The sequence below is a fragment of the Puma concolor genome, chromosome D2 (genome assembly GCF_028749965.1).
Source record: "Puma concolor isolate L17-30 chromosome D2, mPumCon1.1.hap2, whole genome shotgun sequence".
NCBI lineage: Eukaryota > Metazoa > Chordata > Mammalia > Carnivora > Felidae > Puma > Puma concolor.
The window spans coordinates 25,155,343-25,299,521 of NC_141677.1; the positions used below are offsets into that span (position 1 = coordinate 25,155,343).

General features: G+C 41.9%; 2 protein-coding genes, 1 long non-coding RNA gene and 1 pseudogene across 6 annotated transcripts in view; 2 read left to right on the plus strand and 2 right to left on the minus strand.

The window, feature by feature from the left end:
- The first annotated feature begins 7,424 nt into the window (after window positions 1-7,424).
- Window positions 7,425-26,622, plus strand: LOC112854404 (small ribosomal subunit protein uS2-like; annotated as a pseudogene).
- A 3,400-nt stretch (window positions 26,623-30,022) lies between these two features.
- Window positions 30,023-87,368, minus strand: LOC147575953 (uncharacterized). 2 transcript variants are annotated; one of them, XR_015241619.1, is made up of 12 exons: window positions 86,201-87,368; window positions 84,767-84,939; window positions 84,139-84,184; window positions 80,017-84,058; window positions 76,073-76,253; window positions 72,562-72,753; window positions 68,945-69,010; window positions 39,093-39,325; window positions 38,339-38,546; window positions 35,618-36,028; window positions 34,756-34,929; window positions 30,023-30,820 (listed from the first exon to the last, which is right to left on the minus strand). It is a non-coding gene; the product is annotated as an uncharacterized LOC147575953 (long non-coding RNA). The 2 variants fall into 2 exon arrangements; XR_015241618.1 differs by lacking the exons at window positions 35,618-36,028; window positions 38,339-38,546 and having other exon boundaries at window positions 80,017-84,939.
- A 45,816-nt stretch (window positions 87,369-133,184) lies between these two features.
- ADO (2-aminoethanethiol dioxygenase) lies at window positions 133,185-135,799 on the plus strand. Its single transcript, XM_086679807.1, has one exon. It carries the CDS (start codon window positions 133,541-133,543, stop codon window positions 134,351-134,353), a length of 813 nt encoding a protein of 270 aa, XP_086535933.1. The 5' UTR covers window positions 133,185-133,540; the 3' UTR covers window positions 134,354-135,799.
- A 4,177-nt stretch (window positions 135,800-139,976) lies between these two features.
- Window positions 139,977-144,179, minus strand: part of EGR2 (early growth response 2) — a 6,690-nt gene continuing 2,487 nt past the window's right edge. For 2 of the 3 annotated variants that reach the window (XM_025918333.2, XM_086679806.1), the window contains exons 2-3: window positions 143,769-143,877; window positions 139,977-142,452 (exon numbers count right to left, since the gene is read on the minus strand). In XM_025918333.2, coding sequence (XP_025774118.1) covers window positions 141,200-142,452; window positions 143,769-143,877 — 1,362 coding nt within the window. In that variant the 3' untranslated portion in view covers window positions 139,977-141,199. Of the gene's footprint in view, window positions 142,453-143,768; window positions 143,878-143,977 lie in introns of all 3 variants that reach the window. The other variant, XM_086679805.1, reaches the window with a different exon arrangement.

Genomic DNA, 144,179 nt, shown 5'->3' on the forward strand with positions numbered 1-144,179 from the left:
TGACTGGAAAAATGGATCTGCCCAGGCAGACACAGTGGTTGTCAGAGAGGCCACACATACAGTACAGGGCTGTCTGACTCTTGCCTTTGTCACATCTCTCTCCATCCTCACACCAGTGAAGGAAGTTTTTGTGTGGTTTTGAGAAATGCTGCACCAACATTATGCTCTGAGAAGCATTAATATGAGCAAGAAATGGATTCTTATATCTTACCGACACCCTATTTTGAGGAATATCAAAGATCTCCCTACTTCAGGGAGGGCAAAAAAGAGCCAGCATGGTCTCCCTAGGATGAAATCAGGAAGTATCATCACCTCATCTTTGACCACTCAAGGTTTCCCGAGAAGGCAAATACATGTGCTGTTGGAGAAGCATCTGTCACATGATAATGGTTTGTGAAACTTTGCATATTTTACTATTTTCTATTTAGCAATATTTAACATTTATCAAATAATATTTTGAATTTATAAGGTACAAACAGAATGGGAGGGAAAAAGGAGAAAACTAAGGAGAAGGGGGTCCCAGAGCCCAGCGATTCAGACTGCGTGGACCACAGGACACCAGACGCATCTGTAAAATGGGATAATAGTACCTTTCCCACAGGGTTGTTGTGTTAAATGAGTTAACGTATGTAAAATGCTTATAGTAGGGCCTGGCACGTGGCAAACTGTCAATAAATGTTACTAACACTCTCCCCTCCTCCTCTTCCTCCACCTCCTTCTCTACGCCCAAAAAGCTTTCCTGATCTGCCCCTAGGAATTCCATCTTCTTTCTGGTAATTAACTATGCTTGGGTACCCTTCTATATTTTACAAGACAGACTGATGGCATTTCACAGAACCTACTTTAGAGACATCTGAAAATTGTAAATAAACTTGACACTGAAATTAGCTTCTGTTAGCAATCGTTCCCCACTCAGACATTCCTCCAGTGCCAAATACTGTACCTGTGCAAAGAGAAAAACGAAGTAACATGGACCAACAGCCAATCTGGTGACTGAAAAGGCAATTTAGGTTCTTACTTCCATTTACCCAACAAATATTTATTTGATGCCTGCCATGTTCCAAGCCATGGCAGAAACCGCAGGATGAATCAAACATTTATGTTTTTTTAAAAGAAGTTTCTGTCAGAGGGTGGGGAAAGATCTGATAGAGGGTATCAAGACAGGCAGAAAGTGACATGGGCCACAGAGAAGCACAGCTGGGGTGCTGTGGATCTTCAGTGAGACTGGCTTCTGCTGGGGGCTGAAGAAAAGAGAGTATGATTCAGACAAATGCAGGTCACTAATGCTTGCTGTGGGCAGTGATTCAACTCGTCTTAAGACATTTACCTTCAGTGTGAGGATTTGGTCTATGTCCAGGGGGGTTTTGTTCTGCCAGGATCGTAATGCAGGTCACATTTATCAGGCCTTCTGCCTTCGTATCAGCAGTGCCCCCACCCCCCACCATAACTCTCCTACCCACTGCAGCAATGCATCCAGACCTGGGCCTTAACCTGTGCTCCTTAACATTCTCATATTGATCAAAAAGGCCCCTCTATATGTTTCTTGTTCTTCAGGGCCCCTAGATAGCAGTAGGCCAGTCCTCAGAGGAAAGCTTACCAGCACCATGGGCACCATATATGTGACACAAGGGACCTATGAAGCCGTGAATAGATTCTGTCTGTGTAAGACAGGCCCACGGCACTGTAGATACTTGATCAAGGTAGTAACCAGTAAATGGGTTTTGACCAGCTCAATCACAGCAAACGTCAACAACTAGCTGGGAAACTTCAAAGGTTAATGCAGCTTCAGTTTAGTTATCACATTGATATCTCTATGAATGGCATCAGCTAAAATTGTGCTAAGTGCAATCTGCTCACCAAAACTTGGAGACCCTGACCAAGAAAGCCACACAGCTCTAACAGCTAAACTTGTCAGACAAAAGAATGAATGTTTTCAGATAAAACATATCACAAAGAAATGATGACATTTGTTTCATGTTTTAAGCACGCTAATGGCAAAGACATACACATGTGGCTTTGCAGATGTCTTTCCCAGTTGCATCTGTATCTTTGTCAATGTAACAACATCTTACCTTGGTATGACACTGTGTGATTTGGGTAACGCATCATTCTTTTACAAGATGGTATTCTGGAAAGGTCAGTACTGTGCCAACCCACCCCCAGCCTCTTCTGTGGGGATCCACCCTGCCCACATTTCCTACTGAAGGGGCAAGCCCAGACGGCCACATTAAGGACCCAGTGCCCCACCTCCTCTGCCCATTGATGACTGACTCTGGCCTAGGCACCTGGGCCAACTATACAGAATCCATAGCCCAGTCAGGGATTTACAGTCTGCACTAAAAGAGGAACTGGACCAATAAGATTCTCTCTTAAGGCCCTGAACTTGAAGCAAACATAGCCATTAATTGGTACTAGGGCCAGAAGTAGACATGTAGTGTGTTCCTTAGTCATAGAGATCAAAGATCCATGAGATCCTGCAGCTGAAACCCAGGAGCCTTTGTGAATCTAGAGTCACCTTTGAGCTCTGGGCTCTTTGAGGCCAAGACTTAACATGGCTCCTGTTCTAGGATTTCCATGAAAACTCCTTTATCTTTTAAAAATAATGTGACATACAGGCTCCTGGGCAGCTCAGTTGATTGAGCCTCCAACTCTTGATTTTGGCTCACGGCATGTTACCAGGGTCATGGGATCGAGCCCCATGTCAGGCTCTGAGCTGACAGTGTGGAACCTGCTTGGAATTCTCTCTCTCCTCCTCTCTCTCCCTCTCTCTCTCTGCCCCTTCTCTGCTCACATTCTCTCCCTCTCTCTCTCAAAATAAATAAACAATTAAAAAAATTTTAGGGGCACCTGGGTGGCTCAGTCAGTTAAGTGTCTGACTTAGGCTCAGGTCATGATCTCATAGTTCACAAGTTTGAGTCCCACATCTGGTTCTGTGCTGACAGCTCAGAGCCTGGAGCCTATTTAGGATTCTATGTCTCCTCCTCTCTCTGCCCCTTCTCTACTTGCTCTCTCTCTCTCTCTCTCTCTCTCTCTCTCAAAAATAAATAAACATTAAAAACGATTTTTTAGATACATAATGTGACATAATACAGTATGCTGAAAGCCTTTGTCTTAAGCTGGCTTGAATGGCTTACTATCCGTCACAAGAAAAAGAGCCAGACTGAAAACAATGAGAAATTAAAACTGGGTCCCAGCTGAACTCCTGGGCCATGAAGCCTTCTAGAGAAATCATGAGAAGAAAGACAAACTGGCATTGTCTTAGCCACTACTGGGAAGGCAATAGAAACCAAAAACAGAGAAAAGGGAACTGAAAACCTTTAACGATGATTTGTGAATGTGTGTGTGTGTGTGTGTGTGTGTGTGTATGAGCCCCCCTGTTGAGCACACAGTGACTTACAGAACCAACACCATGAATGGGGAAGACACAACCTCCCCGAGTTCTCTCCCATGAGTGGGACCTAGCATTTGAACAACCAAACTTAAAATAGACAATGAATGACTGACTGCTTGTTACGAGATATGCTAGGTCCACAGGAATCACAAGTGATGGAAGTCAATTCACAAGAAAAACAAGGATAATATTTGAGGCAGCCTCAAAAGCAGGTGCTCAGTGTAGGGTGTGTCTACATGGCCCTGCTGTTTGTTTCCATTCAGCTTTGGAAACTAAGTGACACTGCTCTCTATCTAAAAATGTAAATGTATTGGGTCATGTAGACTGTGTCTAAATAAAACCCAGTTTCCAAGTATCTCTTCAATGGTAATATTTCATGGCCAAAGATATTTCGTAGCTTAGAGTTAAATCCAATTTGGCCACTATCTAAATATTCCAATTGATTTAGAAATTGAATGATTATCAAGCATGATCCATGACCACATTCTAGTAGTTTAAAAATGAAACACCTGTATTATATAAATTATGTCTTCTTGCCATGGGGAAGCAGTGTGGTGATGTGGTTAAGTTATGGACTTTGGAGACAGAGGGACCTGAATTCAAATCCACATTCAATGATTTTCTAGTCATGTGGCCTCGGGCAAGTTTCCTCTGCAGTTTCTTTATTTCTCAAGTAAGGATGATGACAATAATAGTACGCATCTTATAGGATGTTGTAAGACTTAAATGAATTAAGGTATGTTAAATGATTAAAGCAGCACCTCGCTCAGAGGAAATAATCTACAAATGTTTGCTACTATTATTTGTATTACTGTCATTAAACTCACAAAATAAATCATTAAGTACATACAAGAATTGTGCTGGGTATACCCTTTTGTAATTTTGTTTGAAACTCACAACAGGAAGGTAGGAATTATCATCCCAATTTTACAGTTGCAGAAATGAGGCATAGAAAAAGTTAACTAATTTGTGAACGGTTGCCTGGTTTTTGAATGGCAGAGTTAGGATGCATTAATTCACTCGCTAATTCATGCAACACTTTTTTATTGAGCACTGGATACATAGTATTCTAGGTGCTGGGATACACATCCAAACAGACAAAAATCCTTGCTTCACAGAGTTTACTTTCAGCAGGGCGAGACAGTCCAAAAACGGGAGAAGTCAGTAAAATGTATGGTAGATGGTATAGTGGGGTGTGCTGAGAAAACTGAAACAAGGAATGGGAGAGGGGTGTGTGTGTGTGTGTGTGTGTGTGTGTGTGTTGGTGTGTGTGTTGGTGTGGGGAGAGTGTTGGAGTTCAGAATGCAATTGTGGCTAGCATACGTAACTAGGGAAGGTCTTGCTGAGAAGGACATGTTTGAGGAAAGGTTTGAGAGAGAAAACAAGTCATATCAAGGGATATCTAGGGGAAAACTTTCCAGGCAAAACAAAGCATGCGCAAAGGCCCTGAGGCAGGAATGTGCCTGACATGTTCTGGGAAGAGCAAAAGGGCGAGTGTGGTTGAAGCAGAGAAGATAAGAACAAGAGGAAATGAGGTCAGGGAGGGCTTGGTTGACACTGGTATTTGCTCCAGAGAATCCTGCCCCATGCTCGTGTTAACTGAGGTTCTGCCTCCACAAACACACCTTAAGAAGTCACTGATGGAAGAGTCTCCCCCTTGGAAAGGCCATATCACCTCCCATCTTCTCCACTCGGTAGAGAGGAAACCCCAAGCTTGGCGTTGGCAGTCAGGAAGTTCATCGGAACTGGAAACCACCTAGGCAGCACCCCCCGCCCAGCCAACTGGAAGCAACCATGACGGTGGTGCTCAGAGCCCTTGCAGAGATGTGCTGTGGTCTCTCTGAGCTCATCACGTCACCTTCCTATGCAAGAGTTTCAATTCAAGGTCATTTTTGGTTCCTTTTCAGTAGCAGACTCAGAACCAGATCTATTCAAGTGTAGGAACAGTGCAGACACATTAATAGCCAGACCCTAGTGGGAGTTGTATTTTCCATTTCCTCCTCCCTCATATTTATTTGTTTCTTTATCTCCTCTATGTGGTAAAGTTGACCTTGTGTGATATTTTCAGATGAAGTTTAAAAAAGGTAGGGTGGAGAATGGAAGGTGTCACCTTGTATTGGCACCCCTGTGGGCTCTAGAGTTTGGCTGCCTAGGTTCAAATTCCCATTCCACCACTTAGAATTGGGGGTGATGGTAACATCTGCTTCTAGTAGGCTTATAGTGAGCATGGAATGAAATCATTTAATGTTATTTTAGAATTTAGCCAAAACTGGGGGCTGCCTCTTGTTCCTGGGGTGCTTTTCACTGCAATGAGAAGGATGTTGCAGGAGCCAGGTGTCCAAATGACGTGGTTGTCTCTGAGTTTCCACTTTGAGCATGATTCAGATATTTCCTATATGCTTCCACCTCTCTACTGAACATTCTATTCTTCCCCTGCTGGGTGATCCTAGCTCCCCCCCCCCCCCCACAAGCTGATGAGCCTTTTGAGTTCTTAGAAGGAGCTATGGGGAGGTCTCAGCCCTGTCTGTGGTTTAGGGAAGCAATAGGTCCACTGCCTCCAATGAGGAAGGTACTCCAACTACACGTGTCACCTCTCCTGGAACAGACTCTGAGTTTTTCTTACCTCTTTAAGGGCATTGAAGGATGCTTGCAAACTCTCTGGAAGAAGTATGAAACATGAAGCAAGCACCCTTTCTAGATAAGGAGACTTTTAGTGAAAGAATCTACAGGCGTTGCATTTTTTCCTCCTTTGGTGTAATGTATCTTTCGGGAAAAGGGCACGCAGAATTTGGTGAATGTTGTTCAATAGTCACAGCTTATTACCCTATGTGCTTCTGTTGATAGGGGAAAAAATCACTACAGGGTTATGTCAGAAAGTCTCCCCTGACTAGGATATAGCAAACAGTCAATTCTACTGCCAACTGTATTATCATTCAGCGAATCAAGGGCACATTAGTAAGTAAGAGCTATAGCATTTTATAGGAACAGCCAAAAACTATTGCCTTAGGATCACTGTATGTGAAAAACAGTGTCCTGGAAATGTTTCTGTGGGTCACTGATTTAAACAAAGAGTGGATTTTTATTAGCTGAGAGGTCCATTTCTGAGATGACTTAGGCTGCCTAGGCTTCAACTGGCAGAACCCCCTTCAGATTATGATGTTATGTTGCTCAGGCCTATCACATAGGGTCAGTGTCAAATAGTAAAATGACTTTGACACAAACCCTGGAAATGCCCTTACAGCCACAGAAAGGATTCCTCGCAGGCAAGAAGCCTAGTGCACCCATGGCTTATCTCAGTTGTAAGTTCAGATTGAGATGTGCCAGGATTTTTTGAAGGACATAAGACAGGAACATAGGACAAAAGAACCTCATTTAAAGACAAAGATCCACCAACTCCACTCCTCATTCTATCCCCAGCAACAGGCTCACCAAAACATGTGTGCAATAATGTTCAAAGCAGCTTCACTCATGACAGCCCAAAGATGCAAACGGCGGAATGTCTGGCAATAGTAAAATGGATTAATTGTGGTGTATATGCTCAACAAAATAATACTCACTAATTAAGCAAAAGCAGAGTGAAACAAGGAAGTATCACTATACACAGCAACTTGAGAGGATCTCAAAACATACTGAGGAGAAGAAACCAGAAACAAGAAACATACACACCATATGATCCCATGTACATGAGGGTGTGAAGTAGACAAGGATAGCCTAGAGAGCTGGAAATCAGCGGATGTCAGCTCACCAGGCCAGGGAGAGCAGGGAGGGCGTTAGGGAACCAGGAGGGTTACAAAGGAACCTACTGGATTCTGGGATGATCTTGACTGGGGTGCTGGTTCCAAGGATGTATACGAATGAAAAACTCACCATCTATGCATTTAATATTTATGCAGTTTACTCTATGTTAAGTTATATGTCTCAATTTTAAAAAGAAAACTAAGGAAACAAAAAATTAAATATAGAGATAAACAGGATCTCAGTTTTCTGGGTGGCTTTTCTAAGATTCTGGGATTTGCAAACCTAAGAACTATGACCCATCTGTGAGGAGAAAAAATGCAAATTCCACCTTTTTCTGCGCTGCCCAGAGAGGGGCCCACAGGGCACGGTTCTGCATTCCCATTGTAACTTAAAGGGAACATTCATAGTGTCCAGAGCCCTTGACATCCTGCAAGCAGAGGAGGAACCCACAGCAGGAACCCACTCAGAGGCACCAACCTTGACTTCCAAATGGAACAGTACATCTGCAGAAGGAAAAGTGATGGCATCTACACCATAAATCTGAAGAGAGCCTGGGAGAAGCTTCTGCTGACAGCTCGTGCCATTGTTGCCATTGAAATCCCAGGTGGTGAGAGTGTCATATATTCCAGGAATACCCGCCTGTGGGCTGTGCTGAAGTTTGCTGCTGCCACCAGAGCCATTCCTATCGTGGGCCGCTTCACTCCTGGAACCTTCACTAACCAGATGCAGGCAGCCTCCCCGGTGTCTTCTGATGGTTACTGATCCCAATATTGACCACCAGCCTCTCTCAGGGGCATCTTCTGTTAACCCACCTACCACCGCTCTGGGTAACACAGACTCTCCTCTGCACTGTGTGGACATTGTCATCCCTTGCAATAGCAAGAAATCTCACTCAGTGGGTCGGACGTGGCGGATGCTGGCCCAGAAAGTTCTGCACACACATGGCACCATCTCCCATGAACACCCACGGGAGGTCTGTCTGATCTGTACTTCTACAGAGAGCCTGAAGAGACTGAAAAGGAAGATCAGGCTACTACTAAAAGGCTGTGACCTGGGGCGCCTGGGTGGCTCAGTGGGTTAAGCATCCAACTCTTGATTTCAGCTCAGGTCACCATCTCATGGTTCGTGAGTTTGAGCCTTACGTCCGGCTTCACATTGCACTGACAGCTCAGAGCCTGCTTAGAATTCTCTCTCTCTCCTTCTTTCTCTGCCCCACCCCCTTCTCTCTCTCTCTCTCTCTCTCTTAGAATAAATAAATAAACTTAAAAAAAAAAAAAGGCTGTGACCAAGGAGGAATTTCTGGATGAATGGGCCGTTCCAGCTCCTCAGTTCACGTCTGAAGGCGGGCAGGTCTGCTCTGTACCTACTCAGCAGTTCCCTATTGAAGACTCAGGTGCTCAGCCCCCCAGCTCCCACTGCTCAGGCCACCAGATGGATAGGAACAACCATTGAGTGGTCTTCAGCTGCTCTTCCACAAAGGCAAGCAAAATGGAAATAAGGTAGAAAGAAAATAAACAGTTTCTAAAAGTTGAAAAAAATGTGAATTCCATACAGTTAGATTTATCCCAGGATTATGATGTGGAATATTTACTCACCATTAACCAGCATTATGGAAACCTGTGTGTGTCCGGCAATGGGCTGGCTGCTGGCAATGCAACAGGGAACAAGACTGTTGTGTTTCAGAAAGCAACTATTCACGTAATCCCATGATTCTGAAATGTGACACAGGCTCTAAGGAGAAAAGCAAAGAAGAGACCTTCCTTCAGAAAGAATAAGAGGTGGGCCTAGGAGGACAGCATTCCTGAGAAAATCACATATGAACAAAGATATGAAGGCTGTCAGAAGAATGAAGGAGAGAGGAAGGGAAGGAGGAAAGGGGCAGGGGGAGTAGGGGAGACAGAAGCATGGGCAAGGCTTTGGGCTCATTGATCCCGGATTCTGGGAGAATTCTGGTGGCTAACCTGTAATGAGTGACGGGGGAGAAGAAGGAAATGAAGCTGAGGGGAGGAGGGGTAGACTGGGACCAGGACAATCAGATGCCAAGAATAATACAAAGAGTTAAAGTGTTCTCAAGGTTTTAAGTAAGATCTAATTTACATTTTCAAAAAGTTTCCAAAGTTTCCAAGAAGAGAACAAACTCAAAAGAAATAAGAATAAAATCAAAAGAACCAGGTAAGTCTATTGAAGTAATCCAGGACAGAGAGGATGACCTTGAATTAGGATAGTAGCAATGGAAGTAGAGAAAAGCAGATGGAAACAGTCCAGTTTTTTGAAATAATCTATTCATCTCTTCTTCTGGTGACCTTTCTCTCTTCTAAAACTCTCTCATCTCTGTCTCTGTCCCTGTCTCTCCCTCCCCTCCTACCCCATTGAAACACATGGACACACATTCCTAGCAAAACCTCACGCACTTCCCTGCTAGGTCCCAGCTGTGACGAGAACACAGTAATGGTGGCACACACCCAGCACCCTACCAAAAATTCCAGTGCACTACTCAGTTCACGGAAAGGGAATCCGTAGTAAATGCTAACATTCACTCGACACCACCTGTGTGCCAGGCATTGTGCCAGTTCCTTTTCACATTTGTTAGCTTCTATACTATGAGGGACTTGCATGCCTGTGTCCCCTGAAATTCATATGTTGAAATCCAAACCCCCCATTGTGATGATATCAGGAGGTGGGGTCTCTGGGGGGATAGGAGGCGATGTGAAATAGAGCCCTCATGAATGAGATTAGTGTCCTATAAAAGGACCCTTGGAGAGGTTCTTTGCCCCCTCCACCACATGAGGACACAGCGAGATGATGATCTGTGAACCAGGAAGCAGGACCTCACCAGACACAGAACCTGTCTGGATCTTGATCTTGGACTTCCCAGCCTCCAGAATGTGAGAATAAATCTCTGTTGTTGATAAGCCACTCAGTAAATGATATTTTTGTTATTATAGCCTAAACAGACTGACATACACCAAATTGGATATTATTATTCCCATTTTAATAGGCAGAAACTGTAGCTTGAAGGGATTAGTAATTATTTTATCCAAGTCTCACAGCATTCAGAGCTAGATAATTCCAGAAATCATGTTCTTTCCACTGCACTCTGCAGATGATCCCTTTACCAAAGGTGTATGTCATTTTAATAACAAACATCAGGAGAGTAATCCAAAGGAATGACTCTCTAATGGTGAAATTTTAGACTTTAAAACACCTGGATGAAGGCAGATACCTTTAAGCATCAGTCTTCAGAGCCTCTGGGATCATAGCGCTTACTATAGGCAAGACCTTACTCTAGTCTGACTGTGACTAATCACAAGCCCAGCTCCATGCACAGCAGCTGGAGGCCAGTGACATCTGAGAGCAACCATAAAGGGGTGGGGGTGACCACACAACCTCCAAAAGCAGTGAGAGCAGAGTTGAGTTCAGCTCAAGTTTGCTCAGGCAGATACAGCCCTGAGTAACTCTGTGGCCTTTTACACTGGGTTTCACTACGAGTCAGATCTGATCTAGCTCCTGCCTCCAGAAACAACACCACAGTCTTGTGGGGAGGAAATCAGAAAGGGTTATGAGGGGCTGGCCAATCTTAGGCTTCTTCCTGCCTTGATGGTGACTTTGCCCAATCTCCATGAACACATTTCTGTGGGGCAGCCACATGACCAAGGACACTGGACCCTGGGGACCTGGGACGATGACTGCAGCAGCTAGTTTGATCAGAGATGCTCTCGGTAACACAGAAAGAGGCATTTGTCATAAAGGTTAGACCTTGCACAACTATGGGAACTGGAGGAGGCGATGGTAGGTTGTCGCCTCTGCATCTGCTGGGGGCCTCAGCTCACTGTCGGTCAGCAGCCCTGGTAATCAGGAGGGGACATGGGACTTCAAGTGGGGGAGGCTACCCAAACTGGAAGTGCGGGAAGCACTGGAACCAATGAGCACAGGCTGGAACCCATGGCTCTCATGGCCTCCAACTCGGACAGCATAGGGCTCCTGCAAAAGCTGGCACCTTCTCCGTGGGCCTGCATGCACAGCAAGCCTGTGGCTCATGGAGTCTGTAGGAGGGGCCTGGGTGGGAGCTGGAAGAGAAGCAGGCTCAGGTGCGGCTGCTGGCCAACAGGACGAGCCTCCGGGTGAGCGCGCTCAGGGGCCCGCCTGGCGCTCTCCACCTGTCCTGTGTTGCCACTGCTTCCCCTCTGCCTTCTCAGTATCAAGCAAATGCCCCTTGTGGCCAGGCCTGACCTGGAGCCATGCAAGGCAAGGGATTCTGGGAAACACTACCAGCTTAGCCAAGTTGACACAAAACAAAGCCATACAGGGGAGAGCTTCAAAGACAAGTAATTAGAAAAACTAAAGGTTTTAGAATATGGGGGGGGGGGGGGGTGGCAAGGGAATTCCTATTCAATGCCAGCGAATAACCCTGTCCAGCTCCTCCTACAAGGAGCACTTGCAATTCAGACGTGGAGTGGGTGAGAGCTGGGAACCAATTAACAAACTATGGTGTGCAAGGCACTGTCCTTGGCATCACTGGGGGCATACAAAGAGCTTTAAGATAGTATCCTGCCCAGGGCGCATGGGTGGCTCAGTCGGTTGAGCGTCTGACTCTCAATTTTGGCTCAGGTCCTGATCCCAGGGTTGGGAGACTGAGCCCTGCATTGGGCTCCTTGCTGAGCATAGAGCCTGCTTAAGATTCTCTCTCTCCCTCTCTCTCTCTTCACCCCTCTCCCCAGCTCACGTTCTCTCTCTCTCTCTAAAATAAAATAGAAAATTAAAAAAAAAAAAGATAGTAACCTGCCTTCAGTAGGAGGAAGAGAAGTTAGACACAATCCACGCAGGCATTTACACATGGCAGAGCCCTGGAGACTTCCGAGGGCTGTCGGTATTTGGTTGGTAGAAGAGGCTTTCGCACCATCAGACTGGGTTCAAATTCAACCTTGCCCCCAACCATATGTATGATGTAGAACAATTTACTTAGTTGCTCTGGGCCTCTATTCCCTGATATACAGAGACAGTAACAATCCTTATTTCACAGGCGGATTATAAGCAAAGGAGCAGATCATGTGTGTGAAGTACTGGCACACAGTAGACAATACATGGTAGACATTTTAAATTGTATTGTCATCATCCCCATCCTCGTATCATGGCCCCATTCCTTCTTAGACCCACTGCCCAACTGAGTAAACATGCAGCAGCATTAGTGCCACAGACCCACTGAGATGCAGAATATACACAAGCACCCAGTCCCTCAAAGAATCAGCAGTTTGAATAAGCCAATGTATTTTGTGTATTTACTTGTTCATTTAGTAAGTGATATGACACGTAGCCCCAACATTGTTAGAAGCTCAAATGACTAGGGTCAACAATGTCCTCAGGAGTTGAAGTTCACTTTGGCAAACATGTCCTGAGACTTCCCACAGGGCTCAAAAGGAGGGAAATATCACTGTGGCTTGAGGTAGCCAGGGTTTCAGAAAGCAAGTAGCACTGGAGTCCAGCTCTGGAGAATAGGTGGTGTTCACCTGAGGAAGCAAGATGGGGGCCCCCCTGGGACTGGTAGGAGGTGAGTACTGGGCTGGAGGCTGGAAAGCCCCTGGTGTGGTCAGATGGGAGTGGGAGGGAAGAGCAGGTTCATCAGGGAATAAATAGGCCAAGAAGCAGACTGCATGTTGCTTTGAATGCCAAGATCAGGGTTCGGATTCTGTCTCATGGGCAGCAGAGAGTCGTGGAAGGTCATACAGAGAAGGGACAAAATGAAAGCCAAGTTTCAGGAAAGCTAGTGTGGCAAAAGTCTATGGGCTGTCTTGCATTGGGGACAGACTGTAAAAAGGAAGGCCACTTGGAAATCCTGACACAGAAATTCAGGAGGCACAGGGGGCTCTGAACTGAGATGATAAGAGTGCAAAGAGGAACACAAGAAATATTTTGAAGGAGAGAAACAATGATTGGTGGTACCTGCTGACACATAGGAGCAGAGATGCTAAGAATGAGCCAGGGTTCCAAGCCTGGGCAGCATGAAGACAGGCAGGGAAGCTGAGTGCTGGGAGCAGGAGAGAGGAGAGCAGCTGTGTCCCATGTGGACATTCCATGGGTCCCACCAAAGATCGGGGTAACCTGCCTGCAGGTGGTTGAGAGCAGAAGGGGTGAGTGCGAAGGAAGAACTGGCTGAATTTGGGAGTTCAAGTTCAAGCACAGGGAGTGACAGGAGGGACCAGAGAAAGAGCAGGCAGGGCCCTAGCCTCCCTTCAACTGACAGCATCTGGTTTGCTGATGGGAAACAGCAAAGGCTTCCAAATCCCTATAATCCTTCAAGATCCAGTTGTACACATTTCTTCAGGACAGAATCCTTTTCGCAGACCTTCCCAGTGGCTAAAAACAAGAGAAGACACAGACTGCCCCAAACAAGAGAGATAATTCTTCATTCAGGAAAAGTTGAGTTAGTGTCCATATGGTGGTCATCATGGCCACAGTTAGGGTCCCTTGGGAATCAGATGGCACATTCAAAGAGCCAAAGAGTGATCATGAAGGGGCTGTTTGCAGAGACAGGCATCAAGGATCAGCCATCCTCCTCAACGTGAAGAGGAGAAGAGGGAATGATGTTACCCCAGTAAGGACCACAGGGCTGGAAGAGGTGTCCCATCAGAGCGGTGGCTATATGAGAACACAGCTCATGCCTCAACCTCCAATGGTCAAGGAGAGAGCAAGGGGAATACATACCCAGGCTTCTCTCTGGCCACATTTTCCCCATTTCCTATGAACAGCTCTCATTGGCCAAACCCAAGCAGAAGCCACAAGATAAGGAAGTATAGCTAGTGCAACACATAGTTGTTAGCCTCCCAAGGCACAGGGTGGGCCAGAAAAGGGTGGAGAGAAAGTGGAGAATAAGCAGAACATTGACCCAGTAGGATTTCTTAGTTCAATGTCATCCTCTGAGCAAAAGTAGAAATGATTAATTTTTATCACTAATAATACATACTTGTGTAACATTTTATGCTTCATAGAGTGTCTTCACATAGATTGTCCCTTCTGAGCCACACCGTACCCCTGTATATCTCTTGTGAGGTAGACAAGACATTGTCATTCAGGTCAGAGAAGCCCAGAGAAGTTAAATGATTTATTCAAAGTTAGTCACACAGTGAGTGAATGGTGAATTTCATATTAGAAATAGGGCTCTTGGACTCCTAATCCAGTGCTCCTCCCCAGGTGTGAAATTAATTTACCTGGGAAGACAGCACTGCTGTGAAAGGCATTACAAAAAAGGCTGTCCTGAAGGTGGTATGACTTGTGGCCCCAGCCTGGCTGGGTGCTCAGGGCCTCCCTGAGTTGTTTTTCAATAAGCAAATATTCCTGACACTTCAATTATCCCAATCTAAACAATGAACACACTGTACAAGAAGCTTCATAAATTTCATTCAGTTGGAAGCAATGAGAAAGCTTTGTGTGTATTCCTTCAAAAAAAAAATTACCCAACAAAACAGAGATTGTTATAATGGAAACATCCAGGCTAGGAAAAAAAAAAAAAAAAAAAAAAGGCTCTGTGTTTTAGGAACCTGGCTCTGACTCTTTCAGCTTCACCTCTGTGTCTCAGTAGAGGCAGTGTCTCCTGTCAGGAGCTCCTGTCATCCCTTCCACAAATCACAAATCAAAGCAAGGCCTTCCTACATGTGGACAACTCCGAAACCGTGTTTGATTTGTTGAACTTCTCTATGTCTGATGTCTAGTCATTTCCACATACATCCTCCCAAGCCACTCCCTCTACCCCACTCTTACGAGTTGAATTATGTCCCCCAGTAAAAGTATCTTGAATCCCTGACCCTCAGTACCTCAGAATGTGACCTTATTTAAATCAGGCCCATACTAGAGGTAATCAAGTTAAAATGAGGTCATTAGGATGGGCACCCAATATGACTGGTGCCCTTTAAAAAGGACAAATGTGGACACAGAGACAAACACCCAGAGAAGGAAAATGATCTGAAGAGACAGGGGCGAGATATCCATGTACAAGACAAAGAATGCCTGAGGCCACAAGAAGATAAGAGAGAGATAGGGAACAGATCTTTCCCTGGTGTTTTTACAATATATACACACTTACACCCAAGATGTAGCAAGAAATTGGTAGTTATTTCTTTGGCAACACTCAAGGCTTTATCAAAAAATGTCCAAAGAGAATGTTAGGAAATTTTATGTAGATTAAATATTACTCCTCTCTTTGATCTCTGGAGAAGGGTTCTAGTATCAGTGGCTAATGTGTGGATACCTGAATCAATTTGGATACTTTTGGTTGCAAGTAATAGAAAATGCATACCAAAGTGGCTTAAACAATAAAGGTGACTTCTTGGCTCCTGCACCTGAAAATGCAGATGTAGTCTGGGCTTTGGGCATGGTTTGATCAAGGCTCTAGACTAATTTTTATGTGATTCTTTCAATATGCCTCTCTCTGTGTAGACTCCATCCCCAGTCTGGCTTCCCTCATGGGAGCAAAATGACTGCAGTGTGTCTATTGAAGTCCCCACTTCCCAGAGGAAGGATGCTCCTATATCCTAGAATCCCGAGCAAAAGTCCTGGATATGGTGCTGATTACACCATCCCTAGCCAATCCCAAATGAAATCCAAATGCTGATTGGCTTATGCCTGACGTGTGTGGTCCAATCACCATGGCCAGAAGCCTGGGATTCCCCAGTGGCTTAGATCATTCGGGGCCTGTTTCTGGAGCTGGAGGTGAGTGACCAGACAACCAGGCCCCTACTGGGTAGAAGTTGAACAAAACTGGTATTGAGGAATTAGCATGATGTGCAGTCCCAGACTAAACCTAACCTTTGCACACTACCCTTAACATTTCAGCCTTACATAAGAACCTTACCATATCAGCACTGTGGGGATCTGACTTTTAGGGAACATGAGCTTGGGCTATGACCATCTGCTAGACTATGGAATCCAGAATATGAAAGTTTCCTTTCATATCTTAGGAGAGCTTGTGAGTAAAGGAGGTGAGACTTTATTTATTTTATTCAACAAGCACTGTTCCAGTTACTATGGTGACATAGGAAGTTATCTCAAAACTTAGTGTCTTAAAATAACAATAATCATCTATTATCTCTCACGGTTTCAATCTCTCCTGAATTTCTGAATTCAGGAATTCAGGCCCCGTGTCATTGGGCGTATCTGGCTCAGGGTCATTCCTGTGCTTGTAGTTTTTAGATGGCTGTGTCTTGGGTCATCTCAGAGGCTTCTCTGCTCCCCCACTGGACACCAGTTCTAGGATACCTCCAACAGTGGAGGCTTGATGGCCATCTCTCTGTTCCTATGTAGTCTCTTCATGTGATCTCTCCAGTGTGGCAGCCTCAGGGTAGGAATCCCAGGGTGCAGGCATGTGTGTGTACATGTGTGTATGTGTGTGTATACATATACATATACAGTACATATACATACACATACACATTACATATACATATACACACAGAGAGAAAGACAGAGACAGAAAGATAGGCAGGCCTTCATGACCTAGCCTTGGAAGCCAGAGACTTCACTTCTGTATTGTGTTCATCAAGGTAGTCACCAAGTCCCACTGGTCCAGGAGGAGGAGGAACAGACTCTACTCCTTATTAGGGAATGGGAAGTTTCTTGAAGAGCATATGGGATCAGAAAACCACTGTGTCTGGGGGCAGTTGAGCACCTGACTCTTGATTTTAGCTCAGGTGATGATCTCACAGTTCGTGAGATCGAGCCCTGCAGAGGCCTCTGTGCTGACAGCTTGGAGCCTGCTTGGGATTCTCTCTCTCTCCCTCTCTCTTTACCTTGCTCTCTCTCTCTCTCTCAAAATAAATAAACAAACAAAAAAAGACAACTGTGTCTGTGTATGGACAGTATAATAAGCCACACTTACCCACAGCATTTGTGTACCCTACAGTGTTCTAAGTGCATTGCAAATAGCAACTCATTTAATGAATTGGGCACTAAACTTCCTTTCACAGATAGCAGATGCTATGTCCATATGTCCTTGGTCCTTACAATTTCAGCACCTAGTAGCTCAACTTCTAAATGCCAGGATGTGGCCCAAGACCTTCTGCCTGCTGTGTTCTGGCATGCCAGATATGTTGGGGAATTAACATACTCTAGGAGCAGTCACCAACCAGTAATTGACAGGAGGTGATGTACACATTCCCTGGCCTCCTCACCCCTTGGTTGACAGGGTGGGGATTTAATTATGAGGCATATGTTCTAGCATGATCTTCCAAGTTCCCCAGGGGGCCTAAGCTCCACTGGCCCACAGTGGTGATGTGTTTGGCAACACAATTTGATTGGCTGCCTTCCTTTCCCTATCGTCTCTCCACCACCATACTGGCGTTTCCTGTACGGCCCAAATAAACTACTGAGATTTGAAACTTTCGGGGAGAACCCAAACTAAGGCTTTTAACTGGCCCAAGATTACTCAGGTAGGGCTTTGATTCCAGATTACAATTTAAGGTAGCTTTGACATGTGGTAGCTTTAAACTATGTGACATTAGAGAAAAGGCAGTGCTGACTAAAATAAAAAGCCCTGGGAAAGAAGATGGAATACATCCATTTCAGTCCTGGGATGCTCAAAGGTTACATCCACCAAACTTTTATCAAGCTGCTGCTGTGAGCCAGTCATTTTCCTAAATGCTAGAGAACCACGTTCTCTGATTCTGGGACGGGCATAGAAATTCCTGGCCAAACTCTCCCTCCAGGCCATGGTGGAAATCATAGTGAGATGTTTAGATGACAAAGCCCTTCTCAGTGTAAGACTTATTTTTGTAGCACTATTTCCGAGACTTCAGCATGAACCATTACAGATGGGCTCGAGTGATTGTAATAGTCAGCTCAGCCTGCTGTAACAAAATGCCACAGACTGAGTGGCTTACACAACAGAAACTATTTTCTCTCACAGTTCTGGAGGCTCAGTCCAAGAGCAAAGTGCCAGCCAATTCATTTCTGGTGAGGGATCTCTTCCTGGCTAACAGGCAGCCATTTTCTTGCTATGTCCTTACATAGTGGAAAGAGGGTGGTGGTGAGAGAGACAGAGACAGAGAGGGAGAGAGAGACAGAGAGGGTGAGAGAAAGAGCATACACAAGAGCTCTAGCTGTCTGTGTCTCTTAAGGACACTAATCTATCAGATCAGCCCCACACCTACCCCCCATGATATCATTTAACCTTAGCTACTTCCTTATAGGCAGTATCTCCAAATACAGTCACATTAGGGGTTAGGGCTTGAACATAGTTTTGCAGGGACACAATTCAGTTCATAGCAGTGAGATTCTGGTATAGATTTCTACAAGTGTGCACACCTTTTGTTTTTTAAGTTTATTTATTTACTTTGAGAGAGAGAGTGCACAAGTGGGGGAGGGACACACAGAGAGGGAGAGAGAGAGAATCCCAAGCAGACTCCACACCGTCAGCACAGAGCCTGATGTGGGGCTCAAACTCACGAACCACAAGATCATGACCTAAGCAGAAGTTAGATGCTTAGCCGACTGAGCCACCCAGATGCCCCAGAGTATACACCTTTGAAAGCATTTTGTGTTTGGTTGACTTAGCAATCATTATCATCACCTGTGGCAAGTTGAAGGTGGAAGCACTTTTGGCTACAAAAGATAGTTTTAAAATGCAAAGTGCATAAATACCTTGTGGTGGGATAGCCCAGTACTGCATCTTTAAAAAGACCCTTCAACTGCCTCCCAGGGCAATCCATGCTGCTCTGTTTGTGATACAGGGAAAAGAGCTTTCATTAAGACATCCCCCACGTTTTCTCAGAACCCAAAGTTGTTCTTCTAGGAATATATTCTCTGGCCTTCTGAGTGATACCTGTGTGATAAAAACGATCTAAATTAGAAGCATACTGCTTTGCCCCAACAGCTGGATTTCATAGCAGCTAATCAGTCCAGCACAATCTTGGACTTGAAACCAGAAACTCCGATTGGTGGATATCATGATTCTCCCTTTTCCCTCTCTTCATAGAGTAACCAACAATCATTTATTGTATAATGGTTGAACACTTTTTAGGTGTTTTTGCCATCTGCTTTTCAGAGGGCTCTGTGCTTCACCTCTGAGAGGAGGTGAAAAAAAAAACAGGACCAAGCATCTGTGGTGGACCTGTGGACACCTTGTCTGTACTCACCTGGCTGTGTCTGTGACAGAGTCTTGACCACATTCCGGCAGCTTTTCACTCAGGTGTCTGTATCTCTCTGGTCTCCTCCTGAGGTTTGGGAGATTCTGAGGCAGACCACGATTGCGCACGCATGGTAGCCCATATTTTAACAGACACTTTCTTCCTTCACCTCTCTCCCTGCTTTGTCTCATCTTCCACACTCTGTCATTTGTGGGTTCTAGGATTCATTTCCCAAATTGACTACCTGAACCCAAGCCTTTGTCTCAGCATCTTCTTTTGGGGAACTCAAAAATCATTTACTATGGTCATCAAATAGCACATGCACCACCCTCTCCACTCCAGTGCTCTTGACAGACATGCATATTGACCATGGCTTCTTCCCATTGAATCTGGAAAACATCCTAGAATTCTCTGAGCAGTCATTGGGAGCTGACCAGTATCAGCATGTGGGATGAAGTCCACTTCTCATCCCAGCCATAAAGAATAAATGTGAAAAGAGCAGCAGTCAGGAAACACTTTAGGAGTTTAGGAGCAAGAGAGTTAGACTGTGGTGGGCTAGAGAGAGGAGAAAGTATTCACAGTGATAGGACTTGAACAGGACCTTGAAAGATTGCCAGGATCCTGACAGAGCTTCCTGGATGGTGAAGAACAAATAGCATAAATAGGGGAATGTGCCCAGTATGTTTAAAAAGCAGAGGATCTGGGGCGCCTGGGTGGCTCAGTCGGTTAAGCGTCCGACTTCAGCCAGATCACGATCTCGCGGTCCGTGAGTTCGAGCCCCGCGTCGGGCTCTGGGCTGATGGCTCGGAGCCTGGAGCCTGTTTCCGATTCTGTGTCTCCCTCTCTCTCTGCCCCTCCCCCGTTCATGCTCTGTCTCTCTCTGTCTCAAAAATAAATAAACGTTAAAAAAATTTTTTTTTAAAAAATAAAAAGCAGAGGATCTGGGCAATAGAGGAGTTCACGTTGGCTCCACCAAATGGATTATGTTGAAGGATCTAGAGAATTGTTTCCTAAAAAACAAGTGCAGGTTTTAGTTACTTGATCCTGGTAATTTTGACCATCACCCAACTTGATTCATCAACCTGTATCAAACTTTGAAACTGCCCCCTCTACAAACTTGAACTCTGAATGTTGTTTTTCTTCTTTTCCTCTCTGTGCTCTCTCTTTCAAAGGTCTTACCTTCTCCTATTTACCCCCATAAGGATAGGTATAAATTAATAAGATGGTTCAGAAATTTGTCTGTTCCTCATTTCAGTTACCAGATGGGATATTTCCAACTGGCAGTCTTTTTTTTTTTTTTTTTTTAATTTTTTTTTTCAATGTTTATTTATTTTTTTGGGACAGAGAGAGACAGAGCATGAACGGGGGAGGGGCAGAGAGAGAGGGAGACACAGAATCGGAAACAGGCTCCAGGCTCCGAGCCATCAGCCCAGAGCCTGACGCGGGGCTCGAGCTCACGGACCGCGAGATCGTGACCTGGCTGAAGTCGGACGCCTAACCGACTGCGCCACCCAGGCGCCCCAACTGGCAGTCTTAATAGCTACTCAAAGTCAACATACAACATACCGAAAGTCAAACTTATCTTTACCCACGAGACACGCTGGCTTGCTGCTTCCCTGGTTCTCTGAAGGGCATCGGAGACCTACTCCCATCTCTCCCTCTAGCAACCATGCTCACAAAACCTGCGAGGGAAGAAAACTAATCTAAGTAGAATGCCAGGTAGGCTACTTATCATCACACCTTGTCCACCCTTGTTGGACTCCAAAGTTTGTGTTCTCATCGTCCTTCACCAAGATCTTTTATTTCCCCCCAAAATAACTCTTGGCATCTGTCTATCCTTACTATCTCCCTGCTACCACTCCTATCTAACGTCAGACCCCATGGGGGAGTCTCTAACACGTCTCCCTACTGATAACAGCCAAAGGTAGCAGCTGCACACAGCACAGGGAAACTGATGTATAATCTGCCTAATGCATGCCTTTGGCCTCAGAGGAATTTCCAACTCAGCAGAGACTATATAGGAGAGAGGTGGTGGGAGGAAGGTGAGAGGAAAGGGTGGGAGGTGGACACGGGGGAGAAGGGAATTGGGTGTGGGCTATGGAGGGAATCTGCTAGTCTCATGGTTTGCCATGGAAACCTTTGGTCTGCTCTGCCCTAGGCTGTTTCTGGGCACTCCTCCTCACCCCTCCCTGCCATCCACACACATACAACATGGGCAACCATGATCGTAGAATGGGACCCTCTTCCCCTAACATCATCCTAAATGCAAAACCAACCAGCCTCGAGAAGCACTTCTAGAGGGTGTTTGTAAATATTTGTTATATTTCTTTTTAACATTACTAGCTAACATAGTCAAGCTCTTTCTTACTAATGGGCCAAAACGCTAAGCACTTTCTAGGCATTAAGTACATTATGTAATCCACACAACAACCACGCTCTGCAAAGAGGCAAGTTAGGCTCAACAAAAATCTACCTGGGGTCCCAGGGTTGAGACTGCCAGCTCTAGAGCCCCCTACGCTTCGCCACTATCTTAAACTGCCAACTTAGGATATCCTTTAAAAAAAAAGGGTTTTGTTACAAAAGTAACATAGTCATACTGTGTGTGTGTCTGTGTGTGTGTGTGTGTGGTCATTATAAAGTATAGATAAAAAAAAGAAGGGGACCCTGGGTGGCTCAGTCGGTTGAATGTCTGACTCTTGATTTGGGCTCAGGTCATGATCCCAGGCTCATGAGATTGAGCCCTGTATCAGGTTCTGTGCAGAGCGTGAAGCCTGCCTGAGATTCTTTCTCTCTCTCTGTCCCTCCACCGCTCTCCTCTGCTCAGGCACACTCTAAGATAAATAAATAAATAAATAAATAAATAAATAAATAAATAAATAAATAAAAAATATTTAAAAAATGAAAATTTCTACTACCTCACCATCCAGAAATAACTACTGTTAACATGTTGGTAAGTGTGTCCCCATACTTCTCTATGCCTATACACATTATTTTTCTTTAATGAAAATAGAATTGTACAGCACATATAGTTAACTTTTGTTCATAAAACAATGTATCTTGCATTTCTTTTTTATCATAAATTAGTCTTCTGTGCTACAGGAGGCTGTACAGAGCTGCTATATTCCTTTGAATGGATACCACAACTTATTTAACCAACCTTTATTGTTAGACATTTAGGGTTTGGGTATCATTTGGTTTTCCAGCTTTGCACTCTTGTAAGAAATTCTGTGATGGACATCCATATGGTTGAAGCCTTCCAAGCAGGCTCCTCACAGCTTCCTCCAAATCCCTTGACACTCTGCAGCTGGAAGGAACATGGCCTTGGCATGTAGTGATTCACCTACTTGGAGCACTCCTTCTCACTCTCCACTCTCAGCCTCTGAAGTCTCAGCCAAAATGTATCTTCTTCAGGAAGCCTTCCAAGATTGTCCTGACTGGATTAGGTCCCCTGGTTGTTTGTGCTCATGGACCCTACACAGCTCCTTTGTTGCATTCAACATATTTGTGATTCATTAATTGGTCATGTAATTCTTTGTCTAATGGCGAGCCTCCCTATTAGATGATCAGTTTTGCGAGGGCAGCATCTGTGACTCCATTTTTCACTATGCTACCCCAGAGCATAGCAAGGGCACACAGTAGACATTTAGTGTCTTTGAAAAAATAAATGAGTGAATCTTTGTGGACATCCTTAACAATTTTCTTAAATAAAGCCAAAGCATGGCTCAAATACCAGGCACATTTTTATGATTTTTCATACATTGTTCAATTGTCCTCCAGAAAAGAAGTGATTCCTATCCCTGTCATTAGTATGTATGTAGAGCGAAGGACTTCCTTTTTCATGCCTTCAATCAAACCATCACATATTTGTTTAAATGTCTATTTATTTATTTTGAGAGACAGCACACAAGCAGGGGAGGGGCAGAGAGAGAGGGAGAGGGAGAACCCCAAACAGGCTCCATGCTGTCAGCGCAAAGCCTGATGTGGGACTCGATCCCACAAACCATAAGATCATGACCTGAGCCGAAATCAAGAGTCAAATGGTCAACTTACTGAGGCACCCAGGCACCCCACCATCACTTATTTTCTTTTTTTTTTTTTTTTAATTTTTTTTTTCAACGTTTATTTATTTTTGGGACAGAGAGAGACAGAGCATGAACGGGGGAGGGTCAGAGAGAGAGGGAGACACAGAATCGGAAACAGGCTCCAGGCTCTGAGCCATCAGCCCAGAGCCTGACGCGGGGCTCGAACTCCCGGACCGCGAGATCGTGATCTGGCTGAAGTCGGACGCTTAACCGACTGCGCCACCCAGGCGCCCCCATCACTTATTTTCTAAAAGTCAATTGAAAACAACTGGCCAAATTACATCAACATTATTGGAGGAGTCCACCTGCCAAATCAAGCAGGACTGTCAATGACTATTTTACAAAATGTACTCTGAGCCCACAGAGTAGATCTTTCTGCCTGTGTATTTATTATGACTGTATCATATTAGTTCTAACCTCAGACCCTAGGTTTCCTGATTCTTCCAATGATGATGAACATTTGCTGGGGATCCACTGCATCAATACACCATGCTCATGCCCTTCCTGCATTGTCTCATTTAATCCATGCACAGCCCTAATGAGATAAATGTCATGACTCTCAATCACAGATGAGTAACTGTGGTACAGAGGGGTTAGGTGACTTGCCTGAGGCCACACAGCTAACCAGTGATGGAGCTAATATTTGAATACACACAGTCTTGATTCTAGAACCTGGACTCTGAACTAAGCATTACACAGCTTCCAGTTTCAACAAATAGCTCTACCTTTTCAGATCCCACTTTCAAGCTGCCTTGAGTTAAAAATAACCTTGGATCCAACACCATTTCAAAATTGTCCTTTTAGAGATAATGTAAGTACCTAGTGTATGTTACACATCTTACATCAACTCACTTTCAGTGTTTTTATTTCAGTGTTATTATTATTACCATTTTGCAGATGACAGACTGGGGCTGACATAAGTTCTGTAACTTGCCCACACAGCTAGGAAGCAGTAGAACCAAAATCCGAATCTACAACTTATAACTCCTTGCCACCTTCCCCAGCTGACTGCCAGCTATTACGTGTTGCTTATTCATTCACCACTTGTTTTTAGCCACGACTTTTATGAAATAAACTCATTGGCTGGAAAAAGTACTTGAATAAGAGATAGAAGATTTTAGTTCCAGGGTTGCCACTAACTTTGTGATCTCGGGCACAGAGGAATCACGAATTCTAAAGGCCTTTCCACTTCTAAACTCTGCAACCCCACACACTGGACAGCGGGAAGAACATAAACTGACAGCAGAAATACCTGTTTTCAAAATATGGCCTGCCGCTTTCCAGCTGATGGATCTTAGTCACGATAGTTAAATGTTTTGAGCTTTCTTTTCCTCATCACCAAGATCATATGTTCCTTGCTGTACAAGAATTAGAGCTAGCACGTCGGACAACTCCTGGCACATAGCTGGCATCAATAAAGAAGAGTCACTCTGGTGCCAGTGCTGGTGACTTGACGGTGACTTCCCTCTGTCGCCTGTGGAAGCCTCAGTAGGACTCTACAAACACTCACACCTTTAAACTTTCCTGTGACTATGATACAAACTTTTCAATCTCTCTTCAGGTGACCTTCACTTGTATGGAAAGTCTGAAAATGTACAGTCAGAGTTGCGTAACTGAGAGGCTGGCCTGTAAAGGAAGCGGCTCTTCTCTTCCTCCTTCAATTTTTTTTTTCAGCAACCTGAGGCATTCCCCTTGTGGGCGTGTGATCTCCCCAAAGGCAGCAATAACTCGCAGCCACAACCACAGCCCTCAGCCTCTGCAAGTGAGCCTCAGAGCACCTGGACTCCTGCAGGCCCCAAGCTCTGAAGCGGTTCCACCTGGTGGCTGCCTGCGAAAAGACTGGCCGAGCTCAGAGGCCTCTGTGGGCCTGCAGGAACTGGCCGTCCTTCCCTGGTACAAAAGTGACTCTGGGGGAACCTCAGTCAAATCCCAATGACCAGGACCCCAAAGACATCAGAAGAACCAACACACTCAGATGACCCTCTGCCTGCTCAAAATGCGCCCTTGGCTATCGTCCAGGTAGGAAAGTGAAGTGTTACCGTGTCAGCGCACAGTCACGTTACAGGGATAGCAGACCATTTCAGAAATTGGACGAGAGCTACAGAAATGGCCTGTCTTCTATCCGGCGGCCCTTAGCCCTGGTCACACATCAATATCGCTGGGAGAGAAAAATGGGCAAAAGATGTAAGCAAATATCATGACAGCTAATTCTTACATCAAGCTCACTATGCGCCAGGCACTTAACAATCTCTAAAACCCCAAAGGGTAGATAACATCATTATCCTCATTTCACACATGAAGAAGGGGGGGGGCAAGGGGTTAAATAACTTGCCTAAGTTCACACAGCCAATAGCGACAAAGATAGGGTTTGAATCCACATAGCAGCCTGGTTTCAAGCACTAAGCTCTAAACCACTATGTTTCACCAAAGAAAAATTACAAAGGACTGATAAAAATATGGAAAAAAAAAATTCTTCACCTCACCAGTGACCAAGGAGACAATGTGGTCAAGTGGACATATGCTCAAATGCCCCTAGAGTATACAGTGGCTTTATGAGAGAGGTGATTTGTCAGGTCTGTCAGAGTATAAACTGTGAATTCCCCTTGGCCCAGGACCCCACTGCCAGGGATCTATGCTACTAGAATACGCAGAAAGCCCTGTGTACAAGGATGATCCATCCGGCACTGTCTGTCATCTCTGTTTGTGACTCAGTAAAGCACCTGGCACTTGCTAGGTGTGCCAAAACTATTTACAAAAATATATGAACAATAAGTATTTATTTTGCTAAATAATGACATGTTTGTCCGAGTACTTCAATATTGCTACTAACAATTCCATACTACAATTCAATAGTACAAGTGTGACCAGGCCCAACTTCCCCAAAAACTAAAAGAAATGAGAGAGGCTCTTCTCTTCCCAGCTGTTTGTGCTGGGAGGATGGCCACTACCCATTGTGTTATTGTGGCTCCCCTGCTCCCAGCCTCCTGACTGGGTTCAGCCAGTGGGAGACATCAGCAGATCAGAAGGAGGAGTGAGGGGCTGAAGTGCTGATTCGCCTCTCCTCCCCTTCTGCGCCCACCCCCCTCAACTCCATGACAAGTTATAGTTTCCTCAGTGGCTGAAATTCCTTGCAGCCCCAGCTAATCTCAGCTGTCTCTGAATGGCACCTCTCTTTTATGGCTATGACTCACACTGGTTTGGTGACACCTTTCCTTCCCCTTTAGGTCAGTTTCCGTTGTTGCTAGTCTTCAGTTGCATCACTATCCCCGATGCTTCCACGCACCTGCTCCCACCTCTGTAGATACCCTCCACAAAACAGGCTTCAATTGAAGCCTATTATCTTGAGTTTACCGTCTTTTTTGCTAGGACCCTAAGTGATCCAACCTCAAATTTTCATCCAGTGCACATTCACTGAGCACCTACTATGCTCTAGAAGTCAATCTGGCACTGGTGTTACCAGCATGAGGAAGTCAGTCCTCCCCTGTTGGCTCAGGGGAGCACTTGTAGCATAGACTTCCCATAAGACCATATAGGACCTCTTCCTCCAAATTTGGTCAGGGATTAGCTCTTTTCGAAATGAACATGAATTAAGATGGTGTACATTCTGGTAAATGAATTCTTGTTCAAGTGTCAGTATCAGATAAATCTGAACCCACCTAAAACATCTATGCCTCTAGAAAGCTGTTAAGAATTTTATCTAATAGGACAAATATAGTGAGTTCAAGGAGGCCATAAGAGAGCTAAGTAGAAGTAAACCTGCTTCTCCTCAAGTGTCCCCATTTCAGAGAAGGTCACCACCAACCACCTCAACCCAAACCCAGAGCCCTAACATTTTTTGCTCCAACTCTCTAAACCTCTCTCTGGTTCACCCTCTCATATCCATCATCATTTATACTGCCTTGGTCCAAGTCCTTACCTTTTCTTGTCTGGTTTGTGATGGGCATGAGGAGTGGATTGTGTCCTCTCTGTGAATTCCCAGCCTAGCACTGTGTCTGGCATATGGTGGTTCCTTCATAAGACTGAATGCTACTCACAAGTCTATCACAATAGCCTCCTACCCTTCCTCTCCCACCCATCTATCCTCCCTCATACCCCATGAAATCTTTCTAAATCAGAGATATTATGTTATTACTTAAAGTCCTTCAGTGGTCCATCATGGCTCAGCTAGGGGTTGCCAAACTTTCTCTGTAAAGAAAGAGCAGATACATATTTTTTTAATGTTTTATTTGTTTTTGTGTTTTTTTTTTTTTTTTTTTTGAGAGAGACAGAGAAAGAGCATAAGTGGGGTAGGGGCAGAGAGAGAGGGGGACAGAGGATCCATAACGGGCTCTGCGCTGACAGGTTGATGGCAGTGAGCCCAATGCGGGGCTCGAACTCATGAACTGCGAGATCACGACCTGAGCTGAAGTCAGATGCTCAACTGACTGAGCCACCCAGGTGCCCCAGAGAGAGCAGGTATTTTAGGTTTGGCGGGCCATGTAGTCTGTTGCAACTCAACTCTGCTGTTGTAGTGTGAAAGCAGCCTTATATGACACATAATGAATGAGCTTGGTTGAAGTCTAATAAAACTTGGTTTACAAAAACAAAGGGCAGACTAGATTTAGCCCATGGGCCACAATTGCCAATCCTGTTCCAAGCATGTCCAAGCTGTCCGGCCTGGCCTACGGGCGGCTTGTGACCTGGCTTCCATTTAGCTTTATCTCCTGTCACTCCCACTTCCCACTTTACTCTCCATTTTCTTACAATCCTTCAAATGTGCTCTGTGCTTTCAAGTATCTGTGACTTTGCACTTGGTGTTCTCCCTTTCTAGAACCCCCTTCTGCCATCCATATGCCTCCAAAACATGTCTTTGAAAACTCCTTGCATTGGGGCGCCTGGGTGGCGCAGTTGGTTAAGCGTCCGACTTCAGCCAGGTCACGATCTCGCGGTCCGTGAGTTCGAGCCCCGCGTCAGGCTCTGTGCTGATGGCTCAGAGCCTGGAGCCTGTTTCCGATTCTGTGTCTCCCTCTCTCTCTGCCCCTCCCCCGTTCATGCTCTGTCTCTCTCTGTCCCCAAAAAAATAAATAAACGTTGAAAAAAATTTTTTTTAAAAAAAACAAAAAACTCCTTGCATTAACATCTTCCCTGTGCCCCCTTCCCACCCCTGCCCAGAGAGTAAACTTTCCCTCCTTTTGTTGCCTTTTGGTTTCTCACCACTTCCACAACTGCATCTAATCTTCTATCCTGGCATTACTTGTTGACAGGTCCATGCCCAGTTGTGAAAGGGGATGATGACTGGTGCAGAGATGCTTAAGAAATATTAAGTTGAATTGAGACCAAGGTACCTTTAGGTACAGTGATTCCAGGTTTTCCAGATTCAACTCCATTTTTTTGCTTGTGGCCCCAACATAATTATTAATTAGTGCCCCTTTCCATGCTTATAAGTGATCCATGTTTACAACATATATGGTTGTGCCGCCTTTCAGTATCCTCTGAATCACAATGCGTCTCCCTAGACTGCCTGCTCAGCCTGTCTGTGGGGCCGACAATAGAAGGGCTCAGGTCTCCTTGCCAGTGTTGGCCAGCAGAGCAACATCCATGGCTTCCGCAGGCCCAGGTCTGCACAGCTGTGGGTCCAGGCCGAAGAGTGTGTCAATTCACGGTCCAATGCCTGTGTACACGCAGCCCAGGGGGCTAGAGCCAGTCAAGGCATCCAGCATCGTAATGCTTTCAAGGAGGGCACAACCCCATGGTGGCCTGGTATCTCTGGCTTACCTATGACCCAGAACAACCCTAACCAAAGCCAGAACAGTGCAGAGAAAGTAATAGGACTTCATGCTCAGTGCAGGAAATGCTGCAAATCCGGTCCCACCAAGGGCAGGCCATTTATGGTGCCTCTATGTGCAAAGTGGGGATACTTTAGTGACCATCCCTCATCAAGGGTTAGAGGAGTGGCTCCTGGACAAGGTGCCCAGAAAAGAGAAAGAGAAACGCTGAATGACCATTTCCCCTCCATGTCTATTCCACTTGTTTGATAAGCAATCTGGTTACCCTAGCCTCTTTCCTGACCTTCCTCACTCTTCCCCCACACCTCAGACACTTCCATCTCTGTCCCCTGGGCCCCTCACAAGAATATGAAATGGCCACCTAGATGTGGGGCTGCATAAGGAGCCTCTGGTTCTCTGAAAGCCATCTCAAATCCAGGAGCACCAGCAGCTCAGAAATCAGAGCAAAAGGCAGCTGAATGCATTTACCAAAATTGTGTCCCTCTGCATGTGAATCTTGAGGACTTCTCTATACAACCGTCTCCCCAAAGCTACCCTCCTAAAAGGTCAGCCTTATTATTTCCAAGAAAATTGAGCTCCTTCTCAACCCCACAGTTCTAACTCGTGACCTTGAATCTATGCTCCTGACTTTCTGTTTAATAAATCATTTGAGTAGCTTTTGAATGATTCCTACCCCAAGCCCAGTGACATTCAGTTTTTCCAAAGGGATGTGCCTCTCACATTGTGTCAGGCAATGCCCTGCTTTAAAAAATATATGCCAATAAGCAAAAATGCAAACTTTGAAAACAAAGGGATCACCAGCAGACACTCAGAAGGATTCTTTGCATTTTGAGCAGAGTTTCTTTACAAATTGAAAGTGCTCCTAAATTTGTTTGTAACTTCCTGAAGCAGAGACTTCAGGATCCCTCTCAAATAAAGACAGACCCTCTCTCAAACTATAACAGAAGGAAAACAGGAATCAATTTATTCCAAACTTCTTAGAAACACTTTTTTGCTCCCCATCTCGACTTACATTACATGGAACACAGGTGTATGCTTGATAGATAACAAGAAAAAATTTTTAAATAAAATAAAATTCAGCACCAAAAAACATGACCAATTTGGTGGCAAAAGTTGTGAATTCTGAGACTCTTCAGCAAATTGGTGATTTACTGCCCACCATGCACAAGATACTCCATAGGCTTAGAATAGGGGTCACAGCTGAACAAAGAATGCTCCCTGATCTCAATTATCCATTTGGAGGATAAATAAAAGAGAATACAAATAATTTACATAAGACATAAAATGAGCTATGAGATTTTGAACAATTTATGCAACCTTACTAAGGCGGCTTACTCAGCAATACAAATAAAAGTTCATATTTCATAGGAGCTCCATGAGAGTTAAATGAGATAATGTGGGTCAAGAGTGTATACAGTGCTGGGAAGCAGAATAGACCATCGTCAGGTGTTAGCTTAGCTGTATTGCTCCTATAGTTATCATCACCATCTACATGTGACTTACATGGTCATTTCAGAAAGTAAAAAGAAGAGGTTCTTCAGTTAGGAGAATTAAAGGAAGGCTGAGTGGAGGAAGTGGAACATGAGAGTGTCTCTAGGGAGAGGAGATAGGGTTGGGGAAGAGGAGTCCATGATAAGGGGGTATGTGAGCTGCAGCAGGGGGAAAGCCAGGTTCAGCAGGAGTGTAGGCCAGGCTCTAGTGGCTGTGGACAGGTCTGGCTGGCATGAAGAACACCTAAAAGAGAGAAGCAGGACAGAGGTTGAGAACAAATTTTGAAGGAAGTTTACCTTTCCACCTGAGATATTTGACTGTTACCCTGTAGGGCATTCTGAGGAAAGAAGCAATATTATGAGTTCTATTTGAGATATGTTTTTCTGGTAGGAGTGGACCAAATAGATAACAGCAGAAAGACTAATCACAAGGCTATTTTAATAGCGTGGGCAAGAGATAAAGAGGGCCTAACAAAACTCAGAGACTATAGAACACAAATGAAGGAGACATTATGGAGTAAGATCAGCAGACCTAATTTAAGAGAGAAAGTCAGACAGAGTCATCTTTTAGTAATTCATAGATTTTGAACATGGGTACAGATGTCATTTAAAAAGTTAGGGGACACAGGAAGAGAAATCAGTTCACTAGGGTCCAGGTGAGAAGACATTTGTAACTATAGTGCCTGACTTGAAGCCTTCTACTGGCAAGAAGGCCTTGCATGGAAATTACTCTGTTTCCTCATCTGCGAAATAGGGATATCTGAGTATATTCCATAACTTCACACAAATAGCTTTACTAATTTCTAAGTCTGGGCTTCTCAGAGGCTGGAGTCTCTCTAGTCATGATTCACTATAGTTTAGGAAATAAATGAATCACCCCCCATGAGCCTATTTATATCTCTTACTAGTTAGCCAGGAAGCCTTATACAGACTGGCAAAGTCAACTATGGCCCCAACATTCTAAAAGCATCAACTTGGGAACCAGAAGGTGAGTTTCAATTCTTTGTTAAATGTCAGTACCTTTGGCATATAAAATTCCAATAGCAGTTATTGAAACCCTATAATGTCTTGGCAACTTGGATGAAAATTATGATACTGTATCTATCAGGGCCAGTCAGAAAAACAAACCATGCTAGGTATTTTAACAGAGAGAATATAATATAGGGGTTTGGTTAAATATGTGTTGGAGAACTGAAAAAGCAAAATGAAAACACTGAACTAACACCAAGGTAATAACTGCAGGCAATTGCCACCAGCACTAAGGAGAATGAAGAGAGAAGAATGGAGTGATCAGAACCTACAAGCTTAGAGAAAGATCCCATGGGGCTGGGCTCAGACCTCCATGAAGGGAATACCACCCAGCTAGTATTGCTCTCTGAGGAGTATACTGAGGCTGGCTCTAGAAGTGCTGGAAGAAGCTGAACCAGAACCAACTGTCACTGCTGGGTGAAGGGGAGATGCCAGCATGAGCAGCCAAATAGGAAGGAACAAGTCTCCTCTCCTGCTCCTCCCCTCTTCCCCTTATCAGAAGAACCTAACAGGAAGCCAGCTAACAAAGGGGAAATACAGTTTGCAGAGTCCCATTGTCACAGGGACTTGGAGCTGAGAACCAATAGTTGAATAATTAACACAAAGACTTTTATATAGCATGTTATTTGATAAATATCAGATCACTGTATTTTTCTGGACAAGCAACTACAAAATATAGAAACTGATTCAAATAATAGAGCACATACTAGAAATAGTAAGCTATTCTCCCGCAAGCCTCAAAGAAAAGAAACAAGTTTTTGTTTTGTTTTGTTTTTTGTAGTTTTTTTTTTTGGGAATGAAAGTTCTTGTCCTAGTGGAATTAGTTATACATAGAGATTGAGGTAGATAGACCCTGAGCTTGCCCCCTCCCCTGGTTTATACCCTGAATAATCCCATCTCCTGAGTGTAAGCAAGACCTGGGAATCACTTTTAGCTAATAGAGTAGGCAAGGGTGAGGAGATGTCACTCCTTTAATTACGTTATGCTATGTGGATTCCATCCTAGCCAGTTACAGTGAGAAAGATTCTCCTGCCAGCCTTCAAGATGCAAACATCCATGTTGTAAATTGCTGGTGGCTTCTAGGACCTAAGGGTGGCTTCCAGCCAACAGCCAGTAAGAAAGAAGCAGGGACCACATCAGTCAACCACAAGGAAATGAATTCTTAACAAAACCTCAATGAGCTTGGAAACAGATCATCCCTCAGAGCCCCCAGGTGAGACTGCAGCCCAGGTCAACGCCTGATTGCAGCCCTTCTGAGACCTTGAGCAGAGGACTCACCTAAGCTGTGTCCTGACTCCTGATGCAGGGAAACTGCGTTAGTGAATTAAACTGTGTTAATAAATGTGTGTTGTTTTAAGCCACTCGATTTGTGGTAATTTGTTACATGGCAATACAAAACTAATAAAGAGATGATCCTTATTTCTCTATATCCCAACCATATTCAACATTGACCTAATGTTTATTGAGCATTTAACATGGGCTAGGTGTTTTTAGTCTTCAAGAAGCCAGTTTAGTAGAGAAAGCAGGCAAGTAATCAGGCCTTTGGAGCCTGGCGATGTGGTCATGACGTACGTGTGCCTGAGGGGCCTCAGAGTCTGGAAGAGGGCAGGCTGACAAGAACAGGGGTCTGTTCTTCCTCCTCAAAGGAGGAAGTCTTCATTAAAGGAAGATTAATTACTTAATTAGGAAAGGGGGCTTGAGGCAGAAGTCCAAAAAATCAAATCATTCTGGATTGCTGATCAATTTTCTCCAACTTCATACATGTAACAGAAATCAGAAATGGTTCTTCCGTAAATTGTTTTGCTTCCATTGGATTTACACTCATATTCCAGCATTCAATTGAAAATCCAGAATCCAGAAGAGGCAAAAAAAAAAAAAAAAAAAAAGTGCTTGAACTTAAATATGTCTCTTGATAGAGATTAGATTAGCAATTGTTTGTCTTAATAAACCGGCACTTCCTCTTGAAACTGTGCCCAAAACAACCTTAAAAAGCTCCGATTTCACGAAACGTGTCACTTCCTCTCCACTCACGGCCCCCTTTTTCCTTCCTTCCCCTGGGTCTCACTTTTTTTTTTTTTTTTAACGTAATGCTTTCGTGTTTGAAATAATACCCCTCTTTGGCAGGCTGATATGCTATAACTCCCATTTTTCTGGGGAGGGTTTTGATCTCAGCCAAGGTCACAAAAACAACAGAGCTAAGATTCAATTCCTCACCCCAGGAGCTCTAGAAGGGCTCCATGGCAGCTTTCTTGTCATGGTCTGCACTTGGACCAGCCTCCCACCCACACCAGGACCTCTAGAGCACCTCCCTGCCTTGCCATAACTTCACCAAGCCAGTTCTTCGGGATTCACACAAGTGACTGGCTCAGCCACACTGCTCACTTTCATGATAGTCGGGGAAACTTTGTAGCAGAATGGAGACAGTGGGGACAAACCCCTCCCAGCTCACTCTGGACCTGATTACATGGCACAAAGAAGTAGAGGATGGAGCAAATGAAAGAACAGAGGGAAAGGAAAAGTGACCATGGTTGCTTCCAAGCACACCTGGGGAACCAGGTGAGGGATCTCTTGAATGTTTGGGCAAAGATGTAAGTCCCTGTTGTCACTCCTGTCTATTTCGCGTCAAGTTCTCAAACATCTGCTGGTAAACCTCTTACCCATCTCAAGTCATCATGGAAGCTGCTGGGGAGGAACCCTGTCTTCTGGGAGTTCTCCAAAGTGCCATGTACTCCTCCTCCCACTAGGGCAGTATAATTAGCAACCTAAAAGCGCTGCGGGGCTACCATCTCCTTTAAGGTGGGCTATTAACTTTTCAGAGAGCGTGAAGAGCTACTACTCTGTTTTAAATAAAGCTAATGCCAAGGGACCCACATTCAAAGTTCTAAAACAGCAGCTACTCACCCACCACCACCCCCAGATCAAACAATTGAGTTTTGTTTTTTTTTTTTCAGCTTGGCCTATTATTTATTTAGAATCAGAACTGATTTCTATCTGGATGATGCAGTCATTCAAGCTGACATCTCAAAAAAGCTGACATCTCAAAAAATATACCAGGGAGGTCCTGCAACAGTGCCCTCAGTAACTGTGAACAGACATCTCCCAAGTACAAGAGGGCTCATGCATGGCCCGGAATCACCTGCTTCTCAGTACCTTGCCAGGACCATGCTCCGGTCAGAAACGTCTCAGCTGGAGGTGTCAGAGATGGGAGCCCAGGAGGCAAGGACTCATTTCTTTTGAAGCCCTGGCCTTGGATTGGTAGCCACTGGCAGCGACTTTGAAGTGAAAATTGTGACTTAATACTTGGTCCAGTCTTCCTTTTCATTTCTGGAATGGAAATTGTGGGGAGGGAATCGGGGTGGGAAATGGATGAGTAGAGGAAAAATAAAAATAGAGCCTCTCTTTTAAAAAATACAATTAACTTAAAAATTAAAAATTAGATTAAAAAAAAACAGGCAGTAGGAGAAAAGTTTCCTTAAAGAACATCTTTGCTGTATGTCAATTAGTGAGCCTGTTCTCGTGGTAGGTTTTCTCTGCCGCCTCAGAGCCAAATCTTCAGCCTCCCACACAGATCTGTGAAACCAATTGTCTTCCCCAAACATGTGGTAACCACAGAGAAGTGAAATTAATAAAACTGCTCCAAAAGATGATTTCTAAAGATGACATTCCTACTCTAGTTTTAGGCTTTCTTTCCTGCAGCCAAGTAGGGGCCTGAAGGGGGAGTAGGAGTGGTTTGGTAGGGATCTGGGGCCTTTTCTTTTTAAGAGTTTTTAGCTTAACATAGTTGTTTTTTATTGGGGGTTTGGGGAGGCAGAGTGGGTGGAAGGTAAAAGACCCCAAAGCCAGCAGTTATGAACAGATCCAGAGAGGCCTGTCATTCCTGACAAACATGCATGTCAAAGCGAAGGGGGGTTGAGGCCTGCGCTCAACACCCCCACAAACCCCCTCTGTTTGTTTCTCCCATCCCCCACCCCTTGGTTGAAGACTACCACTGAGGGCATCATGGATGACATACCCAACCTGCCACTGCATGAGGAAGGCCCGGCTCAGTCCCAGTCCTAACAATGCCAGGAAGACAAGCAAAGGCCATCAGTCTCCATTACGAAGACAGTATTTTCCTCCCATATTATCCCGTCTGTCATGTCTTCCTTGGACTCCAAAGCATCACTGTCTCATACATCATCATCATTTTCTCCCCACAAAGATGGAAAACCCCGGGGGTGGGGTACGTTTTGCCTCCCATCCAGCCCTGGATGGCCAAGGGCCTTCCCGGAGTGACAGAAGCAATGCTCAGCTACCAGGGGAGACATTTGCATTCCAATTAGGCCCAGGGCTTTGAAGAATGGGGGAGGACAGCCAGTTTGTAAATCCGAAGTTTAAATAAACTTCCACAATCTCTGGAGGCTGGGAGAGGGCTCCGATGACACTAGCAGGGAGGCAGAGAGAAAAAAAACCCAAATCAGAAGAGCTCATGGAATATGGATACACCGAGTCTTGACAGAGCAAAGACACATTGTCTCTGAGAATTGGAATATGTATTAATAGTTGTATTTAATTAAACACAGGGTGTACTATTTTATTAAATTCTCACAACAGTCTTGTTTTACATTTACAGGACATTTTTTTAAGGGATAAAATTTAGGCCTAGAGGATCACCCAAAAGTAGAAGAAACCTATTTGTCTGATTCTAGATTTTGACACTGCAGTGTTACTAATTGGTCAGCTATGGAACACTCCAGAACTTGTGCCTATTTCCTAACTAATAATATTAATAGTTACTATTCATTGAGTCCTACTATGTGTCAGGCATTGTTCTAAACATTTTGTGTGCATATTTTCATTTAATCTGCACCTTGAGAGAGAGATGTCATTACCATCATTATCTAGGGTTTAGAGAAATCAAGTAACTCACCAGATCCCCCACTAGCAGTTGCTGGAGTTAGGATTCAGACTCAGACTCCAGTGTCGATATAGAGCCAACATAAATACTGATTTGCTGTCCAGTAGTCTGGACTATCATAGTAGAAGGAAACAACCATGAAGCATAGGAGCATTCATTAATGGATTCCTCACCAGTGTTAATCTGGACGAAATCAGTTGAAAATGAACCTCAAGGCAAGTCTCAAAGGAGAAAACATGGCACCAGAGTGAGTGAGAAAGACCCAGGCCTTTCCTTGGTTTTGAGAGGGAAAGCTTATCGGCTGATGGTGAGTATGAGTTTGGTTTTCTTGGTGTCAGCTTGTAGAGCCAGAGCTTGCTCTTCGCCACTGGGCAGAGAGAGGAGCACCTGGGACTGCCTGCCTGGTGACAAACCAGCGTGTAGGGGTCTGGTTCCTAGGCCTGCCAGTAGGGCAGGGCAGCGCACCCTTTCAGCCCTGTCTCTGCTTGCACTAGCTTGTCCTGGGCTCCTAAAAGTTTGAACTGGGTAATTCTACCACGTGGATTTCAACCCACTTGCTTAGAAAAGGGCTGCTATCATGCCCAGTGTTAAGGCAGCAGCAACAGAAACTCAACCCAGCTCAAAATGGTTGTAAGAGACCCTGTGGTTTCCTACCTGTCAGTCATCTCCTTTCTTTCTGTTAATAGAACCCGGATCTTGTTCAGCTAACCCTCCTCCTCACAGTCCAGTGTTTCACTATACCCATATGGTAACTCCATTCCCCTTGACAGTGAGCAACTAAGGAATGGACAAATGACATAATTGCAGCCAATCAGGTGCAAAGGGATGTATGCAGGAGGGCTCTGGAAAGGTTTCTGCACTGAATTAAAAAAGAGAGAGAGACACACACACACACAAAGTAATAATGTGATGGCCAGAACTACAACAGCCATGTTGCTACCTCTAGCTACCTCCCCTGAGAACTATTCCAACCACCCTGAAAAGGAGAGTCTAGAATGATGGAAAGAACTTGAGTCCTTGAAGGCACTGTTAAGTCACCAAATCAACCAACCCCAGAGCTCTCCTACCTTGGAGTTTTGATTATGTAAGATATATATTTTTCATCACGTATATCAATAGAGTATCGTGCAGGAAACACTGGTAAAATGAGATTAAATAAGATAGTCCACACTAAGCACTTCTGACAGTGCCTGCCAGGTAGGAAATTTTAGCTATGATTATATCCTTCATATGTGTTTAAATTCCCAGCTCTGTCTTCTCTCTTGCCCTTTGAGTAAAGAGGCAAATAATGAAGGTAACTGGTCTATGTAATCCATTTCAGGTCTTCAGGAAGTCTCAGAAATATTCAACCTAAAACATGTATGTTGAACTATAGCAACAGTCTGAACAGAATCTATGCAAAGCAAAGGAGTATAGAGGTTTGAGCTAAGACTACCACCTTATCTCACCTGACTACAAAATCATAAAAACCCACAATAAAGGGATATAGTTTAGAGATTTACTGTGAATTTCCTGGTCATTAACTGAATCAAAACTGAAAGTAGTGTCTCTCCTCTTCCTTGTAAACTGCACACTTTATGAAGAAAAAGCAATATTCCCAGCCAACATGTGCCTGTTATGTAATAAATACATATTAGAGATTCTTTGAAAAGGGTGTGATTTATAGTTGGATCCTGCCAGCTACTTTGAAAGCATACCATTTTTCATGTAAAGCTAATTAGAGGATTCTTAATTAGCAAATCTTCCATTCAATAGATAGACAATGAAGATTTTTCACAACAATTGTAATATTTAGTTCTCTTTTTCTCATTTTAACAAAGCAAACTAGAAAGATACCATTTATAAAAATCTCTGTTCAGGGCGCCTGGGTGGCTCAGTCGGTTGGGCGTCTGACTTCGGCTCAGGTCACGATCTCGCGGTCCGTGAGTTCGAGCCCCGCGTCGGGCTCTGGGCTGATGGCTCGGAGCCTGGAGCCTGTTTCCGATTCTGTGTCTCCCTCTCTCTGCCCCTACCCCGCTCACGCTCTGTCTCTCTCTGTCTCTCTCTGTCTCAAAAATAAATAAGACGTTAAAAAAAATTAAAAAAAAATCTCTGTTCAAGGCCTGCAAAGCTTATAACCTGGAAATGGTCAGGGAGAAGTGAGATATGTGGACCCTCCCACCCTTGACTTTGACTTGCTTTGGGATCTGGAGCAATTCATGTCCTTTCTAGTCTTTTTTCCCACCTATGAAATGGGGATGTTAAATCCAATGGGTGTCACCCAACCTCAGCATTTTGGAACACATAATTCTTTAGGTGTTTGGCAGCGTGCCTGACATTTACCCACTAGACACCAGTAGCACCCCCATCCCCAGTCCACCCCAGTTAGGACCATCAAATATATCTTCAGACATTGCCAAATGTCCCCTGCGGTGGGGAGGCAAAATCACCCCAGCTGAGAACAACTGAATTAGATCAGGGGTAATAAATGCAGACAAAGGTCAAGCTATTATACAAATGAGAGAACTAGGCTAGATTAAAGAAAGGCAAATTTGAGAACATGTATCCAATCAAAAGGGGAGAATACTCTTCACCTCCAGTGGACACTCACCATATGTTACAACTGTTCAAGAGAGGGCATGAATCCCATGATTCCGTGAAATCGCTTGACTTTTTTTTTTTTTTTTTTTTTTTTTTTTTTTTAATGTTGGCAATTCCTTCCTTGTAGCAGTTAGGAAAGTAGGTTCTGGAACTATGCTTTCTGAGTTCAGACCCCAGGTTTACCTCTTACTGATTCCAATATTTGGCAAGTTCCTTAAAATCACTAGTTCTTGGTTTTATCACCTGTAAAATAAAGACAATAATAATACTCATAAAATAATTGTCAGGATTAAATAACACAACATATGTGAAGGGATAAGAGCTTAATACATATTAGCCATAATTATTCCTAAGATATAAAAATACTATAAATGGGGCACCTGGGTGGCTCAGTCGGTTAAGCGTCTGAGTCTTGATTTCAGCTCAGGTCATGACCTCATGGTTCATGAGACTGAGCCCCTCAGTGGGCTCCACGCTAACAACAGAGAGCCTGTTTGGGATTTTCTCTCTCTCCCTCTTTCTCTGCCCCTCTCCCGCTCTTTCTCTCTCTCTTCCTCTCTCTCTTTCCTTCTCTCTCTCTCAAAATAAATAAAAACTATTGAGAGGATCATATGGTTCTTGTCCTTTCTTTTATTGATATGATGAATCATGTTAATTTTTTTGTGGATATTGAACCAGCCCTGCATCCCAGGTATAAATCCCACTTGGTTGCAGTGAATAATTTTTTTAATGTATTATTGGATCAGGTTGGCTAATACCTTGTTGAGGATTTTTGCATCCATGTTCACCAGGGAAATTGGTCTATAGTTCTCCTTTTTAGTGGGGTCTCTGGTTTTGGAATCAAGGTAATGCTGGCTTCATAGAAAGAGTTTGGAGGTTTTCCTTCCATTTCTATTTTTTGGAACAGTTTCAAGAGAATAGGTGTTAATTCTTCCTTAAATGTTTGGTAGAATTCCCCTGGAAAGCCATCTGGCCCTGGACTCTTGTTTTTTTGGCAGATTTTTGTATTACTATGACTGTTGGGAATAACTATGTTGGCAGCCAAGTTACCATGCTTGATACAACGGCTATTTTCTAAAGCAATTAAAATAAAGGTGTAACAATTTGGTATATCAAATAAATAAATAAATTAATTAATTAATTAATTAATAAAACTAAATAAAAATAACTTTAAAAAATACTATAAACTAAACTAAATATAGCTATAAGTCAGATTCAGCCTAAAGGCTACAGGTTTACAACTCTGAACTACAGGATTCCAAGGATTTCTTCAGGTTCCCTAAAGTTTTATGATTTCATTTCGTGGAAGCAAGGATACTGATTAGCTTCTGATTATTTCTATAGACTCTAGGTGAGGAGACAGAGCTCTTACACTAGCAAAGATCAGGTAGTCAGAACAGAATTCTAATTAAATGGCAAAACATATGTTCTTGGAGATCAGAAAGAGAGGTTGAAGAGCCATCTACATTTTTCATTTAAGAAAAGATTGGGTTTTGTTTCTCTTTTTAAAAAATGTACACAAAGGAGAAGAGCATCAAATTTGGAAACTGACATCCTCATCAGTATCCTCTTAACAGATGCCTTGACAATACAATGAGTTATTGCCTACTTTCTAGCTAAAACAAATTGACAATTATAAGTTGGTATCATTAGCTCAATCGCTTTTCAGTGAGATAGCTGATAGAGGCAATAATAGATTGGCTTCTCCATCCTTATCCTCCCACTGGAAAACAACATATCCACTCCTGATCAATACTTTGATCTGAGTTACTTATAATGCTGTCAGACATGAGTGTCTGCTTCACTCCAGGGTGAAGAAATAAGATAGTTTTGCAAAATTTAGGCCAGATATTACATTGTCTTGGGTGAGCTGTTCTTCTGGTCTAGAGCCACATAACCAAATCCGCACTGTAGAGGATTACAGAAAGTAAAGGGGCAGTTGCCTTTAATAATAATAATAATAATAATAATAATAATAATGTGCCACTGCCTTTATTAAAACTATGTCAGGGAGACATGGAGTAGAATGAACTCATGGTAGCCCATGTATTTGAACAACATCTCAGGAAAATGATTTGAGAACGTGCCTTAAATGCTTTAAAATAAAAGCTTTAACCATTTGATCCATAATTAACCTCCCATGAATCTGTCACAAGGAAATTAAGAACCTAGAATCAAAATGTATGCATAGAGATGTTCCACATAATGTTATTTATAATAGAAAAAGTAGGTACCAAACCAAATGACCAGTATTAGAAAAATGCAAAATTTATTAAGGAATAGCCCTATGATGAACTATTATGCAATTAATTAGAAATGGTGTTTCAAGGAATATTTCACTTCATGAGAACATTCTTAATATATAATGCTATGCCAAAAAAAGTGATAAAAAATTGGATATGCAATGTGATGCCAATTGTGTGTATGTATGTGTGTATAGTACATCAAAATGTGAACTCTAGTTATTTTTAGGTGGAATTATAAGTAATCTTTATTTCCATTTATAAACTTCTCTGCATTTTCTAAATTCTTTGATGGACCTCAGGTTGCCACATGCAGTTGTGCAGTTGTGCACTGAAGAAGGGAACCAAGCCCACAGAGCACTCCATGTCATGGACCCATGCACTGCCTCTGTTCAGAGAGGATGACTTTTAATTTAAAATTTTTTTAAGGATATTTATTTATTTTGAGAGAGAGAGAGAGTGAGAATGAGAGGGAGAGGGGCAGAGAGAGAGGGAGAGAGAGAATATCCCAAGCAGGCTCCACATTGTCAGTGCAAAGTCCAGTCCAACACGGGGCTTGATCTCACGAACTGTGAGATCGTGACCTGAGCTGAGATCAAGAGTCAGACGCTTAACCAACTGAGCCCCCTCAGATACCCTGAGAGGATGACTTTTTAAACTCATACAATGGCACCATGAAGGATACTGTTCCATAATCATATTTTTATGGTCAGAAAAAAATGTAATATAAAAAATGAATAATACCATCAATACCAGGGGTGGATAAGAGTCTATGTGAGGCTTGAGGCTTATATAGTTTAGGAGGCCTCTTTGTAAAAAGAATATAAACTTTTAATTATAAAATTAGTGACTGATGTGTATTTCAATTTAGAATGAGAAAATAAGTCACACACACATACACGCACGCACACACACACACACACACACACACACACACACACACAAATCCTGGAGCTTTAGAGATTAGTTCTTTTCCATATAAGAAATGCTTATATGGAAGTGCTCTCAGGTTGCAGTCTGGCTCCCCTGCCCATGAACACTCTACTACCCTCAGCAACACTCAGCTGTCTTGGGGGTCCACTCAAGTGAAAGACCCTGGATGAAGCTTGTGTTTCACTTGTGCCATAGTAAATCTGGCTCTGATCTTTAGAGAAAGAAAAAGCAGATAAACTCAGAGCCAGATACTATTTTCACAAGTAAATTTACATAAATAACATGGCTCCAAATCAAACAATCTAAAAAGTAACTTAAGTACCCAACACTACAAAATTTAGCACGGGCATTTGATAAATGCCCATTAATGTTTATTAACATTTGGGAAGTTTTCTGCTTTATCCACCTTATGTTTAATATTAATTCATTTTTTTAAGTTTTATAATTTTAAAAAAGTTAATCTCAAGGTCCTCTGCCATACCTAGAGCTCTCCATGGGCAGGAGAGCTAAGAAAAAAATCTTTGGGAGTCCACGACAGCTTCTTAAGGCAGAGAAATGGTATAGGATTCAGAGCAGGTCTGTCCCTAGTGAGCCACAGAGAATATTGAACTAAGTTCCTATCACAGAAAGGTAACAGCAAAAGAGTGCTCCTTCAGTTAAAACAAAACAAAACTAAAGCCCAAACAACAATCAGAACAGACTTTCATATAAATACTACCAGTCAAAACCCAATTGCCAGAGTATCATCTAGATCAGTGGTTTTGCAACAATTTTAGAAAGCGAATTTTTTGAACCAAAACTTAAGCTGAACTCTAATATATAAATGAATAAGTATTTTTAATGTTACCCAAAATGTATAAAAACACCTAGAGCTACAACTATCTTCAACATGTCATTACAACATGGCATGCTATGTGTTCATAACTCAACTGACAAACTATTTTAAAGTTGACAATGGCATTTACAGGCTACCCAATTTTACATGTTGTACATAATGCCCAAATCGCCAAAAAAAGACCAGTACAGAGTTATAATGTTCTTATTCAGTGACATCCATATAAGATATTCAAATTTATGCACAGAATGGGGAAAAACACCGTAAATAAGATTGGAAGACAAATTATATAGTCTGGAGGGAAATATTCACACACATATAACAGATTGTATATATATAATTGGGATTCCAGAAAGAGAAAAAAAAGAAAGGGACTGAAGAAGTATTTGAAGAGATAATGGCTGAAATTTTTTCAAAATTGTTGAAAGATATCAACCCACAGATACAAGATCAGCAAACTCCAAACAATCTAAAAACAACAACAACAACAAATCCACACTTAGGCACATTATAGTCAAACAGTTGAAAACAAACAACAAACCAAATCAGAAAATCTTGAAAGCAAATGGAGGCTTCAAAAGGTGGGATGAGGCACCTATTTTATATAAGGAAAGAATAATAAGGATGAGAACTACCTTCTCATCAAAAATAGTGTCCAGAAGACAATGGCATGACATCTCTAAGTACTAAAAGAAAAAACCTGCCAACTCTGAAATTCTATATCCAGTGAATATATCTTTCAAAACTGGAGATGAAATAAAAACATTCTTAGACAAAAGTTGAAAGAATTTTTCTCCACAGACCGTACCACATGAAATGCAAAGAGAAGATTTTTTGTTTTGGGGTTTTTTTAATAATTTTTTTTAATTAATGCTTTTTATTTATTTTTGAGAGGAAGAGAGAGACAGAGTGTGAGTGGGGGAAGGGCAGAGAGAGAGAGGGAGACACAGAATCGGAAGCAGGCTCCAGGCTCTGAGCTGTCAGCACAGAGCCTGACACAGGGCTTGAACTCACGAACCATGAGATCATGACCCGAGCTGAAGTCAATGCTTAACTGACTGAGCCACCCAGGTGCCCCAGTTTTTTTTTTTAAGTAGACTTCACATCAGCATGGAGCCCAGTGCAGAGCCCGAACTCATGACCCTGAGATCAAGGCCTGAGCTGAGATCAAGAGTTCGATGTTCAACTGACTGAGCCACCCAGGAGCCCCAACAAAGACAAGTTCTGCAGGCTGAACAGAAATTGTACCAGATGAAAACCTGGCTGTGCAAGAAGGAATTAAGCACTCCAGAAAGGAAAATATGTCAGTATACCAATATTATTTTGAACGTTTTCATATATGTGCATTATGTCTAAATTTCCTTAAAATAACTTTAATCATTTACCATAAAAATAACAATGCATCATGGGGTGTATGGAATAGGCATAAGTACAATGAAATGGCAAGAACAAGAGCACACAAGACTAAAGGATGATACTTGGGAAGTTTACTGTTCTGAGAATAGAGAGAATGGAAGACAGGCAATGTTTGAAGAAATTATCACCAAGAAACTGCCAGAACCAAAAAAAAAAAAAAAAAAAAAAAAAAAAAAAAAAAAAAAAAGGTAAGCATCCTCAGATCGAATGAGTGCCACTACTCATATACACAACAAAATTTTTAAATCAGTCTCTAGACATCATAGTGAAATTTCAGAAACTCAAGAACACATATAAAATACTGAAAGAAAACTATGCTTTAAGAAAGAAAACAAATATCTTCAGAGATTCAAATCTCAGAAGATTTAGCATTCACTGGTGATCTTCTAAAGGAATACTCCAGAATGTACTCCAACAGAGAAACAAATGAACATAGTAGGAAGGAGTGGGAGATAAGAAACATTTATTTATTTTTAAGTTTATTTATTTATTTTGAGAAAGAGAGAAAGTGAGAGTAGGGGAGGAGTAGAGAGAGAGAGAGAGAGAGGGAGAGAGGGAGAGACAGAGGATCCCAAGCAGGCTCCATGCTGACAGCGCAGAGCCTAATGTGGGGCCTGAACTCATGAACCGTGTGATCATGACCTGAGCCGAAATCAGATGCTTAAACCAACTGAGCCACCCAGGTGCCCCAAGAAATATTTATAAGTAAAGAATACAATGAATGGATTAGTTCTAAATAAGTATTTATTTAAAAGGACAGTCAGAGCAATTTAGAAGTAACATTCTAGATCATATGAACATTGAAAGCAGAGGAAGCACAAAGAGAAGTAAATGTTCTTGTCTTGACCTAGAGAGGGACACAGACTGATTATAACTCTTGTCTTTATTACAAAAATATATTCATGGATATGTAACAAAAACTACAATGTTAAAAAAAACCCTTAACCAATAAAAGAATAGAAATGGAACATATAATTTTAAACCAACAGAAGGGAAAATGGAACAAAGAGCACTTCCTAACTTTATGTTTTTAACAGCACAGAAAATTGCATAGAAGGATAATACCAAACTTACCTGTGTGTTTCTATGTGTGTGTTTCTGTGTAAACACTATGTGCATCTGTGTGTATATTTGGTATGAGTCTTTGTGTGTATATCTGGTGTGTGTCTATGTGTATAATCTTGTGTGTGTGTGGATGTAAACATTATTATATACCATTTTTCTTCACAAAAATAAGATCCCACTGTACTGTTTTTTTCCTTTTCTACCTAGCATGCCATAAATGTTACAGGCAACCTAGCAATCAATAGCCCTGAGGGCAACAAAGCCAGGAAGCTCGATCATCTTGGGACCCATGGCTCACTATGAATGGTCCTGGAAAAAATGGTGGGAACTGGGAGACTTGATTCATTTTCCCTAAGGAACAACATTGTAGGTGGGCTTCGAAAATTGAGTGCAAATCCAGAGCTGAAATACCAATAGTTCTAGCCCTGAGTGCTCCCATGGGGAGCAGAGGAAAAGAAGGCGGCTCAAATTCCCAAATCTTGATCAGCTGAACAGTATAGTGGTTCAGAGTATTTTCTCCAGAGACAGGCTGCCTGGGTTCAAGTGCTTACTAGCTGTATGACTGTGGGCAAGTCACTTAATCTTTCTTTGCCTCTGTTTTGTCGTCTATAAAATGGAGATCATAATGAGGCCTCCCTAATAGGGGTGTGGTGAGGATTAAATGAGCTAATATATAGCAATCACTCAAATGATGCCTGCCTCATAAATAGCATTCTGTAATTGTTGTGATATCTAGGATTCCAGGGAAATAGACAGAGGTATGAATGGAGCAGAACCAGCCATGGGCTAATGTTTGCTGGGGTTGAGTGATGGGCACATAGGGCTCTACTTCTAGGATACGTTCACATTCTCTATAATAAAAATGCTTTGTAAAAAAAACACTCTGTAAATATTAGCTGCTGTGGTAGAAAGTGCCAAAAAGAAATGTATCTTCACTTCGGTCACAACTGTGCTACAATGAGAAACACAAGGTGTCCGTATACAAAGCGGCTGCTGGACAAAGGTATGTCATCAATGATGTCATTGATGTCATCAATTCGTGTTATGTGATGTGACCTTAGAGGCTTTATCAAGGTGCTGACCCTCCTGCCCCTCCTCCAACCCCTAAAATTTGTCTCTCAGGCAGCCTCATGGATGCCTGAAATGTTCCCATGAAAACCCCAGCTTAAGTTTTTATAACCTAGTCAAAAAGGTGGGGGTGGGGGTAGGGAGAAGGGTGTGAGGGAACAGAAATAAATAGTTAAAGTAAAGCTGCTGTCACTGTCCTCATAAAACACTCTTACATGTTTATTCTCTTCAGAGATAATATTTTGATGAGAATAAAAGAGCCAGAATAGAAGAAGGCAAAAGAGAGGTAGGGAGGCAGGAAGGGAGGAGGACCCAGATGGAGAAGCAGACCTCTCTGTCCAAACGGACTTTGTGTCAACCCTAAAGGAAGCCCAAGAAATTGCTGCAGGACAGAGGAAAAGAACCTTCTTAGTCTTGTTATTCAAATTGTGGTCTCTAGGCCTGCAGTTCCAGTATCACCTGGAAATTTGTAGGACACACAGAAACTCAGCCTCACCCTAGACCTAGTGAACCAGACTATTTTTACAAGGTTCCAGGTAATTCTCATGCACATGAAATTGTGAGAACTAACCCAAGACCTAGATATGCTGGCCCTTAGCAAATGTCTGGATAAATGGCTTTTCTGAACAGATGGAGGAGAACAGTGCCAGCTTTGCTTTTATTCAGCAACCTTGCATTCATTCTGTATCCACAGGGTGTATAGAATTATGTAATGTTGTGGTTCTTTGGTTCTTAGCCATTGGTATAAGTTAGAATCACCTGGGGTACTACTAACAATAGTTGTCCAGGTCCCATCCTCAGAAATTCTGATTCAATTGTTCTGGGAGGGACTCAGTCTAAAATGGTAGCAGCTGACTTTGTTGTTTTGCAAGATACTTTGTACCAAGTAATAGGACTCCTGGTGAGGATCCATGGATGAGCCATTGAGCCTACCTACCCCCGCTGAAGGCAAAGGCAGTGAAGATGCCAGGAGTCAATGCCATAGAAGAAGGAAAAATTTATCCCAACCTTGTATTGTCTTTTTTCTTTTACAGATGCCCCAGAATCTATGAACCTCTTGCTGGTTAGTGTGGGTGGTTGATGGGAAGGAGGCTGATGTATCTGTGATGGATTTTATAGGGTTTGACCTTTCTCCAAATAGATTAACCTGTTGCCTTAGTCATGACCCCTTTGGAGATATGTTTCCTCTGGCCTCTTTTTCTCCTCTTCCTCCTTCCCCCAACACACACATGCAGTGGGGGTCAAAAATTGTCATATAGAACCTGGGTGGCCTCAAATTCTGCTGAATCACATTTCTTTGGCTTCCTTGACCTTAGGGAGGTTAAGCAGAGCAAAGCTGTCAATCAGCCTTGAAGCTGGACTTTACATGGCTATTCCTGATCCAACCACCAATGTGTAGATTCTAGTCAACCCCTTTCTGGTTGGGAATCACTTACTTCTGAACCACCCCGTCAATAAGGAGGTGCCCGTTAGCATAACTGGCCCAGTTGCATCTCTCAGTCTCCACTACCAGAAAATTTAATACAGTAATTGTGTCCTCTGCCTCTCTGTCTTTAACTTTGTTTAATTAAAATTATGCCCCATTGCAAGGTAAAGGCAATGGGAAGGTAAGACTTGGGCCATGGCCTATCTGGGCATTGTTTTCTCATTAAAAACTTTCAGCAAAACTTAAATGTCTTCACAATAACTCAGAATTCATCAAGGAAATTCAGGCTCTCAATTCCCTTTCCTTTGTTTTCAAGTGTCTCATTCAGGGATAAGAGAAATGGGAAAATGAAGGATTCATGAATAACCAAAGCTAAATCCAAGTGAAGAAGAAGTGAATTAATACATGAAAAGCACAGCTTGTGATGAAGGAAAGGGTGTAGGTGAAATTAGTTCTGACTTCCAAATGCTTCGATCAGTGTGAGCATTTAAAACTTCTAAGGGCAGGAAATGCCTATGCTGAGGTGGTGCTATGGAAAGGAGAGGCGTCATTAAACTCCAGGCTGCCTGTCAGAGATGCTCCAGTCTTCTAACTTGCGACACATCTGTGGAGTTTTTGCAGGAGAGCAGGCTGTCACGTTCAGGAAGAGACGGCACCCTCAAACTAACTCCTCCTCCCTTTGATGCCTGTAGAACTTGGCCATTAAAATCTGCCTTGGGCTAAAACTCAGCAGGCAAGTTTCCAGTCCAGGAACAGCTTTGACAAAATTTTAATAAAATTAGAACCAGATTGGCATTGGGGGATTTGAGTAGGAGAAAAGTTGATCTATATATGTAGATTGACATGAGAACGGCCAGACTCTCACTGTGGAACGCCACATAGCAGTAACTCTTGGCCTGCTGGCATTCAGCACACAACTACTAGTGTCCTTGATCCATGAATTTTCTTAGACATTGTTAAGGCATTTAAAAGGCCCTATGCTTGAAAAAACAAAAAAAAACAAAAAAAAACAACTATGTTTGGGCAAAGTTTACTCACTTCAGTATTGTTCTGTACTAGCTGGCTAAAAAAGATGAAAGCATTAAGAAGAACAAAAGTATCTCAAGTCATTTGAGGCATGTGGTTAAGTTTTGTTGTAAAACGATAGAATAATTGCATTGCTTGAAAATGCAAAAGTATTTTCTTTTGAAAACTTAATTTTGTAATATCAGCCTTTCTATAGGATTCTTGGTCCTTGAAGCAAAGAAGATTGGCTTACTTCTGGATATGGGCAGCACACATACCTCTATGTTTATTGTAAGGGATGTAATAATGGCTGCATTTCACTCAAAAACGGAAAGAAAGATCAGAGAACTTCAAAATATGTATTCAATCCATTCCATTCCTTTTGCCATTCTCTTTCCACATGTCTACACCACACAAGGGAACTGCAAGTTACAGTCCTGTCTCTTGCCATTTGTTAGGAACTGTAGCTACTCATAGTGACAGAATCTTGCCATCACTTTGACTTCTGTCGTACATACTCAGTATGTTACCAACACTTTACGGAGAAACACTGGAAGATTTTTCTCTAACACTTAGCCTTGTCTAAGTTTATTAAATAGAAAAGCAACCACTTCGCATACACAGTAAGGACCCTCCAAGTTATTTTTCAAGTATACCTTATAGATGTATTATGCCAGCAAAGACTGAAAGATCCCCACTAAAATGCCTCATCTGTATCCTGTTCTCCTTGGTCCAATTGCTCATTTCATGAAAGTCAAAGAGAAGACCATGTTCTAAGAATGCTATGTAAATTCTCTAAAATTAGTGTGAGACTATTTTCACCCTGCCCACCCCTACTCTACTGATGCTGAAGAAGAAGAAGAAGAAGAAGAAGAAGAAGAAGAAGAAGAAGAAGAAGAAGAAGAAGAAGAAGAAATACAAATCCGAGACTATAAATGGTTGGCTCCCATGGATGCCTGTAGCCTAATACCAATGGAAAAAATACATTTGCTAAATATTCATCTTTTCATAACTAGAATCACTCTCAACCACCATTTGATCCTTTGGGGATTCAAACTGGCAATAATAACATTAAAATGGAATTCTGTTGTTGGGTTTTGTTTTGTTTTATTTTTAACACACAAAGAAACCAACTCTATGGTGGTTTAATCATCTATGTTTTCTTGCTGCACTAGCAGATTGATTTTATGTATTTATGTGCTTTTTCGCCATTTTTCCTGAGGTTATAGTTACAGGCAGTGTGTTTAACCTTTGCATGAATTCCAATGCCAGAGCTAAATAGCAGTGAAGGTTTCCAGGACAAGTTCTCCTAAAAGCACATCCTTGCTAAGTCAGCTCTTCTCCTTAAAAATGTAACCCTTTTAAGTGCTCCTAACTGAAAATTTATGTTTAATGTTTTCTTGGGTTTCATGTCCAGGAGATCCTTTTGGATGAATGCCATAACTACTTTGGGCCAGGATCAGGAAAATCTTTATTGTGAACATTTTGAGAATGTTTCATTTCTTGGATATATTTTCAGAGCTGACTAGTTGTTCTGCTTTGACAAAAGCCTATCAATTGGTTGGGTTTTTTTTCCCATTTTATTTTGGATCAGAACCCTCAAGATCTCATGTGCCCATTAGTCCCTGGCTAGGGCCAAAGATCAGATGACTTCCCACAGAGCCAAATATGGAGAAAACAAAACAAAACTCACTGGGTGGTATAGCAGGAGGAAGAAGAGGGATGTTCCACTTTCAAAACAGCTTAAACTAGACTGTATTCCCATGATGCAGGAAGAATCCCTCCCACATCATGCACATGTTTGATAGGCTATGGCAGTTAGTATTTTGCCCTCAGTATGCTCAGCTCATGTCCAATAGTAGGTAATGTGTGATCCCTGATCTTACATTACCTTCAATCTAGTTGAAGAATAAGCTGCTGACACCTAAAATGACTAGTAAATTGCTGGCAAACAGGTGCTAAAATAATGTCTGAAGACTAGTTAGTAAAACATACCAAATCTGTTTTTCAAAAATGTCTCAGTTCATAATAATTCTTATGTGGCTATTGACCATAAAAATGGCATCCCTAATAATAGCCCTTGTTTCCAATTTTAATTCAAGACTTCTAACCATTGCTATTTTATCATTAACCTTCTAGTCAGTGAGATTCTGTTAGAGATTGATAGAATGATTTTTTTTAAAGATAGAATGGTGGGACCCCAAAAGATACTAGCAGCTGTCAGTAAACTGTGTTCTAGTTATTTTGACTTAGAGATGATTATTATGACTCTATTATTGGAATCAAAACTTTTTTTTTAAGTAACTTACTGTTTTAACTGAACAAACCCCACAAATCCAAAAAGTCATGTGGCCACAGTATCACATGAGGTGGTGAAATGTCAGCCACAGACATCCACCCAAAAACACTGTAGTGTTCACTTGCACAATCAAAACAAACTTATTAAGCAATACACTATGCCAAGCAAAGTACAGAGATGAATGAAAACAAATGGTTAAGTAATATACCAAGGAACAAATTAATAAAATTCAGTGTGATAATTACTATTAGCAAAAGAATCTAAAAGTATTACAGGAACACTTATAGGAAAGAAAAACTCTTTTTAGAAGGAATCAGGAAAGGCATCACAGAGGAGGTAACTTTTGACATGTGTCTTCAAGGATGAATAGGAACCATGAGCATAGCATGAGTAGCAGGCACAGCATATACACATACATGTAACATATATAACAACTATATTTACCATTTTGAACAAAATGAAGGTTAGAAGCTTGAGACACACATTTCCAAGAGACTGGCTTGGCATAGTTGGAAAAAAGGGCATGGGGAGGCACAGGGCCAAGGATTGTGACTTCTATATTGCAGGATTGTGAAGATTATGTACATATGGAGATATGTATATACCCTGTTAAAGAGCCAGGAGGAAAACTACTAAATGCTTTTAAACAGAAGAATAATTTGATTAATAAGTAAAGGATATATAGAAGGAGAGATATGAGGTGGGCAAGGAAGGCCAATATTACAATAACCAGGGAAAAACATAATGAGAACCTAGACTATTTATATATTTGTTTTCACCATATTCTAGAGAAAAAAGGAAGTTAACATCCAAAGATACATAAATATAAGGGGCATAAAATAAATGTGGAGCCAATGAAAAATGAAAAACAAGGATCGAAAGGCTCCATTTGGGGTGGAGCCACAAATCAGGAGTTAAAAATAAATTGCTCTATATATTTGTTACTGATTGCTTAAGGGAAGTACAACTCACTCTTCTCGGTACTGACACGAGACAGGAACATCTCACAGAGCAAAAGGAGGTCTCTGTGAAGTCATGAGTAACACCCTTGATAATCTCTTTTCAACTAGCTCTCTGAAGATCTGGTTTGATACAGGGTTAGATTTCATCTTCAAGCCATCCTTCACTCCCTTTTCTGAGCTGAACTCTTAATAAAAACTGGATGTCCAAAGCTGGAAAGGGCTTCAACTAACAAGAGTCTCAAATTACTCTATGTTGCCATTAATCACAAGTCTTTTTGTCTTAGTAGATAATCAAGTTGAAGAAAGGACTGATATCTCTTCTAAAGGTTGAGGATGGCTCTTCATAAGAATGGAGAAAACATAAGAGAAAACCTTCTCTATAGAAGTGAGTCAAGGGAGGGTATATACAGGTAAGGGAGGTCCTAATAGAGGCAGAGGTAATGAGGATGGAGAAAAGAGCCAATGTTTGAGAAATATTTCCAAGGCACAAATTAATAGAGCTATTCACCAACTGGATATGAAAAACGGGGGGAAAATACAGTAGAGTTGAAGTTGCCTTCAAAGTCTTTGCTTGGACACTTGGATAAATGGTGGTGACAAAAGAAACAAAATAGGATAGAATAGGTAAGATTTCTGTAGAATCCAGAATCTGTAGAATCCAGTTTTGATAAAATAATATTTAAAATAAGGTGTTCTGGAAGCAATTAGAAATAGGCATCTAAAACTCTAGTGAGAGGTCTAGAATGAAATGATACACTTATATATTGCTGACCTTTTGGAAGCAGGTAGAAACCTAGTAGCATATGAAACCATCTTGGGGAAACCTAGAGAGTGAAAGACGAGAAGATGGGAGTGGAGGAAAAATAGGGTGAGAGGACCAAGGGGAGTATACTAAAGAAGAAACAGTGAGGGTTAGGCAGATGACAAGGAGCTATGAAAAGGGTCAAGAAAATAATTCAGAAGTTGAGAACTTCTACTAGGGAAGGGTCATATTGCAGAAGCCCAAGGAGGAAGAGGAGGAGGAAATGGCCAATTGAGCCATCCCTACAAAGGTTTCAAGGGGGATAAGGATCAAAAAACAAAATGCCACAGGGTCATCAGTAATGTTAGTTATAACAGTTTCCATCGAAGTTATCTAGAGATCAACTCTACAGGCCTGATATACGGTAGAATGCAAAAGAGTGGAGAAAGCGTGTGTGGGCTACCCATACAATAAATCTGACTGAGGAATGAGGATAAGGCAGTAACCTGAAGAAGAGGAAGACTCAAGCAAACATTTTGGTCGACAGATGTTATCAAAATAAGGTTACTCACAAATAAGTCTGTGAAATTCCCTCTTAAATCCAACTGTCTAGAATTTCTACCTTCACAAGAAAGTAGCTTTATGAGTTAGGGAAGCAGCAAGTTGCAAAAACAACAAACAAACAAAGCTAATGCGCTGGCTTCAAGGAAGAGGGATTTGTCTTACATGACAAGAATTCCAGAGGTAATAGTTAGGGCTGGGGCAGTGGCTGCACAGTGGAATCAAGAACTCAGACTCTTACTATCTTTCTGTTCTGCCATTTGTCACTCATGGTTACAAGATGATTGTCGCACCTTGGGTCTGCCTATCCACTTTGCAGAAAAGAAAACAAAAAACAAGGGCAAAGAGTAAAAGAGAAATGACTATTGAGTCTGTCTCTTTTTCTCAGGAAAGGAACAACTTTCTCAGAAACCTCACTCAATTACTTCTGCTTGTATTTCACTGGCCAGAATAGTGTCACATCGCCATCACTAGCTAGAAGTTGACTAGGCAAAAGGCAGTTATGGATAAAAGTTAGGTAATCCCTCACCATCACCCACAAAGAGTGTCTGTCACCCTAGTAAATGATGAAAAAAGTAGGTGAACAACCAAAATTAAAATGAAAAAATATATAAAATCTGCCTGAAAAAAAAAAAAGACAAGCGTTAATTATATGCTTCCTCCAGCTACCTACTCAATGAAGAGAGCTCCCCGAGATAGAGTTGAGGCGAGTTTGTGTTAAAAAGATCATTGTCATTGCCTTGACCCTGGCAAATGGAAGATCACTATTCCAGACCCCAGCTTTAAATCATATACAATTAGACAATGAGGCATTGTCTATTCTTGTTGCAGATACGATTGCCACCATTGCTATTTCATGAAGATTTTATCCCCAGGCTTACTTACTATCATTGTCAACATTACTCCTTACCTAATTTTTAGTGATTTAAATATCCAAGTAGATTATCTTTCCAAGAGGCTGGACTCTTGGTTCCTTAACCTCCTTCCCTCTGATGACCTTACTCTCCACCCTAACTCAGCTTCTCTTTCTCAAGGTCAAACTTTAACCTACTCCTTACCAAAAGCCACATCACTCCCATAATCTCTATTCTAACTATGTTCTCTGTCCTCCACCTCCTATCTTTTCACCTCTCTCCCTCTAGTGCCTTGACTCTGAGAATTGTTCCACAGCACTAGAATCTACAATCTATTGGTTCTACCACCTTTTTACTGTCCACACCACCCTCACAGCCTCAGTTCTTTACATAAATTCCATAATCAGTTATTCCCTTGGGTCAGCCGTCAGTTCTCTTGCTCTGTCCTCCCTTCAACTTACATGACAAAACCCAATCTTGATTGACTCTCTACCTACTTCAGGTCTGTATCCAACGAGTTTAATATGACTGAAGAAAAATATAACATTTTGAATAGATTCACTTGAAATTCTTACTCACTAATTAGCAAGAGAGTCCCGAATGCTTCTTGGCACTCCTACTGCATTTTGCTGTTCCATTCACGTTTCCACCACACTAGACAACCATTCAACGCCTTTCCTCTCTTTTCAAATTTCCAACCTCTTATCCCTATCCATTCTCATTTTTAGTTGATTATCATGCTTCTTATTTCTTGTAAAAAAAATGGTGAAAACCAAAAGAGAAATTCCATGTTTCACTGTCACTTCTCCCCATAATACTCTGCTCTTATATCTGCCTTCCCACCTGTTACTATGGGTGAACTCCACAGGTCATGTTTAAGGTCAACCCCTCTGTTCTCCCTCTAGTTGTCTACTCTAAGTTGTCTGATCTTGTCTACTCTAAGACATTGCTTCAATGATGGCCTCCAACTCACCTGAGTAATCTGTGTGATCTCTTTTTAAAATCATTTCTATCAGTGTTCAAATATGCCAAAATTTCTTCCAGCTCAAAAAAAATTGTTGGATCCTCATACCCCCTCCAGCTATCACCTAAATTTTCTGTTTCCCTTTGAAGGAAATATTGGAAAGGAGTTTCCTCTTCCCATTGTCTCCAACTTCCCTCTCCTTATTCTTTCTTGAACCTATTTCAATAGGACTTTCATTCCAGTCATTTGGCTAAAACTCTCTTCTAGGTCACCAACAACTTCCAAGTTACTAAATCCATGCTCAACTCAGGCCTCATATTACTTGACCTATCAGCAGCATGTAACAGGTAATCACTCCTCTTTGACATTTTCTTCCCTTGGGTTTAGGGACATCAAATCCTCCTAATTTCCTCCTAAGTCACTGGTTGCTCTCCTGGCTGATTCCTCTCCTCTTTGCAAATTCTAAACATTAGGTCACCCCAGGTAACCGCCATCAAAACTCATCTCTTTTCCATGTGTACCACTTTGCAAGATAAAAATTCTTATCTGGTCACACAGCTTTAACTCCAGGTATATACTGATAATTCCCAACTTTGTGTTTCCAGCCTGGACTGCCCTCCACACTTCTAGACTTCTACCTCTAGCTGCCTATACGATATTTCCACTGGGATATCTAGTAGGCATTTCAAACAAGATATCCAAAAACGAAATCTGGTCTTCCCCTTCCCTCCTCCCTGGCTCCCCTGCATACTTCCCTACCTCAAAAGAAAGCAGCAGCATCCTTCCAGTTGCTAAGGACTAAAATCTCATGATCATTTTTGACTCTGTTTCCCTCTAAGCTCATATCCAACCCATCAGCAAATCCTGTTGGCTCTACCTTTAAAATCTCTCTAGGAATTAGCCTCTCCCCACTACCTCCACTGCTACTACTCTGGTACAAGCTGCCATCATGTCTTGCCTGAATCACTGTCATAGCTTCCTAACTTATCTCCTGCCACCACCCTTGTCCATCTTTAGCCTACACTCAACATGGCAGACAGAGTGATCATTCATTATATCTCTCAGAGGAAAAGCTGAAGTACTGCAGTAGCATCCGGAATTCTTAACCTTCTTTGTGAAGTGAATCTCTCTGGCAGACAGTTGAAGTCTATAGATTCCTTCTCAAAATAACATTTTTAAGTACGTAAAAGACATGGGGTTAAAAAAGAAACCAACCATATTGAAACACAGTGAACAAAAATTAAGTCCAAATTTGTAATATGTGAATACATGAGCTTCTTTATTACCTTAAATAACAATATCTAGTAGACCCTGAGTACGAGTTTTTGCTCTGGACAATCTGGTCCTTGCTACCTCTCTGACCTCAGTTCCTACCATTCCCCCCAGTCATTTGGCTCAAGCCACCCTGGCCATTTTTTTGGTCCATCAAGCATGCTTCTTCCCCAGAGACTTGGCATTTTCTGTTCCCCAAATATCTACATTCTGTCCCCCATTCAGGTCTCTGATCAAACATCACCTTCCCAGTGATGCCTTCCCTGGCCACTATGTTTAAAATGGCAACTCTCCTCCTATACCCATACCTTGGCACAACCTTTCCTGCTATATTTTCTTCATAATATTTATCACCACCTAAAAGATAGGGCAGCTAGACAAACAGATACATAATTCCCTGGTTAATTTTTTTATTGTCTTTTCACACATGCACACACACACACACACACAATTTCTATAAGGGCAGGGATTTTTATCAGTTTTGTTTATTGTTGTATTTATAGCACCTGGCACTTAATAAATATTTGTTGAAAGGAAAAATAAATAAGGTGAATTTCTGCCTCCTAGATGAGTGCCTCTGAGGGCTGCCTCCTCTGAGCCAGGCTTCAGGCAGTAGTCTTGCTCAGGGAAGTGATTGCCAACTTTGCCAAGTGTTTTGTAACGTCAAAATATCCATTGTCATATAGTCCCCCAAATGAAATTGATTACCTTTAAAGCCACACCCTAGCTGCACAGGCACTACACTGAGTTCTTGACTTGGGTGTCTGACCACTTGGCCACTTTCCTTGGTGCTAAAAGAGAATGGCCTGGCCATGGCCATTCTTTCTCATGTCAGGGCCTTTTAAATAAAGTTCCCCTCCATAGACCCAATATGAAAGGAGAGGAAAGAAAACTCAGTGATAGATAAGATACTATAAGAGACTGTCAGAATCTTCACAACAGAATAAAATAATGCTCAGGGTACTATCGATGAATGCAATCATAAAAGAGCACACCATTTTCTTAACTGGGGCACCATCCAATCTATGCACAGTGGCACAACATATTTCTCCTCCAAAAATGCCAATTTCAAACTATGACTATTGATCTCTATCTAACCCTGAAAATTAATGATCCCAAAGAGAAAAAGTGACATTGAATCGTTAGAGAATTTCAGACAATAAAAATAAAACTAAAGGGGTTGTGGCAAGTTCGAGACTTAAGTGTGTTACAGTTTTTAATCCATTGTGTCTGGCATGACATATAGAATTAGAACAAATGGGCTTTGTTTGTTTTAGCTTAGTGGGCTTTTGTTTTGTTTTACTTTGAACCACTTCCATGTGAAGGCTCCATGGAGACACCCTGTTTTTCAATGTATCTTTTAGTGATTACAGGGTAAGGGGCCAGAAATGAAAAACAATGAATGAATCTCCATAGAGTACACTTTACTCTCCAAGAAGCATATGTCAGCATAATGGATGTGTAGTTCACTGGAAAAAGAGGTAACTTCTACCAGAAGGTATTAGGAATATCCAGGAATATAATATCATTAGGGAGAGATCTTTCTTCTTTTCTTTCTGTAGGCCCATATTCCTGCAAGAATTCAAGTTCCTCTTTTGTATGTCTTCTGCTTCTACAAGATTTCCTTTGATATTCATTTAATTTAATCCAACACAATGGATTTACTCCAGTGGAGTCATAGGATTTACTCCAGATCCTACAGTTTTCTAAGAATATCTTTAAAACTTTAGGCCAGAGGCATATCTTATACAGGAACATATATGATATAAGGTGTGAAATATTCCTTGAGACTCCTTCTTTCTCCCCCAGGTTACCTGACTAGCCTGTCAGCCCTTCACCCACTGGCCAAGCAGAAGTTATAGAAGTTACTGAAGACAGATGCCCCAGGGACAAATCCACCTAATCCTCACTGAGGTGTGAACAAGGCACAACTGGTTTGGCAGCTCTTGTGCCTGAAAAAGAAGAGCACTTTAGGAGGGAGAGAGAGTTGAAGGAGAACATTTGGGGAGCTTTCAGCACTCTGTCCTTCCTCCCTAGCATACCGTGTAGTGGGATGGGAAGCTGCAATTTCTGGACATTTCTCCACTGAATTTTAGGGGGTTTGTAAAGTACAGGGACTGGAACCAGTTACTCATCTGGAGTTTCCTGGGTGGTAGGATCTGCCAACCTGCCCTGGCTAGGTGGCATAGTGAGTGAGAGTTGGCACAGATCACCCTTGAACTGTTCATAGAGCCAAGGTAGGTATGGAGGGGGTTCCTAAGGTTCCCATTGATCTAGGCCAGGCTGGGCCTTGGGAAACAGAAAAACAGAATCCACTTAAGTATGCATTAGAGAAGGAATTTAGGGCAAAGAATTGGTTATACAGGTGATGAAGGAGCCAAGAGTCAAACAGAGAATGATGAAACAACCCAGAAATTAGCAAAGTAGGAATGAATATTAGCTCTAGGATGGAAAGACAAAGGAGGTAGTACTGCAATGCAAGGGCCAAAGACCATGGAGAACCCATCCAGTGGGAGCTGGAGCCACAGAGGACACCCCATGGCTGCCAGTAATGCCACCTACAATCTCTTGCCAATCCTCCTATTTGCTGGTTCTGGACAAAACCCAGCTGACCTGGCAGCCTGGACAACATAGCCTGTAGGATCAGCCCCTTGTGATAACAAAGGGTAGCAGGGGAAGGATGACAAATGAGCTCAAGAGTAAAATGCCTGAGACTGGCAGAGTAGCAGAAGCCAGATAGCCACGCCCCAGAAACTTCCACTGTTGGAAGGAAGAACGTGGTGGGACCCCTGGAGACTGTTCTCCAAGGATGAAGGTGAGGAAGCAGTACTATCCAATGCTGCCCTGACATATTCAGGCTAGAGAGTGCCATCCAACACGCCCCATGAGAAAGCAGCACCAGGTACTATCCAGGCCAAGAGAGCCACCTATCAGGACGGCTGGCATCACCAGCACCTGACAGCAGACCAACAAGAAACCAGTAGCTGGGCTCTGCTGGAAAGTCCTTGACTTCATCCCAGATGATCAATTTTCTTCCCACTCATGTACCCTCACCTGCAGGGGATCTTCCTCCCCTCCCTGCAATGGAGGCACACAGGCAAGCTCAAGGTCCCAGGGGGAGGGAAGAAAACTCCTTGAGAAACAGACAGAAACCATGAAATTGATGTTTTAAATTAGACAGCAGCTAAGGGTCACAGCACCTGATTTGGACTGAATATTCATTTGAAATGAGACTATTTTAAACCATAAGTGACTTAAAATATTTAGGATCAAACCTAATTTCACAGTTTGGGTGAAATTGAGTATCCTCTCTTCCAAGAGGGAATGGGAACTTGTCAAAGAAACATAAGTGCTCCCACAAAGAAAATTAAGCATTGTTTGCACACAGCAGGGAGGCAACTATTCAGTAATTCCCAGTATACCAAATGCACAGGACATGCTTAAACCACAAGGGAAAAGCAGCTGGAGAGATGGATTTTCATCACTGTACATGTTAGCAGGCACAGCTGGAGAGCAGTGTGAGCAGCATGGTGGGCAAGAACTGCTCTCCTTCCTGTGATCAATCCAGGAAGATCTCATGGAGCAAACAGACCCTTGGATTTTTTGTAAGTAGGGCTAATGACCGGCAGAGTTGGGGAATGGAAATTCTGGGCAAATAATGCTCCTTGCAGAAAGTTCAAAGACAGTGGTGAGAGTGAATGGGTCAGAGGTGTGTGTTTATTAAGCTCTTGTCTCTTAGCTGCAAGGCACTCTTCCATGCTCTGCTTTGTGATGCTGGGGTTGGGAATTCAGCAAACCTATTTCACTTTTGCCAGCTGATCCTTTTAGGTGCTCCCGGGGGCAAAATAAAGAGACTGAAGGGGAAGGGAAAAGGGACTTGCTCATTCCTGTTTTGGTTTTTGCTTATACTGTTTCTATTCCAAGACCTTTATCTTGGCAGTAGGTATTGGTCCCAGTTCCCTGAGTTTTTCCAAGGCTACTAGACCTTCCTCAGAGTTCCCCACACCAGTTGGCCATGGCCCCTCCTCAGTGGCCTAGGCCTTAGCTCTCTGTATACCCCCTTCTCCAAGATTCTAGATTCCTAATCACCCCAACCTCTTCCCTCTGTTCCCTTAGCTACTTTCTGTGATGCCTCAGTATTCCCTTTTGTGTATTTTCAGTCCTCCAGCACCTGTTTCCCTACTTCCTTATTAAATTCTATTTAAATGAGGAAAGATATACTGTGCTTGCCTTAACTTGATGACAAAAATCTGTATACCAAAGTTCAAAATATTTATAAAAGTTTCTATAGCAGGTTTACAATGGGACAGAGGATCATGGATTTGTGTATCAAGTGCTCTTGTTGGGTGACCTTTAGGCAAAAGTCAGGTCATTTATAAAAAATCTCGAGATTTGAACCTGTTGGGGGCATACTGAACAGAAACAAGTGGAACTGCTCAGGGTCTTGATCTGTCATTAACACAGTCATCAACCCCAAACAAAATACGAAGGGTCTCCTGCCAATTGTAAGAAGTGTCTTAGAAACGACCTGGAAGAGAAGACAGCCCAGCAGTGATGCTATTGCTTGTTTGAGAGGATTTAGAGCATAGAAGCGGCCCACTGGATCAAGCACCACGGAGACCAGAAAGAGTCACAGAGAAGAATTTCCGTGTGGGTTTAGGAGCAAGAGGATCTTCAGTGATCTTAGTAAGTGTGGTCTCTGTGGAGCGGGGGTGGCAGAGGCTGGCGTGGACAGACTCCAGTAGTGAGTCAGGGCGGCTTTTTGATGCATCATTTCATTAGTGCTTGGGAGTAGCTGCTAGGTGGAAAGCCACGTGGTGTCTGCTAATGCTGACCTCCAGCACTCTTGTCGGCACTGATTGCAGTTTGTGCACAACCTGGTGCATGAATTGAATCTGATAAGAAGCCTGGGAAATCATATTCTCCTCTACTCAAAACTCATTGTTAAGTAGACTACAAGGCATTTTTCCCTCCGCTCCCAGTGGCCCAAATCCAGCTGATGCTCCGGAATTGTTTAGTACTATTCTCCCTTTCCTCCTACAAAAAGTATAAAAATGCATCCTAACACCGCAGAGAGATTTTCTCATCCCTGTTGCTCCATTAGGGAAGGGAGATAGATTTTCTCCGTCATGTGTAATTTCAAAGGATGGGCAATGCCTGGGGCTCTGGGGTCTGGGGTTGAACAGAGGGTGCTTGAATCCTAGCTGGGTCCAGAAACTTACTTAAGCTCTCTGACCTACAGTTTCTTCATTTGGATTGTAATAGAGACGATGATATTTTCCCCAGAGTGCTGCTGTGGGAAATAATTAACCAAGCATCTAGAACTGAGTCTGGCATAGAGTAGGTCTTTGGTTAATGGGAGTCTTGTTATTTTCAGGGAGGATCCTATTTAAAATCATTAGATTGCTTAGTTATATCTCTCAAAATTCCTTCATAGAAAATAAATATTTAAACTCTGTTTCATATGCTTTGGGGAGATTTGCAAGTAATTGGAAGATCTTATCTTTCAGGAAAACCTTCTGATTATGCATTAGTTCATTCTCCATCACCCCCTCACAACAGGATTATGACTGTGCCAGCTCTCCATAGATTTCTGGGTCTAGAATAATTTCAGAATTTTGGGAGTTAACTGAAAGAAATGAGGGCAACGCTTTGGGGTAGAGGCCCCAACTCCTTCTGCCATCCTTGGGGACTACATTTAGAGATGCCCACACTAAAGAGGTGTGAGGGACATGTGCAATTTTCCTCTCCAGAAACTATTCCCCTCTCCTCCTGCAAAGGCACTGATTTATTGGGATTGTTTACTTGGGGTTTGCTTGTGGTGATCCATTCTCCTTGACTCAGCCCCACAGGCTGTGAGATTCCACCCATACCTTATGTTTAACCCAGTAGGATCATGGCCCTCCATTGGCCACAGAGATCATTCAAGAGTGTGCATGTGACCTAAGTTGGTCCAATATGGTGAATTTCAAGGATTTGACAAGAAACCCTCAGACAACCTATTGCTCTTCTCTGATGGGTTTTGCCTTGTGGTGGAATAAGCCTGGAGTTTCTGGGGGTATGACGTGGAACCTGGAAATAAATCTATTCAAGAAGAGAGAAACTTCAACTCTAAAGCAAGTCAAAGCCAAATCAGCATCTTAGTTTTCAGTGGCCAGAGACGGTAAATTCCCCATGGTGCTTAAGTCAGCTCAAGCCAGGATTTTTGTCACTGGAAAAATTTGTGACTGATACTAGAGGCAACCTGAGAGTATGTGAATCAGTACTCATCAGAAGAGATAAAATCCCGATTTTTCCAGAGCTGCTACAGAATTTATGATTGATTGCTTTCTCTCAGACACGACATCCTATATATCTGCCAAAGGAAATTCTCCATTGGCTGCCTCCAACAGAGAAATGGTAAAGAAAGCAAAAATTTAATTTAAGTAAAAATTCACATAAATTCATAAAGTACTTCCCTGCAGACTAAACTCCCATGATCATTTTGCGGATAAATTCTGATAACAGCAATATACACAATAATGAAGATAACAAATAAAGGCTTCTAACTATCAATAATATTCCAGGGGGTGTCAGACCCCAAGTATTTTCAGTAAGACGCCTCATCTATGAAGGGTATAACCCTCCCCCTGTTCCTGCCTTGAGTAAAAGCCTCTTCCTTATGAGTCTCCAGCTTTCTGAGAGCACCCAGTGATACCCCTTTATAACCTAAAAAGGGTCTCCTTGGTGGCAGTCCAGATGCTAACTGCCTAGAATAGTAAGTGAGTTATAATTTGTACCAGAGATGTTGCTGTAATTACAATACAATGAAAAAGTCAGAGCTTTTAATTGTTTCCACTTTAATATAGGCTTCGGGCTTGCAGACTAGAACCTAAGAAACTCAGCCAGCAGCAGTCTGAAAATCTGACATCCTTGGCTCATTGTCATCTTCATTTTTGCCCTGAGGGCCAACAAGGTAAATTGTCTCCGGATGCAGAGCAGTCTCTGGCAGATTCCAGCTGGGCTCTGTGTGAAGCAGCATCAAACTGTTCCTTTTATCCTGCATGTTGTATGTAACAGCCAGTCCAGGGAGGAAGAGACCAAGGATGGCCAGGGGCAGGAGTTTAAATGATGCCGATGGGGTCCACCCTGCAAACCCAGCCATCCTCAGGAATGTACCTTCCCATCACACCATATGGGAAGGTGCTTGGTCATGGTATGATAAATCTTTTTTTTTTCCTTCTTCCTTTCCCCTTCCTTCCTTCCTTCCTTCCTTCCTTCCTTCCTTCCTTCCTTCCTTCCATTTCTCTTTCTCTTCTTTCTTTCTTATTCTTCTTTTATTTTCTTTTAGTTTCATTTCATTCTCTTTCTTTTCTTTCTTTCTTTCTTTCTTTCTTTCTTTCTTTCTTTCTTTCTTTCTTTCTTTCTTTCTTTCTTTCTTTCTCTCCTTCCCATCTCTGAAGCATTTGGAAATTTTCCTTAAGGAGTTCTGGTAGATAATAAGTAGACTTCTTAGACTGCTACTAATAGCTTCCACCATTGATTTTTTTCTTGTATCACTTCGGGTTTTTCAGTTGTAAGCAACATACACTGATTCTGGATAACAAGCAAAACAGATTTTACTGTAAGGATATGAGATAGCTCACAGAATTGAAGGAAAAACTAAAGAATCAAGCATGGAAAAATCTGAGAACCAGAACAAGTCTGGGATCTAGGCAGGAACTATGAACATTATTTTTAGGTCTCTGCAACAACCATTTTCCTTCATTGCAATAATTGGGCTAAAGAGTCAGATTCCTGGGTAAGAGAATTCCATGAGCCTAGCTTGGCTCAACTGCCTAGAGCTTGGATCTCAGAGTCCCTTGATTGACAGCTCCACCAAGACTGCTCTCAGTAGAGGGGGAGTTCCCAAAGGGTCATCAGGAAAAGAAAACGTTGTTCTGGGTGAACAACAACAACAACAAAAACCAGATGTCATATATAGTGCCTTGGATCACGCTGCCTCCTCTACTTGAATGTCCTTCCCCACTGCAGACTCTAATCCAGCTCAAACATCACCTCCCCCAGGAAGTCTGCAGTGACACAAACACATGCCCTCAACCAGCTGCTGAGTTAGACATGCCAGTCTCCTGGATTCCCTTCTCTTACTGCTCTTAAAACACTGAAGTGTAATTCTTTGAATGTCTGGCTTCCTTGAGGAAAGAAGATTATTCAATCTTCTATCCTTAGCACCTAGCACACTTAAACCAAGTATTACAAATCCAGGAGGTACTATAGGGAATAAATAGACCCCCATCACACAATATCTTATCAGAGAGCTAACTGATAAAACCATGAGGCACTCAAGACTCATGTGTCTTGGATGATTAGTTGAAAGGAAAAATGGGCCAGTGATGAATCTTATACTTTACAGAATCTGAACTATTTTGACTTTAAGTTATAGTTGTATCTTTATTCAGACAGGATTCAACAATAATATATCAATCCAATAACTATCATCCTCAAAGCCGTATCAATACAAATTTTTTAAGGATTTGTTGTAACTTTTGGAGCACAGAATATAAATACCTGTTTATTTTGTACTCAATACCTAGAAAGCAGATGCTAAGTAAACACACCAGGTGAAATAAATTAAATCAGAAAATTCACCTCAAATAAATGCTGACACCTAAGTTTGCCTTCCCATTGAAGATCTAATTCACACATCAATCACACCTTCCCATTCAAAGTCATAAGAAAATGCCCACAAATTTATAAAAGAAGTTGCCAAGTGATATTCATGTGGGTGCTTCTTGGTGAGGAGGGGGCGGGTCTGCAGGACCTGATTGGCTCCCATGTGCTGTGGACTTAGAACATGTTGGGAAACAACTGGTGAGTGATTTGGATCCTCCTCCAGCCTCTCTCTGGCTGTCCCATGCAGGATAAACATGTTTCCAACCGTCTTCTCAAAGATTGGGTGAATACCTACCCCAATAAGCCTAGGAAACCCTGGCCGTGGCCTTAATCTCCAAGGTCAGGTCTGCTTTTCCACTAGAGTGTGCCTTTGTGCAAATAGAAAAAGGCACTGCCTATTACATGGTCAGATTAGAAAGACTCTTCCTCAGACACCTGAATTAGCAAAAGGCCCCTACACGGCCATGCAAGGGTGCAGTCTTGTATCAGGGCCATCGCTTGGGGAGCAGAGCATGGACTGTGTTTCAGACCCCACCTGGCCAGCACCTTTGTACAGCAAAGGGACTGCACACCTACACATGGCATCCCTGCCCTAGATAAGCCCTTTCTCCAAAGAAGAGAACATGAAGTAGATTCAAACCAAGTATTACAAATCCAGGAGGTACTATAGGGAATAAATAGACCCCCATCGCACAATATCTTATCAGAGAGCTAACTGATAAAACCATAAGGAAGGCCAGTCTCAGCATCAAGAAAGGGAACTGGTTCTTTTAATTTTAAAATGCCAAACATATGGAAAAGTATAAACATCTTTCAACAACCGAGATTTAATAATAGCATTTTTATCATATTTCATCCAAATCTTATTGAAGACTTTCCCCACAAAACTACTATCCCCTTCTCCTTCTTCCATCTCCAAACTGTCTTCAGGTTGATATTTGTTCTGCCCATGTTCATTTCTGATACTTTCTAGTATTTTTACACAAACAACATATACGTGTTTAAAAAACAAAAAAACAAAAAAACGAAAAAACAACAACAACAAAACATGTGATTTAGGGGTGCCTGGGTGGCTCCAACTCTTGATTTCGGCTCAGGTCATGATCTCAACAGTTCATGAGTTCAAGCCCTGCATCAGGCTCTGCACTGACAGTGCAGACCCTGTTTGGGATTCTCTCTCTCCCTCCCTCTCTGCCCCTCCACTGCTTGCTCTCTCTCTCTCTCTCTCTCTCTCTCTCTCAAAATACATAAACTTTAGGGGTGCCTGGGTGGCTCAGCTGGTTGGGCGTCCGACTTCAGCTCAGGTCATGATCTCACAGTTCAGGGGTTCAGGCCCCGCGTCGGGCTCTGTGCTGACAGCTCAGAGCCTGGAGCCTGCTTCGGATTCTGTGTCTCCCTCTCTCTCTGCCTCTTCCCTATTCACTCTCTCTCTCTCTCAAAAATAAATAAATGTTAAAAAAATTTTTTAAAAATACATAAACTTTAAAAAAATAAATAAACATATGATTTAGATGTACATATATAATAAATACATATAAGCTACATATATTTTATGTAAACATATAATAAACCCAGTATAATATAACATATAATAAACATATAATGTGAACAGTATAAAGTTTGGTGTGTTTGTATATTTTTATCTGAAAGGTATCATATAATTTAGCTCCTTCTGTAGTTTGCTATTTGTATGTCAATGTTATCCTTCAGAGATTGATTGATCCATATTGGTACATGTAGCTCTATCTCATTCAGTTTAAGTGCTGTATAAGATTGCATTATATGACTAATTCACAACTTACTTATCTATCCTGCTACAGATGGGCCTTTATTCGTCCCAGTTTTTTGCCTTTCCAATAATGAAAATATCATTCTTTGTATACATGTGCAAGAGATTTTCTAGGATATATACTTACAAGTGGAATTTCTAGGTCTTAGGTTATGCACTTCGATTTGATAGATATTGCCAATGTGCTCTCCAGGGTAATGTTGCCGACACACTCTAACCAGCAATATGTGAGATGTGTCTCCCCACAGCCTCATCAAAACTAGGTTTACCAGATATTATCATTTTGGCCAGGCTCAGGGTGTAAAATAGTATCACACTATGGTTTTAATTTGAATTTTCGTTGTTATTAATGAGATTAAGTTTATTTTTCTGTGAGGGTCCAGTTCATATTATTCGCCCACTTTTCTTTGATTATCTTTTCTTATTGATCCATAGGAATTTTTTAAAATAAATTTTTATTAAGAATTCTTGGTTGGTTATAGGCATTATAATATCTTTTCTAAGTCTGAAGCTTATACTTTGTTTATTGTGTCTTTGTTGGTACAGAATTATATTTCAATATAATATTTTAAAACTTTTCCTTTTGGTGTATGCCTTTTGAGACATAAGCCCCTATGTTTAAAAGTCCCCTATGTTTTCTCCTAAAAGTTATGAAATTTCCCTTTCATATGTACATCTTAATTCTATGTGGAATTTACTTGTGTCTAAACACTGAGGTAGGGATTTCCTTTCCACCAATTATCCCAACACTTGAAGAATAATTCTTCCCCTCTCTGTAGGTTTATATTGCTGTCTCTGTTGTGAACCAAGTTCCCATGTGTGGAGTCTACTGTTGAGACCATTCCATTTTTGTACAGGAAGAGATCTGCTCTCCTCCTGTACAGATACCAAGCTCCTTCATTACTTTCAGAAAAGGCAGTTTTACTGATAACCTGAAATGATGCCATTCTTTGGGTGAGATGAGAACACCTCCAGGAAGGGCAATGCTCTAAATCAGTGACAATGTGACATACATATCTTGCTTGGATTCATTCCAATCTACCAATCCACTGAGAGAAGCATCAACAGAGAAAATCAGAGAAAGATCCAGGGCACTCAAGGCTTCCAGAAAGGGGAAAGAAGATAGATTTGGATAGAGAGGGTCTTGGACAGGAAAGGAAAAAAAAAATGTAATCTCCAATTACTCAAGTTTTTTTATGGGCTTAGCCTTGAATATAAATACACTTGTCTAGAAATACGGTATTTTGATATATAAATGTACCCCCACAGCATTGTCTACCAACTCTTACCATAAAATCATAACCAGAATCATAGCTTACATTTACTGACACATAGGCTAAACACTTGATAGGCATTATTTTGTTAAATCCCCTAACATGGGTAATGTCCTGGAAATATACATGAGAAAATTAAAATGCAGAGAAAGGAAGTGACTTGTACAATATCACACAGTCTAGTGAGTGGCAGCAGCTTACATTCCTTGCTACTAGATTACGTTGTCCTCCATGCTGCAAAATGTTCCACACTAGAATGAGATTATCTTTTGAGGGGAGGGAGTTAATCTTACTTTACCATTACATCCTCAAACCAAGTACTGTGTTAGTCACACAATAGGCTTTCAATCAATATTTGTAGACAAGAATGAATAGATGCATGTTGGCTGTGGGGTCTGTGGTTTCTGAGTCATGAAAGGCCTAAGTGGTTTACTTAGGCTGGGAGAGAAGAATCTTCACCTTACTTCCTCTGAAAGCCACGCCAAACCTCTTTTCTACTTACCCTCAAATGATGGGCGGAGCTACAAACACACAGCAAGGTACTTCTTTCTACATAGATCCTGGAAGCCTACAAACACAGTTGAAGATGGGGACACACAAAGATCAGTACAAGCCACACTTCCAGCTTGGAGATTTGCTTCCAACCTCTGGATATCTTCCCATTTCCCATATATGTCAACATCACTGGCTTTGTTTCTCGTCAGAGGCAATACAACTTTGTCTCCTCACAAGGCTGCGTGCTAAATCTGAAAAGTAGCTTGCAGCTCAACCCCGCAAAGGCTGCTGCTGCAGTGGGGATTCCCAGCCAGTGCAGAGGCCCCTGCTGCTGAGTGGAGTTCCCCAATGTGAGATGTAAGTGGGCCACTGAACTCATTGGTCTCTGGCCTCTTGGGGATCATCAGCACAGTGACATCTCCCTTGAAGAATTGGTTTCTGGGACAGCATCTGCAAGGAGGTGGCAGCCATGGTGCATTAGGAGCTGATTGTGAGTCTCTCCCCATACTCTGTAGAATTCAGTGGATTGATTAACCTGTTTGCCATCTCTGAACTAAGCTCTACTTCAGACTCTACTCAGGTCCTACACTGTGGTCCCTGTTCTAGGCATAAGTGTTTAGGAAGCCTTCCATCTGAGAAAGTGTCTCAATGTTATTGTCTTCGTGCTAGGAACTCTTGTCTGCTGTCACAATCATTTTCTTGGATTCTGACACTGACTCACAATTCCCCGGAAGCTCTGTACTTTCTCTGAGGCTACGAGGCTCCCCAATAAGCCCTTAGTTAGACCACCAGTTAGCTGGTCCTGCCACTCAGGCACCACTCCTTGCCATGGATTCGCACATTGTCTTGATCCTCCACATGATTTGACATGCAACTGCATGGCCTAGTGAAGATGCTTCACTTTCAAAATCCATGCATCCATTTGATAAATATTTCCTGAATACGTACTATGTTCTAGATATTCTTCTAAATACTATGACAATAAACAAGATCCTGCCCTCAAAGACTTACATTCCAGGGAGGAGGAAAGAAAAATCTATACATAAATAATGATTTAACATGGTATCCACTAGTAATGAGCAGCACCAAGAAGAAAAAATAAAGGTTAGAGAACAGGGAGTAACCTGGGGAAGAGGTGTCACTTCAGATAAAGGAGTCAAGAAAGGAGGTAACACTTGAAAGAGACCTGAAAGAATGAGAAAGAAAGCCACATCAAGATTTGGGGGGAGAACATACCCAGCAAAGGGGCAGAGATGGAAATGAGCTTGGCAAGATGGAGGAAGAGAAGGTAGGCCAGGATGGCTGGAAGAGAGGGAGAGAGAAAGAGAACGGGGGGGATGAAGCCAGAGAAACCAGAGCACAGGGATCAGACCACAGATCACATGGATACCTGAGGCCATGGTGAGGCCTTCTGATTATACTCCGGTGTGCTGGAAAGCTGTTGGACAGTGGTAAGCGGAAGAATGATGTAACCCGGTTTACGTTTTTAAAAATGTGTGAGGAGACAGACTGCAAAGCACAAGAGTGAAAGCAGGGAGCCAGACAGGAACCTATGCCATCAGACCAGAGGAGAGATGGACTGAAGTGGCAGTGGTAGGGGTGAGAAGTGCATCATATGAGCATATATTCTGTCAGCTCTTACTGATACATTAGATGGAGAATGTGAGGGAACGAGAGGAGTCAAGGATGACTCCTAGGGCTTCCTGCGGTCCTGACCTGGTGTAGAGGTATGGAATGAGAAAACAAGCATATGAAGATATGCTCCTCACCAGTTATTCCTTTTGGAGATGATTCTTCCTGGCCTGTTAGACCCCAGCCTGAATCCCCAAACCATCATCTGGCATCTAGCCCAAATAACAGATTTTATCATAGGAAGAAATGAAAAGTTTCATGCATATACTCTTTGTAAACTGATCCAGTGACAGGAAATCCCCAGGAAGGTGGTACTAGGGATTCCTGAAGCCTGTCTAAGGCCCCCCAAAACCCAGCAATCACATTGATTATGGAATAAACCAGAAAAAGACCGTTGGTAGGCCTAGCAAATGTGTGGCACATGTATCACCTCCCCTTAACCTCCAAGTCCAAGCCCACACTCATAAGCCCACTGTAATCAACAATGTCATTTTTATTCAAATTAATCACAGTCAGCCTGACAGATGATTGCCATTCTGGCTCCTGATTTATCATAATGGTCTAATTCTTCAAGCTCTGACACATCCTTAGGTATCCTTTGACAATCTCCTGCCTGGGACAGCTTTCAGCCACATTATGAGTGGCACAGAAAAGGAAATCTATTTATTAATAAGCTTTGACCCAAACACTTTACATGGACCGTATTTTCACATTTCAGCACAGTTGATGACAGTGTTAGTCATACCCAGGCACACTCAGGCACCTCAGTGGCCCCTGTACTCACTAACTCACCACTGTGTTCTCCCTAACAGGTCTAGTTCCTGAGTGATTCTGTAAGCCTCACACCTTTGTTTACCTCCTTCCCAACCAGGACCCTTATCTTCCCATTCTCTCTACAAATGATGCCAGGAGGTGATAGTTACATTTCGTTCTGCCAAGACATCAACCAGCTGATGTGCAATGTCCTTATCCCATAAAACGATGCCTTAACCCAGTAAAACAGATCACTCTGTAATACCCTTAAGGTAACATGTTCATAATGGGAATTTTTGGAATTGTGACAGAACTTCTGGGAAGAAAGGTATTTCTGAGCAGGGAGTTTTTAGCACTTTTACACGCTTTACACCAGATAGACAAGGGTCCAGGTGGGTCTCTGTCTACCACTGCATGCCATAGAAAGCCAGCCTTTTACTGCTTATGACCAAAATAAAGGAAAGGAGTCCTACTAAGAACCATTTTTAACAGTCTTTGGGAGAGGAGAAAATTAATATGCTATCCTGACTCTTCCAAAGCTCTTCAACTAATACTGTACATATAACACCTCAACTTCTAGGTATTACTTGGAATTGATTTCATCCACACCAAACTGCATGAACAAACGGCCCCAAAGGGAAATTTCTTAGCCGTGTATAGTACTCTGACCACATCCTGCCCAGAAAGGAGGGGCTGAGTTGTGGGTCACTGTCCAAGGCATTTAAACGCACAGTCCTTTTTTTTTTTCAGTTGTTTATTTTATTTGGGGCTATGCACTTGGACTTTTGAGAAAATTCTTAAATTTTTTTAACAAACCCCACCCACACAAATAGAATGACTCACCCCAGAGGGGTCTGAGTTGATGTCTGGTAAGGCAGTGAGATTAAAGAATTGCTTTAAAAAAGCAATGTCCTAAATTATCCCTGTAGCAATGGCCTCTAGGAAGAAAGGCCCAGAGAGAGGACATCCAGATACTCTTTCATAGATATATCAAAGTCCCATCAGAAAATAACGGCACACTCAATTTGTGAAATATGAGAAGAGTTTATGATAAAGAGGCTCTTTTCAGAGAACTGGCCAGGGTATGGGGGAACAAGAAATAGTGTAGCATCTGGGGCAGCAAAAACAGTACTGCCTTTACTGTCCCTAGGCCTCAAGAGGCCATGAGAAAGAGCTGTTTCCAAGGAAAGAGAATTGTGAGGAGAGGGTCCCTAACAGGTGACAGGAGCTATGACTCACAGTATTAGGATCCAGACAGTCCACATTGTCCTCACAGGAAGGGAGCAGAATAAATACCCCAATTTCACTCTTATCTGATTGCCAGATCTGCTGGTGCGTCCAACTAGCCAATTTCAACTGGAAGCCCAGTGATCAGTCCACAGGTCAGCCTTCCAGGGCACACATCTGGGTGGAGAAGGGTGGGCACTGGATCTGGGGGGAGGGGGGGAGTGGGAGGTGGTAATCAGAAGACACGCAGCAGATATGGTACATTTGTGTATAGGAAAATAGAGCAAGTCCAAGAAAAATATGACAATGTTTTGAGCCTTCTCTGGCTCTAAAATTATATAACTCTATTTATTTTTTAGTATATAATTTACAAATCTCTTTCCAGATTACCCAAGCACTCCTTAAAAAAATGTTTTTAAATCCAGGGTGGGAAATAGGCTGTGTCTCACATGTCAATTCCAATCAGTGGGTTGTACCTTCCTACATGGTCTTGTTGAGGACTGGGAGGCCCAACTTGGCTTGGCAGTGCTACAAGCATGCCACTATGAAAGTATGCACACCATGGACTGTGGAAGGGCAAAAGCAGAGAAGTCCTCATATCCAGATCCATATTCATATTCATATTCAGTGAACCAAAGCAGAAGGAGAAATTGGGAATAATTATCCAGGTAATCTGATTTAAAATAAACTTATCCAAAATATTCCCTTTAAAGTGTGTGCATGTTTATGTATTTGCATATAATTTCAATCTATCTGCTTTCTCTACTACAAAATTTTTCTTATATGAGTATAGCATACACTATTATCATGTCAGCTTCTGGGAGCATGAACAGTTGATACTTCTGACTGTATCCGACTGATAGCTTTTATGACCACATGTCCAAATGGCACAGGTGATCTTACAAAATGACTTGTTACTTTTAAGTTTATTCTCCTGACCTACCGTTTACCATAGTCCACTATGGTAGTCATGAGCTATATGTGGCCATTTCAATTTAATTAGAATTAAATAAAATTGAAAATTCAGCTAGCCACATTTCAAGTATTCAATAGGTGTATATTAGTGCAAATATAGAACAGTTCCATTACTGCAGAAAGTTCTATGGGAAGCCTCTGTTCTAGAATCCAAGGCTTATTGCTGGACACAATTAAAATGATGTCTGTAAGCCTCACTTAGGTATTTTTTATTAAGCTTTTTATTTTAATGCCAGTGTAATATCAGTTTCAGGTGTGATTCAACAATTCCATGAGCATCACCTGGTGCTAATCCCCGTCACCTATTTCACCCATCCCCCCACCCATCTCCCCTCTGGTAGCCATCAGTTTGCTGTCTATAATTAAGAGTCTGATTCTTGGTTTGTCTCTCTCTGTCTTTTTTTCCTTTGCCCATTTGTTTCTAAAACTCCATAAATGAGTGAATCATATGGTATTTGTCTTTCTCTGAGTGACTCTTTTCACTTAGCATTATAGTCTCCAGCCCCATCCATGTTGTTCCAAATGGGAAGAATTCTTTTTTTTTATGGTTTAATAATATTCCATTGTGTGTGTGTGTGTGTGTGTGTGTGTGTGTGTGTATACCATATATATATATATATATATATATATATATATATATATATATATATATATGCCACATCTTCTTTATCTATTCCTCTATCAGTGAACACTTGGGCTGCTCTCATTATTTGGATATTGTAAATAATGCGATAATAAGCACAGAGATGCCTTATCCCTTTAAATTGGTGTTTTTTTGCATCTTGGGGGAAATACCTACTTAGGCATTTTAATATTCCTATTATGTATCAGGCAACAAATTAAGTGTTTTATAAATATTATCTTCTGTGTGTGTGTGTGTGTGTGTGTGTGGTGAGATACTGAAGATCTGTCAGGATATTTCAAGTGTAAAATATGGTGTTATTTACTTACAGTCACCATTCTATACATTAGATCCTCAGAACTTATTCATCTTATAAGTGAAATTTGGTATCCTTTGACTTACATCTTCCTATTTTCCCCTCCCCCAGACACCAGCAACCACCATTACTCTGTTTATATGAAATTGGCTTTTTTAAAAAAAATTTTTAACGTTTATTTATTTTTGAGACAGAGAGAGACAGAGCATGAATGAGGGAGGGTGAGAGAGAGAGGGAGACACAGAATCCGAAACAGGCTCCAGGCTCTGAGCAGTCAGCACAGAGCCCAACGCGGGGCTCGAACTCACAGACAGTGAGATCGTGACCTGAGCCGAAGTCGGATGCTTAACCAACTGAGCCACCCAGGCACCCCGAAATTGGCTTTTTTAAAAAGATTCCACATGTAAGTGATACCATACAATATATATCTTGCTCTGTGTGGTTTGTTTCACTTAACATAATGCCCTCCAGATTCATCTGCACTGTTGTAAGTGGCAGGATTTCTTTCTTTTTCGTGGCTGAATAATATTCCATTGTATAAACACCACATTCATCCATTGCCAGACATGCAGGTTGTTTCCACATTCTGGCTATTGTGAATAATGTTGCAATGAATGTGGGAGTGCAGATACTTCTCTTTCAGATCCTGCTTTCATATCCTTCAGATAAATACCCAGGAGTGGGATTGCTGGATGATATGGCAGTTCTATTTTTTTAATTTTCTGAGGAACCGCCATACTGTTTTCTAGAGGGGCTGCACCAATTTACATTCCTACCAATACTGTGCAAGGGTTCCCTTTTCTCCACATCCTCCCCAAAATTTGTTAGCTCTTGTCTTTTTAATAATAGTCATCCTAACAAGTATGAGGTGATATCTCTTCATGGTTTTGATTTTCATTTCCCTGATGACTAGGGATGTACCTATTGGCCATTTGTATATTTTCTTTGGAAAAATGTCTATTCAGGTCCTCTACCTGATATCTCACCTAACTGTCACAACCACTGTGTGAGGGAGGAATTATCATTCACATATTATAGATAAGGCCACGGGAAGCAACTTAACCCTTAACCACAAGGAAGTAACTAAAAGAGCTCAGATTCAAAACTAAATCTTCCTGACATCAAAACTCATGTTCTTTACCATTATATCTGCACCTGCAGAAAAAAAAAAGGCAACTCTCTTGAACAACTCACTTGTTTTGTGTTTAACACCTGAGACACCCTAGAGATATTAACTAAGTTGAAATGCAGTTTATTTTCCAAACCAACATATTTTCCTACATAATAGTCACCTGTTGTTCAAAATGTACAATAGAGTGAAGTATGACCTTGAATTAGCTTTTCCTCCATCTTTAGTACTGTAAATAGAAATTAATAAGCAAATAAATTATTGTCGTGATACTTGTTTTATCTGCATCAGTCAGGATCCCATCAAGAAATAAATGGTACACTTCAGGAGAGTTTAATAAAGTGATGACTGTTTATCAAGGTGTGGGCAGTATTTAGGAAAAACAACCAGGAAAAATGCATACCCTATGGCAAGCAAGAGTGGGGAGCCATTACTACCCAAAGCCTGCGGCAGGGGAGGACCAAGGGAAGGAAGCACTTACTGGAACCAGAGGGCTGCTATAAGGAAAAGGTGATTGATGAAAGCTGTAGACTTTTGCAGAGGGACACAGTGAACTTAGAGTGACTCAGCAGGGACAGAGCCACCTCACTGACCAACTGCCCTCCAAAGTGAGGGTAAGGTTGTCCACCGAGATTGTCCATACAGTGCAGGCTCCTGGATACCTGGCAAGATGGAAAAGTAGAGAAGAGGGACACATACAAGATACCATGCATATTATATTATCTATTAGTGTTATTTGAAAAAAGACTAAGGACAGCAAAGCATGAGGTTAATGTTAACAGCAATAAGGCTGACTAATGACAGACTCCTTTTCACATCACAGAGAGTCACCATGGCCAGTTAGATCCTCAAGGTAGATGAAATGCTCACCCTCAGGCCCAAGTAGGCATGGGTCTTTTTCCCATCACTAGTTCAAGAACAGTAAGTGAATATTAGACTTCACTATGGGATTTCTTTCAGATACCAGTGCACCAATCACCCAGCTTATCTCTCTGTTCCTGGGCACACCATCCCCTTTTCTTTTCTTTTTTTAAAATGTTTATTTGAGAGTCAGAAAGAGAAAGAGAGCCCACGTGAACACACGAACTGGAGAGGGGCAGAGAGAGAGAGAGAGAGAGAGAGAGAGAGAGAGATTCCCAAGCAGGCTTCGCACTGTCAGCGCAGAGCCCAATTTGGGTTCAATCCCGTGAACTGTGAGATCATGAACTGAGCCAAAATCAAGAGCCCGAGGCTCAAAGAACTGAGCCACTCAGGCGTCCCTCCCTTTTCTTTAGATATGACTCCACGCATGCTATTCCCTTCCCTCGCCTGGTCTATCAATTCCTACCCATACTTCTAATCTCACCTTGGGGATCACAGCCTTTGGGAAGCCTTTCCAGTTTGTATCCTGGAGGCCGAGGGGCTCCCTCCCTGCGACCCCCGCAGCTCTTGATTCACCCTGCCACTAGTGGGAATCAGAATATAGTGAAATGAATCTGTTTACATGTCTGCCTCCTCAGCCTTGGTGGGAGCTAGTGCCTAGCCTGAAAGAGGGTGGTTTTCATTAAATTTAGTACCTAAGTGTCTTTGAAAGGCACAGTTAGGTGCTGTGGGGCTGCGTGTGGGAGTGATGGTGACGTGGGAGGAAAGAAGTAGATAAATAAACAGTAAAGTACCTAATCCCTGCCCTCAAAAGAGGAGTAATCAGAAAAATTACAGGATGTCCAGTTAAATCAGAATTTCAGATAAGCAATAAACAATTCTTCATGTAACTTTTTAAATATATCTCATACAAATAGATTCAAATATTGCATGGTACATACATGAACTAAAAAAGCATTTATTTGAAATTCAAATTTAACTGGGCATCTTGCATGTTAACTTGTTAAATCTGGAAACCCTATTCAAAGGATTCATACTCCAGCTGCTGAAATAAGATGTGACCGCATGGGCCCTTAGCACTGCCAGGTTTAGCAGAGAACACAAGAGTGTTGCAATCTAGTGCCTGGGTGGCTCAGTGGGTTAAGTGTCTTGATTTTGGCTCAGGTCATGATCTCACGGTTGGTGAGTTTGAGCCCTGTGAGGGGCTCTGTACTAACAGTGCAGAGCCTGCCAGGGATTCTCTCTCTCTCCCTTTCTCTATTCCTCTCTCCTTCTCTCACAAAATAAATAAACTTGGGGAAAAAAAAAAAAAAGGCCATTTCAATTAAAAAAAAAAAAAAAAAAGAGTGGTGTGATCTGGGAGCGCTAGTGGAGGCCTGATGGCCGCCTCCCCTGCTTCAGTACAGAGGCTTCCTGCTAGCAGCCCTGGCTTCTCCCAGGCTGCCCAGCTTGCAGAAGAAGCACGGTGTGCTTCAAGCACCCTACATTGAATGTAAACTCCTGGGCTTAAGTCACAGGCAGACCACTGACTGGGTGCATAGCTTTCAGAAAGTCACTGAACTTTTCTAAGTGTCGTTTTCCTTTCCCATAACTGAAAACCTCAGAATTGATTTTTAAAAGGGGAGTGGGTTCCTTTGATATACTTAGGGATTCATACAGGCCCTAGTCTGAGAAAAATTAGAATCTTCCTATAGCTTCTCCACTGCCCCACCCTTTTTCTGCCTCCCATTGCTGACAGACACGGGCCCCAGGCATGAGCCAAAAAACTAATACTTATTTCATGGCTCATCCCTCAGAATCTTCTATATCAGGGGTCAGTAAGCATTTTCTATAAAAGGCACTATGGTGAATATTTTAGGCTTTGCAGGCCATCTAATTTACAAATTATAAACTATTTTAGGCTTTTCAAGTTTCTGTTGCAACCACTCAACTCTTCCATTGTAGCATGAAAGCAGCCAAAGACAATATGTAAACAAACAAGTGTGGCTGTGTTCCAGTACAACTGTATTTATGGACACGAAACTGATTTCATATAATTTTTGTGTGTTGTGAAATATCCTTCTTCTTTTGATTTTTAAACTCTAATAAAATTCTTACCTTGAGGACCGTAAAAAAACCGACAGCAGGCCAGATTTGGCCCTTGGCTATGGTTTGCCCACCCGTGTCCTATAAGACCAAATTGTTAATCTCTGATAAAGTCTTCACCCTGGAAGGCTGGTCTGTCTCCTACTATTTGTGCCCAAGAGCAGAGCTAGGAAAAGGGCTGGTGCTAAGTTCTTACACAGCCCTGGCCTCTGCCGTTAACTTGCAGTGTGAATCCAGGGAAATTATATCACTACTTCCTGTCTCATCCTTCATCTGTTGAAAAAAGGACCTAGGGTGAAGGGGCATTATATTTAGCAAGCTGCTAAACAAAGTGATTGGGAAATACAAATGAGGTCAAAAAGGACAGACACTTAGCAGGGATGGTCCAAGTGTTGAGTAATATTGAAAATAATATGGCAAGAGAAATAGAGAAATTAAATTGTTTTCCTTGTAAATTTTCCACGATGATTTTTTTACTTCATGGAAAGCAGAGTAATTTGTGAGGTCATTTTTCCTTCACACACAATTCACTTTCATGAAGTTTATTTAAAAAAAAAAAAAAAAAAAGGGAGGGGGAATTTCTCTGAGAAACAGAGAAGTCCCAATGCCTGGCTGAGCCCAGAGGGAAGTATTTTCTCAGGAAGGCCATTTCTGTCCCTCCCCTCCCCCTTTCTTCCTATACTTCTTCCCATCCACATCTGGTATATCCCATTTTTCCTAGTTACAGAGAATCCCCATCTCTATTCCTTTTTCCTGCAAGACTGTGGTGCTAACAAATACCAGGTATATTGCAAAACCAGAAACCCCAAAAAAAACTACCATGCTTAGAGGCATCAGAAAGGTAAAAAAAATTAACAAAAATCCTTAAAACTTAAAGAGCACAAAGGGTCAAGTAAACAATGATATAAAACCCCATGTATAGAGAAGAAGGTGCTTGTTTCAATAACCTGGGAATTTTTTGCTAGTGAGACATGGCAATCACCTTTAAATGACAAATCCTACGGAGTTTAGAAAAAAGGGCCTTGCAGGTGACATGAGGGGAAAAGATCAGGTTTTGATAAAAGTAGAAAGCATCCACCAGAATGGAATGATAATTAGAGATAATTATAGTCAAGTACGAGGGTGCCAGAATATGGTGTCTACCCAGCAAGTTACAGTAGGGTCGAACCTCCTTTTTAATCACTTTGAACTTGCCATTTTTATTTCTTGGCTGATGAATTGTTCACAGACAATCTTGGTGTATTTACAGAGTATTAAGTTCAACCAAGGTCAAAGACAGAGATACATTCTCCTTAGAGCCTCATTCCCTCTCAGATGTTTAAGTAAATGGCTTAAGAGAAGCCACCTGGAACACAAAAGGGAACACGAGAATTCAGGGTCTGGTCTTGCCCCTTTCGAGCCAAGTGAGTGAGCACCTAAACTTCCTTGAGCCTCGGTCTCTTCATCCACAGAACGGGGCTAATGCTTTGTTCTACTTACCACAGAGCCCTGTTGTGAAGCTCGGACAACACGATGCATAGAAAGGGCTCTGCAAATAATAAAAATAGAAGTGCTATTTATGATTATTGTGACTGAAGAAGGAGCCGTTGTTGAAATCAACGGCTAAGTTACTGAAGAGCCACTTTGGTTACTTGAACAGATGACTTACAAGGGTTAATAAGCACATGTCTTGGTCACCACTTAGGCCTGGTGAGTCAGAGCCCTGGAGCACGAGGCCCAGGTCATGGGCTCCATGAGACCTGCTCATCTGATTTGGACAGCAGAAGCTTCTAAGTTAAAGAAATCTGGGATTGAATCCCATCTTTACCCCTTACTCACCAGGCAAGTCCCTTATTCCATCCAAGCCTCAGTTTCCCTATCCCTAAAACTGGTACATTAATACTGCCTTGCAGGGTTGTTGTAGGTTCAGAGAGAACATACATAATCTCTAATACCTAGTAGGACATACTCTCTGTTCACCTAGGAACAAGTATTCGAAAGTGAAGAAGCAATCTCTTTAACCCTTACCAGCTATTTTGTAAATGCATGTGGAGATTGCTTATGTAGACAATCCTCTCAGATCTATCCCTGTTTCCTGAAAAACTTTTTTAAAAACTATGGTTCACTAATGATGGGATTTGCATCTCAAAATGACAGTACATTATAAACCGACTTCTTTCAGTTACTTTTCTCATTATAATATGGTCCCTGAGATATACCACAAAATTTTTTGGTAATTTGACCTAAATTGGCCATAAGGTTGCCCTGTGCTCAAAACTGCAGATCCTCACCACCGCCCAGACCTGCCCCTTTGCCACATTTCTATCTCACTTGCCCCTACATTCAACACAACACCCCAGCCAACTGGACATCTCGACTGTTTCCCAAAGCCACCCTCTGCCTGGAAAGCCTGTTACTATCTTACATCAGGCATCCTGGAAACCGACAGTGAGATGCTGAGATCTGCATGCAGGGCTTACTGGGGAGCTCTCAGGAAGCCCCTTGAGGGAGCAAGGGGTGCGGGACTGGGCAAAGGGGGAAGGTGAACCATGATGCGTCCACAACTCAGGCCTCAGTGGATCCCATCTGAAGCTCTGGAGCTGGGGTGGTCCTTCAGGATGTCAGAAATTATGTCAAGGTGCTGTGCCCTCCACCCCCCTTTGACCAGGCACCAGAGGTGAGCTTCCTCCCAGGAAGGAGGTATAACCTTTGGCAAAAGGCAGTTCTCAGAGAGGGATTCAGCTGAGATCCATCAGCAGCCAGCTCTCCTTGCAGCTGGGCGATGTGTGTCTGTCTCCTCCTGAAGGGGCATCTGGGCAGCACCTCACCACATCCACTACTGCAATTTCCAAACCACTGCCCAGCCCTTGAGGCCCATATGCACCACTGCCTCACCATGCAGCCCACTCTGCCCCTGTACTGCCTCCCTCTTCGAACCTGAGATGTGGCCACCAAACCAGGAGCCTCTTGCATTGCCACTGAGTTCAGAGTGCACAAAGCTCACAACATATACTTGGCACTACTTCTCAAAATTCCAGTGAATGTAGAGAATGAGAAAGCTATACCCCTTAAGCACGGTGCAGTGATACACGTTCTTACAGTTACAATTTCCAAGACCTCAGCATATTTAAGCATACTTAATACTTCTTAGTCTTGTTCCTCATTTTGTTTATAGGAAAGAAAATTTCATTGGTAATGATACAATCCTATTCTTACACAACATCCATTGGGGTTTTCATTTCCTTTATTTGCTGAATATTTTTTCTTTATAAAGTATTCTTTTGAAAATATAACAAGAAGTACTATATACTGAAAGGAAAAAGAGTAGAGAAGCAGGGTCAAATTAGTAAGAAATCTCCCAACTTATACAAAATTACACAAAAGTATCAGCCATAAAGAAAATATGGTTGTAAAGAGAAACCAACGTGCCATAAGTGTATCTATCCAGCTCCCTTAAGAAGTGAAGAAATGGGCTCCTGGCTGGTTCAGTGGGTAGAGCATGCGACTCTTGGAGACACAGAATCTGAAGCAGGCTCCAGGTTCCCAGCTGTCAGCACAGAGCCCGACGTGGGGCTTGAACTCACAAACCACAAGACCATGACCCAAAGGAAGTCGGACGCTTAACCGACTAGGCCACCCAGGCGCCCAAGAGCGTGCGACTCTTGATCTCAGGGTTGTAAATCTGAGCCCCATGTTGGGCCTAGAGATTATTTTAAAAACAAATGACGGGGCGCCTGGGTGGCTCAGTCGGTTAAGCGTCCGACTTCAGCTCAGGTCACGATCTCGCGGTCCGTGAGTTCGAGCCCCATGTTGGGCTCTTGGCTGATGGCTCAGAGCCTGGAGCCTGCTTCTGATTCTGTGTCTCCCTCTCTCTCTGACCCTCCCCCGTTCATGCTCTGTCTCTCTCTGTCTCAAAAATAAATAAACATTAAAAAAAATTAAAAAAAAAAGAAATGAAGATTAATGTCATATTAGTGTCATGATTTCACATATTGGAATACTTTATTGGATCAAAAACATGAAAATGGTTGCTTTGCAATAAATAGGTTACATGAATGAAAAAATCAATTAAAATGAATTAATGAAGCCAAATTCTTCTATCAAATGAAAGAGATATACGTGTGAAAGACATATACGTTTATGTTTATACCTGTTTATAAAAAAGTATAAATTATGTGCTTATATATTTTTATATGAATGTATATACAAATGTATATATGTGACCACATGCATGTGTTAGGGGAATACACACACATATATACGCTTCCCTAACAAATTATTATACAGGTGTTGTTTTTTGGAAAACTACCCCTGCACTCTGACAGACCATTGCAAACTGAAGGGTTAACATGTATCCAGCTCTGAGTCAACAGTATGGCCCTCTACATATGATCCCTGCATGCTTCCAGATCTACGACAAAACACCCTACACGGCACCAACCTTAGGTCCAGGCAAGTGGCCCAATCCCATCAGAGCACCTGTGCAAATGTTTCTAAGTCTTCCTCAGATGCCTGGGATCTCCCAGGGCTGGCTAGCAGTGCCATCCAGGTCTGACAGCCCCATCCCAGACCAGTGCCTGCAGGGGTGCTAGCCTCCACTTCTTTTCAGGGCACTCTCCAAACCTCTGTCCCAGGGTGGCTTCAATCAGATGCCCCAAGGAACCCCTGACCTCACACCTTTCGGTTTTCTGGGGCCTGTGGTCCAGATGTGTTCCAGGAGGTTAGCCTGGCAAACAGGTCCCCTCCCCCTCAATAGCCAGCATGCTGTTTCCTTGCATACGACTGGGCTGCCAGCGTGGGTGCTGGCATATTGACTTTGGGTGACTCATTCACATCGGACATAGGATTATTCAGGGCAATGGGTGAAGTAACCACTTTTGGACTTGAGCCTGGCATTTGTGGGCTTGTCAGTGTTCCCACTGCAGTGCTGCCTCCAATCTACAAAACCCCAGGGTAGCGGGGTGGCAGCGGGGCTCCTTCAACATCAGGACGCCCCACCCTCATTGTTGGCCTAAGGGTAGCCACTGTCCCCTGACACACTCCTCGCCACATGTCAGTCTACAGGAATGCCTGAGTCCCTCATCTCCTCCAAGGTTTTTGGAGACTGTTAACTGTATCACATACCCTTGTAACACATGTCCCCTTGTCTCTGATCAATGTGCTAACATTGCATTTTCTCATGTTGGCTTTTTTGTAGGTATGGAACCACTCTTCTGCTGGGCCCGCAGGACCCTCTCCCACTGTCAACACTGAAGGAGATCACTAGTCTGCAGCACCTGAGAGAAGACATACTTGAAGATGTGTTATTCTACATTTACGCTATGTAATTGCAAGCAGTCAATTTAACATGACCAAAAAAATAAATGACTGTTCCCACTTTTCTGCATTGTCCGGGTAAAACTCACCCTTGCGGTCATCGGCAAAGAAGCTTGGTTAATGATGCTTATGAGTCACTGGAGGCCCATATTCACGGGCAGCGCAAAGAGGATGAGGTGTCATGAGTACCGACCTGACCAGCACTGAACAGAGGACTGTGGGAGAGCTGAAGAGGTAAAATCAGTCCATACTGCTTTAATACCAACAGGCTCCAAAGAGTGTGGGGACTAATAATGTATTTCTTACCTTTTTCCCACAGTGGGAGATATGAAGTTAGCCAGGAATGGTGCATCTGACAAAAAGGAGAAGAGAGAGAAGGTCCCTGGACCTAAACAGGAAGAGCTAGTGCCCAGAGAGCATGAGGACCTTCACAGGTGCTGACTGGACACATAACAAACACAGAAGTAACACTTGTTCATCCATTATTCTAAATCTTCACTGATAAATGATTATACCTCACAGGGGTCCAGTGACTTTATGTTTTTTAATCAAAGTGTTTCTATAAACAGGGCCCTGCAAAAAAAATATATTTCTAGAGCCGCGTACAACATAGAGGTGGCCCTGATCCTATGAGTTTTTTTTTTTTAAATCACCCTGAAACCTAGAGATACTGAATTAACAATACCTTTCTCAAGCCTTTTTTTTTTTTTTTTTTTTTTGGCATAGCAAATCCTCTGAAGGCTTTCCAGATTGTGACCAGTATCAGTATGAGAGTCACTTGGTGACACTTTGTAGCAATAACGGAATGCCTTCTAATGGAATTCTGAAAAATAGATGGACTCAAAATCAAAATAAATGTTGAGACCAATAAGACCATTTCCCTTGACCCTTGTCAGTAATATTCCCCCATGCTCTTCATTCTTACCATTCTTACCTATGTTTGTTATCCACTATTTTAAGTGAAAATTCTATGATGGTTTTAAGTTTCAAATATACATAATTAATATTTGAAGACAACCTAGTATTGCACTGGCTCAGGATGCTCACTACAATGGACTCAGCTGCTTCATCTTCTTTTCTTCCTCTTACTTTGAAGAAGTTTAAAACCTAAACATACCAATAAAAATGTTTCCTGATTTTCATAACCTCTGAGAAAAGACTCCCTCACTCTGTCTGGTCACCCATTCCAATACCTAACAATGTCCACACTGCTCCCACATGAGGAACTCATCCTTGATCTGATCAACATATCTCTCAACCAGGGTCCTAACCAGAGACATCCAATGGCCCCATCCTAGTCTACCCAGGCAAATACAACATTTTTTAAGGGGCAAGTAACTTTTCTACAAATACCATGCCTTAAATCCCTTTGAATTTACCTGCTACTTTCAAACATAGACTCAAAACATTTATTTCTTTTAAAATTTCATTCTTAGACATGCTGATAAATCTCTTCCCTCCAAGAACATTTAAGCCCCTTTGATTAACTCTGTGGTAAGCTATGAACATCAGCCCATTTCCTTTCTGGTATTTTTGTTTTGGTTTGGTTTTTTACTCTTCCTCTAGTTGATTTTTTTTCCTATTTGATATCGAGCTCTCCTGGTTTTAGCCCATGTGAAAGAAACATATCCTTTAACCTCATATCTGTTGTGGGGTTTGCTTGACAAATTCTTCTCAATGCCTACATGGTAGAAAAATAAAGTTCCACTATGCCAGCTTGGAAGTCCAACTCCACTGTGGTAACACACTACCACTGAGCCCTCTTTCCCACTCCTTAAAACTGCAGAAGAACATGTTTCCCCTTTGACCTCCCCAACCTAATGCCCAATGGCTTTAGAGGCTTTGACATCTAGAGATGAGACGCAAAATCTAGAATACAGTGACTCACATTTGTAGCAGTATTGAAATTTACATGTTAAAAATGGAGCTTTTTATTCACTGTAAATGAACTTAAATTTGTTCACAAACTGATCGTGGAAAACTTAAGTTTGACAATCAAGGTGAGCTTAGTCATGGGTTCATTCTGGTCTCCTTAGGACAGGATCATCATCATTTCAGGATGTTTCCATCCCTTTCTTTTATTGTATCCCTATGGGGTGATCCACGTCAGGGGAAGGGGCTTTTGAAACTTCCTGATATTAGGCCAAGGTCATCAGTAGGTGTGATATTCAAAATATTTAACAAGCAATAGGGTACAGGCACCAACCAATCACCAGAATAGGCACCAAGTGACACAAGTGATAGGGCCTTGCTGGTGAGTACCAGATGATGTCAACCCTGTCCATCAGCATCCATCCAACACTGATTTCTAGTGGAACTTGTTCTATGACCTTGTGACCTACCACTATGGCATCCATGGTTGAAAAACCTGCATCCTACTGCTCTGTTCTCAGGTTGATGGGTCTTTGAAGGTCACACAGATGACTCCAGAGACTTTGGGTTATTTGACATCTAGACATGAGAAAGGAAAATCAGACTGCAGTGACTCACTTGTAGCCATTACGAATTTTGTGTGTTAAAAAATGGTAAATGTAAATGGCCACACTCATCTCAGGGGAATGGGGATTTTTGAATCTGGCATCTCTAGGGGCTGCAGGCTTTTTGGGGTGCTACTTAAGACTTTCTCTGCCTAGACCTTCCTGTCACCTTTTATACTTTGCTACTGCAAAACCATGCTGGAATGGACTTACCTACAAGAATTGCTTTCTTTCTCTTGACCTTCATCAGGAATCAAGGTACAGGGCCCCAAATCTATCCTATCCTATCCTATCCTATCCTATCCTATCCTATCCTATCCTATCCTATCTTATCCTACCCTATCCTATCCTATCCCATCCTATCCTCAGGTTCCCCAAAGGCTCTGTAGGAGGGAAGCAAAGCACTAAAAACTTGCTTCAGCTCCTCATTAGCCTCTAACTTCTGTTTTTCCCCCTGGGTACCTGCTGCTCAAACCTGATCTCTTTTGGGCAGCAAAATACTCATGTGGTTTGGTATAAACTCGGCATTGAAACTTCCAAAATCTTAAGCTTTCCAGCTCAGGCTTTTATACTAAAAGTCTCAGCTTTCAAAAAGTATTCTCTCTTTGAGAACTTTAAAAAATAAGTTCAGAAACTCAATTGACTTTTTGGGATCAGCTATTTTAGCCTTCTCCTAAAGTAATAAATTCCACTGAAACAATGGGTGGAAGGCTGCAAAGAAGTAAGGAAATTGTGAAAAAAAAGAAAACATATACACACACCTGTCATTATCTCCAAACTGTATATTTTGCATACATTTTGGGAGAGGTTCTTTCGGTATCCAAGACAGAAACCCAGAGGTCCACAAAATAATTTATGTGGATAAAAAACAACCAATCCTTTACAGTTTGTTGTAATTCAGATGTGCATACCAACAGTTACTCAATAAGATGTGATGAAGATATTTAAAATGTAAAACATCTTCATTATGGAAATTCTACTCCATTTAATACACTACGTGTTCAATAACCTCAACTCAAGAAAAATTCAAGATGGTACTCTTTTTGTCCCTCTGCTTTCTTTCCCCAAAGAAAATATTTCAAGAGACCACACTCCTCACATATGTATCATCATATTCTAAAAGCCCTCTCTCTCTCTCTCTCTCTCTCTATATATATATATATATATGTATGTATATATATATGTATACATATATATATGTATGTATGTATACATATATATGTATGTATGTATATATACATACATATATATACATATATATGTAATAAATATTCTGTCCCTGAGGGAAAATTGAAAACAATGTTCAGTTTCCTAGTTAACACAGGCATTAGCATGGGTCTTCCTTATAGTCAGGTAGATACAACATATCATCCTGGCAGTAAAAGTGGAATCTCCAAAGAGGAGAAGGAGGAGGAAAGCAAAGGGTACTTATTTTTGTAAAGTAGTTCACAGGGTACAATAAACTCTTCCTTTGATCTTGTTTGACCCTGAAAACAACCTATGCAGTAGGTGAGGCCGATAATATTATCATTCCTATTTTAAAGTTAATGAAACTGATGCTCTGGAAGATTATGTCTTGTGCAAGGTCACATAGCTAACAAGTGATGAGCTAGGACAAATACAAATCTAGGTATTCCGATTTTGAAAATATATAAAAGGTATACCTTCCCCTATACAAGCTGACACGAGAAGAAATGTCACATGAAAAGAAGTGAGAAAACTGGAGAGGGAAGAGTGATCTTAACTGACTATAATTCAAATATCTAGAAATTCTCCCTAGAGGTGAATGTTTTAACTCAGGCTGATGTCCACAGTTAGCATGATCCATGGCTTTCGGGATTAAATGCCCCACTCCCAAATTGCAAATGTCATTCAGGAAATCCTAAATCAGCTTCTTTTACTGAAATGGGTCCAGTCATGTCCCAGAGAGCTCTCTCTCATTGCAACACAGTCTCACAGTTACACTGAATTTTGTGACCACTCACAGGAGGCAAGACCATGTAACAAGGTACTTCAGATAAAGACAGACACTGTCTATTGGCACACAAAGGTTTTGAAGCAGTCACATTACCTAAAATAAGACCCTCTGAATTTTGTAATTACTCAAGTGGATTGAAAGGGAAGGTGGGTTAGAAGTTGGGTGGAATTAATCTGGAAATCCTGGGGGAGATGTGTCATTTGGGGTATTACAGGATAGTGGTGAAGCTGCATGAGTGCATGGACTTTGTCTTCTGTGTTCACTGTCACCCCACGTGCCTATACTACTACTCAGCACACTTTAAGGGCTCAACTAGACTTGGATGGATGGATGGATGGATGGATGGATGGATGGAAGGAAGGAAGGAAGGAAGGAAGGAAGGAAGGAAGGAGATGGACAGGGGAGGAAAAGGGGGGGGTCTAGAGAGGGGAAAAGGGAGCAGAAGAAGGAAAGAAGAGAAAGGAAGTGGTGGGAAGGGGAAGGAAAAAATAGGGCAGGGGAGGTAAAAAAAGGAAGGGGAGGAAGGCCTATGCCTCAGGTTAATCACAAATCAGTATGTATCTGTTTCCTCACCTATAAAATGAGGGGGAAAAAAACATAGCCCTTCCCTCTGAAAGTTGTTGTGAGGATTAAAAGAGCTAATACACATAAATCACTTATAAGAGGGCCTAATACTCAGTTACTGGTACTTAGTTACTACAACGAATATTTGATCTTCATTAGTTCCTTCAAGTAATTAGCCAAGGTAGCCAACAAAAGGGGATATTGTTACTGACTGGCACAGAGAGAAGGGAGCTAAATTAGAAGAATAATTCATGGGAAATTGGTCAGAAGGCCTGAAATCTCTATCATAAAAATTCTCGATTTCATGGGAGAGTCCAGAAGATCTGGGATCAGGCTCTCAGGCAGGAATGAGAAGACTGTGTGGTGTGTTATGGCAGGGCCTCATCTCAAGCCTCAGTTGGGTAAATGCAATCAATAACATCCTGTCAGTAACTTTGTGGTCTCCTGTAAATACAAGGTACCTGAATAAAAGATAAAAACTGTCATTTCCTCTCTCAAGTGTAGCTTGATGATTTATCTATTCCTTTGAAAGAACCAAACCAAACCAAGCAATTGCTTAAACTTTCCTGGTTATACATGCCCATTGTGAAATATGAGGGGAAAAGTGGTGCAAGATGGTATGATATTCTTAGGACATTTGCCAGGAGGAACACTAGAAAGAATGAGGACTAATTAACTCAATCCAATGGGCAGGTCATTATAATTACTCCTAAGACAGCCTACAAGGGAAAACGTGTCATGGGCTGTTTAATCAACCCTGAACTGCGGGGGTGACTAGTTATAATTTAGGTGTTTTCCAATTAGCTAATACAAAACAGTAATAAATGGCCAGCTGCATTCTCAACAGATGCTTCCACATACTTAAAGAGAGTAGAGTTCTTTTCAAACTTCAAACTTGGCCTGGGATGCTTAAGAAGAATTTTATTTTTCAAAATTATTATTATCAAACCCACGATCTTCAAAGAAACTCAGGCTCACAAAAGCAATATGAAAAATCAATGAGGTGGAAAGTGAGTATTGTTTTAGTATATAGGCAAGCTTTTGTGAATAATGAATCCTTTAAATGGGGACAAGGTTCAGGTTCAGGCGTAAAAGACCAATTCACAACTGGCCTCCCACCATTTGCAATATGCTCTCACTCTGATGGGTGGGGAGTATCATATTCAACACTGTCTACATTAAAATCTACATAAGACACGTGACCGAGAACTTGGTGTTTCAGATGACCCCATGGAGAAACATTAAAACACTCTGGGCAGGCAACATAGAAGCAGCGAGGGCTTCCCAACTCAGGCTCAGACCAAAGGTTCCTCTTACCTCTGTCAGCAAGGTGAAAACAAAGTTTGACACCGTCTAGCCCAGACCTTCAGAACCAAGTCCTTCAGACACACACGTAATAATCTTACTGTGATCAAATATAAGGGTGAGATAAATACTGTTTTTCCTATGCCTCATCCTAGTATTTGAAAAATCTATACTCCAGCTCATTTGTGTAAACAACACTAAGTATTATTTTCAAAGACATCTTTCTGAAGTCACTGGCTGATTATCTGAGAATAATCTTTACTTGTTTATCATTTGGGTAAATATTCAATAAAAATTAAAGTAAAATTATATCCCCTCAAGCCCCAATAACTAATGAGAAAGAAGCATGCAGAAAAGAACTTGACCCTTAAAGTCAGACAAAGCTAGAGTAAGATCTCAACTTATTAGATAGAAATAGAACCTGGAATAAGTTACTTGACCTGGAAGAGACTGGGTTTCCTCAACTATAAATGGAATTAGGAAGCCTCACCTTATAAGGTAGCTGTGAGAAACAGTACATATGCCAAAGAAATAGTAGGGGATCAATAAAAACTCCATTATTGTTGTGATCAACACGAAGATTTTGTAGTAATTCAACAAAGACAGGGCATCAGAAGACCTAAGCAAAAAGGCCCAAGACTTAGCAGTCTGATACTAGGTAAATCAGTCAAGTTCAATTTCCTCATCCTTAAATGAAAATAACAGTTGGAATCCTTGTAGAGTATATCATTTTAATGGTGAAAAATAAAAATGTAAAAATGTTTACAAAATTAAGAGCACTACATAAAGTATTATTCATATAACTCATGTAATTCAAATACCTTGTGTGTGTGTGCGTGTGTCTGTTGCTGCTTTCTCTGTCCTGTTGTCCGTTGGATGCCTAAGAGTTCTGTTCTCACGTGGTTGGATTCTGCCAGTGTGGTGGTGGCAGCACCAAACCACTTTTGTTCCCTACCCAGTTGAAATAGGACATTTTTCCAAACTGAGATTTGACAATTCTAGATAGGATGTGACAGGTGCTTTTGAGAAAAAGTCTCCTCCTGGAAATCTCAACCTACTGAGGGTTTAGAACTTGTCCACCACCACTGTGACGGTCTCTGATCCTTTCTAGATGTGTCCTGTCTCCCTAACTATGAAGTACTCTTCTTGAGGCCAGGATCTGTATCTTGATTATCTTTGAACCTTCCCATCATTTCCTATATTCTCTTTACACGCTGTTGATTAATTCTAATCTCAGATAAATCCTTCTTTTTAAGCACTTATTACCTGTCTGAGTTTAGCAAAATGACTGTCCAGCAAAATAATGGAGGACCTTGAGTTTCTTCATCTTATTAATGGGATAACCATACTTGATGATGATGATAATAATACTAATTATAACAACATGTATTGGCATTTTACCATAGCAGAGACATTCTACCAAGTGTTTTACAAATAGGACTTCACTTAGTTCTCCCAGTAACGTGATGAGGTAGCTTTCATCATCTCTCGTTTACAGAGATGGAAGCCAAGAATGAGGAATAAAATAACTTACTCCAGGAGTAAAGTAGGCTGCCTGAGTTTGTGGGTAGTGGAACCAGGATTCTGACCCAAGGCCATGCCACCTTAATATTTCTAACACTTCTGGTTTTTACTTCTAAACCAAGGTTTCAAAATTTACTTCCAAATGTCAAAGGCCTGTATACAAGCCTATTGCTAATTGTGAGAACTTGGTTTGTGGATTTGTACACACATTTAATTAATCTCTCTCTTTTTATGACCCAAACCCACTTATCATTTGCACTGTCATTTAAAAAAAATTTTTTTTTAATTTTAGAGAGAGAGAGCAGACACACAAGAAGGAAAGAGGGGCAGAGGAAGAGAAAGAATCTCAAGCAGGCTCCATGCTCAGCATACAGCCCAATGCAGGGCTCGATCACCTGACCCTGGGATCATGACCTGAGCCGAAATCAAGAGTCCTAGGCTCAACCTACTGAGCCACCCAGACGCCCCAGCATTGTCATTCAAAGTAATGAAACTGGCCTAATTTATAAATAGTCAGTTTCTCCAGTTTGTGCCAAGGAAGCTTCCTGTTGGTAGGACTCATTTATCCATTAGGTACAACAGGCACAGTGCCTCCACCCAAAAAAACTTTCAGGGGACCACAAAAATCTTTTACTTTCCTCTAAAGTAAGAAGAAATAAATGAACCTTTAGGCTGAAAGAAATGTTGTGATAGATAACATTAACATGTTGTCTTATACCAACACAGTCATGAAATTTAATGATTTACTTACTTATTTAATTTTCATGGAAGAAGCAGCCACAATGGCAAAAACATTGAGGGCCCCCTGAAAGTCTGACTATGGCCCTGCCTGTTGTCTCTGCAGGATTTTCAGGCACTCTGTGTTATTGATGCAATCTTTCATGTGTCTCTCCCATTGCCCCCAAGGTCACACGACCACAGCTTGTCACTTCAGGCTCTGTGGATGTCAAGTGTGACAGAGTCTGGCTTGTAAAAAGCACGACAGCAGCTCTTTAGCATAAACAGCATACCCTGGGAGACTGGTGCGAGTTGTTAGAAGGTGGTTTCCTTCTCCCTTTCAGCATGATGAGGAAACACTGCTACCAGGGTGTCTGCATCACCCATTGGAGGAGGGTTTTCTGGCCACAAAGTGTCTAGCCACGAGAAAACAGTCTACGGCAAAAGGATATTACAGAGAGGAAACAAAATGTCAGGAAAACCCATCTTAACTGCTCAATGGGAGCACTCAAATCTGGGGTTCTAAGAAATGTACCTGTCACAACCAATAATAATAACAGCTCTAGATCGCCTGGCAGCCAAGGCTCTAGAAGGGGAGACTTTCCCCAACTTGAGGCTGTTTTGTGGCCATTCTTCCCCTCTCCCTGTGCCCATCATCTTGAGCTCTTTTTAGCAAGCTCAGATTCCAAATGTCAGCCCAAAATATTTGCAAAGCTTAAGGCGAACCTCGGGTTGAGACAGCACCCTAAGGACAGGATGAGGACTATTTGACCCCAGTTGGGCTGAGGATCCATTGAGACCTGTGGATTTTCACTTTTGTTACACTTGAACTATAATGACCTTTATCCTCAAGTCTGGCTTGTGAGTAATGAATACGAAGCCCTCCTCTCAGCCTCTTAGTTTAAAGAAAGAGGAAGGAAACGGTCCATTGTTTTTCTAACCTTGTAGTTTCCTAGTGTGAGATGGAAAACTGCGGATGGCAAGTGAAAGCAGCAGGCATCTCTATAGAAGGACATCCGGTGAGGCCCAACCTGCTCCTGAGGGGCACGTGTTGATTGTGGGGCAATGGGGGACAGGGCTAAAAACAAACTGGAGCAAGTTTCCTTAGTAAATATGTCTGAATACTCACGACAACCAACTCTTTACTCTGAAGCCTAGTGTACAGTCTGTCCATTCTGTATCTTAAACCCAGGGAAAGAATACCTACTTGCGTTTATAACAAAGTGGGAACATGCATCAGATAGCAATTTTCTCCAGCTCTGAGAGAGATTGTGTTGTACCCAGAAGAGCTAAGAGGGATGACCAAAAGAGTTGGAGGGTTTTTTTTAATATTGTTCTGTTCATCCACTACTTTGTTCAAAAATAGCTCTCAAGTTTGTTCAGCACAATTTGACCTTCATAATCATGCGGGTGATTATGAAGCCCCATTAGAGTTTTCAAAGCCCTTTGTACATAAGGGGCCTTTAAACATTCTACTATAATAAAAACAAGCTCATAAAAATCCCACACGTTTCACACAGACCTTTGATAACCCATCACATGATAATGACCCTGAGTAACTAACAGTCTGTACTACATACAAACGAGTAGCTCAGAAGTAAGTTTTTGTATCTTATCATCTCTGGCTAGCGTCGTTTAGATCCTTAGAAGAAACACACACACACACACACACACACACACACACACACACACACGCGCGCGCTTTGCCCATAGATGAAAAAATTCCATGACTCATCAAAAATAACCCCTGCCTTCTCTGGCTACCACCTTCTCCCAAGTAAGTTTGTCAGATTAGATGAGGTTTGTCAGTACTCACATGACAGGAGTGCTTCAACCCTGGTCCTACCTATCTGGGGGATCCTTGCTCCCTTCCTCTGTCTGGGTCTTAGTGTAGAATCAGTGGAATTCTGTGCATGTCTCTAGCACTTTGAGGTTGGGGAAAGCTGAGCAGGGACGTGCTGCCTACCTCCTCTCAATCAGGGCATTGCCCCTTTTGTGTTATAGGTAGTGTCCTGAATTATCTTTCAGTTGAAAGAAAAAAGGTTCAACACCATCATACTAGATGATCTCTAAGGCACCTTTTATTCTGGACACACTGAGAATCTGTGACTACCAGCAGTTTACCTTGCGTCAACTGTCCCTTCAGTCAAGCAACTGCCAAGTTTGGGGGGATTTTTTTAACCTATTAATATCTATTAATGAATTAATAGAGATTATTTTATCCTACTTAGTAGATAGAAAGTTGAGTTCTGAAGAAACAGGATATAGGGCAGGTAAGTCTTGATAGAGACATCTAAAGAGAAAACTGGGGAAAAGATTAGAGGAGACTGAGTGCACAGTAAGGCTTTGCCTGGGGACAGTGGCCTCAGTGGGGCAGCAAAACAGATGGTAGTGGACACCCATGGGGCCCCAGAGAGGGCATTTGGCAATAGCTAGAGCCACAAGACTTTACTGGACAGTGCCTTTCACATATGCCATCTTACTCCATCTTTATAAGCAGGTAATAATATCCCCCTTTTCCAGCTGCAGTCAGAATCCTGGCACAAGGGAAGGACAGATGTGCCAAATGGGAGGGGAAAAGAAAGTCAAGTTTACTGGTTCTCTTTCCCATTTTTTTTCCAGCCACATACTAAGCTCTGTAGGCAGCCAGCTGCCTAACATGTATCACTTTCTTACTGCCGGCTGGTGCTGAAAGACAGACAGGGGAACAAGTCAGTGTCTTTACCTTCAAGAAGTTTATGGTTGGCAAGGCATGTATGTAAATGTGGTAGTATTCGTGCTGGTCACCCAACATCTCTGCTCTCTAGCCAAACAAATGGTACAACTGTACTTTTATGCTTCCTTATAATCGAGTGTGTCCACTCGAAATGGATGTGTACCATTTCCAGGTGGGAGCTTTAAGACCCTGGGCTCAATCCACTACTGTTTCTCTGGGCCATGCTAACTGGCAACATGCCCCATGGTGGCTGCTCCATCAACCTGGGTCTGCAGCTTGGAGCACAGCCCTAGACAAACTGATATGGGCATGTCTCACGAGGAAGAAATAAATCTTGTTCAAGCCACCCAGAGTTTTTGGAGTTATTTGTTACCTCAGCATTACCTGACCTAACCTGACTAGTAAATATCCACCATGGCAGAAGCATTATGCAGCCAGAGGTTTACATTGGTCATCACCCAAATTAGTTAACCTAAAGCAGCAGTTCTTTTAAAGACAGTTAGTAGTTTTTTTCCTTCACTTTGAAACCTAGCAGAATACATTTCACTTGCCTACTATATAGTAGCCAGTGGGCTTCGATTATTTAATTAAATAGTATAAATGCTAACCCTCTTGCACTGTTGGTGTGAATGCAAACTAGTGCAGCCACTCTGGAAAACAGTGTGGAGGTTCTTCAAAAAATTAAAAACAGACCTACCCTATGACCCAGCAGTAGCACTGCTAGGAATTTACCCAAGGGATACAGGAGTACTGATGCATAGGGGCACTTGTACCCCAATGTTTATAGCAGCACTCTCAACAATAGCCAAATTATGGAAAGAGCCTAAATATCCATCAACTGACTAATGGATAAAGAAATTGTGGTCTATATACACAATGTAATGCTACATGGCAATGAGAAAGAATGAAATATGGCCTTTTGTAGCAACATGGATGGAACTGGAGAGTGTTATGCTAAGTGAAATAAGTCATACAGAGAAGGACAGATTCCATATGTTTTCACTCCTATGTGGATCCTGAGAAACTTAACAGAAGACCATGGGGGAGGGGAAGGAAAAAAAATGGTTGGAGAGGGAGGGAGCTAAAACATAAGAGACTCTTAAAAACTGAGAACAAACTGAGGGTTTATGGGGGGTGGGAGGGAGAGGTGGGTGGGTGATGGGTACTGAGGAGGGCACCTGTTGGGATGAGCACTGGGGCTGTATGGAAACCAATTTTACAATAAATTTCATATTAAAAAAATAAAAATAAATAAATAAAATAGTATAAATGCTAATAATAAATTCTACTGATATAATTTATTGTTAATTAAAAGTTCTTTCAAAGTTCATTGTGCAAAGTACAATGTACTTTCAAAGTACATTGTAGGCTAACAAACATGGATAGAAACTTCCGGCAAATTTATTTTTACACCAATTTCTTAAATACCCATAACCATCCCTGAGGAGAAATAGGCATATGGGGGGATGGGGAGAACCTCACAAAGCAGTGAAGTATGGAAAGCACTTCCAATTTTTCCTTTGCAAAGCTACTGCCAACTTTTTTTAACTTGCCCACCAATGGCTATACAATATTTTCAACCAATTCTCAATTTCAGCCTTACCTTTCTATGATATTCAAAATCCTATTGCATTACTCATTACAAATGAAAATTCTCTGTTCTGATTTTTGTCCCCTTCCTTGAGAAGTTCTCTATATCCTAATTATGCTCGAAATTCATGAAACATCATTAAAAGTTAACCAAAAGCCATTACTTGTAGACTGTGGGCCAGGTTTTTTGATGTGTGTGAATCTCCTCACTGACCCTCACGACAACCCTGTGAAGTAGGCTTGTTGTAGATTTTACAGATGAGGAAACTGAGGATTTTTTCCAAGGGCAAGTAACTAATTCAAGCCCCATTGCCAGTAAGTGGTAGAAAGAGGCAGTGTGCCTTCATAACACTCACACTTTACCCCCACATTTCCCAGGCCTCCTGATTTTCTCACAATTGAGGAGTGTTCCCCTACAAAGTGGCTCTGGCAACTGTGGCCTCAGTCCCCCTTTCACACCACCATATGGTTTAGGAGCAGTGAGGAGCCAGTAGTGCCGGGCCCTGCGGGGCACAGACAGATGGCCAGCCAGAGCACAGAAGCCACAAGCCCCTGAGAACAGACTGTCCGGCTGGAGGCATCCAGCCAGAGCTCATTGCCCCGGGGCCCTTCTGAAAGGTCTTAAAATAGCATTTGACAACGTGGAAACACACAGGTATTTCATGTGCTTGATCTCTGGAACCCCACGGACACCACAGAAAATGTGGAGTCGGAAAGTTGGGGCCTGGGCCTGGCTCTGTCATTAACGAGCTCTATGACTGTAGCTACTAATAACGGTAAACAGCACGTCAACGAGGAGTGTCAAGCGGTGTGCTCGGCACGTCCTGTGCATGCTCTCATTTCATTTACTCCTCCCCAAAGCTACAAAAAGTCGGCATCATTATGACAAATAACAAGCAAGTGACATGTCCAAGAATACACAGAGAGGGAGCAGCAGAGCCGGGATCTATCCAGCCACTTCCTTTCTCTGGGCCTCAGTTTATCCATCTATATAAGAAGGTTGGGTTGATGAACTCAAAGCTCCATTTCAACTCTAACATCCCAGCTCTTCCACTCCATTGTGAAGCTCTGTTTATACAGGCACAAATATCCTCAGAAAGTGACCTATGCAATCTTTACCACATTGAATTGCAGGACACCATTTGTACCTCTCTCCCCTTTGTTCATTTTGTTAGAATTGGTCAAAATGGGCCAAACTCAGATCAACACAACTCATTTTCTGCAGCTCCTAAACTACTTAGAGAGTAGTTAGCAAATCTATTATGGGATTAATCCTAATGACAGAGGTAATAAAAAAATATTGATGTTTAAACATATCCCCTTTTCTTGTAATATGATGCAACCCTTTCCCCATCCTCATGGGTGGGTTTAGAACATGGGGACGTGGTTTGGAATTAAGACTAGCTTCATATTCTTTTCACAGTGCTGACTGAGATTAATTCTACCCCTGGGATCAGTCCACTGGTCCAAGTTCTGAATGTATGTGTGACTTTAAATCAAACTAACAACATTCTCCAAATAATGAACTTTATCTAGGGCCTTAGTGTTTCCTTGATACTAAGTATCTAATCCCAGATATCTTCAAACTTTAGGGTACAGCAGAATTTCCTGGGCAACTTGCTAAATATGCCAAGATATGGGTCCATTTTCTGAGAATGATTTTGGGGTCTGGTATAGAGACCCAGAATCTGTATTTTAAGCTCTATGCCCCAACCCTCATCTCCTACTCCAAGCAAATGCCCACACTTTCAGATGTATAGCCTGGTCCTTATACTAGATTTATTTACCTTCATTTTCCTCAAAAGAGATATAGATTGTCCTTGCCATTTTGGCCAGACACAAACCAATTAGGTCAATTTAGATGACCAATTCAATTGTGGTTGTTTGGTTGGTTGGTTGGTGAGATTTTATTGTTTGTTTTTGTCAATTCATTTTTAATTGTGGCACACAGTTGATGCCCAATAAACATTCACTTAGTTGAACAAAATCACAAATTGACTCTTTTGCTCTACAGTGAATGGACAAGTTTCTTCATTAAAATAACACACTCTGCTACTTGTTTGGGGCCATTAGTTACTGCCTTCATGCCACTTCAATAGTGCTTCACCCTATTACCTTAAAAAAGTTCAATTTGAAGGTGACCATGCAATTTATCGTCCAAAACAGGATATCTGTGACACTAAAAAGAGGTGCTATTAATAATTTCCCTGGGACAACAAGCACAAAACAAAACTGTCTGGGAGAAGTGGGAGATATGGTCCCTCCTACTTTGGCCAGTTAGAAAGAAGATCACCAGGAGGCCACTTACTTGCCCAAGACTCCAAAGTGACCCCTTCCCTCTGTGAAGGTTCACAGTACTGGATCAGACACTGTCTTGTGTTGCTTGTATCTTCCCATAGGACTTACAGCTGACTAGCCACCAAAATACTTATCACTGCTACAAAGGCAGGGGCCGTGTCTCTCTTTTCATCTCCCTCACAGCTCCTGGCCCTGGTGCTCATCAAGGGTGCCATCTGATGGAGAGGTAAGTTAGGCAGAAGAATTCACTGTTCATATGATACTGCTACTGCAGTGGCCCCCACCCAGCCTAGGGAAGACTCATGTGGTTGGGGAAATCCTTTGAACTATAGAGCCACAAAAATTAGGTTTGCTTTCTAGTTGTGTGACCTTAGGGAAATCATTTAACCTCTCTGAGCCTTGGTTCTCTATACAATAGAGTTGATAATGTTAATTTCACAATGTCATGAGGAAGATCAAACGAGATAATATATGTAAATCACCTGAAAAGGCCCTCTAAAAAATGATAATTCCCTCCCTCCCTTCTTTACAACAATGATCCTGCTGAGCAGAGAGATAACTGCAAAAGGTCATCAGTGCTTACTGTTTATTTTCTTCTTTATGTTCTAGTTACTACCACAGCAAACAAATTACCCCAACCTAGCTTCATACAATAACCATTTTATTATGCTTACTGATTCTGTGTGCCAGGAATTTGGAAAGGGCAGAGTGGGGGTGATTTATTCTGCTCTTTGACATCTGGGACCTCAGCAAGAAGGACTTCTAGGCTTGGAGTGATTTAACTTCCAGGACCAAGAATCATCTGGAGACATTGTTCACTCACATTTCTGGTCGCTGATGTTGACTGCCAACCAGAAGTGACCTGGGCTTCCTCACAGCATGGAGACCCTTGACTTCCTCCACTGAGGTTTACAGTTCCAAAGGCAAACATCCAAAGAAAACTAGGAGGAAGCTGCTTGGCCTTTTATGACCCAGCCTAGGGAGGAGAACACGATCCCACCACTTGACAAGAGGAAAGTCAAGATAACTATGTAATAAGATTGTGTGGGATGACAGAACTTGATTTGGTCATTTATGGAAAATGCAATCTGCCACATCTACCCTGTAAGTGACCACATGATAAAGATGAATAAATCTTAAAAACAAGAAAAAAAAAAAAACACCCCACACAACATCTTAGAATCCCAAAGTGCTCTGTGATAATCTGAACCTCATATATAATCCAAGCTTTGGTTAACTTGGCCAAGCTCCTGCCTTTAAGACACTAAAAGATGGTTTAGCAAAGTACAGTTGTGTCTCTTCTTTCAGAAGGTTTAGCAAAGTACAATCATGCCTCTTTTTTTTTTTTAATTTTTTTTAACGTTTTTATTTATTTTTGGGACAGAGAGAGACAGAGCATGAACGAGGGAGGGGCAGAGAGAGAGGGAGACACAGAATCGGAAACAGGCTCCAGGCTCTGAGCCATCAGCCCAGAGCCTGACGCGGGGCTCGAACTCCCGGACCGCGAGATCGTGACCTGGCTAAAGTCGGATGCTTAACCGACTGCGCCACCCAGGCGTCCCTCATGCCTCTTCTTTAAGAAAACATTTGTTGATAAAAAATCAATTCTTATCAACCAGAAATTTTAGGAGATGGACATTCATATTGGTGAGTTGTGTGAGGAGTTTACTTACATACCAACTAAAATCTTAACCTGGCATTCATGGCCTCTTATAACCTGCCTTCTACCTCTACACCCATTTTATCATTCCAGCTACACTGAATCACATATCATTCCTGGAACAGGTTTGTATTTTTTGCCATGACACCTTTGTCTGGGCCATTTTTCTCTTCCTGGAATGTTCTTCCAGCCATGCCTTACGAAACCTTACCCATCCTTCCACACCCAGTTTCAATGTCACTTCCTCTCTGAAGACTTACTTGCCTGGCTGCCCATGAAGGTAATCTCTCCTTCAGAACTTCTAGAAATATTTATTTCTATCCTTCTTTTATTGGTATCACATCCACCTCACATAAACTTTGCCATTTCCCAAGGCCCACATTGAAATTCCATCTCATTCTTTCCCTCTGTCCTGATCCAAACCCTTAACCATTGTAAAGAAGAAAGCAAGATTAAAGTGTTTCATCCATTTTTGAAGTAACTGAGTGCTCACCTAGGCAGAAAGTGTTGGCATCAAAAGGCGGTGAGAAGTCAGAGTGCTAATAAAGAAGCAGAGAAAAATTAGGAGGATCACCCCTAGCCAACGGATCTCCTTCCTCTGTCTCTCATTGTTTCTTCTTTTCTTACTACCCTGTGCTTTGTGACACACACACACACACACACACACACACACACACACACACACACACATACACACAAACCCAGCCACTTAAAAGCATTATGAATCTCTACAAGCCGTGCTATATTCTTTTCAGTCACTTTTACATTATCATTTATCTCAGAAATGTGGAGCTCCATTTTTTTAATGAGAAAATTTCTTTACTTATCGATTTCTATTTGACAAGAATCTCTTCAATCCTTAGATTCCTATTCCTTCTTCAAAACCACATTCATCTAATTTACCATGGACATTCCCATACACACATGATTATATTTTAAATTACATTGATTTAGACTTCAAGTTACATTGTGTTTCTTTTTATTGGACCAAAGGGTAAATTTGAGCAACTAATCTCTTGCTAAATACAGCCATCAAAAGCAAGAAAAGCCTCCCCTTTATAATTTTAATCTAATTTGAAGAAGACAACTCTCATCAATTGAAGCACAAAAGCTCTCTTGCACTAACTACTTGGCCTGACCTTTGTGCCAGAATTATGACTCTCATATCTCATTACTTGTTTCCTCTAATCTTCATTGTACTTAGGACTTTTCGAATTTCACATCTTTAATTTCAGCTAGAATTTACTTAAGCTCCTACGGCGGTGTCATTAATTGCTACTAAATATCCATGATTTAGGCCACAGATTCACTCTATGACACAGCACTCACCAGATTGAGTCAGAACTGGGAGTCTCTCCTGTCCCTCTTTACCCCATCAGCTAAATTGTCTCTTTCTTTATGCATGTTCTGCTTCAAAATTCCAGCAACTAATAGCTGAAAACAATCACTACTTTACCAAAGACAACAGCACTATTTTATAGACTAAATGCCATAAAAGAAACTGCCAGCACTTAAGTAGACAGACTGTCTACTCTGTTGAACAGTCAAGATGGCCCAATTTGCCATGCATATGTGGAACTCAGCCTGCCTCAGCAATAAGCTTTCAAGAGATATCAAAGAAAGGTAAGCAAGCAGTGAATATTTAAGCCCTTACTTTTATGTGATACAATTCATGTTTCATTTAATCATTCATTCAATGTAACTATAAATATTTCTTGACTACCCACTCTACCCAATCTAGGACACTATAATACAATAGTTTCCCAATATTTAGATTTTACAGACCAGTAAAATTCCAAAAATGTTTGATGGACTAACAAATGCTGACAACTTTTTATTTTGCTGAGGAAGGCCACAGGATGAAGATCAGTGGGGTCTCCCAGTGAGACTGGAAATGAACTGACTGATGGTACAGGAGTGTCAGGTTTAAAGGTAACTGTATATAAGTGGACAAAATCCACAAGATGAGAGAAGTGCAAAAGTAAAGAACATTCTCTAGTTTCAGAGTTAATGAGTTATGAGGATTTGAAAATGATAATTCACCATACCCTTAGCCAAGTTAATAACGCGTTGATGAGAGACTGAACCAGAGTTGTACCTACTAGGCAGTCTTTGCCTAGCTCTCTCTTTCCCACCAGATTCCCAGAGACAGATTCACACTGCCCTACCTGATGGATGGGAAAATCTTGCTGAGTAATCCTGAGCCCATTCAAATCAGCTCTAACCCTAGTTTTGGTTATTGGGCTTCTTTGTGACCTGGCCTGCACCTTCTAACCCAGGCCTAGTTACTCTCTTCTTATATGAGTCCAGATGCCTTCTCTTGGCTCCTTTCTCAGTAGTCCAAGAGTCTCCATATCGTCATTATACCTTTAAATCTCAGTCCCCATGCTTAGGCTTTGACACCTATAAGTAGACATACCCAGCACCAGCTCCAACCTCAATGAAATATAATTTGTTGTTTGCTCCCTTCCTACGGTTGGGAAAATCCACTAGGTTATCTCTGAACTTCCTGCCAGCCATCCTCTCTGCCTGGACCTAGAAGTGTTGCCTATTACCAGACTTTTCAGATGCCACATTCTACCAACCTAACACTGACTCCAGGAGCTGGTAACCCCAGAAGTTGTGTGTAACCATTTGCATGCATATATGTGTGTGTATCTTCCTTGAGAGATAGCCCATAGTCCTTACTTCTCAGTAAGTACTGATGATGAAAAGACAAAAAAAGACAAAACAAAACAAAACAAAATCACTGCCCTAGAGCCATTTGCTAACTGAGAAATCTGAATTGTATATTCCAGACTGTTTTTATTCTTATTTTGTAACCAAACCAGGCTTAAGTAAGGAGGAAGTATTTACCAAGGATTCTCAGTGTCTGGAGAAACCCAGACTTAAGTCTACTTTTCCTATTTATTTTCTAGTTCACCTTTGGCCTATGGCTCCACCTTCCATTAAACTACATTTATATTTCCTACCCACTGGCATCTCTGTTTTTAAACAAGACGATACAGTGCTGGCACATCATAAGCACCCAACACAAAATGTTAGCCGTTAATCTTATTTCTCAGTCACGCAGGGCCTCTTAGTTTGGGAATGTTTTCATGCATTTTCATGAAGTTCATAAAATTTCATGGCAGTTCTCCCTGGAAAACATTATCAATTTAATTCCTTTTCCCAAGGAAAGGTAAACTCCTCCAGATGTGTCCTTAGTTTCCACAAGCCTAAGAGGCCAAAGGGAAGGTGCAGGCTGGCTTCCCAGGTGATGCATGCCACAAGTGTGAAGATGTGAGGGGATGGCCAAATCCCGGGTAAAACTGAGATTGGTGTGTAAAGTTTGTGGGAGACACTGCCTTCACCCTGGAAGCCTTCCTTCATATTTTCTTGTCTCCCTCTCTCATCGCAATGGATATCTGCCCAAGCATTCAGTGGTAAATGAGGAGCTGACAAAGGTGAGGTATGAGAATTCATCAGCACTCTCAAAGGGAACCTCAAGGTTTGTGCTGAGCTTTTCCCAGATCTTCAAGTTGACACAACAGCCTGCATGGCTCGTGAAGGTGCAGCAGCCCACAGTGTCCAGGATGCTGGGTATCCAAGGCCTGGAACCTGATCCCTGAGACATCTCAACTTTACCTCTGGAAACTGACTCTGCCAGGTGGGTTTTCCCCTGTGTGGTGCCACCAGGGTGGCTCTGGCTTCCCACTGGATGAGCCTTGGCATACTACCTCAGAAATATTGAAGGCCTTAGACCTTAGATCCAAATCCTTCTGCAAGGATCTCTGACCCATAGTCATTCCAAATGTGTGTATCTTGACATTCTAGAGGGAGCTCTTTCACAATTTGATTTCTAATTTTTACTCAATTTCTTTTCCTTTATTTATACATATTCTGCCAAGATATGTCTCCCACTCCTACCTTGAATTAAGTCTGTCACTTAAGTCTTTAAAGAAATAGTGAAACTGACAGGGTACAGAGGTGGTCCAAATAGTTCTTGTCATATGCAAAACCTCAGACTCAACTTGGAAATCTCCAGAAAATTCTTGAGCAAGTTTCCATCATGGGAATTCTAATCATAAAGCAATTCCTACCAATTTCTGGAAAATTTTTAATCCCATGATGCAGTAATAAATCTAGCTTATCAAGGATTTTTTTTTGCATTTGATAACAACCATGATATTTAATCTTTACCATCATTCAAAATGGAAACTATCCTTATTTCAATACAATAAAGTAAATCTAATTTAAATAGCGGGGCCTTTCAGAAAACAGAGACTCACCTCTCAATGCAAAGAACAAATATTTGCATTACCTATTTATATTAAAATATGCAGAAATTTCTCAAGCATTTAGCCAACTTATAAATTTTTATAACTTCTTTGAATTGTTAGCATTTTTTTTAACACACTGCATTATTTCAGCTTTGTGAAGGGCTCAATAACAATCTTTCTGGTCAGGAAAAAGGAAAGGACATTAGAATAAAGAATGCAGAATAAATAAAAACAAAACAGTACAGCCCGTACATCCACTCATACAAAGACAACTTTCATGGGGAGCTATAAGCAATTATAATAACACAATGTCCTTCATGTTGATTTCAGCAGTGAAAAGAATTTCTCTAGTTATTAAAGACTTTCCTGGCCAAGATTCAGAAAAAAATCTGATTCTATCCCAATCTGACTTCTGTGCAATGCAAGTTATGCACATTTTAAACACTGATATATAATGCTGCCATTCTTCTATGAACTGTTAACAGCTGTAGAAACTATTATAGCCAGCTTCAAAACATGTCTGTGTAGTCAGTGCTCTCCAGACACTTAGCAATCCCAAAGCTATTCCTGGACTCACTCGGATTGCAGTGCGAACACAAAGTTTTGATTTATGTTGGTAATGAAACAACAAACTTCTGATCTTTCCTCTAAATGGCCATTCAGATTACATGAACAGCATGTGCTTCAGGGGAAAGCGGAGGGCAGAATTTACAGAAACAAAAAGGAAGCAAGAAAATAAATGGAAGGGCCACCCACAGTTACCTTAAGGAAAACCCACAGTCGTCAGTATAAAGCACTGTAATGGAGTTACATCTCATGGCCACAGAAAGCACTTGTGCTTGTAGCGAAATAAATAGCAGTGGAGGCTTTGGACGAAAAGGTGACCCAGTGAGAGCCATGTGCCATAAGCAGGGACATGTGCAAAGCTGGTGAGGGGCATCAGTACTCACAAGGTGCCACCCTGGCTATAAGCAAGGATACACAAAGGCCATGAGATTCCCATTTGAACTGAAAAGTTCCACTTCACTGAATCATGACCAAAATCCCCTGAAACTGACAAACTCATGCAAGGGAATTTTTTCGTTGTAGCAATCCAAACGCCCCCAAAGGAACAATGTCCATTGAAGATCTTCCTTAAGCTAAGAAGTTCCCTTATTCCACATTTGCCAACTAGAACTCAAATACTTGCGGGTTCTTCCCTAAAATGCTTTGTTACAAGCTAACCATTACAGGATGGTTACAGACTGAACCCTGCATCTACATTGTTCATAAAGAATAGAAATATTGATATGTAACCAAAATTCAAATAGCATCCACTTCCTAGGATTAGAGATGTAACCTGAAATAATCTCCACAGGATATTCCAGGGTTTCTGCTTTCCAATTCAGAGACCAAAAAGGTGGTAAGTTTGTATCTTCTTACGTTGTTTGCTTACTTCCCTCACTACTGGCTGAGATAAAGAAGCAAAGTCACAGTATTCATTCATTTCCCTGTCACTGAGAACCCCCTCCTCTACACTGAGTACAGGAATTAACACCAAAAGAGTAAGAGGCCCAGAGTCTCTTCTGAAGGAGTTTCAAATCTTACTGGGAAAGAAAACATGAAGGGATATAGAAAGGAAGTAGAGAATAGAGTAGATCCTAAAGTGTTAAAGGTATATGAGAACGAAGTGACCTGAGTGAGAGGGAGTTGAAGGGCTATATAGCTGTGGGCAAGTTATTCAGGCTGTCGGAAGCCAGAGTCAAAGTAAAACTAACATGGAAGGGAGTTGGGGGCAGAGAGGTGAGAGGATAGCTGTAGAAACGACATAAGATACTCTTCACTTCTTTTGTGCCAGTTAGTATGCATTAAGTTGCAAGAAACGGAATACTCAACTCTAGTAATTTAAGCAACAAGGCCGTTAAGTTACCTCACATAACCAGAAATTTGAAAGTAGGTAGTTCCAGGTTTGGTCTTGTGAGTCGGAATTTTTTCTTTTTTTATATATATTTGTGTTCTACCGTTTGCTAACATGATGTTTTTTCCCCGTGACTGCTATCCCATCTTGTCAAGAGAGTTGCTATAGCACCTGACATCCCATTTACATTTATGGCAGGAAAAAGAGGGATGGGGAGGGCCTCTTCTAACACTTGTCCTTCTTATCAAGGACACAAAAGCTTTCCTAGAAGCCTCACCTCTACTGGATTTCTAATTGTTGACCAGAACTATATCATATGGCTACTACTGCCACCGAGGCAAGCTGGAAATGTGTGCATTTGGTTATGAGAGTACTGTGATCAGCCTGGATAATCATGATTCAGCCCCAGCAGTCAGTCAGTACAATGCTTCCAGAAGAAGTCAAGTTTCATCAGCAAGGAGGAAAAAGCAAAGAAGGTGAAAACGGCAGCTGAGTAGTCAAAGAATAGTGTCTTAAGTATTCCCTCATTTTTATTTTCCATCTTGATGAAAATCTTAAGGTTTTCTTTTTGCTGCTACAGAGAAGCAAAAAATATGACTTCTATTTTCCTTGCAGAGTTCTTCTAAATTATTTCCAATGATGGCATGGCAGAAAATGCATTATCCTTTCACTTCTGGTGTCCTAGAATCATTTTATTAAGTGAGATAGGAGGTATACTGTTCAAAGAGAAAGCACTTGTAACAGATAATATTGGTTGCCCACCCCACAACAATTTGCCCCAGTTCTCCTTTGTTAATTAAACCCTGTTATTGATCACCCTCTGTGTGACCATATACTCAATGAAGATGCCCCTTTTAATATCTAGGGGCGAGTCTTAATCTACTCCAATCAGAATAATTCTACTGCCTAAATCAGGAATTGGTTTAAGAATGAGGATGCAACATAATTCTGGCCAATGATTCATGAGGAAAAGTCTGCTAAGGACCCTCTAGGAAAAGTTTTCTTCCTTCATAAGACACAAATTGTCCTTTTCTTCATTTCAAAGAAAATAGATGACGATAGGATGCATGGAGCATTAGCACCCATCTTGCAACCATGAGGGAATAAATCTAGGAAAAGGTCAACATGTTGAGAATAGCAAAAGAGGAACTAGTGTCATGATACCATTGTTGAAACACTGAATTGACCAACCCTGAAAGTGCCCTACCTCTAAGCATTTTATTATGTGAGATAATAAATCCCTCCTTATTTAAGAGACTTACAGTTTGTGAGCCCAAAGCATTGTCACTGATATGCATTGTGTCCCGGCTTCTAAATTTACATTAATAAGCTTATTTAGCCATCAGCAGCATCAAGCTCTTATCAATTCCCAGTTATCTGTAGGACACTATGCAGCTCTTTGATAAGCTCAAGCTGATTTATCATGGTACTCCACACTGCTAGATCAGCCTTAGCAGAACCAGATATTCTGAAATCCACGTGGTCAGAAAATCCAACCTCAGTCGTGGTGAAAGAAGGTTTTGAGGCTCTGCAGGTTCACCACTTAAAGATTCTCTATTTCCCCTCAGTCACCCACAACTGCCTATAAGGATGTCCCTCATTAATTGTAAGAGGGCACACAATACTGCTCCTAAAGTCACAGGCAAAGAAGCATCAGAAACTTAAAGAAGAATAATTATGAAAACCATAAAATAGTTTGAAAAAAAAGTGATTTGTCTGAAAAAAATGACTATAACTTGGGGTTTTTATTCCTATAAACTAAGATATTATATGTCTTGTGCACAAATTTTACAGAGAGATGAAAAAAATTGGAAAAAAAGTATTTGGTTCTATTAAACGGTTTAATCATAAATTATCTTTTCATAGAAATGATTTAAAATGTAGTTAAGTATCTAAAATATCAACTGATACACACACTTTTTCTTTTCCAGAAACAAAGTTGTGGTGCACAGCTGCCTGCTTGTTATATAAGAAAATCTTGCAAAAGAAAATCATGTATCGTTCTTAATACCCAGGACTCCCAGAGCTACACTCTCTCTTCTGATGATCCGCAACCATGCCTTCTCTGAACCCCATTTCAGGGTTGCTATAAAAATGCCCCCTCACTTACTCCTTCTTGCATGAGGACAACATCCTAAAAGGACTCAAAATAAATACTTTCTACTGTGGCAAGGGGAAAAAAGTACACTGCAAATTTTGAACCAAGTACATCATGCCTCCAGGGCCCTAGAAAGACTTAGCATCAGGACTTCTGATAAGACTCCCAACTAGATGGGGCAAACTACTTTATTTATATCTTTATGACACAGTTTTCCATGCATTTCTAAAATTTAGGATTTCGTATTTACATTTCAAATCTGTTTTTTAGACCAAAATCTTCTGAAAGCAAATGAGATTGTCAAAGATACCTAGAATCATGCAGTCTGGGAAGGGACTGGTTCCCAAAGAAGCCAATTAAGGCCCAATCTGTTCAGTGACACCTTCAGATCAAATGACTGAGGTCAGAACTGATTCAGTCAAAAGCAGTGTGGAAACTAAACCTGCTCCTAGCAGTCAAGTGCTGTTTTCCAGACCAAGTAAAAGAGCAGAGTCAGCGACTGTAGCTCAGGATGCTCTGGGAGATCAATGGAAAGCAACACCACTGGTTTTTAAACAAACATAACAAAACCTTTCAACCTAGAAAGGGTTCTAGGTAGGCAGTTTGGAAAGTATACATTTATCCTAAGGATGCTGCTATTGTTTAAAACATGAAGGACTCTTTTGTCATTTCCTTCAGAGCCTTCAGCAAGTTCTTTAGAATATCCTCGATAGTAGTGAACCTTTATCATTTAACTGTTTCTTCTGTTCGGTGGTGGGTGGGCAGAGTTTAGAGAAATTGTGAGGACACTGAAGTAGCCAACAATCTTTTGAAATATACTCTAGTGAATGAGGTCACTTACCAACTTAGGTTACTGCTGTTTTACATTCATCTATTCACCAAAAAGAACAATTTTCAAATGGGAAAAGATAAAGCAGTTACTGTTAAGAGGGTACTAAGTGACCTGAAACCATAAAAATCCTAGAAAAGAACACAGATGGTAACCTTTTTGACATTGGCCATCAAAACTTCTGACTTGATATGCCTTCTGAGGCAAGGGAAACAAAAGCAAAAATAAATTAGTGGGACTATATCAAAATAAAAAGCTTCTGCACAACAAAGAAAACAGTCAACAAAACTATGAGGCAACCTATGGAATGGGAGAAGATATTTGCAAATGACATATCCGATAAAGGGTTAGTATCCAAAACCTAGAAAGAATATATAAAGCTCAACACCCCAAAAGAGAATAACCCAATTAGAAAATGGCAGAAGACATGACAGACACTTTTCAAAAGAAGGCATCCAGATGGCTAACAGACACATGAAAAAATGCTCAATATCACTCATCATCAGGGAAATGCAAAATGAAACTACAGTGAGGTATCACCTCACACCTGTCAGAATGGCTAAAATCAACAACACAAGAAACGCAGGTGTTGGTGAGGATGTGGAGAAAGAGGGAACCCTCGTACACTGTTGATGGGAATGCAAACCGGTGCAGCCACTCTGAAAAACAGTAAGGAGTTTCCTCAGAAAGTTAAAAATAGAACTACCCTACCACCCAGCAATTGCACTACTAGGTATTTGCCCAAAGTATACAAAAATACTAATTCAAAAGGACACATGCACCCTGATGTTTATAGCAGCATAATCTGTAATAGCCAAATTATGGAAACAGCCAAAATGTCCACTGATGGATGAATGGATAAAGAAGATGTGGTGAATATATATAGTGGAGTATTATTCAGCCATAAAAAAGAACAGAATCTTGCCGTTTGCAATGACATGATGGAGCTAGAGAGTATAATGCTAAAGAAAATAAGTCAGTCGGAGAAAGACAAATACCATACACAAATTTCACTCATGTGTGGAATTTAAGAAACAAAACAAATAAGCAAAGGGGGAGAAAGGAGACAGAGAGGCAAACCAGGAAACAGTCTTCTAACTACAGAGGTGGATGGGGGGATGGGCTAAACAAGTGATGGGGATTAAAGAATGCATTTGTTGTGAGGAACACTGGGTGATGTATGGAAGTGCTGAATCACTATATTGTACAGCTGAAACTAATATAACACTGTACTAACTGGAATTTAAATAAAAACTTTTAAAACAACAACAACAACAACAACAAGAGGGCACTGAAGTTTAAGACAGATGTTAGAAAATAACTACTAACTTAAATGAGAAGTATTATCTCCCATGTGTCTCCCCCACCACACACACACAAAGAAAGGTAAAAAGCATTCCAAATGTAATCAGAGAACCATAGTCAGTGACATTTAAGAAATCAAGGAGAAAGACTGGGAATAGATCAAAGCCTCTGATTTCAAAGGGAAGGTACAGTAGAGGAAAATGTGGAATCCAGAAACTACATTGTTTCTAGAAAAATTCTAAAACAGGGTGTTAAACAGATGACTCCAAATTATAAAATTCTAAAAATAATCAAGGTTATAGTTTTACAGGTTTAAAAAAAAAACAGAGGGTAAAGGAGACAAATTGACTTGCCTACCATCATAAAACTAAGCATAATGGGGAAATCAAGATAATAACTTGGGTTATGTCCTGATGTTTTCTTAGAACACTTAAAAAATCAAGTTATGGTCACTAAAGGAATTTGGCTCAGAAAAGGACCAATAGAATCCACAAAGTCACAACAAATTCCATCTTTAATAAACAATTAGACCGAGAAACACCACAGAGACCATGTATCCTCACTCCACAAAAAGCATTTTAACACTACTAGTGACAGCCTTGTAGACAAGTTGGAAAAATATAGCAGCATGCTGGTAACAGCCCGGAGGATATAAAAGAGTTGGGTGGTTTAACAGCTATAGCAAATAAAGGACTGATTATGACCTGTTGTGTGCTGCATGCCTCCCATCGACACAGCTATATTAATGACTTGGGGTAGAAACAGCAAACATGTTTATCAAATCTGCACTTCATAATGCTAAAAAGGGAAACTTAAAAATTGACCTAGAATTCAACATCATACATTATATATATTAAATATATGTATATATTAACATATATTCAATACATATATGTACATAAGACATAAATACATATATGTACATATATGTACACAATAAAATATGAACACAATAATTTTTAATTGCAGATATAGTATGAAAAGCTGGCTTATAATAGTTTATATTAAAACAAATTAACAAATAAATAACAACAGCAAGTAAGTCTTACTTGACACGTTCAATATAAAGTAAGTCTTACTTGACAAGTTCAATATTAGCCACTAGGGCAGTATTGGTATCTAAAAAGGCAAATAAACTTCCAGTTTCTGATTCCATATGTAAGGAGCTTAGAAGTCATCACTCCATCCTAACAATAAGGAAAAAGATGAACAGACTGAAAAATCAACAACTCTTCTTGGATCATTAAGAGGTAGGAGGACATACAATAAACCACTGTCCCAGGACTGGAGAGAGAGAGAGAGAGAGGAGGAGGAAAGGAACCATTCAGAAATACACCAGAGCACTCTGTGCTTCTTAATAAGGCCAGTGCTCAGGAGAAACTAGTCAACCAGAGCCTAACCTTATGGATTATTATCCAAGTTTCACTGATCTGGGGGAAAATACCCAATTCTAGCCTACTCTAGTCATCCTATCCCACCTAAGGGGATAGGAAGTAACTGAGAAACACTTCTGACGTTCACAGTCTAGAAGCATGGGCTCACTAGAAGACTGAGACCTAATCTCTCTACAGATCACTTCCCCTCTCCCTACACTTCACCACATTACTAAGGCCTATTTACAACAGTTTCTTTGACCCTGTATATCATGTGCAGCTATCAAGAAAAAACTCCAAGCATACTAAAAGGCAAAAAAAAAAAAAAAACACATAATAATTTGAAGAAATAAAGTTAAGCATCAGAACCAGACATGCAGGGATGTTGGAATTATCAGACCAGGAATTTAAAACAACCATGATTAATATGCTAAGAGATATGCTAGATAAAGTAGATTGCATGTAAGAATAGATGGGCAGTTTAAGAAGAGAGGTGGAAATCCTAAAAGCCAAAGAGAAATGCTTCAGAGCAAAAACACTGTAACAAACAAAGAATGTCTTCAATGGGCTTATTAGTAGACGGGACATGGCTGAGGAAAGAATCTCTAAGCTTGAGGACATCTTTTTAAAAATTTTTTTTAACGTTTGTTTATTTTTGAGAGACACAGAGAGACACAGCACATGTGAGGAAGGAGCAGAGGGAGAGGGAGACATAGAATCCGAAGCAGGCTCCATGTTCTGAGCTGTGAGCACAGACCCTGACGCGGCCTCGAACCAACAAACTATGAGATCATGACCTGAACTGAAGTCAGACACTTAACTGACTTAAAATCAAGAGTTGGATGCTTAACTGACAGAGCCACCCAAGTGCCCCATAAGCTTGAGGATATCTTAATAGAAACCTCCAGGGGCACTTTGGGTGGCTCTGTCAGTTAAACATCCAACTCTTGATTTTGGCTTAGGTCATAATCCCAGTGTCATGGGATCGAGCCCCGTGTTGGGCATCCACACTAAGCAGGGAGTCTGCTTAAGATTCTCTCTCGCTCTGTCAAAAAAAAAAAAAAAAAAGAGAGAGAGAGACAGAGAGAGAGAGAAACCTCCAAAACTGGTGGTGAGGAGGGGGGACAGAATTTCCAAGGACTGGGAGACAACTAAAAATGTGTAATAAATTTGTGATGGGAATACTAGAAGGAGATGAAAGAAAGAAAGAGAAGAAATACTTGGAAAAATAATGACAGAACGTTACCCAAATTAATGTCAGACATGAAACCACAGACCCCGAAAGCTCAAAGAACCCTAAGCAGGATAAATTTCAAACAGAAAAAAAAATGAGAAAAAAAAAACAAACTCAACACACAGTCATATAATTTTAAAACTATAGAAAATAAAAGATAAAGAAAAATTCTGAAAGAAGCTAGAGGGGAAAAGCATCTTACCTATAGAGGAAAAAAGATAAGAATTACACCCAACTTCTCCTCAGAAACCACGCAAGCAACAAGAGAGTGGAGTAACATATTTAAAATATTGAGAGAACAATACAACCAACCTAGAATCTCGTACCCTGTGAAATTATCTCTTAGAAATGAAGGAGTGTGTCTACGGCCATACCACCCTGAACGCGCCCGATCTCGTCTGATCTCGGAAGCTAAGCAGGGTCGGGCCTGGTTAGTACTTGGATGGGAGAAATGAAGGAGAGAAAAAGACCTTCTCAGAAAAACAAAAATTGAGGAAATTTTTTGCCAGTAAGTCATGGCTGCATTTCAGGAAATATTAAATGAAGTTCTTTAGAGAGAAGGAAAATATATAGGTCACTCAGATCTATCTATACAAAGAAAGGAAGAACATCAAAAAAGAAATGCGAATATAAGAACTTTTATTTTTTTATTCTTCACTGATCTAACAGATAACAGTTTATTCAAAATAATAATATATTAATTATAATAATTATTATTAGCAACAATATATTCAATTATGTATGCTTATGTATCCAATGTATAAGAAATGAGAGGGAGGAATTCGGATTCTTTTGCTATTGTAAGGTAGTCACACTACCTGTGAAGTGGTATAGCATTATTTGAAAGTGGACTTCAGTTGGCGGTATATGTATACTGGAATCTGTAAGGCAATTACTAAAATAAGAAGTATAAATGAAATGCTAATAAAGGACATAAAATGAAATTCTATAAAATGCTCAATTTTAACCACAAAAAGCAGAAAAAGAGTAGAAGACAAAAATAGGAACAAAGAATAGGGCAAGAAATAAAAAATAGTAACAACTATGGTAGACATTAATCCAAATATATCAATAATCACTTTAAACATCAGTGGTCTAAATGTAGGAGATTAAAGGAGATTATCAGAATGGCTTAAACACAAAACCCAACTATATGTTGTCTACAAGAAACCCACCTTAAATATAAAAACATATAGATTCCAAGTATATGGATAGACAAAAATATACATGCTGTCACTAATCAAAAGATAGCAGAAGTAGCTATGTTAATTTCAGACAGAGTAGACTTCAAAGCAAGGAAAGTAATCAGGGATACAGAGGGACATTACATATAACAAAAGGATCAATTCTCCAAGAAGACATAACAATCTTTAACATGTATGTGCCTAACAATACAGCATCAAACTACATAAGGCAAAAACACATAACTGCACAGAGAAACAGATGAAACCACTCTCAAAGACTTCAACACCCCTCTATCAGAAATGGACAGGTCCAGCAGACAGAAAATCAGTTAAGGACATAGTTGAACTCAATAGCATCATCAATCAACTGGATATAACAGACACCTATAGACAACTTCATCCAACAACAGCAATATACACATTCTTCTCAAGCTGGCATGGCGCATTTACCAAGATAAACCACATCCTGTGCCATAAAAAGACAAATAGTCTTCACCTGAAGTGACCCTATCCAGAGGATTATGTTCTACTCCCCACCCCAGGTTTCATGAAGGACCTCCACAAACTAAATGAGTCTAGAAAAGGATGACTAGAACAATGAGAGCTATAAACATGAAAACAGCTGAAGCATCTGACATGCTTAGCATGCAGAAGAGAAAACTTAGAAGTTATAAGATGGTTAATTGACCTCAAATTCTTGGAATAAGTCATGAGAAAAGGAGAGAAGACATGTAGTATGTCAAAGGAAGAACTCTGGCTGCAGATAAGAAGAAGGTAATCTCATCTTGACAGGAGAACTTTCTTGCCAACTGTATTAGCCAGCCAAGGAATGGCTGTGTCACCCATGTATGTCCAGCAATAGGCATTCCAGAACCACAAGGGCCAGATGGAAGTCAGGTGACCATCAGTTAGGGAGCTCCTGAAAGATGTTCCTGCACCTGGAGTCAGAGGATAAACCAGATGTTTTCCAAGAGCCCCTTCCATAGTTAGAGCTGGTTTTTGTTCCTAAGTGCTGTGACCATGAGGTTTTGAGAATGATTTTCTCTCACAGCTCATATACCATCTCTTTGAGTCATTTAAAATAAATGGCCTTATCTTCTCCCAAAGATTGTTACCCATGAAATTCCCTTTACATATGCAAACTAGTATCTTTTCCCAATCTGCACATGGCCTCATTCACCAATCCCCATGCCTCTAAGATATTAAGATAACTGTTAACTTGGCCAGAGTGCCAGCTTCAGGTATTGTTTCCCTGTATTTGTCTCCTTCCTCTAATTGTCTCTCTGCAGCTCCTTAGATTCTGAATCCCCTTAATGAGCTGCTAGGTCTAAAATTGGCCCTTTGCCCAGTGTGGGGTTTCCCCAGCCCAAATGTGTGAAAAGGCACATCACAACCTGTAGCACCGGGGAAGTCCCAAGGCCCCTGGAGAGCTAAACTATTTTATTTTAAATATTAAATAGAAGAGAAGCCTGACTAGTGAGTGTGAAAGAGAGGGGGATTTTCAGTTGTGAAATAGTGACTAGGTACTATTTTCACAGTAAAAGATCATTTATCTTCATGGACTCACATATACACACCTCCTCGATCAATTCATTCTTTTATCGCAACTGTCAGATATTCTGGCAGCACCATCAAGAGGAGTCAGGTCCAGGGGTATTAGCATTACAACTACATTATACATTAGCATCTGAACAAAGCAGGAAACTTTTCTTTTTAAATTTTTTTTAATGTTTATTTTCGAGAGAGATGCACACAGAGTGCCAGCGGGAGAGGGACAGAGAGAGAGAGGGAGATATAGAATCTGAAGCAGGTTCCAGGCTCTGAGCTGTCAGCACAGAGCCCGATGCAGGGCCCAAACTCACAAACTGTGAGATCATGACCTGAGCCGAAGTCAGATGCTTAACCGACTGAGCCACCCAGGCGCCCCAGAGCAGAAAACTTTTGATTGCTTTTTAAAATACTGAAGAAACCTTAGTTGTAGGCAACGCCCAAATGTTTACCACGTATCAAAGGTCTTGGAAAAACTTCCGAATAGCTTTCATCCACCAACATTTCACCAGAAAATGCCAGTGAATTTTGGAATAAATTTTCTCACTTTCTGTGGATTAAAATATGACACTCATCAAGTCACCAGGTCCTTTTAAATATCTTTCATGGTAACAGCCCCTTAACAAACCAGAAGAGAAGAAAAATCTGGGACAGAATCTACATGTACTCAAAATTATGTCTACTTATAGTCCAAGTGCATGGTGTAATGAAACAGAAGCAGCTTGTATGGCTCTACTCATCTTAACTATTAACCAGCTGGGATGAAGAACCAGAAGTAAGTCATTTCGTCTAAAAACTAGCAAAGGAAAATGCCTGGCCAAAGAAATTGGCATGAGAAGATGGAGGACACAGGAGGTAGGAAATGTTGACTCCAAACATGTAGACCCATACCTCAGTGCTGAAGTTTAAAATCCAGGCAAGGAGAAAGGAATGGTACCCACACAGGTTAGCACTCTAAGAACCCATAGCTTCCTCTTTGCTTCCTCAGCACTATTTGTAATGTGTGTATCAACTGAGTCTGTCAATTTATAAACCTGTCTATCTGGGACTGCTTTGTTTCTTCCTAGGCTATACCAAGAAGGGATGGAGGGCTTCTCTGAGGATGACCCACTGAGACGGTCAACAGAATAAGACCACCACCAGGAAAAGACAGAGGGTCTGAAGGACAGGAGGTAAGAATTGTTAATAAAAAACTATATTTAATGTACACTACAGAAGTATACTCCAAAACTAGTTTATACAAACTACCAAGCTTATTCCAGCCTAGAACCTCTGCCAGGAATGTTTTACCCAGATCTTAGGATGCCTGGCTCCTTCTTATCCTTCATGTCCCTCTCAAAAGCTACATTCACCAAGAGAGTTTCTCTGTTTCCAGACTAAGGCAGTTGTCCAGTCATAGTCACTATGTGATCTTTATCTCAGTACTCAGGGTGTTTTGAAATTATCTTGTTCCTTTGTTTTCTTTCTTTGTCCATTTCTCTCTTCTAGAATGTAAGTTCTACGCAAATAGGACTCTTGCCCATAGAAGAGTACCTAACACATGGGTGGGTTCATACAGCTTTGTTGGATGAATGAACGAATGAATGAATGACCAAATCAATGGTGGATTTTCTTGTTTTTAATGGATTTTCTAATAAATGTTCTTGTGAGGAGAATTTCATTTCCCAGTGGTACCTGGCAAATGAAGCATGTAAATGGGAAAAACTGTTGTCGCTGAGACTATCTAAACAATTTAAGGAATAAAATTTCTAAGTCCATGCTATTATTAGAGAATAGAACTACCAGACTATGAATCACAATTGTAAAACAGAATTATTCCTTACTTTTTCTTACTGATATATACCATCGCTTCATCTTTCTTCTGACTCCCAGGGAGCTGCTGCACCCAAGGACCACCTCTTTATTTTAAAGCAACTTGGTATGAGTAAAATCATTAACTTTGAAAAGCCCACCATGAGCTTTATTTTGCACTCTGAGCATCTTTTTCAGTACCTATGCTGTACAAAATGATTTGTTTTATCCACGTCCCTGCATCCTCCTTACCTCCACTCCTTCTGTGAAATCTAAGCAGAGCCCCAAGTCCTACATCTGGAAACACTAGAAGTCAGATGCTACATAAATCTATTATCCCCACCAACATTATTTCTGGCTATGCCAATGTGATTCTACCATGCTAAAAAAGTCACCTGCTAAGCCAAAAATTCCACAACCAGTAAGAAATATCAAGAAGATTTGTCTTTGCAGATAAAATAAACATTGCAGTATTTAGTGTACTTTGCGAATTAAATAATTAGAAGCTGGATGCCAAAGGGCCAAGGTAAAAATATCTGCATCCTCCAGGCTTCCTACATTCTTTATGATGGACTAAAAACATACAGTGAGACTACGGCTAAACAGAAAATTCATTTTCACTAATCCTGTTCACTTAGGCAGAAAATTCTCTGTTTTAGTTTTAGAGCAAGAAAACTGCACTACTACCAAAAGTCCACTTCATACATTTGGTACATTTAAAGAGAAAACATGACAAACTGGGATCTGCTGCTTGTGTCTGGCTTTCAGCTACAGTGCATCGCTGTGGGCTTCCCCAAACAGGAGAACAAAAGCCCAGGTGGGAGAGAACACACATTGCTGACTGTTATCAGGGGAGAAGCTAGAAGAGAGGAGATGCTCTTATGGGAAAGTTTGGGCAGGATTACCAGATTGTTGGAGAGAATTCCATTAAGCAAGCCAGACTCCATGCCTCCATGGGATACACCATGCACACAAAGCCAAACAGAAAAATGTGGGACTCTTGCACATACAGACAAGTGGGAAGATTCAGGCTGAGCCTTCCCTCTGAGTTTGTCTGCCTGGAGTTCTCTGCTCTATCCTTTCCATCAAATTGTTCCCAATTCTTTCGTGGAAATCTGGGTCAGGTTGCACATCTTCAGCAAAGCTTTTTCTAACACATCTTGCCTAGGGTTGACTTTGATGGATTTTGTGAGCCCCTACCTGTCTTTACTAATGTGTAATAGACACTATCCAAATCCCCCTAATCTGCTGTTTTCATTCAAGCCACTTTGTGTCCTGTCCTGAGGTAGACTATAATCTCCCCACCATGAGGGATGTACGTCCCCTATCTCCCCACAGTTTGGTGCAGTATTCTCGCAAATCGGTTATTTAATAAAAGCTGGCAGAATGACTTAGCAAATTATTTTCTCACAGGATTCATTCCTGAAGACCAGGGGGCCCTTGCATAAGAACTGGACTTTGGGGAACACTGGAGTATGATTGGAGGAAGACAAAGTATTAAACACATTAGGCTAAGGAGGAAGAGGTAAAGAAGACTGGCATTCACCCAGGAGAGGGCAAGGAAAGACCTCTGAACCAAACAGTACAATTTAAGGGCCAAGGAGAGGACAGGAAGCACTGAGGGGATCCAGAAGGAGCAAAGACTCAAGGTCAGGAGAGAATGGTGGCACTAAAACCAAAATGAGAAGAGGGTTTCCAGAAAAAAATGTGCCAAATGCTGAGCCAAGAGTGAAACAAAGTGAACATTTCTGGGTGTGTGTGGGTGAGGGGGGTACTGAGGTAGGAGAAAGGTGAATGGGAGAACAGTCCACAGTTACAGCACAACCAAGTTCATCTGCCAGATATAGAAGAATTGTTAGGCAAAGGTTTCCCCTAAGCTGCTTTCCAGTGGCAGATGCGCTCCCAGGATATTACCTCCCAAGCCACACCCAGATCTCATGATGTGTGATAACTGAAACCTGAGAGTTTCCAAGGTCTCCCCCCTGATTAAGGTGTTTGTTTCCATGTTGATACTTTCTGGCACTTCATTTCTCTTTCAAGGTAGTATAAGAAATAATTAGATAAAGCCTCTCAGGAAATCAAAGTTGTCATGGCTGGGGCTCAGTTCTCCAAGTGTCCACTGCTGGCCATTCGGGGCAGCCTTCCCAGATCACCTGACTACTCAGTACAAGGGCCCAGGAGAGGACCAGCTTCCCTGTGGGACTCAAAAAAACAGCTGAAGATATGAGAGGCAGAGGCAGTCTCCTCATGGGACCCTTTCCAGCCTCAGGTAAAACTTGTTCTCTAGCAGTAACACACATGGATCAACAGTGCTCTCGTCCTGGCCAAAGTCTGCAGCCAGAGTCATACATGCTGCCCAACTTACGCCCCATGCCAGGGAAAGGAGAGGAGGAAAAGTGACAGTGCCATCACTAATCACAAATTCTTTTTTTTTTTAAGTTTATTTATTTATTTATTTATTTATTTATTTATTTATTTGAGAGAAAGAGAGAGAGACAGAAGGAGAGACAGAAAAAGAGAGAGCAGGGAAGGGGCAGAGAGAGAAGGAGAGGGAGGATCCCAAGCAAGCTCCGAGATGTTAGCACAGAGCCCAACACAAGACTCGAACTCAACAGCCACAAGATCATGACCTGAGCCGAAGCCAAGAGTCAGACGCTTAACCAACTGGGTCACCCAGGTGCCCCTTTAATCACAAATTCTTAGATTGACTTATTATGTCTTTGACCATCCATTTTAATGCTTCATACCTGATGGTCAAAAATCTAAAATAGACTGTTTATCCCCCCTCCCAACTTTTTTTTTTAATAGAAAGAGGAAAGTAATTCAGAATCTAACCCTCTGTCACTTGGGCAAATTACACATTAAAGCAACTCTCTGCACCAGATTTTCTTTCTTCCTTTGCAGTGCTGTCCTCACTTTCCCAGAAAATTCCCAATTACTATTCCTTCTGGGAGTGTATTCCAGAACGTGCCTTGATTTAAAAAGTGCAAAAGGAATAAGCCCCACAGTCATTAACGTGTGCTAAGATATCCATGGTACCATTCTGAATTCTGCTAAAAATATGTCAATTAGATGTATGTAGTCTTTGTCCTCAAGAAATGTACAAGCCAATCCATGAATTCCCCCTGCCATCCCTGCCCCCAACAGTGAGGAGATGGCCCAGGTGGCACCATGTTGGATTCCCATCCTCTGGCTGCGCTCTGGGGCTTCTGCCATTTTACCTCTTAGGGTTTTGGTGACTATATTCATCAACTCCAGTAAGACACACAGCCTGAAGTGGGAGTTTCTCAAAAGGAACTAAATTGCGCAGATTTGTGCAAAATCTTAAAACAAATATATTTCCATCTAATGTTGCCTTATAAAATGTTTATAGGATGGTTCTTTGGTTGAAAACTTATTAACTAAAGTATTTTCTATCAGTAATATAATTCAGGGAATTGCTGCAAAATCCATGGAGTTTCAAGACAGTAACAGACCACTTGTTCTGGTCTACGGTATCTCATGGTTGCTTGCTGACAACACCAAACAATTTCTGCAGTAAGTTTCTCTAAACTGTGTTTGTTCAGAGAAATATAATCTAAGGAGAGCTGGGTGGCATGATTCTTACTGTCCTGGATGTGGATATTAGTTTTCATATCCTGTCCCTGGATTTCTACTCACCTTTGTCTGTTGGTAGTAGTTTACAAATGTCTGTCTGAATAAGTGGGGGCCAGGATAGCTAACAATAAAGAATAAATGGTAATTTAAGTAAGGATAACATGAATTCAGAATCATTAAGGATTTTTTTCCTAGAGTTCCTAAAATCCTTTAAGAATTTTATTCTTTTGGAACAATTTAAACTTTCAGTCCGTGTTTCACCTTGTCTGTAATTTTCACTCTATGAAATCATGCATATGTTAGAGTTAGAAATGCTATAGAAAATGTCTAGTATTGCAAAAACAAACAAAACCTTAAGGGAAACGTGCAACAACATTTGAAAGCAGGATTGGGATCATTTTCAGAGACACTTATATTTTAAGGAGAAAAAAGGCTAGAGCAAATTACTCAAAGGTGAACACTCATATGGCCATCAGTGTTAATGTACTATTGCTATTATTATCAATAATAAAAACCCTATGTCTATGTGAAACCTTGTAGGAAAATCTTGAGCTGAGAAACGAAAGGTAAAAACATAATGCTAGACTGGAAAAATTATGCCAAAAGGGATAATGTGAAACTTGCCAGTGGGGTATAATATTAAGACAACTGCTTACATAGTATGTATAAGTCAAAACTAAAAACAGGAACCATTTAGTCCAGTTTGAGGCAAGGAACCTAAAAAAAACAGTGAGGTCAATGCAGAATGTTACACTATACAGCCTGAAAGTAAAAACTTGTGAACAAATGAGAATATTTTACTTCAATGTTCAGTTTTGAAAGCATGTTGGATTAACCACTAGAAGATATAAGACCAGTAACTAGTCAAGGAATCTATAATCTTTTTTTTTTTTAATTTTTTTTTTAACATTTATTTATTTTTGAGACAGAGAGAGACAGAGCATGAACGGGGGAGGGTCAGAGAGAGGGAGACACAGAATCTGAAGCAGGCTCCAGGCTCTGAGCTGTCAGCACAGAGCCCGACACGGGGCTCGAACTCACAAACCGCGAGATCATGACCTGAGCCGAAGTCGACCGCTTAACCGACTGAGCCACCCAGGCGCCCCAAGGAATCTGTAATCTTACATAGTGAGCAGTAAAATGTTTACATAAATTAATCAGGCTCTGTGCAAGTTCCTGCAAAGCAGATGCCTGTTGTCTAAATCCAGCTGTAATCTGTGATGTATTCTGGCCTCCTCACTTTAGGAAGAAATCAGGAAATGAAGAGGCAAGTGACACTGGATGGGAAAAACAAAAATACACAGAACCTATACTTAGAAGTTTGGCCATGGTCCAAGTGCCATGATACAGTAATTCCCTTAAAAAAAGCCAACCAGACAAATACCCAGCATGAAAAACTGAAAGCCTAGAGCTACATGGAAGCTCAGTGTGGGGAGCTATACTAAGACTTTTATGCAGATACCCTGGGATCAGTTTCAGCATGCTGGCCTTCAGGTATCCATGTCTCTCCCATGTTTTAGAAAGCTCCTTTAAACGGAGAGTTATTTTAATCGTTAGAGAGTTTTGCTTGTTTTGTTTTTTGGGTTTTTTTTGGTTTTTGTTTTTGTTTTTTTTAGCTGAATATCAGCCTGAACACCTACTTATGAGAGGTTGTAAACTGTACAAGCAGGGCCATCCATTATGGTCTCCACTGAGTGGTGCTAGAAGGTCCAGGCAGCCACCTTATAGGCCTGAAACTACCAGTCACTGATGTGTTGGACAACAAAGGAAGAAAACAGGCTTCACCTGGCTCAGATCTCCTCTATCAGCATGGATGATAGGTTTAGATGCTAGATAATGTAGTCAATCCTTCTGTCGACTTTTAGATTTCATTTACTTCTAACTTTTCAGAATTAACTTGGGATACCCAACACAAAGTGGCAAAGAAAGTACATTAAAAAACAACTACCATACAATCTACTACAGACTTTGCTACAGTATAAAAAGTTTGGGGTGGGGGGACGGTACTACACCTGGGTGGTTCAGTAGGTTAAGCATCCACTCTGGATTTAGGCTCAGGTCATGATCTCACAGTTCATGAGTTTGAGCTGCAAGTCGAGCTCTACACTGGCAGCTCGAGGTCTGCTTGGGATTCTCCCCCGCCCCCTCATGCTCAGGCATGCACTCACCCATGCTCTCTTTCTCTCTCTCAAAAACAAACAAACTTAAAAAAATTTTTAGATTAATGTAACAAAGGGGGGGGGGCAGAGATTTAAAGATACAGGGAGTAGTAGAAAAAACAAACTGAAACAAGGCAAGAGCAACTCAGGGTGACCCATTAAAAATGTGGTCTAAAGGATCTTTTTAGTACTTCCCACCTCCCTTTCATCCTTCCTTTTCCCAGACGTGGTGCTTGCTTCCCATACACCTACCAGCTCTCAATTCCTGAGGAAATTTTCTTCGGGGTTCTCTTCCCGAAGGACCTTTTCATAAAGAAAAAGGTAGGTAGATATACGTTAAAACATGCTAGTTTTTAGCTGAAAACTAAAGTTTCAGTTTTAATGTAAAAAATGATCCTTTTAGGAATATTTACATTTTAATAGAAGGAGCAACTTCCAATATTATAGCAGGCCATTTGGAAAATTCAAGTAGAATTTGAGAGCAAGAGTATTCTTTCAGTGCCCCCAAAACAACTCCAAACTGGAAGATCAGCAAGGCTCATTTGTTTTATCTCTACTAACACTTCACTTACTAAACACTATCTAGATGTTCAAATTCAACACACTTTATTTTTTTTTTTTTCATGTTTTAATACTTGTACAGGAAGAAATTGCCACGGTCTTATTCTACATCATTGATTATCAACCTGGAGTGACTTTGCTCCCTAGCCTGGGGACTAGTCAACATCTGGAGATATTTACTGTTATCCCAGGGTGGAGGGAAATGGGGGACAGTTGGTGCTACTGTCATCTAGAGGGTAGAGGCCAGGATGTTGCACAGGACAACCCCCACAACAATGAATTAGCCAATCCAAAACGTCAATAGTGCTAAAGTTGAGAAAACCTGCTTCATATGAACTAACTGCTATACAGTTGCTATCTGGAGGGTGTAAACATTAATGCGGGTGAAATTACTATACCATGGTAAGAGTAAAAATGACCATAATTTGGAAAGACTATTTTCTTAACATTTCTGTAACATCTTAATTCTGGCTCCGAATTATTTAAATTACTTTTTCAAAACAGTCAATTGAATAAAATGAAGAGGCTTTATATAGTTCATGTAAGTTTTTCTATTTTGGAAATAAGAGTTTTGATTAAAATTGGCATTTCTGAAACTCTAATTGCTAGTTATTGCTGGGGAAAGAAAGAAAAAAATTATTTCCAAGACCGACCAGATGGGAAGTCTCAAGATAAGAAATTATAAGCCAATGCTCCTATTCCAATCACAAGAAAATTGCTGTTTATACATTTTTAGTTCTGCTTAAAAGTAAGCAATATATTTATTCAAATGGTTAGCTCACTAATTTTTTAACACTGAATTTAATCCCCTAAATCTTGTTAAATTATTAATAAGTAGAACAGCAATGTTTATAAGAACATTCTGTATATTAAGGATTCCATAAACTCGAATAGAATCAAAATGGTTTCTGATGTGGCAAAGGATATCTCTTTATAAATGTATAATCTGCCCATAGAAATGTTTAATGTCCAATTTTCAAAACCCATTTCTGGTTGAAATGTAATGGATGTTTCAGTTCATATGCACCAAACCAGAGCACCCCAAATGTCTTCTTAACATTTATACTTTAGTATCATTAATTCTTAGCACCTGCGCACTTTGGTAACTTCTGCTTTTCCACGTGGAAAACACTCTCTCCTAACTTTATCACTCCCCTCACTTCTTCCTTTTTCTGCCATTCCCCCCATGTGAGGAAAAACCATGATGGTTCCTTCTGTCATTCATGAGATTGAAAACTGTTCCCAAATAGGAAAAGATGGCCAAGTAAGGACTTTCACTTACTGAAATGCATCTCAAGCACTTGCAAGGGCTTCCAAACAGAAGAATCTCCAAGCTACTAAAAAAAAGCAGGTGGGTCTTTTTTGAGGGTCTTGTTTTAGGTAGATTTATGGAACTGTTTCCTTTCATTCAAGTCTGCTCAAAGCCACTAAGAAAGAACTCCAAATTGCAGTACATCTCTTACTAGTTGCTTGGATTTGACAAATAAAGCAATCATCAAAATCAAGAAGTGTGCACTGCTTTCAAAAACCCTATTTGTTTGACATAATATAGCAGTGGGATGGCTAGGGAAATAAACGGCATTACTTAACATAATCACTTAATGTTGTGCAACCAACAGTCAGGTCTCATTGCTTTATCGCTTACAAAGAGTTTGATGATAATAAAGTTGATTGTTAGTGTGAAGATATAAATTGTTCAGTAGTTAGAGTTATTAATGAAAGGGAAGAAACACAAAAGAGGAAAAATAGGTTTTAGCAGCTCAAATTCATTGCTAATTCCTTGTGCATTCATTATAGGCTGACCAGGGCTAATTATCTAATTAAACTAAAGTTCTGCTGCCTTGGAGGAATTTCGCCTGCTATGATGTTGGTTGTCAATTACCTCAGCAGGTCCTGTGGAAATGTGCAGTTAACTCAAGGAGTGTTTTGCTTTTCCCAATAGCAATACATGGTACTCTTGGTGCATGATAATTTATGTTTAGAATTTTTTTTAAGTTTTTCCTTAAAAAATACTGTGGAAACTTAATAACAATGGTAAATATTATTTAAGCAAGAGTCTTGTTCATTTTATTCAATGATTTATATTCAAGAAATGTCTATATAATCTGCTTTAGGTAGAGACAACACAGGTACAAAGGAGAAGTCAAATATCATTGTATGCATGTTACTAAGTGTTCTTTTCACAAGTTGCTTTTAAAAATACATTTTCAAAGTGTCTTTTGTGGTGCTCTGCAGTATTTCACAGTATGAAATTATATTACTTATTGTCATATAATTATAATTTTTAAAATTCATAGGTTTTTTTTTAAGCTAGAAGGAAAGCGGTAAACCATGGGAACTAAATTCTTCACTTTATAAATAAGAGAAACGAGGTGCCAAGAAGTGAAATGACTTACCCAAAGTCACACAAGGGGTTGCTAGAACCAGGAAAAGAACTGGTATCTTCTCAGGTATGCTTTCTTCCTTGATTCCGCTGTTCCACTTTCAAATTATACTGTCACTTTTCATGCTTTCTCTAAAATACTGTAATAGAGCATCTAGTTGGACGAGGTTTTTGGTGTTTGTTTATTTGTTGAGTGGCTTTTTAAAAGAAGGCTGTATAGCATTTCACTCCTCCAAGGAAAAGCATAATTATACTATACCTATTTATTTCAAATCAGTCAAATGCCCTAGGATGTGTTTTGTTCCTAGGGAATTTGATCCCCAATTGGTGGGACCATAAACCATCAAGCAATATTTACTATGCATCCTTTGAGAAAGACATTTCCCAAGAAAGTACCATTTCATTCTAAAGAGTTTTTCCCATCTTCATTTCTCTTGATCCTGGGACATGATATCTGTTCCCTGCACCAACACAGAACTCTGGAACCTTCTTCCCCTTCTCCTTCCGCAGTCACTTCTCAGGCAGGCAGCAGCAATGAACATACAGTTCTTTTCTGCCAAGTTAGAGAAGACGATTTTCCTTTTTACTGCCTCTTGAAGATGAACATCAACTGTTTCACCACTTGTGATTCAAATCCATTAATTAAAATAAATATAAAGTAAAAATCTTTCTTTCAGCCAAGAGGAAAAGGACAGATGGGGAAGCGGAGGAGGTGGAGACAGCTGATGTCTTCTTAGAGGGGGAAAAAGGGAAAGAAAAACAAAAAGCATGAAATTGGGGGGAAAAGTTAATTAAGAGAGGTAAAAGGTGTTTGGATTTAATTTACAGTTCAGAACTATTTTGGTTCTCATAATTGCACTCCTTCAAGAAGAAGAGGAAAACCTCTCTAATATGAAATTGGTAGGGGAGTGTTCTCTTAAATCACCTCCAAAAATAGTAATACCTGGCCTTTGGCAGTATTGGCAGACTGAGCACAGCAAAAGCTTCTCCTCATTCATTCTCTTTTATTGCAAAAGCCACACCTTTTTCCCCCCTCTACCTTCTCTCTGCATGCTCCTAATTTTTAACTTCTTTCTCCCTTGCCTCCCCTTGCCTGAAATAAGACATTGGCAAGGAAGAAAAAAGATGAACCAGTTTTAAGTCCTTCTCCATCTCAGTGCTACATGCAGTGGTCTATACAAATCACACAGTTACAAAACAATGTCCTATACCTTATATCACACAACACAACCCCTGCAATTTTTTGGTGCCATGTGCACACCAAAAGTCTAACCTGAACACTAAAAATTCCTGAGCTTAGCATATTTAACTGAACAGCCCATACATACAAATGATTTGATTTCAGATAACCACACAAAGTTAAAACAGAGTAGAGTGGAGCAGTTACTTTTAAGATGTTAGTGGAGATGGAAAGAGCCAAGAGAGTTATGGTGCAATAATTTTAGGTAAGTAAAACAAAATACATGGTTTTGTCTGAATTGTCCTTATAATTGTCTCCATCATCGATGATGAGCCAATGAGATGCTGGAAGGAATCTTAGAGATCATATCCCAGAACCACTAAGAAACTAGGATCTAGTGAGGACAAGTGACTTGCTCAATAACACACAGCTAGTTAGTAGGAAAGCCCTGCCTAGAATCAGCTCTTCTGCCTTCAGAAGTATTCTTTTTTTTTTTTTTTTACAACCTGACATTCATGATAATAGATGAGAGATACGTGCTAACATTTTCTAAGAACTGAAAGGAAAACCACAATATAAACCCCAAATATTCAAATATAATTAAGCATGAGTAAGTTAGTCTAAAAGTAGGAAAAATTTTTTACCAATTTAGTTACCATGTTCTATACTAACGTAGAAGACAGATCTAGGAATAAGGTGGCAAGAGCTAAAGAAACCTTCCTGCCTGCCTTTAAACAAACAAACAACTGCAGGCTAGGAACTCTGAGCATTTGAGAATGTCAACACTTTGGTACTCTTTTGACCGGGCCCTAGTATGACCAAAATAGATGGACAAAATGAATCCTGAGGAAGGATTTGAGGGAAAAAAAAAAAAATCAGAATGTAATCTATCTCATGAATTAAGGAAAATAAGTCCTCATGAAGAGGAAGGCCAGGGGAAAAGATAAAATACAAGCCTATTCCCAAAGAATGAAGAGATCAGAGAACTGTGGAGTTAAGAGGGGTGTGTGTGTGTGTGGGGGGGGGGGGTGTATTTGGGGGTTTTTCCAGTTCTTCTTGCTTCCTGGTTAATTGACTAACTATTTAAAAAGAAATTCAGCCTTACTCATGCTTCTGTGTGCCTTGCCCATTCCTAAATTTAATAGTTAAATGTGGACAAGAGGTGAGATTTAAGTTTTGTCAGTCTCACCCATCACTACATCGCTGTGAACTCATGAAAAAAAATGTGGAGAGAATACACTTTAAGAAATAGGTCATCAAAGCAACAGTTCATCAGCAAGCCCTGTCAGATCCACCTACACAACAGATTCCCAATCTTTACACTAGTTCTTGTCTTTCCTCTGGATTACGGCCTCCAATCAAGGTTTCTTTGCTGTTACACACTTCCCCCACCAGTCTCTCAGAAATGTAAAACAGATAAGTCATTCTCCTGACCAAAGCTCTCCAAAAGCTCACTGTACTTACTTGTGACAAAATCCACCTCCCCATCATGGGCCTCAATTCCCATAACCCCCTAACCATGTCCTAGAAGGCCTATAAAATATGGCCCTTGCCTACCTCCCCAACTTCATCTCCCTGCAGGAATCTCATAGCCCTTCATTCTTGTCCCCAGTTATACCAAGCTCCTTCCCAATGAGTCAAAGTCATAATATCCTATACCCTGGTTAACAACTTTAAGGCTGTTTCCTGGTCTTGGAATGTTCTGACCCCACATTGTTCCATAGCTGACTCCTTAATATTCAGGAGCAGCTCAAATGTTACCTTCTGATCACCCCTGACAACCCAGTTTAAAGTAACACATCATACACACACACAAATATCACACCATCCTATCATCCTGTTTTGTCTTCATAAGTTTTATCTCTGTCTGAAATTATGCTGCTCACTGATTTATACTGGGTAACGACCTCCACCCCAAAATACACACACACACACACACACACACACACACACACACACACACACACACAGGTAAATTCCTTGCGAAAGCAGATATTCCTTGCTGAAACCCCAAAACCTAACACAATGCCTGGTATCCAGAATCTATCAAATGATAGATTCTGTCCATCCCAAACTTTTCCAAAATCTTGTGTCTGTCTTGTATTTCTATCACTTGTTCACTGTCACTTCTCCTTTGTTCCCTTTTTTGACTTTCTTTTGATCTTCATTTTGCTTGCTCCAACACAAAGGAAAACAGAACAAGGAGCATAAAAAAGGACATTAATGGTAATAGACACCTACTCACCCAATGCTACTGGCAGTGGTGCAGGTCAAGTGAAGTGCTTCTGAAAGGCAAAAGCTCTTAGGATTGACCTCATCCATTAGTGCAGCTCTTAAGGACAGCATCAAAAGGAATTATGGAGGTAGCCTGTCTGTGGCCTAAAAAAAGTACTATATACCCTGTGGACACTCAGTAGTTATTAAAACTTTTAATGTGCAAAAGATTCAGATTCAGTAGGTGTAGACAGGATCTAGGAATCTGCACTTTCAACAAATGTCCCCAAGTTATTCTGATACAACCAGTCTTTGAAAATTTTCAACTCTTTCGCCAAACAATAATAGCAAGGACCTGAAGGATGGCATCACCAGGTAAATGGTTTAACCAATAAAAAGTTTTTATCTCTGGGGCACCTGGGTGGTGCAGTCGGTTAAGCGTCCGACTTCAGCCAGGTCACGATCTCACGGTCCGTGAGTTCGAGCCCTGCGTCAGGCTCTGGGCTGATGGCTCGGAGCCTGGAGCCTGTTTCCGATTCTGTGTCTCCCTCTCTCTCTGCCCCTCCCCCGTTCATGCTCTGTCTCTCTCTGTCCCAAAAAAAATAAATAAAACGTTGAAAAAAAAAGTTTTTATCTCTACCTTGAAATTGATTCTCAAGTCAAATTCCATCTCAATATTTGCTGAGTATTATTTAAATTCATTGGTGTTAACTACTTTTTAAATTGCTTTTAACCATTTAAAAACCATAATAATAGCTACTATTATAGGATAGCTACTACGTTCCATATGCTATTATGACATTTCTACACATGTCTCTTATTATCCCATTTTATAGATGAGTTTCAGTTAAATAAGTATAGGTAACTATCAAGAAGTGATAGATTTGAAAATCAAATACATCTATATGTTACTAAAGTCTGAGTTCTATCGAGTCTATCTATATCTCCCACTAATTATATCTTAATAAAAGCAAAACCAGTAAATAAAAATCCAGATTTGTAAATAAAGACAGGGATTCTTTCTCTTAAATTAAATATTCCTCACTTTAGAAAAAGACTGGGTGGTTTAGTCAGTTAAGCATCCGACTTCAGCTCAGGTCATGATCTCACAGTCTGTGGGTTTGAGTCCTGCGTGGAGCTCTGTGCTGACAGCTCAGAGCCTGGAGCCTGCTTCTGATTCTGTGTCTCCCTCGCTCTCTGCCCCTCCCCCACTCGCGCTCTGTCTCTCTCTCAAGAATAAATATTAAAAGAAAATTTAGAAAAAGACTGCATGGGATTTCATTACATGATGAACTTTGACAGTACAATTTAAATACCTTAACAATGGCATGGCAATCTGAAAAGCAAATATTAGGAGTCCTTTCCAAAGCAAATAATCACTGTCTTAATCAAAATCACCAAATATTAAGAACTGCTTCAGAATTTACAGATCTAGCAGTGATTCTCAAACTGGGCTGAAAATTAAGAATCACTTGCATAGCATCTTTAAAAAAAAAAAAATCTAGGCTTCACACGAGTTCTTCTGTATCACAATCTCTGGGGTATGACCTCCAAATCTTTATTTTTATAAAGCTCCCAGGGGCTTCTGATGAGTAACTAGTGTTCAGAAGGACTGTTCTCCTAACCCCAACATTTTACAAGTAAATAAATTGAGGACCGAAAGGGTACGATCCGCCTAAAACATACAACTTGTTATTAGCACAACAGGTTGGAAAAAACAATTTCCTAACTCCACATTTAGTGCTTTTAATACCAACTCAAACGTTTGGGTTTTTTTGGTTTTTTTTTTTTTGTAAAACTGTACTTTTTTCTTCACTACTGATTAGGCCCTGCTGATTACTATCCTTGAGCAACTTATTCGCTCATCTGCAAACTGGGATTAATAACAGAGCCCATCTTTTAAGAGTTGCTATGAGGATTAAATAGTATAATATTGCCTCGCATATATCAAGTGTTCATTAGATAGGTTACACAGCCCACTAAAAAAGCATGCCTTTTTTAGCTGGAGAGGATTTATGGAACCACTATAATTACAAAATGAGCAAAAAACTCATGTTTAGCTTTGGAAGCCCAAAAGGATTTTAAACTCAGGGTAAGGTGATGATGGAGAGCGTGCCTCGTTCTCGCACACCATTGTTTCTCATAAGATGCCCCAGAATCATCTAGTGAATCAGTTTCTACACGACAACCAGTAATTTGTATTTTTTTTAAGCTCCTCCCTACCTCCCCCTTACAAGCAGGTGCTTCTCAGGCAAACCATGGTTTAATAACCTTTAGTATACACAATCCTTGGCCACAGCAAATGGCCTCTCGAATCCCAGCAAAACCATCCGGCTCTTTAACCGGAAGAGTAGCGTCATCACACCCTGATGCAAACAACAGCTGGGGACGGCTGTGCAGAGGAATCCTGATCGCTAGGGACGGCCTCGACCCTCTCATCTCCCAAGAAACTTGGAAAATTACGAAAGTGCTGTCCCGTAATCCCCGTGGGTAGACTGTACTGCCTAGGTGGCCAGGAAGACATGAAGTTAACTCAACAGCCTCCTTCCCAAAGGTAGGCGCCAGAGAAGAGCGACCCTGGCTGGCTGAACAGGCCGACCGGCGCCATAAAGGTTAACGACCCTCTTGCCCCGTTCCTGGCGATGGCCAAGAGCCTTCACCACGCCTCAGGCCAGCTGCCGGAAGTGCGCCACTCCGGCCTGCTGAGGATGCCGGGAGTTGTAGTTAACTGGCTACTTCTCTTGCGTCCCAATTCACCTTCTCAAACAAGCAAATACCTTGAAACAGTTAAAGAAAGGCTCTTTATAAGAAACAAATCCAATCCTTCCTTTTCCAGCTGGCAAAGGAAACTCTGTCAGAGCTCATCCGTAATATCGGACTACAAGTCCCAGCATGCTCTGTAAGGCGGCCAGCGCGCCCGGCCACCGTCGTAGGTGTGGGCTGCTTGAATGGAACGTCGGGCGTAACGCAAAGCCTTACACCGTCCGCGCGGCCGGTACCTGCTCCTCTGGCGTGAGTGCGGCGCGTGGGTCGTGCGCGTGCGCGCTCGCCGGAGGCGCGGGGCTGGTGCGCCGGGGCCGTTGCGGGCGCAAGGCTGCTGAGGTTGGCGGCAGCGGTGCCGCGCGCCCGTAAGACCGGTAGTTGCGGGGCCTCTCGCTTCGCCCCGGGCTGCTGGCAGCCGTGGCGGCTACCGGAGACCGCAAGGGGCGGAAGAAAGCAGGGGGCGGCGGGGGCCAGCCTCGACACGCAGAGGATCAGCCGAGCATGCCCCGAGACAACATGGCCTCCCTGATCCAACGGATCGCCCGCCAGGCGTGTCTCACCTTCCGGGGCAGCGGGGGCTGCCGCAGCGCTTCCGACCACGGCGCGGCGCCGGGCTACGAGGCCCCTATGCCTCAGGGCTTCCCGGAGAACCTGAGCAAGCTGAAGAACCTGCTGACCCAAGTCCGCGCGGAGGACCTGAACATCGCCCCGCGCAAGGCCACGGTGCAGCCGTTGCCGCCCAACCTACCACCGGTCACCTATATGCACATTTACGAAACCGACGGCTTCAGCCTCGGCGTGTTCCTGCTCAAGAGCGGCACGTCCATTCCGCTTCATGACCACCCGGGCATGCACGGCATGCTCAAGGTGCTCTACGGCACCGTGCGCATCAGCTGCATGGACAAGCTGGAGGCGGGCGGCGGGCAGCGGCCACGGGCCCCGCCGCCAGAGCAGCAGTTCGAGCCGCCGCTCAAAGCCCGGGAGCGGGACGCCGTGCGGCTGGGCGTGCTGCGCTCGAGGGCCGAGTACACCGAGGCCAGCGGCCCCTGCGTCCTCACCCCACACCAGGACAACCTGCACCAGATCGACGCTGTGGACGGGCCCGCCGCCTTCCTGGACATTCTGGCCCCGCCCTATGACCCGGACGATGGCCGGGACTGCCACTATTACCGGGTGCTGGAGCCTGTCAGGGACAAGGAGCTCTCCGGCTCGGCCTGCGACCTGCCCAAAGAGGTGTGGCTCCTGGAGACCCCTCAAGCCGATGACTTCTGGTGCGAGGGGGAGCCCTATCCAGGTCCCAAGGTCTTCCCTTGAAGCCGCCAGCCTCCGGTTGCCGTGGGGCGAAGACGTGCCCTGTTCACATCTGGGCCTGGCTACCCGCGACCCACCATAAGGGCTCTCTCCCTACCCGCAGGCCTGGGCTTTGGATCTACTGGAATGGGCTGTAGCTGCTTTCTCTGGAGCCGTGGGAAGCACTGGCGACTGGAGTGCAGCCGCGGGGTCGGGTTAAGGGGCGGGGAAGGCTAGTAGACTAGTAGGTTGTTTCCTGGCTCTGTCACTGCCATTGGGGTTTTGATTTGGGGGAAAGGGGGGCAGGGGACTATCTGAAGCGCTTCCATCCTAAAGCCATAATGAAAATAGATTTTTCTCTGTTCTTTATACTATACAAAATACACTAAAAGCCCCCACACCCCCTACCCCGGGTAAATAGGATTTGTTTTCCACCTATGTCCCTTTTACTCCTTACTGTTATAATTCTAATTTATTGATTGCATGACCCAGTGGTTTGAATTGTTTTTAGTTCAAGTCACTGGTAAAAACTAGGTTTAACAAGATGAGCTACTATGTAAAGTGAAAATTAGATCATTTTTCCAGAGTTGGAGTATCACCCCCAAAGCATAACTATGCATGTAGAGGACAAGATTTGTTTTCTTTCCTCCTCTTGCCCGGTAGCCACATCTGGTTTACTCTGGCAGCATCTACCAAGAAATCCAGCGCCTGCATATCTCAGTGACAGATGATCACTTAGAGCTTATTGTCCCCTTGAGTCTCCAGATCTGGGAGTTAAGCAGATTTCTTGTTGCAGATTCACCTTTAATGCAAAAACTATATTACCTTCAAATGACTTATTTCATTTTGGGGGGAGGGTCTTCGTGAGCTTTAAGAGGTGATAGGTTAATTCTGGGTTTTCTAACCAGAAGATTCAAAGGAGCTGAATCGCCATGCTTCCAAACAACTGAATGTAAAACACTTCTAGCCAGTTGTTGAACTCCATGCCCCTGTTTACTTCCAGTATTTTCCTGCAAAAATAGAGAAAAATGTTGATGACTGTTTCAAATTCTCAGGAGCTCTAATGTTCCAGAAGGCTGCTGGTTCCAGCTGTGTTGTTTTGATGGCAGTGTTCTCCCAACAGTAGTGAGCCAGAGCTTGCCTCATCTGGTGTGGTTTCTATAGGAAGAGAGAAGGCACACATGATCAAGGCTACAGAGTAGAGAATTACCTATACTGCTGGCCATTTTAGGGCACCAGAACGAGGGACAAAACACTAACCAACCTCTTAAACAGTTGTGCTATCTGTAACTAGTTTTATTTTTGTCCTTTCGGTAAGCTCAGCAACTTTACCTTGTTTACAACTGTATTTACACCATTTGCTTCAGGCTATGGAGCACTATTGTTTCCCTCTTTTTACTATTTATAGGATTCCTTTTTCACAACACTTTTAATAAAAACAAACTGTAGAAATAAACACATTAAAATCTGCCCAGCTGTTGTCTAAGCCCTCTTGATTGACTTGCCCAAATGGCAATCGAGTTCTAAGGTCTGTATGTAATAAAGGGAGACTTGCTATTGGTGGAAAGTGTTGACACTGGAGAGACAGTATGTGCCTTTGCCTCTTTATGCATACTGGGTTACTGTGGCCCAGAGTGAAGGAATATTTGTTCCCAATTTTTTAAATAGATTAAGAAAGCAAATTCTTGATTTTTTTTAAAACAAAAAAGACGCTTATTCCATGTGAAATGCCACCCTTGTAAAACCTGAAACAGGCATAATGCTAAGCCTTTCCTCCAAGGTTGCTAACGTTTTATGGTGGCTTCACATGATGCTATAGTTTAATATGCCTTGGGGCAGTTTGAAGCAGTTCATAATGCCATTCAATTTAAAACTAAATCCTAGATATGCAAATGATGATTTTCTTAGAAAAATGTTCACAAAATGGGTTTTTTAATAGCACAGTAATGAATGTGGTTATCAATCACATGCCTACCCGTTCTGAATTATAGCAAAAAGTTGATGAATTTATAAAATTATTGACAGTGATGTATATGCTATAATACACCCTAGAATGCATTAAAACTACAAAAACATTCTAGCAATAGAACAGTAAGCAAGAAGGAATTATTTTTCCAAACTTTATTGTGAAAAGTTTTAAAGTTCTCAAGTGCAAACAAGCTGAATGAAAAAAAAACTAAGGTGCTTTTCAAAAGAACTGAAATTGTTGCAGGCCAAAATAGCAATATGGTATCTCTCTAATTTAGTTCAGTAAGGACAGTGAAACGTGTGGTTCACTAATATATTGAGTAAATTAATGGTGAAAACAGAACTTGTTTTAGCCACTAAGAAGAATATTCTTACTACAAAGACAAAATGTCGTGCAGCAAAACCTGGCACCTCTGCGCTTAAACTGTTCGTCATGACTGACTTCATGTGCTGCTATTGCGTTTCCGTATATTACTGCGATATAGACTATTTTAGTAACGACTGAGGAGAAAAGTCGTCTTCCCCTACACAGACTGATGAGCACAATGATACTGATCACTTTCCTGTTGAATAACAAACGCAATAATTGCCTCTCCCGAGTGAGAAGTCTGTCTCAATACTTCAAAGCGTTTTAATTCCCTGATATATCAAAAGCCAGTTTTATTAATGGTGTGTATTGTGTACCTACCTACTACTCTGAGAATTGATTTTTTTTACTAAGCCTGATTCACGTGGATTGAGGTTACACTAACTGCTGTTTGTTAATGAAAATCATGGGCCAATTTTTAAAGTACTAGTTGTCAACAGGAGTGGGTTCTCTGAACTTTCAAGGCTAATAGCTGTTAAATTCTTCCAGAGTCCACACCTTTTATTCCTCCTTTTTCATTGTCCCCTTGTAGATGCCTCTGCCTTGGCATCTCAGGTAGACTGTTACTGATTCCAAATGACTTTGTATCTTGTGCGCTAGCTCTGCTGCTCAACGTAGAAGCAATATGTCCTTAATTCAGGGTTCAGCCCGTTACTATTCAACTCTAACCTGAGGGTAGTGCCACTCCTGTAACCCTCTTCATCTGAATTCTGAGAGCCAGGTTACAAACAGAAACCAACCACTGATTATTTCAGTGTAATGAAGCATCTACTGTCAAGGCAATCCTTTGTTAAGCCCCCTACATACTGAATCTTCAGATCCAGAAATTAAAATCAGTGTACTTATGGAAAATAAAAGCATGTTTGAAATTGTTAAAGAGGTAAATCTTATTTGATTATTGCAAAATGAAAAATACTATGATGTCCAGTTACTATTAAACATTCATTCTATAAGATTATGTTGTACTGAAAACTGGTGGCTTTCTGCAGATTCCAAAGTCCAAGTAGTAGAAACTTACATAGTCCATTTCTTTGTGAGCTTTTTGAAACAATCTGATTGAAAACACATCTGAAATTAATGTGGAATCATGTTATTTTGCTACAACAGAAAATAGTTCCCCTTTATGTTTAACCTAAAGAAAATAAACTAGTGCAAGAAAAGAAAAATACTTTTATCCATGAAGGAAAGAATGTTTGGACTTAAATATTTGTCATTTTCTGTAAAGTTTGTTTAATTATAGTTTGGACTAGCAGCATTTTAGGTACTTGATGATGCTGACCATTCTATACACACACACACACACACACACACACACACGTATCAGGGACAGTTAAAATATCACTACAGCCATTTTCAATATATACCAAACAATTTGGCTTAATTTCATTAGTAATTGATACTTAAATACACTCATTTATGAATAATTGAAAACCTTGTTTAGTTTAATAGACCTACTTATTCTCCAGAAGTTTATTTTTAAACAGGTTTACTATCAGAAATACTGTTCAATAAGGCATACTGAATATAAGAAGGATCAGACTTAGCTTTATATACTTTATTTCTTGAGCAAAGGAAAAAATGAAACACCTGGATAAAAGTACCCTGAATGTTGCAAGCTGAGAGTGAAATCTGGTGAAAGATTGACCTAACATGTTAAAATCAAGAAGTAAAAGCCACCAAGCTGTCTCTGAAAAAACACCAAGATATGTTCCTCATGGTATGTTGTCTCTTCACCAAGCCCACCTCAAGGTGAAAGTGATTATGTAACCAATTTGACTATCATCAAAATACATTTAATTAACATTAACTTATTCTTTTAAAAAGGACTTCTTAAAAAGCTATTTTAGTCCCACTTTGTGAACAATTGTTTATATTATCTTGATTGAAGGTGTTCTGAAATTTAAGTTGGCAGGACAAATTACTGTATTTTAATATTATGAAATTTTGCTAGGAGGAGAGTATTCATTAAAACACAATTACCAAAATGTGGCATTGTTGTATACATGTTTTAACAAAATTAGCCAAGCAAGGATGATAATAAGCTGACAAACTACGAAATATGAATCTAATGGAATAACATCAGTCACTAGAACAATCTGGCACTGGGGTTTAGAAAATTTCTATTTAGTAGTTACTGAAAGAGGTATTCTGCATCTTTGAAATACAGAAAGAGAGGAAATAAAAGGATTAATTACCTCCACAAGTTAGATCTAAAAATTCCAGCCCTCTGAAGAGCAAAAAGTTTTGAGGAGTAGTTACTTGCTGTCTGCTGTTCTAAAATACAGTCCAATTACTGACCACATATGAAGGAGGCTGACAGTGGCAAAGGACAGATGACAGTTTTCAGATGATACAGCTGAACAGTTTCTGCTCCAACATGTTATACTTATGTGAGGATCCAGAAGCAATGGGTGAACTTCAATGATATTGAGGCCCAATTCTTCACACAGGCCCAACCCATTTGCTTTGTATGACAGGTAGATAACTCTTTCTTGGTGAAATTTATATCTTAAAATTGCTACAAAAGGCTCACAGTAAAATGAACCCTATAGAGTATTCTTTTGCAAACTATTATCAAGTAAAATGGAGAACCGTATTTGCCTATTTGATTCAGAATGTCTTTCTTTGAGATTTTATTAAGCTGGTGTGCAACTATTTTATCTAATGAGCTGGGTATTTTGATAGTCTCTAGGCCCACCAAACATATGGCAGGTTAGTGATCCTTCCAAATAGGGGCAACCAGGGAGAGAAGACTAGAGAGAAATGAGTCCTGGGGTAATTCCTTTGGCAAACCATGAATGCTGTTTTCAGCAGTGTCTGAGTGCATTTTTGATCTGAAGAGGCGATAGCATTTTTCAAAAAGTTTTCTGTGGTCATGAGACTAATCCTGGAACCTAAAAGTCATTTTCAGCTTGACCACGCCACCACACTTTCCACAAAGCCACATCTCGTCTGAGTTCCTGGCCTTGGTCAGAGTTCTGAAAGCAGCCACAAATGTGTAGTCTCCGAGTGGGCACTTGTTTGTAAGTATTTATTTTCCGGAGCCCACTCAGGAGTCGAGAGAAGCTATAGGCTGTTAGAGAGGACGGAACAATGAGTCAAAACAACGCCTCCCCACTTTTACACTAATGCATGGGGGAAATCCCCGGAACGCTAGCATTTGATTATGAATGGAGATTGCTTGGGGGGTGAGAGGGCTGGTGTTGAAAGGCCAGCAAAGAAAACCTGGGAGATCCTAGCTTGGTCAAAGCACTGGATAACTTTTGAACTCCCACCAAGTAAATCTTTCATCAACGATTTCTGCAGCAAAAATATTGTTGAAAAGTATTTATTTACACTATAGTCATAAACCATCCATTATCTGAATTTCGGTTAGTGGTTTTGCGTTAGAATAAATCATTTCTATTTCCACAACTATTAAGAGCTAATAACCAAACAAGTCAGCTCCAGTAATATTTACATTCTTATCTGCAATTCAACTACAAAGGTAACACTTTTAAGTCACAAAACAGAGCATACAAAAATATACTTTCTAAAAAAAAAAATCCAAATATTAATAGGCAGAAATATACAGCCATACTAAACCCAGGGAGTGATTTTTTTTTCCATAGTAAGGCAACCCATTTACATGCAGACCCTTTAACATTGTCTACATCACACAAGGCACCAAGGACACTTCCAACACAACTGCATGCATCCTAGTTTCAGAGAATATATGTACATCCCCTTTAAATAAGTTAATCTCTGACTCATTTCAGGAGATCATAAATGCTTTTTTTCCCGAAGGTTCAGAACTTGGAGAACAGTGCACATCAAAAATACACAAAATCTGAGTGGATATACACTGAAAAAATAGTCTTTACACTTCTCAAACAACTCAAAAAGGAGCAGATATTGCTATGTCCCTCCCATCACATTGCACTTACGTTCTCTGAGTTTATAATACATATTGCTTAAAGGGTTGGAACGACTAGATAAGCTTTGATTCACTGTTCTAGGGCCACAGAATGCAGCATAAAGGCCATGCTTCATTCACTGTACAGCATCCCCAAATCAGTCCCAAGCCATAAAGTGCACATCAGCTTTGCTTCTTTTTGCTGCCCCCACCTGAAGGGATCAGCATCTCCCAACCTACTATTGTAGAAAAAGTCTCAAATCAACTCTGACATCCAGAGTCAAACCTGTAATGGGACAAGATATGAGAGAAGGGAAGCAAAACCTAGTCAAACAACCCTTTAAAGCAGGGTCAGGCCTCAGCCCTCTAGGCCAGGGACCCCACCCAACACCCTTCTGCACCTCCCCATTATCTTAGGGTGATAGTCAACCCACCTAAGAGACACTAAAGTGGGCTAAGTTTTAGGAAGGACCGGTTTCTAAGTGAAAAGGGGGCAGTGCTGGGCTCCACCAAGGCCCTTCGCCCAGGAAGGGAGAGGGGGGCAGGAAAGGGTGGTAGTGTTTGTTGTGCAGTTGAAGTGGACCAGTGGACGAAGGGCCTCCGGGGCCTCAAGGAGCTGGTGTGTCGGCCTGAGTCTCATTCAAGGTGTCCGGGTCCGAGAGGAGCAAGGGGCGAGGGACCCGCCGCCGATAGTGCCACTGTTGCTGCTGCACAGGGCCCCCCCAGCCTGCGTGCCTCCAGTGCAAGAGGCTGCGGAGGCAGCTGGCACGGATGAGGAAGGCGCACTGCTTTTGCGCTCCTTCTGTCTCAGGTGGATCTTGGTGTGGCGCTTCCTCTCGTCACTCCGGGCGAACTTGCGGCCGCAGTAGTCACAGGCAAAGGGCTTCTCGCCAGTGTGGGTGCGGATGTGGGTAGTGAGATGGTCACTGCGGCTGAAGTTGCGCATGCAAATCCGACACTGGAAGGGTTTGTGTCCCGTGTGGATGCGGATGTGTCTGGTCAGCTCATCAGAGCGGGAGAAGCGCCGGTCACAGCCTTCTGCTGGGCACGGGTAGGGCCTCTCATGCACTGGGGTCTTGCTAGGCCTGTTGGGGTACTTGCGAGGCCTCAGAATGGGCCGCAGCGGCAGGTGGTGCGGGTTATAGGCGGCGGCAGCGGCTGCTGCTGAGCTGCTGCCAGGCAGCCGGGGTCCCTCACTGCCTCCACTGGCCCCTGGCCCCGCGGCCCCAGCACTGGGACCCGCCAGGGTAAAGTTGCGAATGGTGGAGAGCGGAGTGAGTGGAGGAGGGACTCGCAAGGAGTCCAGGGGGCAGGGAAAGGGTTTGCGGTCTGGGCCAGCTGTACCATGTAGGTCTCTCTGGCACTGTGATGGGAAGAATCCAGGATAGTCCGGGATCATGGGAAAGAGACCCGGGTCCGTGGCTGGCTTAGGGGAGGGGTAGGAAGGAGGCGGTGGGTAGGCCAGGGAGGAGGATGTGGAGGTGGTGGCTGCTGACAGGAATGCCGAGGGGTCCTGGTAGAGGTCTCCTGCGCAGCCAGAATAAGGAGGAGGTGGTGGCGGTGGAGAGTAGAGATGGTCCAGGTCAGGCTGGGTCTGAGACATGGTGCACACACCCAGGGGTCCTGTGGCCAGTGGGTTGGGGGAGGCAGAGGTGACGCTGGACGAGGCTGTGGTCGAAGCTGGGGAGGTAACCCCTTGCAGGATGCCTGCACTCACAATATTAATGATGCCTTCTGGGTAGCAGCTGGCACCAGGGTACTGGGGGTCAATGGAGAACTTGCCCATGTACGTGAAGGTCTGGTTTCTAGGTGCAGAGACAGGAGCAAAGCTGCTGGGATATGGGAGATCCAAGGACCTCTTCTCTCCAGTCATGTCAATGTTGATCATGCCATCTGGGGAGGGAAAAGAAAGAATGGAGGTGGAGCAATGAGAATGCAGCCAAGAATCCCTTCTCACCCACTCTCACACAGGTCCATTCCCAAAGCCCAGGATTCTAGCATAGTAGAGCTGGGGCAGAGCCCAACAGGTGGAAAAATTGAAGCCTAGGGGACAGTAAGAAGAGGGTAGCCCAGGATCCCACTGTGGCAGCCAATGACAGTCTGGGACTCAAACTACCTCCAGAAAAGCAGGATGAACTACTCCCAACCCCCCCACACAACCATCTGTGGCTCTCCTCCCCAATAAAAACACCCAATAATAGCAACAACAATATTAAAAATTCCCCATCTGCCTGGAACTTCTCTGCCTCTCCTTTGCCTGGGGGTCCCACGGCTGGGGCTCCAGGGCAGACCCTAACCAGAAGACTGATCCCAGCCAGTGCCGCCCGAGAGGGGAGCCTGAGAAAGAGATCAGAGATTTCCTGGATGCTCCCCATCCCCGGCGCTTCCGTCCCTCCCTCTCCCGCTGCGCTACAGCTGACGGCTGCTGGAGGGTATGGGGCTCTGCAGTGGAAGGAATCTATAGGTTTCCTTTCCCTTCCAACCTTCCCGGCCATGCCCAACACCCGCACGCCCTAGCCCGAGGCCGGTGGCGGAGCTTCGAGGAAGGAGCGGGGGCCGCAGGAGACCACTTTCCACTGCATCGCCAAGGAAACCAGCGGCTCCGGTGCCCCCGCGGGCCTCCTTCGCCACCGGGGGGCTGCTTCCCGCCGTTGCCCGCCCTCCACCTCCTCCTTCCCGCCTCGCCAACCCCCTCAACTTGGCGGGCGGCGCGCAGGTGGGGGCGCTCCTTCTGGCCGCACCCGGAACGCGCTCGGAGATTTTCCCCGGGTCGGCTCTGCCCGGGAGGGAGCGGCGGACGCTTTCCTCTGGCGCTTCGCCGCCGCTCGGCTCTCCAGCTCTCCTCCGGAGCCCCGAACTTTCCCGTCACTTTGTCCCTGCCCCGGGAGAGGAAAGGCCGAGGTTCCGCCGGCCCAAGGGCCAGCACAAGCCTGGCGGGGCACCTCTTCTACTCTTATCCCTGCGCCCGCAGGGGGCTGGGCGCGCCGCGGCGCACGCCCGCCCGCTCGCTGACGACCTGGTGCATCTGCCCGCGCGCCCAGCTCCAGCGATCTGGTCCTTGCTCCCGCGGGCTCCTCCTGCATCCCGTTCAGTCAACACCATCCACCTCGCACCCAACCCTCTCCTCCAAGTCCTGCACACGCACCGTACCCCACCCACCACTTTCGAGCCGCTTGGGTCCCGGCCCGCGAAGGGGACATGGGGCTTACCTCCGGCCACTCCGTTCATCTGATCAAAGGGGCCTCCCAGTTCGGCATTGGGGAAGATGGTCACCGACGTGGCGGCGAGGTCCTCCACCGGGTAGATGTTGTCAGACAGCTGGTGCACAAAACCACTGAGAGTTACTGGGATTTTGTCTACGGCCTTGGCGGTCATCATTTGCTCCTCGCACAACCTGGAGACCCAACTCCCTCTCTACCTGGAGTGTCAGAGAAGCCGTTTTGGAGAGGGATTGGACTGAGTCTAAGTTGGTACCTCCTTTTGCCCTCCACACTTAAAAGCAACCACAAAAAAAAAAAAAAATCCAACAGAAATAAAACTAGCAAAACAAGTTGCTGTTTTTCTAAGAAGAAAAATGACTATTTGCCACTGACTCTTCTCCTGTGTTCCGGCTGGGAAGC

Bases quoted from the DNA above. Each gene is read 5' to 3' on its own strand.
- ADO (XM_086679807.1), top strand. From the start codon at position 133,541: ATGCCCCGAGACAACATGGCCTCCCTGATCCAACGGATCGCCCGCCAG.